This window comes from Nycticebus coucang, chromosome 16 (genome assembly GCF_027406575.1).
Source record: "Nycticebus coucang isolate mNycCou1 chromosome 16, mNycCou1.pri, whole genome shotgun sequence".
NCBI classification, from domain to species: Eukaryota; Metazoa; Chordata; class Mammalia; order Primates; family Lorisidae; genus Nycticebus; species Nycticebus coucang.
Genome location: NC_069795.1, coordinates 72083456 through 72225831, shown reverse-complemented (window position 1 = coordinate 72225831; position 142376 = coordinate 72083456). Strand labels below are relative to the sequence as shown.

Below are 142376 nucleotides of genomic sequence, written 5' to 3'. Positions count from 1 at the left end.
ACTGAGTCCACTTTCATCCCAAGCCCAGGAAACTTTCAAAAAGAATTTTGCATTAGTCTATTTTTTCATTTCCCATAATGTATAATTATATTAATGTTTTTTATAATTATGTGATATTCATATTAATTCATTTTCATCTGCTATAACAGAATATCATAAACTGAGTAATTTATAAATGATAGTAGTTTATTTCACTCATGGTTCTGGGAGCTGGGAAGTCCAAAATCAAGGGGCCCCATCTGATAAGGGCCTTCTTGCATTAACACATGGTGAGAGAGAGCTAGAGAGATTAAGAGCACACAAGAGAGAGAACAAAGTGCTCACATCTCTAATCCTAGTACTCTGGGAAGCCAAGTTGAGTCAGGAGTTGGAAATAAACTTGAACAAAGCAAGACCCCATCACTCCTAAAAATAGAAAAATTATTGGGGGGATCTCACCTAATGTCACAATGTGAGAGTATTCAGGACACCCCCTGGGTGAAGGACTCAATTACAATTGAAATTTACCTTAGAAATAAAAACAATGTAACCTAAACATTTGTACCTTCATATCAATTTGAAATAAAAAAAAGAAAAATTAGGCAGGCACTGTGGTGTGCACATGTAATCCCAGCTACTTAGGTGGCTAAGGCAAGAGGATTGCTTGACCAGGAGTTTGAGGTTGTTGTGAGCTATGCTGAGGCTACGGCACTCTGGCTGCAAGCAACAGAACAAGACTGGGCCTTAAAAGAAAAGGGAGTGGGGGACTCCTCTAATAATGGTATTAATCTATTCATGAGGACAAATCCTTCATGATCTAATTCCCTCTTAAAGGCCCTACCTCTTTTGTAATTTTGACAGTATTAAGAGGTAGGGCCTTTAAGAGGGAATAGATTTTGATACAATTTTGATAGTATTACATTAATTCCCTTTAAGAAGGAATAGATTTTTATACAATTTTGATAGTATTACATTTTGTACAGTATTACAGCAATTACATTTTGATATAAGTTTTGGAGGAAACACTCTAATCATGGCAACATTCAATTTTATTAATAAAAGGAAAACATACTATGAAAGACTCTGACTTAATTGCATCCTCAGGAAATATGCCTAGAGACACAGATTTGAGTGCAGAGGTTTATTAAGGAGTACCTGAGGGAGAAATATCTGTAAGGAATTGAGGAAGGTAGGACTGGACACAAGGATTAACTGACCTACAATACAGTTGCAACTAAGGACTCAATCAATCTTAGGAGGAGCTCTGGAACTAGCATAGCCTTTGTAATTGCCCCAAATTAAAGAAGAGGGCCATGTTTCAAAATCTCCGCATCAATCAGTCTTGGGGGAAGAATTAACTCTTTGCAGGTTAAGATCAATTTCCAGTGAAAGATTCTGCTGTGACCTGTCTGCAGCAGATATTGCCAGCCTTAGTCATTCCTAAAATGGGGATCTGGGTGGGATACCCCTTGGTCCTCTTTAGGACTGGGAATTAGGATACTATAATAGTTAAGATCTGAGTTTCAGACAGATTTGGGTTCAAGCTTAAATCTGAAATTCACTTGCTATATGACCTTGGGCAAATTAACTAAACCTATAAATCTTAGTTTTTCTCATTTTAAAAAATAGACATAATGACTTACCAAGTAAGGTCATTTTCAGGACTATGTAAGATTGCAGGCAGAATGGGGACCGAAGACCCCATTCTTGGCAAGAGAAAACGCCCCTAGAAAAAGAGGAAAACAGAAATAAGCTGAGCAAGGTGGAATAAAAACTGGTTAACTAGTTTACTTTTAAACCAGCCTCTAAATTTCTTATCTGAGCAGTTTCCTGCTTTTCCTAGAAGTCTAGCCTGTAGGACGTACAGCTTGCGAACATCCCTGCTGGGTCTGTGAACACTTTGAAGAAATAATGGCTGCAGAGGAAGTTGCATGAAAGGCCTGGCAAGAAACATTAACCAGGCCGTCCCCTGCCCAGTCAACAGTCAAAGCAAATACCCATTGTGGGGATTTGTATTTGGCTAGGGCAGAGGTCAAGAGAACAGCTCAAGCCCTGAAATATGGGCAGAAGGACTTGTACCCCCTTATCACAGAGGAAGGTGCCTCTGGGTAGAGATCAGAGGAAATTTTGTTCCACTGATTGTTCAGAGGAGACTAACGCTGTGGTGTCTGCTCCACAGTGAACTAGTGAGGATTAACCTTCCCCAAGGAGTCTGTGTGTGTGACCACAGACAGGAGGCTGCCCCCACACAAGGCTCAGGTTTCAGATTTCTCAAGGCTGCACAGACCCTTAAAGTTAATCATTATAGATGGAACAAGTGATGACATGCTCACTCAGAGAAACTGCTGACATTTTTGTTCCCTTCCTCAGCTTACCCTCTGGGCTAAATGAGCAAATAGCCTTCAATAAAAGCTGAGTGGAACGAACACTTGGGGCCATCCTCTGTGAACCCCACAGGCTAGTGATGGTCCCCTGTGTTTTCCACCTTTGGGCACTCTTCCGTGTGTTCTGTCTCTTTATCTCTCACCACTCAAACTTTATTTTTCTCTGCCCCCAGAGTCCTTTAAGATCTGTGGCGCTGGCAGCTTCAGAGCTCCTGAAGATAAACAGATAAATACCTTAAAAGCATTATATAGTGCTTAAATCATAAGGTTTAGTTCATGGTAGCTGTTTTATTTGAATAGTTTGGCTAGAGAAATATTAATTTGTTGATATTTTTTAAAAATTAGCTTTCAGACTTCTTGGTTTTTCTTTTCTCTGTTTCTGTTTCCTACTATACCAATTTTTGCTTTTATCTTTATTATTTCCTTTCTTTGGCTTGCTTTGAGTTTAACTTACTATTCTTTTTTTAGTTTCTTAAAATAGAAGTTTGCATTACTGACTTGAGACTTTTAAAAAATTTAAGCATTAAATGTTATGATTTTCCCACTAAGCTTGAGCTGCATCTGACACATTTTGATATGTTCGGGTTGAGTAAACTCATTGTTTGAGGTTGAAGGAGGCTCAGGAGGAGCTGATGTCCTGATGGCTTCTGTCTGGGACTTCCTAGAAAGAATGATGGATTTTTAGTTAGAGTTTCTTGTCCCCAGATTGTGTCGGGTCTGTGGAAATGGTTAATACTAGCTATTCTTGGTCTTCTACATTTACCACAAGGCTGCTTTCACTTAATTTTATGAGTAAATATTAATTAAGGAAATTCTGGCTTTAAGGAGAAAACATGTAAACCTACACTTTATAAGTGTGGACTTTCAGACAGGAGAACTTGATTTGATTATATATAAATAATAACATTGTGCTGGGAAGTCCCCAAGACCTCCTCCAGGCTCAGGAAGACTCACAGGACTCAGCATGTATCATACTCTTGGCTATGACTTATCCTGGGGAAAGGGCTGGTTATGAAAGAACCCTCTGCCAGGAGTATCAAAACTCCAGACTCCTGGAAGGAGAGCAGGTTTTCAGAACAAAGCATGTTGTTTTACATGCTATGATTGTTGACCTGGGAGTTGGTTCCAAAGTCTATGGTCAGATACCAGCCATGGGCCAACTTGCAAGCCGGCCTTTCTAAGGATAACTGTCTGAGGCCCACGATGTTAACTCTCATTTCTGCACAGCACGTTCCTGTCAGATCAATTGGATCACGTTATATCCTTCAAAGTAGTGGCTAGAAATATAACATGGTCACCTGGGATCACAAGATTTCTGTAACCAAATAAGAGAAGTCACTTTTAATAATGCAACATCCAAATCTGTTGTCATTAAATCCTGTGTCCTTATTATTTAATGCTACTTAAAAAAATTCTTTCCAAGTCCAGTGAGCAGGGAGAGATGGTAAAATCTAAACTAAGCCAAAAAAGGAGTCATGGAAATGTAGTTCATAGTCAGAAACTAAAATTCATTCATAGACTTGGTTGGCTAAAACTTTCCCCAGATCTCAGTCACATAGCCAGATGTTTCAGAATAATTCAAGAGTTCATAAAATAATCTCTGGCTCCAGGGAGATTGTAATTTTCTCTTTTCTGATAGTTCAGTCAGTTCCAATTGAAATTTATCACCCTATTTAGAACCCTGAGTTTTGTGCTTTAAAATCATCCTTAGGAGCAAAATAAATAATCCATACTCAGCCAAAAGTTTTCATCTCTCTTTGGTCACAGTGTTGCAGCACATGGAGTCCTTTTTAAGGAGAAGAGAGACACGTTGACAGCTGCTAGGAGTGCTACTGCCCAATGGCCTCCAGCTTTCTTCAGGGATTGCCTGTGCTTCAGAGCTGCCTTGCCCAAGGTCACATCCTTCCTATTGTGTCCTACTTCAACACAGGGCACCTGTGATGGGCCATTTAAACATGGGAACACCTCATCAAGTTGACAGAAGCTATTATCATGCCCATATGGCAGCATTACCTTTTGCCCAATTCCACTTCCTTCATCTCCCTTCCATAGGTGTTGATCTCAAGGTCACTCCCAAATAAACATCCTACAGATTACACTTCATTTCAGGTTCTGATCATTGTATGTATGCATTCTGGCATTTTAATGCATTGTTTAATCCACTGACTGAGGCCAGGTCAGTGGTTGGGGAACAAATGTCATCCACCGAATCTGTGTGTCTTCCACAGTTCATTCATAAGCATTATCTAGAAAAAATCAGTAGGGTCCTTCTTCCTTGCAGTCTCAAATTCAGGGTATTTGTATGTTGTATTTATTATCAATCAGAAGGTTTGATTTTCTGAGTTATTCTTCATGCACTAAGGTATAGTCTCAAAGGCCTTACATTTTAGAAATCTTCGTTCTGTGAAAGAGATTTGGAAAATATTTTCTGTTTCTAAAAGTCATCCATATGCTCAAGTTAAAATAAATTAAATCTCCATCTCAACTTCTTCTCTAAATTCCATAATCTGTCAATGATTTAAAAGCATGAACATAAAGAAATGTCAGTATAAAAGACTTCTTTTTTATACTATGCAATGAAGCTAACTTAAAGAACTTAAAAAAATTTTTTTAAACAGTGGGAGTGGCGTATATTACTCCAGTTATCTCCCTAAAATTTAGTGGCATAAAATAGCAATCGCTTATTAATATTACCCCTAAAGATTCTGCGGGTTGCTTGGGCTCAGACAAATAATTTTTCCTTCCATATCTCTCATGTGTTTGTAGTCAAACTATGGCTGAGGCTGAAGGCATCTTGAAGGCTACTTACTGGAAACTACTTATGGAACTGTGTTTCCATATGTTGTATCAGAAAGTGATAGCTAAGGATAAGAGTCAAAATTTCTTGAGGGCTTACTAAACATCAGTCATTCCAAGTCCCTAAGTTCCCCATCCTTTTAAAATCATGTTTCACTTAATATCCAAATAAAATGATTCAAATCACCATCCAATGCACTGTGGAAAGCTCAGAGCCCTCTCCAACACATGTGTTTTTAGGGGACAACATTCTTCCAGAGAAAATCCACAACTTAAATCTGCTCCTTGGCTCCTGCCTCTGTGCTCCTATGCTAGAAATGCTACCCTTTTTCTTTCCCCCAAACCCACACTAACATAATCACTGAAGGCTTAGATTAATTACACGTCAATGTAGGAACCAACTCCCAGGTCAAAGTTCACACCTAAGTATTTCTAGAAATTAATTTATCAGTCATTTCCTGCCCAAACCATTTCCTCATTCACTGTTAATGTGGAGAGGTCCTCCTCCACTCTCTAGATCAGAAGTTAAAAGTTGATGGCCTGCTTTGAAAAATTCAAATTAGATGCTAACACTTTGTAGCATCTAATAAAAGTGTAAGTTTTTGGTGGAGAGATTTTGAGGCGTGAGTCTGCTCTCGGCCCGGCCGATCAATAAAGGACTCTTGAAAAATAAAAACAACAAAAAATAGAAGTGCAAGTTTTCATATTAAACCTCAGATTTACAGTTTCTCTGAGAAAAGAAAAAATGGCATGGTTTGCCAGCACTCGGTTAACCTCCTCACATGTCAAGTCAACAGTGGAGCCAGGACTGGCTGACTGCTGTTTTCCGTTTCCTAACTTTTTCGTTTGATCCCCTTCATTCATTGGCATCAATCCCTAGCATTTCTAGACATTTGGGTTTGCAACCACTTGCCCTAAAATCCACTTCCTCATATAACTTCCTTCCCCATGTCCCCAGGACCCTACTGCTTCTCTTTAGGCCATCCATAACAACTTGAAATTCCTCTCACTTTATTACACTGGATAACTCAGCCTTGTCTAGGTATCTTTCTTGCACATCTGGTCACCTGGCCCAGGGGTCTGGAAAGAGACAGATAGTAAATAGTAGGGTTATGCAGCCATATCGTCTGTGTCACAACTAGTCCATTTTGCCATCTTAGACCAGAAGTAGTTGGTAGGGAAATATAAACAAAAATAAAATCTCTTTCCAACCCAGAAAACCTCTTCACAAGGCAAAAGAGAAAGAACATAGTTTTAGTATTGAATAAACATCAAACCAGAATGTTATGCTTATCACAGGCAATCCACTGCAGAGATTGCAAAGGCAGAAAGAAGCCTCATCTTTTTACATAGCCTGGCTGATATAACCCATTACACATGCTGTTAAGATAAATGATAACTAGCCTTCAACTAAGAGGACTTAACAATGCTATTTGTCACACACGGTTCATCCTGAATTGATCTGGTAACTGGGGTGGTTGTCTGTGTTAGCTAATTGTCTTTATCTGAAAAAATAATAAAATTTTCTCATATCTCCATGGCAAGTAGGTAGTTATGAGTTGGAGCCTGATGCCAACTGAAGGCAGGCTCCTGACCTCCCAGGAAAACTGGTAGATAAGGCACCATCTTCTTTCATAATTACTTTTCTGCTTTCTTTCTTTCTTTCTTTTTCCTTTTTTTTTTGAGACAGAGTCTCACTCAGTTACCCTAGAGTTGAGTGCTATGGTGTCATAGCTCACAGCAACCTCAAACTCTTGGGCTTAAGCAATTCTCTTGTCTCAGCCTCTAGAATAGCTGAGACTACAGGCACCCACCACAATGCCCAGCTAGTTTTTCTATTTTCAGTAGAGATAGGGGTCTGGCTTTAATCAGGCTGGTCTCAACCTCCTGAGCTCGAGTGATCCTCCCCACCCCACTCAGCTTGGCCTCCCAGAGTGCTAGGATTACAGGGATGAGCTTCCATGCCCCGCCTGATGATTACTTTTCAAAGAGATGATTTCCAAGTTTTTGAGAAAACATTCCTATCAAGAGGACCTTTTTGGGTGGTGCCTGTAGCTCAGTGAGTAGGGTGCTGGTCCCATATACAAATGGTAGCAGGTTCAAACCCTGCCCCGGCCAAACTGCAACAACAAAAAAAGAAAAAAAAGGACCTTTTCCTTTTGCTTTTTTTCAGATTAATATGAGTGTACAAATGATTATGTTACAATGTTTGAGTTGTTAGTCTTTTTTTCTTTTGTAAGAGCTTAAAGATATTTTTATTTATCTCAAAAAGATAGAAAAAGAGAAGGTTGTCAGAGGCTTGGAAGGGTAGTGTGAAGGGAGGATAAAGTGAGAATGGAGAATGGTTGCAAAAATATAGTTACATAGAATGAACAACAAAATCACTACAATCAACAATAAGGTAAGGGTATACCTTAAAATAACTAAAAGAGTGGAACTGGAATATTTCTAACACAAAGAAATGCTCAATGCCTGAGGTGATGGATACCCTAATTACCCTGATTTGATTAATTCACATTGCATCACTTCTCGGCCTTTTGGCTAAGATCAAGTGTGATTAATTCACATTGCATGCCTGTATCAAAGCATCACATGTACTCTATAAAGATATATGACTATAGGGTGTCCCAAAGGTGACCATACATACATACATAGGGAAAATGAGAAATTGTACCTATATGTACCTTTATTTACAAAATATTCATTACAAAAATTTACAAAATATTTCTCTGTATGTTGATAGCTAAATATAAAAATATTTAAGATATCATATATAAAGATCTTGAGGAAGATGACCAACTAGAGGCAGCTTTCACCAGAGGCTCCTATCCAGAGGGAGAGATACTAGACAGAAGTGGACTCATCGAAGCAAAAGGTGGGGAGCTAAGCTAAGAAAGAAAATAGACAAGTGCACATCATCTCTGCTGAGGCAAGCTGCAACTCCAAAAAAGATGACCCACAAACAAACAAACAAACAAACAAAAAATTTATGTACAAAGCCCATCACCAAGAGGATGAGATACCCCTCCCCCAAATGGGGGCCTCTCTGCAGACTCTCTGCAAGCAAGCAGGGAACAAAAGACCTCTCATTTTACCCCATGGGGGAGAGCTGCTAAACACTGGGCTTCCTTCTCCAGCGAGGTATCACTTTGAGCCTAGGCATCATCCTTTCTGGCATAAAATTGAACAAATATTTCCCCCACAATTCTGAACTCCCAGTCTACCCTTCCCCTCTTGCCTGAGGGTCTGAAGGTCTGCTCATTGTAGAGCCCAGAGTGTTTGGCAGTTCCCTGAGGGGCCTGGGCATTGAGTGGACCACTGGACAGCAGAGCAGAAATACTGACTCAAGTGGAAGCTGGGGGGCACAGGAAGAGAGGTATGCCTTGGAGAGAGAGATGTGCCACAATGGCGCATGGCAGGTGATCTTTTCTGACTCACTGGAGGGGTCCATGCTCCATCTCCCCATGTTTGTGGGATAGAACGCCTATGGATTTCTACAATCCTGCTGCTAGAGACCCTTTGAACTCTCCTGTTGAGCAGTGATTGTACTCAGGACAATCTGATTAAAACTCTTGACCTGGGCTGTCCACCCAGTGACCCTCTGAGGTTGAGCAGTGGTTGTTTTAAAGCAGAAAAGAACTGATTCTCCTCCTCTAGCTGTCTCTGATGGGGGGCAGGGTACCACAGTTGCTTGTATCTCTCCCAGCTGAAATTTCAGCCTAAAACCACCACTTTTTAGGATTGGGGAGAGGCTGGCTAACTTTAAGACAGAGTCAGCATGCACTATATCACCAGGGAGGTCCTTAGTGTCTCTGGCTACACCTCTAAAAGGGACCTTTGTAAGTCTGTGGGGGAAGAGCCACAATCACAAGCCCCAGCTCATTGGTGAAGGGCTGATTATCTTCACTTCCTGAGGCCCCCAATCCAATTTCACCCTACCAGTTTTAATTGTCAAATTGTGGAAAATACTCATGGAGTGGAACTAGCAGAAAAATACTGGCACCATGAATAATCAGAGTAGATCAACTCCCCCAAGGAATGACAAAGGAAATATAACAGAAGATGCTATACATAGACAAATGGCTGAAATGTCAAAAATAGAATTCAGAATATGGATGGCAAATAAGATGAATAGAATTCAGGAAAAGATGGAAATAGAAATCCAAAGAGTAGTTCAAAATTTGTTTCAAGAAATTAATAAATTCAAATACAAAGTCACTAAGGATATGAACATAATGAGAAAAGATATAGCAGACCTAAAGGAGTGATAAAGTTATCTGAAGAGATTCAAAATACAGTATAATCCCTCAGTAATAGAGTTGAATAGGCAAAAGAAAGGATCTCAAAAATTGAAGACAAGGCTTTTGAATGATCCCAAGCATTCAAAGAGGGAGAAATAGTGAAAACAAGAACAGAATATTCCCTGAGAGAGTTGTGGGATTATTCCCAAAGATCAAACATCCAACTTATAGAAATTCCTGAAGAAGAATAGTATGGTGCTAAAGACAAAGATGCTCTACTCTAAGATATTATAAAGGAGAATTTCCAAAGAATTGCAAGACGTATAGAAATTCAGATAGTAGATAGCTTCAAAACCCCATTAGACTCAATCCAAATAAAGCATCTCTTAGACACTTTGTAATTAAGTTTGCCAAAGTTAATATGAAGGAGAAAATCCCGCAAGTAGCCGGACATAAGAAAAGCATTATCTACAAAGTGAGAAATATTAGAATGACTGCAGATCTTTCAGCCAAAACCTTACAAGCCAGAGGAGGATGGTCATCAACCTTCAATCTTCAAAATAAAACAACTTTCAGCCCTGGATCCTGTATCCAGCTAAACTGAGTTTCATTTGTGATGGCGAAATCAAATACTTCACTGATATACACATGTTGAGAAAATTTGCCATAAATTTGCCACACCAGCTCTCCAGGAAATACTCAGACCCATTTTTTATAATGATCAGCACAATGGTCTACCACCAAAGTAAACTGACCCAGAATTTATTGAACAAAACCTAACTTCCACAATGGTGAAAAGATTAAAAATATTCACCTGACCTTTGAAAAATGTGACAGCCAAAACACTACCATACTTATCAATTTTCTCAATTAATGTGAATGGCTTAAATTGTCCTCTAAAAGAGGCACAGTTTGGCTGACTGGATACAAAAACTCAGGCCAAGTATCTATAGCTTAGAAGAGACTCATCTTACCTCAAAGGATATAAAAAGACCCAGTGAAGGGATGGACATCTATAATACAAGCAAATGAAAATCAGAAAAAAGCAGGGGTTGAAATTTTATTTGCAGATACAATAGGATTTAAACCAACAAAGGTAAGGAAAGACAAAGATGGCCACTACATCTTGTCAAGGGAAAATCACTGAAGAGAACATGAAGAGATTTCAATAATTAACATTTATGCATCCTACCTGAATGCTCCTCTATTTATAAAACAAACCCTAATGGATATGAACAATTTGATACCTTTCTGCACTATAATAGTTGAAGATTTTAACATCCCTTTGGCAGTTCTGGATAGATCCTCCAAGAAGAAATCAAACTTGACCCTAGAACAAACAGACTTAATGGACATCTACAGAACATTTCATCCTAATAAACCTGAATACACATTCTTCTCATCAGCCCACAGATCATTCTCCAAAATTGATCATATCTTAGGACACAAGTCTAACCTCTACAAATTTAAAAGAATATAAATTATTCCTTGTCTCTTCTCAGGCCATCACAGAATAAAATTTGAACTCAATAGCAACAGAAATATTCAACTCAAAGTCATGGAAACAAAATAACCTTAGGCTGAATGATATCTGGGTCAAAGATGAGATTAAGAAGGAAATCATCAAATTTTTGGAACAAAATTATAATGATGACACAAATTATGAAAACCTATGGGATAGTGCAAAGGCAGTCCTAAGAGGGAAATTTATAGCATTAGAAACCTTCATCAAGGGTGGCGCTTGTGGCTCATTGGGTAGGGCGCCGGCCCCATATGCCGAGGGTGGCGGGTTCAAACCCAGCCCCGGCCAAACTGCAACAACAACAACAACAAAAAATAGCCGGGCGTTGTGGCGGGCGCCTGTAGTCTCAGTTGCTCGGGAGGCTGAGGCAAGAGAATCGCGTAAGCCCAAGAGTTAGAGGTTGCTGTGAGCCGTGTGATGCCACAGCACTCTACCCGAGGGCGGTACAGTGAGACTCTGTCTCTACAAAAAAAAACCAGAAACCTTTATCAAGAAAACTGAAAGAGTGAAAGTCAACAACATAATGGGTCATCTCCAGCAACTGGAAAAAGAAGAACAACCCAACCCCAAACCCAGCAGAAGAAAATAAATAACCAAAATTAGAGCAGAATTAGATGAAATTGAAAAGAAAAGAATCACTCAGAACATCAACAAACAAAAAGCTTGTTCTTTGAAAAGATTAATAAAATTGATAAACCTTTGGCTAGCCTAACCAGTAACAGAAAAGTAAAATCTATAATAATGTCAATCAGAAACAAGAAAGGAGAAATAACAACAGATACCACAGAAATTCAAAAAATCCTCAATGATTACCACAAAAACCTCTATTCTCAGAAATATGAAAATCTGGAGTAAATGGACCAATACCTGGAAGCATGCCACCTTACTAGACTCAACCAGAAAGAATTAGAAATTTTGAATAGACCTATTCAAGCACCGAAGTAGTATACAGTATTAAAAACCTCCCCAAAAAGAAAATCTTGGGACTAGATTGGCTTCACATCAGAATTTTACCAAACCTTCAAAGAGGATCTAGTACCTATATTATTTTCTAAAACATAGGAAAAAAGGAATCCTCCTCAACACATTCTGTAAAGCAAATATCACCTTGATCCCCAAACCAGGAAAGGACCCAACAAAGAAAGAAAACTATAGACCAATATCATTAATGAATATCAATACAAAAATATTCAATAAGATTCTACAAACAGAATTCAACAACACATCAAATAAATTATACACCATGATCAAGTTGGTTTCATCCCAGGGTTACAAGGTTGGTTCAACATGTGTAAATCTATAAATATAACACACCCACATAAATAAAATAAAAAACAAAGACCACAGGATTCTCTCAATTGATGCAGAAAAAGCTTTTGATAATATCCAGCATCCTTTCATGATTAGAACACTTAAGAAAATAGGCTTAAATTAGGCATTTCTTAAATTGATAGAAGCCAACTGCAGAAAACCCATAACCAATACCATATTGAATAAACTCTTCCACTCAGATCTGGAACTAGACAAGTATTCCCATTGTCACCACTGCTATTCAACATAGTTATGGAAGTCCTAGCCATCACAATCAGGCAAGAGAAGGGAATCAAGTGTATTCAAACAGGTCAGAAGAGGTCAAAACCTTACTCTTCATGGATGACATGATCTTATGCCTGGAAAACCCCAGGGACTCAACTACTAAGCTTATAGAAGTATTCAAGGAAGATAGCAGTGTCTCAGGATACAAAATGAATACTAACAAATCAGTAACTTTCGTATATACCAACAATAGTCAAGCCAAAGATATAGTCAAGGACTCTATTCCTTTTACAGTAGTGCCAAAGAAGACAAAATACCTGGGAATTTATCTAACAAAGGATGTGAAAGACCTCTATAATGAGAATATAAATATAGATTATAATTCTATTATGAGAATTATGAAACCCTGAGAAAAGAAATAGCTGAAGATTTTAACAATGGAGAAACATACCATGGCTGGGAAGAATCAACATTTTAAAAATGGCTGTAATACCCAAAGCAATCTACAGATTTAATGCAATCCATATCAAGGCACCAATGTCTTGCTTTAAAGAACTTGAAAAAATAGTACTTTATTTTATATGGAATCAGAAAAAACCTTGAATAGCCAATACTATTACTTAGAAATAAAAGCAAATCAGGAAGCATCATGTTACCAGACTTCAGGTTATACTTCAAATCTATAGTGATCAAAACAGCATGGTACTGGCACAAAAATAGAGATGTAGATATATGGAACAGAATAGAAAATCTAGAGATGAACCCAGCCACATGTTGTCACTTAAACTTCGATAAGCCTAACAAAAACATACACTGGGGAAAAGATTCCCTATTTAACAAATGGTGCTGGGAGAACTGCCTAGTGACCTGTAGAAGACTGAAACTGTACCCTCACCTTTCAGCACTAACAAAAATTGATTCTCACTGGATAAAAGATTTAAGACATGAAACTATAAAAATACTAGAAAAAGAGTGCAGAGAAAACACTTGACAATACTGGCCTGGAAAAATACTTTATGAGGAGGACACCCTGGGCAATTGAAGCAACACCAAAAGTATATCACTGGGATCTGATCAAGCTAAAAAGCTTCTGCACAGCTAAGGGCACTGCAAATAAAGCAAACAGGCAGCCTTCGGAATGGGAGAAGATTTTACAGGTTATAATTACTACAAAGGTCTGATAACTAGAATCTACAGAGAACTCAAATTAATAAGAAAAGAACAAACAACTCCATTTCTTTCTGGGCATAATACTTGAACAGAAACTTCTCTTAAGATGACAGGCGAATGGCTAAAAAACACATGAAAACATGCTCATCATCTCTAATCATCAGAGAAATGCAAATCAAAACCACTTTGAAATATCACCTAAATCCAGTAAGATTAGCCCACATCACAAAATCCCAGAACTGCAGATGTTGGCGTGGATCATAGAGAAGAGAACACTTCTATACTGCTGGTGAGATTGCAAACTAATGTAGCCTTTTTGGAAAAAATTATGGAGAATTCTCAAGGAACTAGAAGTTGACCTACCATCTGATCCTGTGATTCCATTACTAGGTATCTACCCAGATGAACAAAAAATCATTTTACAATAAAGACATTTGCACCATAAAGTTTATTTCAGTCCAATTCATAATTGCCAAGTCATGGAAGCAGCCCAAATACCCATCCATCCATGAATGGATTAACAAATTATGGTATATGTATACCATGGAACACTATGCAGCCATAGAAAAAGATGGAGACTTTACATCTTTTATGTTTACCTAGATGGAGCTAGAACATATTCTTCTTAGTAAAGTATCTCAAGAATGGGGGGAAAAGTATCCAGTATACTCAATACTATTATGAAACCAATATATGATCACTTATACATTCATACAATTGATAAAACACAAATATAGTCCAAAAAGGAGAGAAAAGGGGGAAGCAGGATAGGAGGGCAGAAAATAACTGGTTTTCCATAAGTCAATTCAGTGCCCTGTGAAGAAAATCTCGTTATAGCAATATTGAAGTTTTAAAAAAATCTAATGTTTCAATAACTTTACAGGATAATTCACTGTTGATCTTAACTAGAGACATTTATATAGCTGTCCTTTCCCTAGCTTTATCTATATATGGTTGGGTTATAGTTACAATGGGTGTGTATGTTTAATTTGGTATTCTTCCTTTTACATAACGTGATTTAACCAAATATTTTTTATTTCCTAAATCATCTTTATTTTAAAATATTTTATTTTAAATTTTTAAGAAATTCAGAGTATTATAGGGGTACACATGTTTTAGTTACATAATTTGGTTTTGTACATTTTAAGTCAAAGTTGTAAGTGTGCTCTTCACCCCAAATATGTATATTGCTCCAGTTAGTTGTGAATTTACCCAGCGCCTCTTTCTTCCTCCCACCTACTTGATTTCTGTTGAGAAAACTCCATATATGCATGTAAGTGTTGATCAACTAGTTCCAATTTAGTACTGAGTACATGTGATGTTTGTTTATTCATTCTTGTGCTATTTCACTTAGAAGAGTGGTCTGTAGTTCCATCTAGGTTGTTACAAAAGATGCTAGATCATTATTTTTTAAGGAATTAGTAGTAATGTACCACATTCTATGAATCCATTTATGTGTTGATGGCACTTGGGTTGTCCACAAGTGCCCATTCTTTGCAATTATGAATTGTGCTGCTATAAACATTCAAGTGCAAGTGTCTTTTTGATAAAATGACTTTTTCCTTTGGATAAATACTCAGTAGTGGGATTGCTGCATAGAATGATAGGTCTACTTTTAATTCTTTGAAATGTCTTTATAACCAGGGCACCAGAACCAGTAGCATGAGCCAAACACTTGTGTGGATTGAAGTTGTCCTTTATTACCAAACAGAATTTCAGGAAGACAGGGAGATCATTCTCAAAGCCTGCCTTATTTTGAGAGAGCTTCACAGAGTTCTTATACCCTCCTCCAAAGGTACTCTCTTTAGCTATGCATCATCCAGCCCTCTAATCTCTAGCTGAAAGACTCAGTGTTTGTTAATGTCCCAAGATGCACATCTGGTGTTTTTCGTCAGCTCAGGGTGATGATGGTTCTTAGAACCAGGGGAGGACTGGCTGCAGTGACTGAGGGATAACTACTTAGATCATTAAGTAACTTTTACTGTTGGGGGGGCAGGTTTGAGGTGTTTTCTCCTTTACATCTCCCTATTACTTTCTAGAGCAGTTGTACTAGTCTGGAGTCCCACCGACAGTGTGTAAGTGTTCCTTTCTCTCCACAATACCAACACTTATTGTTTTGGGACTTTTCCCCCCAACTTTTTTTTTTTTTTTGAATTTCAGATTAATATGAGGATACAGATGATTAGGTTACATTGCTGGCATTTGTTAGGTTATTGGACTCAAATTGTAGTTGTGTCTCTTACAAAGGAGGTGTGCCATATACTCTTTCATTGTACCTGTTAAGTGAAAGCTCCACAATCCCACTCCCTCTTCCCCTTTGTCCCCCACTTGAGTTTAACTGAGTTTTTCTCTCGTGTGGGTGTATATTTGTTCATCTTCTGGTTTCATGTTAGTATTGTGTACATTAGTATTGGTTTTCTATTCTTGTGATACTTTAATAAGGAGAATGTTCTCCATCTCCACCCAGATTGATATAGAAGAAATAATGGCTCCATCTTCTTATGGCTGAATAGTATTCCATGCTATACGTATGCCACAGTTTATTAATCCATTCACAGGTTGATGGGCACTTGGGTGATTCCACATCTTTGTGGTTGTGAATTAAGCTGCAATAAACATTCTAGTACATATGCCTTTAGGGACTTTTTGATTAGAGCTATTCACACTGGAGTTAGGTGATAGCTCACTGTGGCTTTGATTTGCATTTCCCTGACGATTAGAGATGTTGAGCATTTTTTCTTATGTTCATTTGCCATTAGTCTATCTTCTTTGAAAAGTCTCTGTTCATGTCTTTTGCCCACTTTTTAATGAGGCTATTTGATTTTTTTTTCTTGCTGATGTGCATAAGTTCTTTGTAGATTCTGGTTATCAGACCTTACATCATCTTTATATTTATCATATTCAGTATATTACTAGACTATATTATTTCAATATGCCATAGTTAGCTTCTGTATATTTGTAATGTTGGGATCCTAGCTTTCTTTCAGTGTTTTCCTATCATAAAATAAACATTATGTGTGTATACTTTTGTGTGTTGATCTTCCTGTGTATACCAAAGGTTTCAAATTGGTTACTAGTACATTTAAAATATGCTAGAACAATTTTTTCCCATGACTCTTTTTGAATCTGGAATGCTCTTTGATGTTCTTGTCCATTTATTTTTCCACACAAAATAAAAATTATATTAATTTTATGAAGCACCTAATTTCTCTTTTTTTTTTTTTTTGGTTTTTTTGGCCAGGGCTAGGTTCGAACCCACCACCTCTGGCATATGGGACCAGCGCCCCACTCCTTGAGCCACAGGCGCCGCCCTGAAGCACCTAATTTCTAATTAGTGGCTGTTTGCTTGAATCCCATATGGACTGTGCTGAGCTGAGGCTGAATTGCAGTCCTGGTGAAGCTCAGTCTGCCTTGATTTTACTTCTGTCTCTTTAGGATTTTCAGCTGAAATCCTGGTGTATTCTCCATGCCCCTTCCCATGGTGAGCCCAGAATTCTAATCTTTGACTTCACAAGATTTCTGAAGGCTCTGTTCCGCTTTCAGAGACTTTCTGCTTCTATTTTTATTTATTTATTTTTCTTTTGTTTAATTTTTAAATTCAGAATTGTATTTATTTATATTTAGGTACTTGTTTTTTGTATTATAAAGCAATTTTAGCATTTATTATTTGATATAAGAAATTTTATGTAACAAATAATTACAAAACATAAGAACAGATGTAAGATATAAGAAATTTTATGTACTGGTAACAAATTTATGATAGTTATGTATCAGAGAAGGCCAAGAACTCTTCTTCACTGTCAATATCATAAGTATCATCTTCTTCAATTCTACATTAGTGGTGTCTTCTGAAGAGTCATTTTTCTTATTCTGATAAATTTTATTGTCCTCCATTCCATTCATAGCATTGCTGATGCCACATTTTTTGAAACAATTTTACAACTGCTTCTTTCTTGACACCATTCCATGATCTTAGGATCTAATAAAAAATCTGTGTGATGGGTACTTTCTTCAGTCTGCAAAATAAAGTCATTTATTTTTCTGGGCTTTATTGTACTGCTCAGGACCTCTAGTATTAATGTGATGCTGAAAAGGAATGGTGATATATTCAGTGATAATAGAGTGAAATGTTCTGTATAGGTCTGTTAAACCCATTTGATTGAGAGTTGCGTTTAAGTCCATAGTTTCTTTGTTTAGTTTCTTCTTGGAGGATCTGTCCAGCTCTGTCAGTGGGGTGTTGAAGTCCCCAACAACTATGGTGTTGTTGAATATCATATAAAGCTGAGGGCATTAATATTGGGTGCATAAATATTTAGGATTGAAATGTCCTCTTGTTGTATTGGTCCCTTGACCAATATATAGTGTCCATGTTTACTTTTATTACTTTTGTAGCTTTATAGACAATTGTACCTGCAAAAAAGACTGTGACCTCTGCTGTCTTTTGGTTTCCATTTTCCTGAAATACTGTTTTCCAACCTTTTATCCTGAGTCATAATTCGTCCTTGGGAGTTAGATGTGTTTCCTGAAGACAGAATATACTTGGCTTGTGCCCTTCTATCCATTCATCCAATCTGTGCCTCTGCAGTGGGGAAGTCAAGCTGTTCACAGATATTAAGAGAATTGATAAGTATAGTGGAATTCTGTTTGTCTAGTGTGGAGGTATATTACCTAGTTTTATCACTTGGGACATTGTGGAAGTTAGGCTTTGTTCTTTAGGGTTTAGGTGTCTTTGGTAGTAGTCCATTGAGATGGTCTGTATATAGTATAAGTCTGAGTACTTCCTGCAGAGATTGTCTTGTAGCAGCAATTTTTGTCAATGTTTGTTGTCAGTAAAAGATTTATTTCTCCATCAAATACGAACCTTAGTTTACCAGGATACAGAATTCTAGGCTGGAAGTTGCTGTGTTTGAGAAGATTGAAGGTGGGGGACCACTCTTTTCTGGCTTGTAAAGTTTCTGCTGAAAAGTCTGATGTCACCCTAATGTTTTTACCCTTGCAGGCCAGCTGCTGTGTATGCCAGGATGCTTGCAGAATTTTCTCTTTCATTTTAACTTCAGCCAAATTAATTACAATGTGTGTAGGAGATGCTTTGTTTGAATTGAGTCATCCTAGAGTTCAATAGCCATCTAGTATTTGTATGTTTGGGTCTCTGGCAATGTGTGGGAAATTTTCCACTATGATGTCTTTGACTAGAGCTTTAATGCTTTTGTTCTCCTTCAGGATTCACATGGTTGAATCCTCTTATTCTCCTATGATTCACATGGTTGTGCATTTCATGTAGTCCCATACCTAAGAGATTGCTCTGCTTTTGCTGTATTCTTTTCTGCCTCTTTAAATGACTGTGTTAGCTCTAAAGTCTTGTCTTCAGGCTCTTTGATTCTTTCATCTTCACGGTCTGTTGTTGAATGTCTCTGCTGTGTTTTGAATCCCTGAATGCCTCTTTCAATTCTTTAAGCTCTGCTATATCCTTTCTAATTATGTCCAGATCCTTTGTGATATAGAGACAATTTTTGAACTTCTTTCTCCACTTTGTCTTCAATTTCATTCATCTTATTTGTCATTCAAATTCTGAATTCCATTTCTATCATTTCAACAATTTCTTTATGAATAGCTTTGTCTGCTCTAGGTCTATTGTAGTCCCTTGGGGGAGGGGGTTGATCTGCTCTGAATATTCATGTTGCCAGGGTTCTTTTGCTGATTCCTCTCCATGTGTTTTCTGTTTTTGTTTGTTTGTTTTGTTTTGTTTTTAACAAATGTTAAATGTTAACATGTTTAACATGTTATGGTGTCCCTGAATAGTAGTTGAAACATATTTTGGTTGGGTATGATTAGCCAGCTCACAGGTGGCAGTTAGGTCCGGGAAGGTAGAGTCTGGGCCAACCAAGTGGCAAACTGTCTGCCAGCTATAGTGCCCTTCAATAGGATGTAAGGCCATTTGGAGGCCCAGTCATGGTGTTGGCACTGGCAACCCAGGCTGGTGTTGGCACTGGCTGCCCTAAAATCCAGAGCTCTCCCTGCCCCTTCTAGAACTTGTCAAGATAAAGCTGCAGTTCCTTATTTGACCTGCTGTTCAGTGAGTCTTACTGATACAGGATTCCGCCACTCAGGGCTGAATAGGGAGCCCCCCCCATTCTCTAGGCCCAGGTGAGCTCAGAGGTCAGACCCCCATTTCCAGGCACAAGCAGACTGCCTTTTTCGGGACACACCCTCTGGGCTCTGATAAATTCATGAACAAAGCAGCTAGAGGTGGTTTTTCAGGTGGTTCCACCTTAAGTAGGAGCACACACCCTAATCCCTTCTCAGAGACAAAGACTGTAAAGGACCTGATAACTTTGCCCTAGTGGATGAGAAACTACACTCATTCATTTGTTAATGCACTCATTAACTTTGAAAAGATGTTTTTCCATCTACCAACTCCTGGCCAAGTGTAATTCTCTAGATCTGATACCCCTAGATAAAGAGCCCATGTAGAGATTCTTTAGTTAGTTCAGTTTTCCCCCCTTCCAGAAGCTCTGGTGCTTTTACTTCTTCTGTATTCCTTTCTAACTTCTAATAAAAATCTTATCTTACCCCTGATCTGTGGTCTGTGGGTTGATTCTTTGAATCCCTGAGACTAAGGACCTACTGAAGAGTGAAATTCTGGTATCATTATGGCTGCTTAGTTGCCAGAGCTGGTGGGCTCATATCAGTTTTATAGGTCCCAGAGCAGGGCTCTCCACATCTTTTCTAGGACTTGCTGAGGCTAAGTGGCAGGTTGGTGTTCTGCCTCTGGCTCAGTAAATTTTAGGGTACATCTGGATGCCTAATTGGATGGGCTGATGTCAGTTTCTGAGGGCCTGGAATGTGGAGCTCACCCTACCTTCCAGAACCAGCTAAAGCAAGGCAGCTACTTGCTGTACTGGCCTGCTCAACAGGGATTTAGGGCCATTTGGATACTAAAACTAGCAGGCTGATAACAGATCTGAAGGCCCCAGGATGTGGTGTTCACCACTTCCCTTCAGCACCATTTACTTAACTTAGCCACTGCTTTTTCCTGTGGCCCCTCCTACACATGGGCACACAGCCTGCCAAAGCTACCTTACAGGGCTTCACAGAGTGGGGGCCCAGCCTTCTTTCCTCTAAGTCAAGAGGGGTGGAGCTAAGTGCAGGACTTCTAGGTGAAGCTCCTATGCTGGGGACAGTGTGCAGATGGTGGGCAGAACTTCCCAGAGGGTAGGGTCAGAGACAGCCAGGTGAAAGCCAGGCACAGCCAACATGCTGGCCCTGCCAGTAGCAGATTTAAAAAGCATGATTTCCTCCTATAGTGGAGGGCTGCGAATCCCCATCTGGCAGTCTGCGTCTGGGGGAGGGGAGTGGTCAGAAGTGGAATCTTTGATCACTTAGAATCACCTGAGTCTAAGCCTGCTCTCCTTCAACCTGGGAGAAGCTTCCAGATGGAGCCCCTAGGCTGAAAGCACTGTGCAGATGGCAGTCAGAACTGTTCCACACGGTGGGGTCTGAACCAGGCAGGTAAAAGGCAGATTTGGCTGAGGACCAGTCTCACCAATGTCACACATTTTCCTCCTGTGGCAGGGGGAGGGGTGCTCCCAGTTCATAACCTGCCATCAGGACTGCACAATGGGGGACCAACTGAGTTCCTGCCTGATATGGTAGGGAGGCAGGGCACAGTTCCCTTCACTGGTCCTGCACCCTGCCTGCTGCACAAGCATTCATTCCTGCCAGATGCCAGTGAGACAAAAGCTGGCCTCTGCGACTTGTGCTTACTCAGTCACTATGGGGGAGGGACAGCATCCAGACTTCCTTAGCTGCTCCAGCATGGGGAGGGGAGTAGCGCAGCCCAACCAGGCTAAGTTGGGCTGGTGTTCCTGCCACACATCTGCACAGAAGGGACTGGGCCGCTGCATGGGGCACTCTGTCCTACTGATAAAAGGGGAGGATGGGCTGTGGCTATAAGCCAGCTGGAGTCAAAATTGCTCTCTGTTCTGTTGGGCAATAGGGAGATTCAGAGGAGGAAATGCCTAGGTTCAGGAAAGCTGGGTATCTGGTCCTACATGGCACTCCCCTGGGGTGAGAGTTCCAATGGTTTGCTGCTCTTGGAGTACCTCCACCCTACCACACCCCACCCCCTGTGGGAGAAGAAGTTTTCCTTACCCTTTTTTAGTTCTGGGCTCCTTTGGATCTGGTCCACTCTGCAAATGCCTTCTCCTTCCTTGTCCTCATAGTTCCTCTCTCAGTGGGGTTGCTAAACTCCTCTGGTAATCTCTGCCTGTGATACACCTCCCCCCAGTTTTGACTGCTTCATGTTCACTTCAGTCTAATCATCTTCCTTCTAGCTAGGATTGTCCTAGGAGACATGCCTGTAGTCTGAAGTCTTGCCCTACCCCCCCCCCCCCCCGTAGTGGCTTTTGATGAGACTATTCACTGAGACATAGAATGATGAGTAGAGGGGGTTTAAGAGAATGAGGTGGAGAAAGAGAATGAGGTGTATTTTCTTTCTCCCTCTGGATTTAGGGAGCATATATCCCTCCACTGGGTTACCAGTAACCTGAATTGGTCAATGCAAATTTATTTAGCAATACAGCTATAGTTTGGTTTATTTGACCCCTCCAAATTTCATGCTAGAATTTGATCCCCAATATTGGAGATGAAGCCTAATGGGAGGTGTTTGGATCTCTGGAGAGAGAGAGAGAGAAGGAGGAGGAGAATCCAAGGAACAAAGGTCAGAAAAATGAAAGTGTATTCTACTTTAGAAAAGCTGGTAATCAGGTGTAACTGGACCATAGGGAATTGTTGGGAAGTAAGGGGCATAAGGTAAACAAAGTAGAATGAAACATATCTGCTGTTCATGCTGTGAAGTTTAAACTCTTATTTTTTTAGGTCAGTGGTTCTCACAATGTGATCCCCAGGTCAGCAGCATCAGGCTCCTCATGAAGCAGTAGCCCAGCATTGCACTGCATCTTGCTCTGCTTCACTTCCCTTGTTATTTGTCCTTAGACTTGTACCTCCCAAATGGTTAGTATCTTAAACTTTGCCTTAGGCTCTGTGATTAAGACTTGATCAATAAAAATTACTCAATCGATAAAAAAGCAAAGAGTACCTCTCATATGGAAATCAAGCCAAAAACAGTATTAAAATATTATAAGTGTAAGGAAGTCCAATAAAGGTCTGATTTTTTCCCTAATGACTACTTCAATGCTATTTTTAGAGAAATATCAACTATCTCAGTGTTATTTTTCAATTTTCTTTTTTTTGGAAAGGAAGGTGACTCTAATTTCCTGGTGCTTACTGAGCTCTCTGGGTTATTCAGCACTGATTCTGGAGAGGTAAAGCAAACTCTTGGAGCAAGCCAGAGAAGTCTAGCTTGGTAGGGTATTGCATATGCTTTCTCTGGAATGATAGAAGAGATGAAATCTGATGCCCGCTTTTATCTTTACAGTAACCTATGTTATAAAAGAAAAAAAATTGAGAAAAGTGATTTTTATAGTGAAAGGTGGCAGCAATGAAGTCAAAGTAAAGTTCCACTATGATAATATGTAACAAACAGCTACATACAAAATCAAAGATGTCCATGCACATAGTATACAGTTGTATACTGTGCGTTTTATAGGAAATGCCCCCAATATCAATCTAAAGAAAGAAAAAAGGAGTGAGGAAAAACAACACAATCTGTTCCAAATATGGGTTTATTTAAAGCAGATCCAGATGATAACACCTTATAAAGAGCAAAAAAGGTAATCCAAATGCTTACCAACTCACATCACAGAACTTGTACATGCATATACACTGCAATTCAGGATCCAGAATTTAGTAGAAACTGAAATTTGTTTCTTTGGAGCAAATTTGGCTAAAAGATAGTATATAGAAAATAAACAAATAACCATAATGGTAAAGAGTTTAATGAGAGGTGAAGGACTTCCACAAAGAGAATTATGAAGCCCTAAGAAAAGAAATAGCAGAAGATATTAACAAATGGAAGAACATAACCATGCTTCTGGGTTGGAAGAATCAACATTGTTAAAATGTCTTTACTTCCCAAACAACCTACAGATTCAATGCACAGCTCATTAAAATACCAACATCATACTTTGAGGATTTGGAAAAAATATTTCTTTGTTTCATATGAAACCAGAAAAAAACCCATATAGCCAAGGCAATTTTTAGTAATAAAAACAAAGCCAGAGGCATCACCCTACCAGACTTTAGGCTATATTACAAGTCCACAGTGATCAAAACAGCATGGCATTGGCACAAAAATAGAGACATTGACATTTGGAACAGAATACAAAACCAAGAGATGAAACCAGTTTCTTTAGCCATCTGATCTTTGAGAAAACAAACAAAAGCATACACAGGAGAAAGGAATCCCTATTCGGGGGGCAGCGCCTGTGGCTCAGTGGGCAGGGCACCGGCCCCATATACTGAGGGTGGCGGGTTCAAATCCAGCCCCAGCCAAAGTGTAACAAAAAAATAGCCGGGTGTTGTGGCGGGCGCCTGTAGTCCCAGCTAATTAGGAGGCTGAGGCAAGGGAATCTCCTAAGCCCAGGAGTTGGAGGTTGCTGTGAGCTGTGTGACACCACAGGCACTCTACCGAGGGCGACAAAGTGAGACTCTGTCTCTATGGAAAGAAAAAAAAGAATCCCTATTCAATAAATGGTACTAGGAGAACTGGATAACTACATGTGAAAGACCAAAACTGGACATGCACATTTCAACACTTACAAAAATTGATTCAAGATTGATAAAAGATTTTAATTTAAGATATAAAATGATAAAAATACTAGAAGAAGGTGTGGGGAAAACTCTTGATGATGTTGGGGCCTGGAGAAAGATTTTATGAAGACTTCCATGGAAATTGCAACAACAAAAATAAACAAATGGGACTTAATTAAACTGCAGAACTCCTCCACAGCTAAAGACACAACAGTGAAAGCAAATAGACAATTTTCAGAATGCAAAAAGAGATTTGCATGTTACCAATCTGACAAAGCATTGATAATTAGGATCTATAGAGAACTCAAATTAATCAACGAAAACCAAGCAATCCCATCTATCACTGGGACATGAACAGAACCTTTTATGAGGACAACAGATGAATGGCTAACAAACATAGGAAAAAATGCTCAGTGCCTCCAATTAGAGAAATGCAAATCAAAACTATCCTGAGATATCACCTCACCCCAGTAAGATTAGCCCACATCACAAAATCTCAAAGTTGCAGATGCTGACATAGATATGGATAGAAGGGAACACTTTTACATCCTTGCACCGTTTGAGACCATAAACTAATATAGCCTCTTTGGAAGGAAGTATGGAGAATCCTCAAAGAACTCAAATTAGACCTCCCATTTGATCCCACAATCCTACTAATAAGCATCTGCCCAGAAGAAAAAAAAGCATTTTATCATAAGGACATTTGCACTAGACTGTTTTTCCTAGCTCAATTTAGAATCACTAAGATGTGGAGACAAACTAAACGCCCATCAACCCAGGAATGGATTAACAAACTGTGGTATATGTATACTATGGCATAGTACTCTGTCATAAAAAAGATGGAGACTTCATATCTTTTGTATTAACCTGGATGGAGGTGAAACACATTCTTCTTAGTAAAGTATCACAAGAATGGAAATGCAAATATCCAATTAGCATACTCAATGCTAATATGAAGCCAGTAGACCATCTAACTCACACCCACATAGGAGAAAAACTCATTTCAATTCAAGTTGGCATGTGGGGAAATGCGGGAAGGGGAAAAGGGAGGGCAGTTGGGCTGCTTCCACTACATGGCAGATCTTTTGGGTGCAGGACATATCTAAAAGAGGGACTCTACCTAACAAATTCAAATATTGTGACTTAGTTGTTTGCACCCTCACATCAACCTGAAATTAAAAAAAAAAGGAAATAAAAAAATTTTTTTAAAGAGTCTAATGAATCACCAAAAACTAAATGTATAATCTGATTTCTTTACAAAAAACAAACAAACAAGCAAACAAACAAAAAAGACGTGTGTATCACTTAACTTATGTTTCCTCAACTCTCTGGACCAAAAACAAACACCCCCCCAAACCCTCCCCCCAAAAAAAACCCCAAAAAACTAGCTTTAAAATTTCTTCAGTTAGAACTTCTTTGGCAGAAATTTTCTTGAGTACTGTGTAGGAATACATTTCTGAGAGAAGCCCAGAATGAAGGGATCTCTTTAGCCCACTTCATGGAGCAGTACCCACTTGAGGAGGCATTACAGCTCTGGGGTGCTGAAACCCTGGAGCCAAAATACCTTGTTCAAATCCCAACACTTCTATTTATTTACTGTGTGAACTTTGACAAGTTACTGATCCTCTCTGTTTTCTGGGTTATAAAATATGAAGACTAGGCCCTGGGATTTTGCTGTTGGCCTGGAGTCCCCTCTTCCCCCTTAGAAGGCTGCCGCCGGGCCTCTCGGGGACACGTGCGCTCTGATTTGCGCTCCGGAATTAAAAGAGGGTAGAAAAGTCCCAAGAAAACCCACACCCCAAACAAAACGCAAGTGAGTAGGGAAGGGCCTGGGCCTGCAGCCCTCGCCCACGTCTCCGCCGCAGAGGGATCCGCATGGACTGGCTCGCGACGCCCACTAGGGCGGCCACTGTCCCCACACCTGGACGCCGGCCGGTGGCCGCGCCCCAGCTGCTATCGCTCGCCGCGGCAGCTAGCTCCGAGGCTCCCTCCAGGTCGGTGGAACCCTCGCTCTCCATGGGGCGGAGGGACTGATTGAGGAGCCTGCCCTGCTGCTGCCCGTGCAAGCGCCAGGAGCAGCCCGCCCTGCTGGAGGCGCCCCTGGTCAGTGATAGCAATCCACATTCCTCGTTTGGAGCAACTCTGGCAAGGGAGGATGAAAAGAATTTATGGAGTATGTCCCATGATGTGTCCCACACGGAAGCAAACGACGACAGAATCCCGTACAATTTGATAATCGTTCGTAATCAGCAGACCAAAGACTCAAGAGGACCGTCTCACTGCATTTGACACTGCAGTGGTGTTCTTCAAAATTGCTGGTGGAACTTATCTCAAGAAACCGGGCATCCCATGCCCTGGATGGCCAGAGAGAACTGCAGTACCTTCCACTTCCAAGTCCCTAAAACAGGGGCTTGGAGGCATGGAGTGGGAATTCCATCGGGACTCAGCAGCCAGAAAAAGCGCTTGTAGAAGAGACCAGCAAATAGAGGGGCTGCTGAGCGAAGAGTGATGCTGAAGCCCACGAACAATACAAAGTCTTCATGAGGACCTTCTTCTATTAAATGTTCAAGTTGCATTGAAACCCTCTGGTGGTCTTATGTCTAGAAAGCAAGTTGAAGGGTTGGCCAGCGGGTCCGTTCATCATGGATGATTACATTCCAAGAGCCCATTGCCCCAGTTTTAGTTTTGGTTGTACAATCAGCTAAACATTAATTCTATTGAGAGAGCAGAATATTCTACTTAATAAAAATATTTATAGAGAGAGCTACCATGGAGCCCAAAGATGGATCACCGGTTTTAATTATTATAAGGTATATGCTAATCCCCAAATAATACTAGACATTAGGTGGCCTCTCTTTGATTTGAAAGGACTTTGGAAGGTGACAGCCATCATTTTAAGTATCAGTTGGGATAATTCAGAAGTGTGGACATAGAAGATAATGGAAACAATGAGGGGTGCTGAACAGAAGTGAGTTCCAAATAGAATGACCCCAAGCCGAGCTTCCTACAGCTACACTTAAAAAGTTCTCATTTCACTTGTGGTACATGCATCCTAAATTCTCAATATTATTGATATCTGGTTACCTCATTTTTGTATATTGTTCATTTGTATTCCAAAAGTCCTTACATTTTATCTTGAGACGGCATCTGTAAACTGAAATGTTTGAGCTCTATTTCATTCTCCCATCTTTAATCTGTTTCTAGCTTATTGGCTGAGAGTTGCACCTGCCCAGGGACCTTTTGTGCAGACTTGCAGCTATTCAGGCAGGGTCACAAGGAAGAAGGTCATTGCTGGATGTTCTTCCCTTCTGAAGATGATTTTCTTTTTTTTTTTTTAATTTTTTTTTTTTTATTCTTGGGGATTCATTGAGGATACAATAAGCCAGGTTACACTGATTGCAATTGTTAGGTAAAGTCCCTCTTGCTGAAGATGATTTTCAAAGGGGAGCAGTGCTGTGAATACAGCCTGCTTCTGTCCACAGATCAAGAAGTCCAACTTCAAGAGGTATTTGCCACTGAAGCAAGGAGCTTGTTGAGATATTGGGAGCAAAGGCCGATTGCAAGCAAAGGCTTATTGTGAGCAATATCCTTATTGTAAAGGCTTTAAGGGTGGCAATATTTTTATTTTTATAGACTCTGCATTTCTGACTTCAGGTTAAAAGCTAACTTATATTTAGTCTGTCTAGGGGAATATAACTTGAAAATTTTCATATTCTGATTAGATTTTGTGGTAGTGTATGCAACGTTTAAAATATTTCTTAGAAGAGATCTTTGTTGTCCATTTATTAACATATTACAGACCAACTTATTGACATATTTCAAGAAAATTCTTCCTAGTTTAGTAAGTTAAAAATTTTATTTTTTATATTGAAAACTTAATCTCTGTTTCAAGTTGTTTAAAATTAGCCTGCAGATATTTTCCCTCACCTCTGTAGGCTCTTAGAAGGTAAATACACAATATTTACTAACAATAAAATAAACAAAATATCTTTATTTTTTTATTTTTATTTATTTATTTTTTATTATTAAATCATAACTGTATACAATGATATGATTATGGGGCATCATACACTCACTTCAAAATATCTTAAAAAATAAAAAAATGTGAAGACTATTTGTATCAATACACAGATTTAAAGCTTTTATAAAAGAGACAAAATAAGTTTAATGTAAATATTAGCTATTATTACCTGACAAAAAATTATATGTGTATACGTGTATCTTTAGGAAAAGAAGACAATATCTTGTTTGCCATTTTTGGAGAGAGGCTGGGACATGGATGACCAGATAATTTGCTATTATAACTTCTATCTTCCTTGGAGAACCATTCAAAAGTAAAATTTGACATGTCATGTATTCCTTACAGTAGACTCAACTCTTGCTATTTTTCTTTCCAAAGAGAGTTCAGAGTAAAAGATATTAAGGACAAAAACATAAAGGGATGAAAAACTAATATAATGGGTGCCAGAGTTACTGTAAAATGACAGAAGATGGAAATGAAAGAAAGGTTATTTATGTTACACGTGGAAGCAAGTTATACTAAAAAGTACAAAAACATCCAGAGGAAAGCAATGTTCAGAAACATGTAGCATTACTGTGGTAGGGCAAATGCATCCAATATGGCAGGTTACAAGAAACAGAGAGCAAAGACCCACGTTAGGAGCCTGGTCAGAGTTCAGGCACCAAGTGTTCCAGGGCATGGAAGCTCCTGCCTATCGTTTCAACTACTTGGGAGGCTGAGGTGGGGAGGATTGCTTGAGCACAGGAGTTGAAGTCCAGCATGGTCAACATGAAACCTTGTCTCTTAAAAAAGAAAGAGAGAAAGGAAGGAAGGAAGAAAGAAAGGAAGGGAGGGAGGGAGGGAATGAAGGAAGGAAGGAAAGAAACTCAGATTTCCAAATCAGTTGCAAGGACTCTAGAAATGGATTCCTTACTCAAGTTGTTCGGTTGTTTGGTCAGGCAATATAAATTTATTAAGCACAGTTATAGTTTAGTTTGTCTGATTCCTCCAAATTTCATGTTACAATTTGATCCTTACTGTTAGAGGTAGAGCCTAATAAGAGGTTGTTTGGGTCACGGGTGCAGATCCTTGGCGAAAGGCAAGAAGTGAATGCTTCCTCTATCAGTTCCCACCAGACACGGCTAAGTTACTAAGAGCATGGAACCTCTTCTTGCTGTCTTGCTTCCTTTCTGCTTCCCCTAAGAGTGGAAGCAGCTTGAGCCTTCACCAGATGCCCATTCTTCCAGCCAGCAGAACTGTGAGCCAAATAAACCTTTTCTCTTTACAAGATAATTTACAAACTACCTTGCCTCAGGTATTCCTTTTAAGAACAAAGGACTAAGACAGGCATCAACTATATACCAGGCTCTGTGCCATTAAAATTAATAGCCTTAATGCCATTTATTACCAAAGGTTGCTCATTTGCTGTTCCTGACCACTTTTCTTACCATGGGGAATGGAGGGGAATATGGGTCTCTAATTTTCTGTAACCAAAGCCTATTTTCTCCCATTTACACTAGACTTTCACATTCACAGGTAGAGATTAAACCAAAAATAAAACAAAAAAGAAACAACCTAAAGGCCTACTTTGAGGATAACAATAAAAGGATTAATCCACAGCTAGCAGTCCAAATGAAGAACATAGGACGTCTGACAATTAAGTTCACAAACTTTGCCACAGTGCACTTATGTTGGCAGCACTGCCCAAACAACAGGATAAGGTTTCCTAACCTTGATTTATCAGTTTCTCTCAGTTGTGTTCATGTCCATGTGTGGCACTGTCTTGCTGAGTGGCAGTCATTATTGTTGCATGTTTTGGTGTGCCTTTGCAAGAATGTCAGAGCTTAAATTAGAGCAATGAACAAACATTTGTAAATTTAAAAAATTAGGCAAGAGTGGAAGTGAAATCAGGGATATGTTAGTCCAAGGTCATGGGAATAATTACATGAAAAAAATGGTAGTGTATAAAAGGATTAAATGCTTTTCTAAGGAGAGAAAAGTGTCACTGATGAAGAGTAGATTAGGGTGGCCAGGAATGAGCAGAACTAAGAAAACATCGCAAAAACATGTCAAATTGTGGGTCAAATTCGTTGGCTGACCATCAGAAGCACAGCAGACCAAGTAAACATCAATAAAGAAACAGGAAAATGTTACTTGAAAAACTTGGTATAAGAAAGGTGTGGCTTTTGCATCACGACAATGCACGACAATGCACCATCTCACATTGCACTGTGTGTGAGGGAGTTTTTAGCCAGTAAACAAATAACTGTATTGGAACACCCTCCCTACTCACCTGATCTGGCCCCCCAATGACTTTTTTCTTTACCCAAAGATAAAGGAAATATTGAAAGGAGGATATTTTGATGCTATTCAAGACATCAAGGGTAATACGACAACAGCTCCAATGGCCATTCTGGAAAAAGAGTTCCAAAATTGCTTTGAAGGGGGAGGGAGCAAGATGGCAGCTGAGTAACAGCTTCCTTGCATCTGGGCACCTTGAGTCTGGGGAGATAGGACTCCAGGCATCTCTGGCTGGTGGGATCTGCCTATCATCACCCCTGAGAGGATACAGGGAGTCAGCGAGAGACTTCTGGACCCCAAGAGGAGGACTAAAACGGGAAAACCGGCAAGTAGTCGCATGTGTTCAATCTGTCTAAACCCACCCGCAACTGTAAGTTCAGTAGCAGCGAGACTCCAAACCAGAAAGGCCTTACCTGTGAACTGTTTTGGTGTCTTTGGACATGGCACTCAGTTGAACTGCCTTGGGGAGAGCCTGAGCGGGAGTGCGGAGAACTTTGGCCTTTGTCTAGGGCCCCAGTCTGAGCCGCTGAGCCAGATGGAGCTAATAGTGTTTGGCTCTGGGTCACAGGTAGCCATTGTGAGTGATCTGCCCCGGCAAGCTCCGCCCTCAGGGTCGCAGAGCTAGAATTGGGTGGGAGCCGGTAACCCAGCAACCAAGTAGCCTAAGGGGGGGTCTGAGCCGCCTTGCAGCCCTAACCCTCGGGGGCAGAGGGAGACCAGTTTTGGCACACAGGGTAAGTGGATAGCCACTTCAGCAGTGATTCCAGCGACAAGCACTTCCCTGGGAAAGCTTCTGCTCAGCAAGTGAACAAGTTAAAAGTGCCTTTTAAGTGGGTTGAAGAGAGATTTAGGGTGTCTACCTGCTGGGGTTTGAGAAACTAGCAGCCTCCAGTCGTATCAGAACTGTGATTAACATCTCATACCCCAGAAGACCACGTGTTGCCCAGAAAATATTCAATAACATATACATACTGCTTTGTTTCTGGTTGTGTTTTTTTTTTTTTTTTTTTGGTTTGGTTGTTTTTTTTGTTTATTTTGATGTTGTTGATTCTTGTTTTGTTTTTTAAGTTCAACCTTTTCCATACAGATCCTTTTTCTTTCTCAATTTTTCTAGTTTAATTATAATTTCCCATTACTGCCTATTTCAATAATTAGAACTTCATTTTTGTTAGTGTTTCTACCGCTATTATTTGGTTTTCCACCCAATTTTATCCTGAAAGTTTTCTGTTTGCTTGTTTTGGTTTGATTTATAGCATTTTTGTCTTTCCTCTCTACTTGGTGGAGGTGGGGTACTGTGTCTGATCAGGTTAGCAAAGAGCTGCTGACCTCAAGGGAACCACCCAATTGGGCACCCCCAGAAGGTGGTTTTTATTTAAGGTTGTATCAAAGTACCCTACTGTAAACCTATATTGCTCTGTCTTCCTCTTTCTGTGCTTCTCTTCTTTTTGTCAATATTCCTTTTACCCACCCCCTCTCCTTTCTCTATTTTTCTTTTTTTTTTTCTTATCACACGGTCCTCCTTTCTTTCATCACTTTTTTGCTCTTCAACCTTCTCACCCTTCTGGTCCTGTAACCCTTAGTCCACAGGCATGAGAGCAAGAGAAAGTGAAAGGAAAATTAGGGCAAGGAAACAGATAAAAGAAATCACTCATGAGGAAGAATCAGCAGAAAACTCCAGGCAACATGAAGAACCAGTCCAGAACAACCCTGCCAAGGGACCATGAGGTAGCTACTGCAGAGGATTCCACCTATACAGAAATGTTAGGAATGACAGAAAGAGAATTTAGAATACACACGTTGAAAACAATGAAAGAAATGATGGAAACAATGAAGGAAACTGCTAATAAAGTGGAAAATAACCAAAAGGAAATTCAAAAACAGAATCAAACAAGAAATGAATGATATGAAGAATATAAAAAGGATATAGCAGAGCTGAAGGAACTGAAACAGTCAATTAGGGAACTTAAAGATGCAATGGAAAGTATCAGCAACAGGTTAGACCATGCAGAAGAAAGAATTTCAGCAGTAGAAGACAAAGTTTTTGAGATAACTCAGATAGTAAAAGAGGCAGAAAAGAAGAGAGAGAAAGCAGAACGTTCACTGTCAGAATTATGGGACTTTATGAAGCGTTCCAACATACGAGTTATAGGAATCCCAGAAGGGGAAGAAGAATGCCCCAGAGGAATGGAAGCCATACTAGAGAATATTATAAAAGAAAATTTCCCAAATATCACCAAAGATTCTGACACACTGCTTTCAGAGGGCTATCGGAACCCAGGTCGTCTCAACTCTAACCGAGCTTCTCCAAGACACATTGTGATGAACCTGTCCAAACCCAAGACAAAAGAAAAGATTCTGCAAGCTGCCAGGAGTAAGCGCCAGTTGACCTACAGGGGCAAATCCATCAGAGTGACCGCAGACTTCTCTAATGAAACTTTCCAAGCAAGAAGACAATGGTCATCTACCTTTAATCTACTTAAACAGAACAATTTCCAGCCCAGAATTCTGTACCCTGCTAAGCTAAGCTTCAAAACTGATGGAGAAATCAAATGATTTATGGATATACAAACATTGAGGAAATTCGCCACAACAAGACCACCTCTACAGGAAATACTTCAACCTGTTCTGCACACTGACCACCACAATGGATCAGCAGCAAAGTAAGAACTCAGAAATTAAAGGACAGAACCAAACCTCCACACTGATGCAAAAGATAAAACTAAGCAATGGACTCTCACAAAATAAGACGAATAGAATACTACCACACTTATCAATTATCTCAATAAATGTTAATGGCTTGAATTCCCCACTGAAGAGACATAGATTGGTTGACTGGATTAAAAAACACGAGCCATCCATTTGCTGTCTGCAAGAAACACACCTGGCTTCAAAAGACAAATTAAAGCTCCGAGTCAAGGGTTGGAAGACAATTTTTCAGGTAAATGGAATTCAGAAGAAAAGAGGAGTTGCAATCTTATTTTCAGATACATGTGGATTTAAAGCAACTAAAGTCAAAAAAGACAAAGATGGTCACTTTATATTGGTCAAGGGAAAAATACAACAAGAAGACATTTCAATTCTAAATATCTATGCACCAAATTTAAATGCTCCCAGATTCTTGAAACAGACCTTACTCAGTCTGAGCAATATGATATCTGATAATACCATAATAACAGGGGACCTTAACACTCCTCTTACAGAGCTGGACAGATCCTCTAAACAGAAATTAAACAAGGATATAAGAGATTTAAATGAGACTTTAGAACAACTGTGCTTGATAGACGCATATAGAACACTCCATCCCAAAGATAAAGAATATACATTCTTCTCATCACCCCATGGAACATTCTCCAAAATTGATCATATCCTGGGACACAAAACAAATATCAACAGACTCAAAAGAATTGAAATTTTACCTTGTATCTTCTCAGACCATAAGGCACTAAAGGTGGAACTCAACTCTAACAAAAATGCTCGACCCCACCCAAAGGCATGGAAATTAAACAATCTTCTGTTGAATAACAGATGGGTGCAGGAAGAAATAAAACAGGAAATCATTAACTTCCTTGAGCATAACAACAATGAAGACACAAGCTACCAAAACCTGTGCGATACTGCAAAAGCAGTTTTGAGAGGAAAATTCAATGCTTTAGATGCCTACATTCAAAAAACAGAAAGAGAGCACATCAACAGTCTCACAAGAGATCTTATGGAATTGGAAAAAGAAGAACAATCTAAGCCTAAACTCAGTAGAAGAAAAGAAATATCCAAAATCAAATCAGAGATCAATGACATTGAAAACAAAAGAATCATTCAGAAAATTAATGAAACAAGGAGTTGGTTTTTTGAAAAAATAAATAAAATAGATAAACCATTGGCCAGACTAACGAGGAATACAAAAGTAAAATCTCTAGTAACCTCAATCAGAAATGATAAAGGGGAAATAACAACTGAACCCACAGAGATACAAGAGATCATCTCTGAATACTACCAGAAACTCTATGCCCAGAAATTTGACAATGTGAAAGAAATGGATCAATATTTGGAATCACACCCTCTCCCTAGACTCAGCCAGGAAGAAATAGAGCTCCTGAACAGACCAATTTCAAGCACTCAGATCAAAGAAACAATAAAAAATCTTCCAACCAAAAAATGCCCTGGTCCAGATGGCTTCACTGCAGAATTCTATCAAACCTTCAAGGAAGAGCTTATTCCTATACTGCAGAAATTATTCCAAAAAATTGAGGAAGAAGGAATCTTCCCCAACACATTCTATGAAGCAAACATCACCCTGATACCAAAACCAGGAAAAGACCCAAACAAAAAGGAGAATTTCAGACCAATCTCACTCATGAACATAGATGCGAAAATTCTCAACAAAATTCTAGCCAATAGATTACAGCTTATCATCAAAAAAGTCATTTATCATGATCAAGTAGGCTTCATCCCAGGGATGCAAGGCTGGTTTAACATACGCAAGTCCATAAACGTTATCCACCGTATTAACAGAGGCAAAAATAAAGATCACATGATCCTCTCAATAGATGCAGAAAAAGCATTTGATAAATCCAGCATCCTTTTCTAATTAGAACACTAAAGAATATAGGCATAGGTGGCACATTTCTAAAATTGATTGAAGCTATCTATGACAAACCCACAGCTAATATTTCACTGAATGGAGTAAAACTGAAAGCTTTTCCTCTTAGAACTGGAACCAGACAAGGTTGTCCTCTGTCACCTTTACTATTCAACGTAGTGCTGGAAGTTCTAGCCAATACAATTAGGCAAGACAAGGAAATAAAGGGAATCCAAATGGGAACAGAGGAGGTCAAACTCTCCCTCTTTGCTGACGACATGATCTTATACTTAGAGAACCCCAAAGACTCAACCACAAGACTCCTAGAAGTCATCAAAAAATACAGTAATGTTTCAGGATATAAAATCAATGTCCACAAGTCAGTAGCCTTTGTGTACACCAATAACAGTCAAGATGAGAAGCTAATTAAGGACACAACTCCCTTCACCATAGTATCAAAGAAAATGAAATACCTAGGAATATACCTAACGAAGGAGGTGAAGGACCTCTATAAAGAAAACTATGAAATCCTCAGAAAGGAAATAGCAGAGGATATTAACAAATGGAAGAACATACCATGCTCATGGATGGGAAGAATCAACATTGTTAAAATGTCTATACTTCCCAAAGCAATCTACCTATTCAATGCCATTCCTATCAAAGTACCAACATCGTACTTTCAAGATTTGGAAAAAATGATTCTGTGTTTTGTATGGAACCGGAAAAAACCCCGTATAGCTAAGGCAGTTCTCTGTAACAAAAATAAAGCTGGGGGCATCAGCATACCAGATTTTAGTCTGTACTACAAAGCCATAATGCTCAAGACAGCATGGTACTGGCACAAAAGCAGAGACATAGACATTTGGAATCGAATTGAAAACCAAGAAATGAAACTAACATTTTACAACCACCTAATCTTTGATAAACCAAACAAGAACATATCTTGGGGGAAAGACTCCCTATTCAACAAATGGTGTTGGGAGAACTGGTTGTCTACATGTAAAAGACTGAAACTGGACCCACACCTTTCCCCACTCACAAAAATTGATTCAAGATGGATAAAGGACTTAAATTTAAGGCATGAAACAATAAAAATCCTCAAAGAAAGCATAGGAGAAACACTGGAAGATATTGGCCTGGGGAAAGACTTCATGAAGAAGACTGCCATGACAATTGCAACAACAACAAAAATAAACAAATGGGACTTCATTAAACTGAAAAGCTTCTGTACAGCTAAGGAGACAATAACCAAAGCAAAGAGACAACCTACACAATGGGAAAGGATATTTGCATATTTTCAATCAGACAAAAGCTTGATAACTAGGATCTATAGAGAACTCAAATTAATCCACATGAAAAAAGCCAACAATCCCATATATCAGTGTTCAAGAGACATGAATAGAACTTTCTCTAAAGACGACAGACGAATGGCTAACAAACACATGAAAAAATGTTCATCATCTCTGTATATTAGAGAAATGCAAATCAAAACAACCCTGAGATATCATCTAACCCCAGTGAGAATGGGCCACATCACAAAAATCTCAAAACTGCAGATGCTGGCGTGGATGTGGAGAGAAGGAAACACTTTTACACTGCTGGTGGGACTGCAAACTAGTACAACCTTTCTGGAAGGAATTATGGAGAAACCTCAAAGCACTCAAGCTAGACCTCCCATTTGATCCTACAATGCCATTACTGGGCATCTACCCAGAAGGAAAAAAATCCTTTTATCATAAGGACACTTGTACTAGACTGTTTATTGCAGCTCAATTTACAATCGCCAAAATGTGGAAACAGCCTAAATGCCCACTGACCCAGAAATGGATTAACAAGCTGTGGTATATGTATACCATGGAATACTATTCAGCCATTAAAAAAAATGGAGACTTTATATCCTTTGTATTAACCTGGATGGACGTGGAAGACATTATTCTTAGTAAAGCATCACAAGAATGGAGAAGCATGAATCCTATGTACTCAATTTTGATATGAGGACAATTAATGACAATTATGGTTATGGGGGGGAAACAGAAAGAGGGAAGGAGGGAGGGGGGTGTGGCCTTGGTGTGTGTCACATTTTATGGGGGCAAGACATGATTGCAAGAGGGACTTTACCTAACAATTGCAATCAGTGTAACCTGGCTTATTGTACCCTCAATGAATCCCCAACAATAAAAAAAAAACAAAAGAAAAAACAAAATTGCTTTGAAGAGTGGACTCGGCGCTGATGTTGGTGCATAGCTTCCCAAGGGGAGTACTTCTAAGGTGACTATAGGAATATTAGCAATGAGGTGTGCAGCAATTTTTCTAGGATGAATTTTCAAGCTTTATTTTCAGACCTTCTAGGTGGTTTCATATCCACCTTTAACCCCAAAGATGATACAAGAATGAGACTGGACACCTCTGCAGCAAAATTACAGAGACCTTCAGGGCTTTTGTCTTCCATAATAAGTATCACTCTAGAAATGACATACCAGCTGATAATCTTATGTCAACCACTTTTTTTTTGTTAAACAGTCTCTCTCTGTCACCCAGCTAGCTTTTCTATTTTTAGTAGAGACAGGGTCTCACTCTCACTCAGGCTGATCTTGAACTCCTGACCTCAAGTAATCCTCCTACCTTGGCCTTACAAAGTGCTAGGATTGCAGGCATGAGCCACTACTCCTGGCCCTAAACCACTTTCTAAGATGAAATATTTTAAAGATGAAAGAACATTGACATTAAACTCAGCCTCCTAAAAGATATTTTTTGAAAGCTTGGGTGAAGACATTCTTCCAGTAGTTTTCTTACTCAATTCCTTTAGTTTTCAGCACCGCTTTGACACTTGTCAGATAATCAGGATCAGGGTAGCCACAACTGCAGAAGGAAAAAAATTTCTTTAGTGTCACCACAAATGGTTCCAATCGGTACAAGAGATATTTAGCATTTGAGCATTTAATATTTAGTGTTACCTACATTCCCAGAAAATCCTAAAGATGGGTGACTTACAGTCTCTCTTACAAGTTCAGATGTGAGTCTAGTCAGTGAGAGAGTCTAGATGTCTGGCCTGTATCTGCCTCTCATAGGCCATTTCTTATTTTCAGTTTATTGTAAGTAGTGACTCTCACAGACATATACTGTAGTTTATGGGGGCACTATAATCATATGCTGGTAGGATTTTAAAATTTGAGGATTTGAAAAGTCTCAGGATGTATTTTTTTCTTTAATATCAGGGCTAAGGTGTTCTATTTGAGTTTCATAAAGAAAAATTTGGGTTTCCTGTAACACAGCTTCCAAAACTGGTCTCCTTACAACTAAGACTTTTCCTAAAATGCTATTGGCAAATTGAGTTCACGTTCTCTGTGGACTGATGAGGGGAGAAGGGAGGGCGGGGGGGAAGGTGACATAAAAGAAACCAAATGAAATAAAATTCCTAGGATCTACTTTTCAAATAGACATGAAGCCCCAAATTAAATCAACTTACATACCATTCATCTTGCATTGCCATTTGCTGCAAAATTTAGTAACTACATAATACTTTGTAGTTGGTAGAAGTAGAATTTTATTGGGACCAATACTTCTGTTTTTGACATTATCATCCCTGATTAGCATCTCTCAAAATACTTTACTATATACAGTACACCACTATAAAGTCTCCTTATACAAAACAATTAAGTTTGAGAACTCATCCCGGAAAAGAGTTCCATGCCTCATTGCTAAATATCACTTTAGTCACCTTCAAGGTATACCCCTTGAGAAGCTATGCATCAACACAAGAGCTGAGTCCACCCTTCAAAACAATTTTGAAACTCTTTTTCTGGAATGGCCATCAGAATGTCATAGTACAATTGTCCTCTGACAATAAAGTTAGTGAATTCATCCTAGGAAAAAGTGCTCTGAAGGGTGAAATAGGTGCTTGTGTCAGTGTATAACTTCCCAAGTGGATTAATTTGAAGGGGACTGTAGTGATATTCAGCAATGAAGTATGCAGCACTCTTTCTAGCATGAGTTTGAAAACTTAATTGTCCGACCTTGTATCCACATCTTCAAATCGCCATATTTCATAATCCCTACCCTCTGTTTAGCAGCCATTATTTTTCAAAAGGCTTTCACCTTTCTGGTCCTCCTAACTGGGATGTTTTGTGGGGAATATCATTCCATCTGATGACATCAAAGGTTCCTAATGTGCGAGAGTCCTGCACTGTGAAAATCAACTTGTGGTCAAAGGCCCTACGAAGCAGTCGCAAAACCTCCCTTCCTTCCTCATTATCAGGCAAATATGCAGTTTGCTGTCTTCCAGAATATCTCTTTCCTGGGTTTGGGTGCTCCTCCTGTATAAAAGCAAGAAAAATCTCATGTGAAAAGTCCCCTATTTAAATTTTACTATATGTATAGGTGTGTTCATTTGCAGATAGAGAAAATTATTGAAGTTTTGCCTATATTCCCAGTAATTCATATTTCTCCTCTTTCCTCCTAGATGCTAGCAACAGTATCCACCTTTCTTACTCCTGCCCAATCCTAAGGCATAATCTCCACCCACCCTTTTTCTGCCTTAAGAAATAGTCACAAAAGATACCTAAGTTATAAGGAAAGATGGTGACCTTTACCATTATTTCGATCTTTGCATTTGAGCATGGAAAAAATTCCCTGGGTCCCTGGGAAATCCACTGGCTCAGAGTCAACAGGACAGTCTCTTTTGCTCTGGCAATCTCTAGGATAGTGGAAAGAAACCCAGGGGCCTCGAAAGCACTTACTGTTTGTAGGCCTGTTTTCATATCATAAGTAATCACAATGGAGCCACAGGATTCATAGCCTGGAAGTGACTGTGGTGACCTAGTGACATGCATGCTTCCATTTGGCTGATTTCCTTTTTGAATACCATATGACGTCTGACACACAGGACAGATTGGCTTATAAGACATGGCTTTGTTGATACAAGGGGCACAGAATTCATGCTTGCACTTTGGTAACACGTGTTTTTTACTAATGGTGTCCATACAGATGACGCAGATGTCCTTTTCCTTCTTGTCCACTTCTGAAGCCCCAGAACTTGCAGAGCCCTTGAATGGAAGAGAAGCTGTTTGAGAATCATTACTATCAATGTCCATTGGTGTTTGCTGTTCCTCTTTCAATTTTTCTCCATCCAACAGAGATATTCTTACTCTTTTTAAGACATACTGCTTTGTCTTTCCTAGGTGATATGGCTGGGGTACATTACTTGTATCATACCTACCTCTCACTGATAACTACCAGAAGAGATACAGAGAAAAAAGTCTACTTGTAGGCAGCAAAGATTTGATGAGCTAAGGGAATTACAGCATAAAATAGTAAAGTGAGAAGAAAATGGAATAACTTCTTCAAAGTACTTAAAGAAAATAATTGCCAATCCAGAATTCTATGCACAGCAAAGTTAAAAGGAAAATCAAATAAAGACGTTTTCATGCAAAAACTAAGAGAATTTTTTATCACCAGATATACATTAAAAAAAAATACTAAATCCAGATGGAAAAGGATCCCAGATGGAAGAATGGAAGTGACCTTTACCATTATTTTAATCCTTGCATCTGAGCCTGGAAAAAATTCCCTGGGTCCCTGGGAAATCCACTGGCTGAGTCAACAGGACAGTCTCTTTTGCTCTGGTAATCTCTAGGATAGTGGAAAGAAACCCAGGGGCCTCGAAAGCACTTACTGTTTGTAGGCCTGTTTTCATATCATAAGTAATCACAATGGAGCCACAGGATTCATAGCCTGGAAGTGACTGTGGTGACCTAGTGACATGCATGCTTCCATTTGGCTGATTTCCTTTCTGAATATCATATGATGTCTGACACACAGGACAGATTGGCTTATATGACAAGGCTTTGTTGATACAAGGGGCACAGAACTCATGCTTGCACTTTGGTAACACGTGTTTTTTGCTAATGGTGTCCATACAGATGACGCAGATGTCCTTTTCCTTCTTGTCCACTTCTGAAGCCCCAGAACTTGCAGAGCCCTTGAATGGAAGAGAAGCTATTTGAGAATCATTACTATCAATGTCCATTGGTGTTTGCTGTTCCTCTTTCAATTTTTCTCCATCCAACAGAGATATTCTTACTCTTTTTAAGACATACTGCTTTGTCTTTCCTAGGTGATATGGCTGGGGTACATTACTTGTATCATACCTACCTCTCACTGATAACTACCAGAAGAGATAAAGAGAAAAAAAGTGTATTGTAGGCAACAAAGATTTGATGAGCTAAGGGAAATACAGCATAAAATAGTAAAGAGAGAAGAAAATGGAATAACTTCTTCAAAGTACTTAAAGAAAATAATTGCCAATCCAGAATTCTATGCACAGCAAAATTCCCTTCAAAAAAGGAAAATAAAATAAAGACATTTTTATGCAAAAACTAACAGAATTTTTTATTACCAGATATACAGTAGAAAAAAAATACTAAATTCAGATGGAAAAGGATCCCAGATGGAAGAATGGAAATACAGGAAAGAACGAAGAACAGTGAGAGGAAAGGGTAAATATGTTGGTAAATATAAATAAATACTATATAAACAAGTTAAAATATTTTGTAGAGCTCTTTCCCATCCTATTATCCTTGTAAGCTACCGGCCCCTTTACTCACCTCCCTCTCACTACCGGGCCAGTTCGCGAGCCCATGGAGTCATCCTCTAGCCCCTCCCACTCCCAGCCCGGTCTCACCAGCAGCCATCTCTACATCCACCACCTCGGTTCCACTCAATCGATTTTTGCTGCATGTCAACACTTACAACCGCTCCTCCATATAATAATCCTACAGTGGGGAGGTGGAGCAAGATGGCAGCCGAGTAACAGCTTCCTTGCATCTGGGCACTGTGAGTCTGGGGATATAGGACTCCAGGCATCTCTGGCTGGTGGGATCTGCCTATCATCACCCCTGAGAGGATACAGGGAGTCAGCGAGAGACTTCTGGACCCCAAGAGGAGGAATAAAACAGTGGAAAACCGGCAAGTGGTCGCGTGTGTTCAATCCGTCTAAACCCGCCCGCAACTTCCACAGGCATGAGAACTTAAAGAGCAAGAGGAAGGGAAAGGAAAATTAGGGCAAGGAAACAGATAAAAGAAATCACCCATGAGGAAGAATCAGCAGAAAACTCCAAGCAACATGAAGAACCAGTCCAGAACAACCCCGCCAAGGGACCATGAGGTAGCTACTGCAGAGGATTCCACCTATACAGAAATGTTAAGAATGACAGAAAGGGAATTTAGAATACACATGTTGAGAACAATGAAAGAAATGATGGAAACAATGAAGGAAACTGCTAATAAAGTGGAAAATAACCAAAAGGAAATCCAAAAACAGAATCAAATCAGAGATGAACGATATGAAGAATATAAAAAGGATATAGCAGAGCTGAAGGGAATGAAACAGTCAACCAGGGAACTTAAAGATGCAACGGAAAGTATCAGCAACAGTTTAGACCATGCAGAAGAAAGAATTTCAGAGGTAGAAGACAAAGTTTTTGAGATAACTCAGATAGTAAAAGAGGCAGAAAAGAAGAGAGAGAAAGCAGAACGTTCACTGTCAGAATTATGGGACTTTATGAAGCGTTCCAACATACGAGTTATAGGAATTCCAGAAGGGGAAGAAGAATGCCCCAGAGGAATGGAAGCCATACTAGAGAATATTATAAAAGAAAATTTCCCAAATACCACCAAAGATTCTGACACACTGCTTTCAGAGGGCTATCGGACTCCAGGTCGCCTCAATTCTAACCGAGCTTCTCCAAGACACATTGTGATGAACCTGTCCAAACTCAAGACAAAAGAAAAGATTCTGCAAGCTGCCAGGAGTAAGCGCCAGGGGCAAATCCATCAGATTGACTGCAGACTTCTCTAATGAAACTTTCCAAGCAAGAAGACAATGGTCATCTACCTTTAATCTACTTAAACAGAACAATTTCCAGCCCAGAATTCTGTACCCTGCTAAGCTAAGCTTCAAAATTGATGGAGAAATCAAATGATTTACGGATATACAAACATTGAGGAAATTCGCCACAACAAGACCACCTCTACAGGAAATACTTCAACCTGTTCTGCACACTGACCACCACAATGGATCAGCAGCAAAGTAAGAACTCAGAAATTAAAGGACAGAACCTAACCTCCACACTGATGCAAAAGATAAAACTAAGCAATGGACTCTCACAAAATAAGACGAATAGAATACTACCACACTTATCAATTATCTCAATAAATGTTAATGGCTTGAATTCCCCACTGAAGAGACATAGATTGGTTGACTGGATTAAAAAACACGAGCCATCCATTTGCTGTCTGCAAGAAACACACCTGGCTTCAAAAGACAAATTAAAGCTCCGAGTCAAGGGTTGGAAGACAATTTTTCAGGTAAATGGAATTCAGAAGAAAAGAGGAGTTGCAATCTTATTTTCAGATACATGTGGATTTAAAGCAACTAAAGTCAAAAAAGACAAAGATGGTCACTTTATATTGGTCAAGGGAAAAATACAACAAGAAGACATTTCAATTCTAAATATCTATGCACCAAATTTAAATGCTCCCAGATTCTTGAAACAGACCTTACTCAGTCTGAGCAATATGATATCTGATAATACCATAATAACAGGGGACCTTAACACTCCTCTTACAGAGCTGGACAGATCCTCTAAACAGAAATTAAACAAGGATATAAGAGATTTAAATGAGACTTTAGAACAACTGTGCTTGATAGACGCATATAGAACACTCCATCCCAAAGATAAAGAATATACATTCTTCTCATCACCCCATGGAACATTCTCCAAAATTGATCATATCCTGGGACACAAAACAAATATCAACAGACTCAAAAGAATTGAAATTTTACCTTGTATCTTCTCAGACCATAAGGCACTAAAGGTGGAACTCAACTCTAACAAAAATGCTCGACCCCACCCAAAGGCATGGAAATTAAACAATCTTCTGTTGAATAACAGATGGGTGCAGGAAGAAATAAAACAGGAAATCATTAACTTCCTTGAGCATAACAACAATGAAGACACAAGCTACCAAAACCTGTGCGATACTGCAAAAGCAGTTTTGAGAGGAAAATTCAATGCTTTAGATGCCTACATTCAAAAAACAGAAAGAGAGCACATCAACAGTCTCACAAGAGATCTTATGGAATTGGAAAAAGAAGAACAATCTAAGCCTAAACTCAGTAGAAGAAAAGAAATATCCAAAATCAAATCAGAGATCAATGACATTGAAAACAAAAGAATCATTCAGAAAATTAATGAAACAAGGAGTTGGTTTTTTGAAAAAATAAATAAAATAGATAAACCATTGGCCAGACTAACGAGGAATACAAAAGTAAAATCTCTAGTAACCTCAATCAGAAATGATAAAGGGGAAATAACAACTGAACCCACAGAGATACAAGAGATCATCTCTGAATACTACCAGAAACTCTATGCCCAGAAATTTGACAATGTGAAAGAAATGGATCAATATTTGGAATCACACCCTCTCCCTAGACTCAGCCAGGAAGAAATAGAGCTCCTGAACAGACCAATTTCAAGCACTCAGATCAAAGAAACAATAAAAAATCTTCCAACCAAAAAATGCCCTGGTCCAGATGGCTTCACTGCAGAATTCTATCAAACCTTCAAGGAAGAGCTTATTCCTATACTGCAGAAATTATTCCAAAAAATTGAGGAAGAAGGAATCTTCCCCAACACATTCTATGAAGCAAACATCACCCTGATACCAAAACCAGGAAAAGACCCAAACAAAAAGGAGAATTTCAGACCAATCTCACTCATGAACATAGATGCGAAAATTCTCAACAAAATTCTAGCCAATAGATTACAGCTTATCATCAAAAAAGTCATTTATCATGATCAAGTAGGCTTCGTCCCAGGGATGCAAGGCTGGTTTAACATACGCAAGTCTATAAACGTTATCCACCATATTAACAGAGGCAAAAATAAAGATCACATGATCCTCTCAATAGATGCAGAAAAAGCATTTGATAAATCCAGCATCCTTTTCTAATTAGAACACTAAATAATATAGGCATAGGTGGCACATTTCTAAAACTGATTGAAGCTATCTATGACAAACCCACAGCTAATATTTCACTGAATGGAGTAAAACTGAAAGCTTTTCCTCTTAGAACTGGAACCAGACAAGGTTGTCCTCTGTCACCATTACTATTCAACGTAGTGCTGGAAGTTCTAGCCAATACAATTAGGCAAGACAAGGAAATAAAGGGAATCCAAATGGGAACAGAGGAGGTCAAACTCTCCCTCTTTGCTGACGACATGATCTTATACTTAGAGAACCCCAAAGACTCAACCACAAGACTCCTAGAAGTCATCAAAAAATACAGTAATGTTTCAGGATATAAAATCAATGTCCACAAGTCAGTAGCCTTTGTATACACCAATAACAGTCAAGATGAGAAGCTAATTAAGGACACAACTCCCTTCACCATAGTTTCAAAGAAAATGAAATACCTAGGAATATACCTAATGAAGGAGGTGAAGGACCTCTATAAAGAAAACTATGAACTCCTCAGAAAGGAAATAGCAGAGGATATTAACAAATGGAAGAACATACCATGCTCATGGATGGGAAGAATCAACATTGTTAAAATGTCTATACTTCCCAAAGCAATCTACCTATTCAATGCCATTCCTATCAAAGTACCTGCATCGTACTTTCAAGATTTGGAAAAAATGATTCTGCGTTTTGTGTGGAACCGGAAAAAACCCTGTATAGCTAAGGCAGTTCTTAGTAACAAAAATAAAGCTGGGGGCATCAGCATACCAGATTTTAGTCTGTACTACAAAGCCATAGTGCTCAAGACAGCATGGTACTGGCACAAAAACAGAGACATAGACACTTGGAATCGAATTGAAAACCAAGAAATGAAACTAACATCTTACAACCACCTAATCTTTGATAAACCAAACAAGAACATACCTTGGGGGAAAGACTCCCTATTCAATAAATGGTGTTGGGAGAACTGGTTGTCTACATGTAAAAGACTGAAACTGGACCCACACCTTTCCCCACTCACAAAAATTGATTCAAAATGGATAAAGGACTTAAACTTAAGGCATGAAACAATAAAAATCCTCCAAGAAAGCATAGGAAAAACACTGGAAGATATTGGCCTGGGGAAAGACTTCATGAAGAAGACTTCCATGGCAATTGCAACAACAAAAATAAACAAATGGGACTTCATTAAACTGAAAAGCTTCTGTACAGCTAAGGAGACAATAACCAAAGCAAAGAGACAACCTACACAGTGGGAAAGGATATTTGCATATTTTCAATCAGACAAAAGCTTGATAACTAGGATCTATAGAGAACTCAAATTAATCCACATGAAAAAAGCCAACAATCCCTTATATCAATGGGCAAGAGACATGAATAGAACTTTCTCTAAAGACGACAGACGAATGGCTAACAAACACATGAAAAAATGTTCATCATCTCTATATATTAGAGAAATGCAAATCAAAACAACCCTGAGATATCATCTAACCCCAGTGAGAATGGCCCACATCACAAAATCTCAAAACTGCAGATGCTGGCGTGGATGTGGAGAGAAGGAAACACTTTTACACTGCTGGTGGGACTGCAAACTAGTACAACCTTTCTGGAAGGAATTATGGAGAAACCTCAAAGCTAGACTTCCCATTTGATCCTGCAATGCCATTACTGGGCATCTACCCAGAAGGAAAAAAATCCTTTTATCATAAGGACACTTGTACTAGACTGTTTATTGCAGCTCAATTTACAATCGCCAAAATGTGGAAACAGCCTAAATGCCCACCAACCCAGGGATGGATTAACAAGCTGTGGTATATGTATACCATGGAATACTATTCAGCCATTAAAAAAATGGAGACTTGGCGGCGCCTGTGGCTCAGTCGGTAAGGCGCCGGCCCCATATACCGAGGGTGGCGGGTTCAAACCCGGCCCCGGCTGAACTGCAAACCAAAAAATAGCTGGGCGTTGTGGCGGGCGCCTGTAGTCCCAGCTACTCGGGAGGCTGAGGCAAGAGCATCGTTTAAGCCCAGGAGTTGGAGGTTGCTGTGAGCTGTGTGATGCCACAGCACTCTACCAAGGGCCATAAAGTGAAACTCTGTCTCTAAAAAAAAAAAATGGAGACTTTACATCCTTCATATTAAGCTGAATGGACGTGGAAGACATTATTCTTAGTAAAGCATCACAAGAATGGAGAAGCATGAATCCTATGTACTCAATTTTGATATGAGGACAATTAATGACAATTATGGTTATGGGGGGGAACAGAAAGAGGGAAGGAGCGAGGTGGGTGGGGCCTTGGTGTGTGTCACACTTTATGGGGGCAAGACATGATTGCAAGAGGGACTTTACCTAACAATTGCAATCAGTGTAACCTGGCTTATTGTACCCTCAATGAATCCCCAAGAATAAAAAAAAAATATATATTTTGTAGAGTTTAAAATATACATAGAATTAAAACACGTGTTAAAAGTAGCACAACAAGCAGGAGAGGGATAATTGGGACTTAAATTGTTCAAAGTCATTGTATTGTCTGAGAAATAATAAATTAATTTACATTAGAGTTTAGTAAATCATGGATGTATTCTATAATCTATAGATTAGCAATGAAAAAATTGTAATAGAATGTATAACAACATTCTCTTAAGAAGTGAAACTGGAATAATAGAAACACATAATGCAAAGAAAAAAAGAATAATGAATAGATATGATAAATAGAAAATAAAAATGAATGCTGTATATTTAAACCCCAATACATCAGTATATACAGTAAACAGATTAAGTACTCCATTTTAAAATGCAATAGAACCTCTGTAAGTTGAACACCCAAGGGACTAAAACAAACTCCTCAACACATGGAGGTGGTTAACGTAAGGAACTTGGCCTACTGTACTGATACATACATGGTGCATGTACAGTCTATGAAAAGTAGGTCAACTTAAGGGGCTGGTTAATATAGGGAGGTTGTCAACTAGGGAGGTTCTACTGTAAATATTGTCAGTCAGGATGAAGGAAAACAAAGCTCAGGTATACGGTGCTACCAAGAGACACATCTTAAATCACAGTTATTAAAAGGGTAAAAGAAACAGAATAGAAGAAGATATAGTATAATATTGTAATAACCAAAACAAAGCTGGCATAGCTATTTTTTTTTTTTTTTGTAGAGACAGAGTCTCACTTTATGGCCCTTGGTAGAATGCCGTGGCCTCACACAGCTCACAGCAACCTCCAACTCCTGGGCTTAAGCGATTCTCTTGCCTCAGCCTCCTGAGTAGCTGGGACTACAGGCGCCTGCCACAACGCCCGGCTATTTTTTGGTTGCAGTTTGGCTGGGGCTGGGTTTGAACCCGCCACCCTCGGTATATGGGGCCGGCGCCTTACCGACTGAGCCACAGGCGCCGCCCTGGCATAGCTATTTTAATATGACTAATATAATTTTGTTATCATAACTTTGACACAATTTTATGTAGTCTATAGAATAAAACAAGTTAATATGTGTTGTTATTAGAAACTAAAATTTCTATTGAACAGGAAATGAGACATAAACATAATATGTTAAGAAAAAATCTACAATATTAAATTTTAATTGAAAACATGATTTTTGTATTTCTAGCCACAAAAGCATCAACACTTCAGTAGCAGTGAGCACACTCAGCACACAACTGTAGGTTTCTTACTACCATCCCTACTGAAATAATTCAAGGATTCTTCAAGAAATGTCTAATTCCAGACATCAAATAAGGACTGTGAAGAAATGCTCAAAGATTAATGAAGTCATCAAAATTCATGACAGTCAACTTCCTCCCAGCCAAATGTAGCATAAATTTGTGCATCTAATGGAATAATCACTGTAATCAAATATAAATACACTATATATATATATGTTTATATATATATATATATTTTGAGACAGAGTCTTATTTTGTCACCCTCCATAGAGTGTGGTGGCATCATAGCTCACGGCAACCTCTAACTCTTGGACTCAAGTGATTCTCTTGCCTCAGCCTCCCAAGTAGCTGGGAATACAGGCACCTGCCACAACACCCGGCTATTTTTAGAGACGCGATCTCACTCTTGCTCAGGCTTGTCTCAAACCTGTGAGCTCATGGCAATCCACTGGCCTCGGCTCCCAGAGTGCTAGGATTAAAGGCATGAGCCACCGTGCCCAGCTACACTAAATATTTTTAAAAGCAGACATAAAGAAAATGTATTCATTACAAAATGCCAGATAATATTAGAAAATCAGCATCTTGCAGTCTGAAGTATAATAATGGATTCAGTCACGGACCATCAGTAGCTGTTAAAATCAGTCAGTAAAAGGTTGTTGGGGAATAGGATACTCATACAGTGATAATGAATTAACCACAGATTACCTACCAATTCCAGTGGAGAGATAGGGTGTTTACCACCTTCACTAGTGACCTAGCATCATTAATAGTAGAACAAACTTACCATATGAGGCTCTTGATGTGATATGTCATATATGATGTATTTTTACAAAAAATATTTATATGAATTTACCCAAATCATTCAACCTAACTCTTAGTTTATCAGAAATAAAGAGAATAGAGAAATAAATTAAATGACCAAGTGAAGAATCAGACAAGTCTATAATCCATAAGAAAACATGTATGAACTAAACACAGTGGCTTATGCCTGCCATCCTAACACTCTGTGAGGCCAAGGCAGGAGGATTACTTGAGCTCAAGAGTTCAAGACCGGCCTGAACAAGAGCAAGACCCCATCTCTACTAAAAATAGAAAAAATTAGCCAGACATAGTGGTATGCACCTGTAGTCCCAGCTATTAGGGAGGATGAAGCAGGAGGATCACTTGAGCCCACGAGTTTGAGGTTACAGTGAGCTACGATGATGCCCTGTACTCTAGCATGAGCAACAGAGGGAGACTCTGCCTCAAAGAACAAAACAAAACAACACCCCCCAATCAAATGAAACTGGTATGGATTCCTCCAGAAAAATCAAGGCATGACAGATCCAGAATGTGGGACATTCTACAGCATAATTGGCTTACTTCTTTAAAAAATTCAATGTCATGAAAAATAATTTTTTTAAAATGCAGTAGTACTATTTTATATTAGAAGAGACAAGGGAGATGAATGATCAAATAAAGTTTGTGAACCCAGGTTGGGAGAAGGGGAGTTATAAGAAAGTGGTTTTTTTTTTTTTGAGCAACTGAGAAAATTTGAATATGGACTCTATATTGGATATTATTGAAATAATGTTAGTTTTCTTACATGGGCTAATGGCAGAGAATGTCTTCATTCCTAGGAGATTTCGGCTAAAATATTTAGGGGTTTCATGATATCTACAACTTACTTTGAAATGCTTTAGCAAAAACTGAGAAGGAGAAAAAGTAAATGTGGCAAATTCATTGACTCTAAGGTATAGATGTTGAAAATCTTAATCACAAGACACAACAGTCACGGGAGATGACAAACTACCTATTTTTCATGTTGATATTTTCATGCTTGTATCTGTTTCACACACCGAAATTTCACATAAGATTTTATTGGAAAACAGGATTCTATTGTAAAAACCAAGTGTTGAAATTGTTTTCCTACCCACAGTTTGCCAACATATAGCAGGCCTTCACAGGGCCCACTGCAGACACTGCTGATCAACTGGGACATTCACTCCTGCTGTACCTGAACTTGGCATCTGATTACAACATGCCAGCCAGCCACTACCAGTTACCTGCATTGGTATTTGGAATGAAATTTATTTGGTATCTCAGAACTAGAACATCGAGGAGCTATGTACTTGAAATCACATTGCTTGGTGCCTCATAATTCAATCAGGCATCAGTTTTGTTCAACCACTTCATATTAAGGATGATTTTTTAAAAAAAGCAATGGCATAAAATTTGATATTGAATTTATTGTGAGGGTGATGTTAGGATATTCTCCAATACTTGATCCACAAGACAAAACTCTTAGGAGTTAGCTTCAGTATTGTGGAAAGCTATGAGTCTCTTCATTAAATTTAGTCTTTGATTTATGGACATTATAAGTCTTGTAGCTGAAAGTTTACTTCTTTCCTTTGTCCATTAGGAAGCTCAGAAACAAACTGGTAACCTCATGTTATGTACTTTAGGGGGGGCTAGAAATACCTGTGTTTTACCTCCTTTTCTCTTTATCCATTTTTCTTCATCTATTTTATCTGATGGTATTTATCTTTTTAGGATGCTTTTTTTTTAATTGTTAAATCATAGCTGTGTACATTAGTGCAATCAAGGGGTACAATGTGCTGGTTTCATATACAATCTGAAATATTCTCATCGAACTGTTCAACGTAGCCTTCATGGCATTGTCTTAGTTATTGTATATAGACATTTGTATTCTGCATTTAGTAAGTTTTGCCTGTACCCATTCTAAGATGCACCGTAGGTGTGGCCTCACCCATTACTCTCTCTCCACCCTAACCTCCCCTCTCCCTTCCCCTTCCTTGGCCCTTTCCTCATAGTCTTGTGCTAAGTTGGTTTATAACCTTCATGTGAAAGCTATAATTTAGCTTCATAGTAGAGCTGAGTACATTGGATACTTTTTCTTCCATTCCTGAGATACTTTGCTAAGAAGAATATGTTCCAGCTCCACCCACGTAAACATGAAAGAGGTAAAGTCTCCATCTTTCTTTAAGGCTGCATAATATTCCATGGTATACATGTACCACAATTTGCTAGTCCATTCGTGGGTCTATGGGCACTTGGGCTTCTTCCATGATTTAGCAATTATGAATTGGGCTGCAATAAACATTCTGGTACAGATGTCTTTGTTATATTGTGACTTTTGGTCTTCTGGGTATAAACCTAGTAAAGGAATTACAGGATCGAATGGCAGGTCTATCTGTAGGTCTCTAAGTATTCTCCAAACATCCTTCCATTAGTGGGCATTCCCACCAGCAGTGTAGAAGTGTGCCCTTTCCTCCACATCCATGCCAACATCTCTGGTTTTGGGATTTTGTTATGTGGGCTACTCTTACTGGGGTTAGGTGATATCTCAAAGTAGTTTTGATTTGCATTTCTCTGATGATTAAGGATGATGAGCTTTTTTTCATGTGTTTGTAGATTGTGCATCTGTCTTCTTTAGAGAAGTTTCTCTTCAAGTCCCCACCCTGAGATAGTATCACTTGTTCTTTTCTTGCTAATATGTTTGAGTTCTCTGTGGATTCTGGTTATTAAACCTTTATCGGAGGTATAACCTGCAAATATTTTCTCCCATTCTGGGGGCTGTCTGCTTGCTTTACTCACTATGTTCTTGGCTGTGCAGAAGCTTTTTAGTTTGATGAGGTCCCAGTAATATATTTTTGATACTGCTTCAATTGCCTGGGGAGTCCTCCTCATAAAATATTCACCCAGGCCGATTCCTTCAAGAGTTTTCCCTGCACTTCAAGTATTTTTATAGTTTCATGTCTTAAGTTTAAGTCTTTTATCCAGTGAGAGTCTATCTTAGTTAATGGTGAAAGGTGTGGGTCCAGTTTCAATCTTCTACAGGTTGCCAGCCAGTTCACCCAGCAACATTTGTTAAATAGGGAATCTTTTCCCCCCTGAATGTTTTTAATGGCTTGTCGAAGATCAAATAATGGTAAGTAGTTGGATTCATCTCTTAGTTCTCTATTCTGTTCCAGACATCTACTTCTCTGTTTTTGGGCCAGTACCATGCTGTTTTGATCACTATCAATATATAGTACAATATCTCAGGTCTGGTAGTGTGATTCCTTCTGCTGTGTTTTTATTGTTGAGTAATGTTTTGGCTATTCGAGGTTTTTTTCTGATTCCATATAAAATGAAGTATTATTTTTTCAAGATCTTTAAAATATGACAATGGAACTTTAATAGGAATTGTATTAAAATGATATATTGCTTTGGGTAGTATAGACATTTTAACAATGTTGATTCTTCCCAGCCATGAGCATGGTATGTTTTTCCATTTGTTAACATCTTCAGCTATTTCTTTCCTTAAAGTTTCATAGTTCTCTTTGTAGAGATCTTTCATGTCCTTTGTTAGGTATACTCCCAAATATTTCATTTTCTTTGGCACTGCTGTGAAAGGAATAGAGTCCTTGACTGTTTTTTCAGCTTGGTTATTGCTGGTATATATAAAGGCTACAGATTTATGGGTGTTGAATTTGTAGCCTGAGACATTGCTGTATTCCTTGATCACTTCTAAAAGTTTTGTAGTAGAATCCCTAGTGTTTTCCAGATATACAATCATATCATCTGTGAAGAGTGAAAGTTTGATCTCCTTGACCCTATGTGGATACCCTTGATCGCCTTTTCTTCCCTAATTGCAGTGGCTAAAACTTCCATTATAATGTTAACAGCAATGGAGACAATAGGCAACCTTGCCTGGTTCCTGATCTAAGTGGAAATGATTTCAATTTAACTCCATTCAGTACGGTATTGGCTGTGGGTTTGCTGTAGATGGCCTCTATTAGTTTAAGAAATGTCCCTTCTATACCAATTTTTTTAAGTGTTCTGATCATGAAGCGATGCTGGATATTATTAAAAGCTTTTTCTGCATCAATTGAGAGAATCACATGGTCTTTATTTTTTAGTTTGTTTATGTGCTGAATGACATTTGTAGATTTACATATATTGAACCAGCCTTGAGACCCTGTGACAAATCCCACTTGGTTGTGGTGTATAATTTTTTTGATGTGTTGTTGGATTCTGTTCATTAGGATCTTATTGAGTATTTTTGCATCAATATTCATTAGTGATATTGGTCTATAATTTTCTTTTCTTGTTGGGTCTTTCCCTGGTTTGGGGATCAAGGTGATGTTTGCTTCATAGAATGTGTTGGGTAATATTCCTTCTTTTTCTATATTTTGGAAGAAGTTTAGTAATATAGGTAGTAGTTCTTCTTTAAAGGTTTTGTAGAATTCTGACATAAAGACATCTGGTCCTGGGCTTTTCTTTTTAGGGAGATTTTGTATAGTTGATGCTATTTCAGAACTTGATATAGGCCTGTTCAACATTTCCACTTCATTCTGGCTAAGTCTTGGTAGGTGGCGTACTTCCAGGTATTCTTTCAGCTTTACGTATTTCTGAGAGTAGAGTTTCTTGTAGAATTCATTAAGGATTTTTTGAATTTCTGAGGGGTCTGTTGCTATTTCATCGTTACTATTTCTGATTGATGAAATTAGGAATTTTACTCTTTTTTTCCTAGTTAGGTTGGCCAAAGGTTTATCTGTTTTATTGATCTTTTCAAAAAACCAACTTCTGGATTTATTGATCTGTTGTATAATTCTTTTGTTTTCAATTTCATTTAATTCTGCTCTGATTTTGGTTATTTCTTTTCTTCTGCTGGGTTTGGGGTTGTAATGTTCTTTCTTCTCCAGTTGCTTGAGACGTCCCATTAAGTGATTAACTTCCTGTCTTTCTGTTTTCTTGAGGAAGGCTTGCAGTGCTATCAATATCCTTTTTAGGACTGCCTCTGCAGTATCCCAGAAGTTCTGATAATTTGTGTCTTCATTGCTATTTTGTTCCAAAAATTTGGTGATTTCCTTCTTAATCTCATCTATAACCATCTATCCTTCAGCATAAGGTTGTTTAGCGTCCATGATTTTGTATGGGTACGCAGATTCCTGTTGTTATTGAGTTCAACTTTTATTCCATGATGGTCTGAAAATGCAAGGAATAGTTTCTATTTTTTTAAATTTGCTGAGGTTAGATTTGTGGCCTAGGATGTGGTTGATTTTGGAGTATGTTCCGTGGACTGATGAGAAGAATGTGTGTTCAGTTTTTTTGGGATGAAATGTTCTGTAGATTTCTGTTAAGTCCAGATGTTGAATGGTTAAGTTTAAATCTAAAATTTCTTTCCTTAGCTTCTTTTTGGAGGATCTATCCAGCACTGCTAAAGGGGTGTTAAAATCTCCAACTACTGTGGAACTAGAGGAAATCAAGTTGCTCATGTCTGTTAAGAGTTTCTTGTATAAATTTAGGTGTGTTCTGGTTGGGTGCATAAATATTAATAATTGAAATCTCATCATATTGAGTATTACCTTTAACAAATATGAAGTGTCCATCCTTATCCCTCCTTATTTCGGTTGGTTTGAAGCCTATTGCATCTGCAAATAGGATTGCAATGCCTGCTTTTTTTCTGTTTTCCATTTGCCTGGAGTATAGATGATCATCCCTTCACCTTGAGTCTATATTTGTCTTTTAATGCAAGATGTGATTCTTGTATGCAGCAGATATCTGGCTTGAGTTTTTGTATCCAGTCAGCCAACCTGTGCCTCTTTAGATGACAATTTAAACCATTCACATTAATTGAGAATATTGATAAGCCTTTTGAGAGTCTGGTGGACATTTTTAATCCTTTTGCGACTGTGGAGGTTGGAATTTGATCAGAATTTTCTTGTGGGTTTACTTTTGTGGTGGAGGATTGCACTGGTCTTTATGGAGGATAGGTCTGAGAATATCCTGGAGAACTGGTTTAGTTATGGCAAATTTCTTCAACATGTGAATGTCATTGAAGTATTTAATTTAATTTCATCATAAATGAAACTCAGTTTAGCTGGGTACAGGATCCTGGATTGAAAGTTATTTTGTTTTAGGAGATTGAAAGTTGATGACCATCCTCTTCTAGCTTGAAAGGTTTCAGCAGAGAGATCTGCAGTTAATCTAATATTCTTGCCCTTGTAGGTGATGGTTTTCTTTCATCTGGCTGCTTTCAGAATTTTCTCCTTCATATTAACTTTAGTGAAATTGATTATGATGTGTCTGGGGGATGTCTTATTTGGGTTGAGTCATGCTGGAGTTCTGAAACTGTCTGCTATCTGAATTTCAGACTCTCTTGGCGTGTCTGGAAAGTTCTCCTTCATAATCTCATGGAAAAGAGACTCTGTGCCTTGTGAAGCCACTTCATTGCTTTCAGGGATCCCCATAAGACAAATATTAGTTTTCTTTGAATTATCCCAGAGCTCTCTGAGAGAGTGATCTGTTTTTGTCCTCCATTTCTCTCCCTCTTTGAGAGCTTGGGAGCATTTGAAAGCTTTGTCTTCAATGTCAGATATCATTTCTTCTGCTTGCTCCATTCTGTTATTGAGAGGTTCTACTATGTTTTTCAGTTCTTTGAGGGATGCAACTTCTTGTCTCAATGTGTGAAAATCTTTGGTCATTTGGTCTTTGAATTCCTTGAATTCTTGAGATATCTTTTGGATTACTGCTTGGGATTCTAATTTGATTTTATTTGCTATCCAGATTCTGAATTCGATTCTGACATCTCAGTTATTTGTTTGTGCATGGGATCTTGTGCTGTGTCTGCCCCATTGATCCTTAGGGGAGTTGATCTGCTTTGATTATTCATACTGCCAGAGTTTCTTTGTTGATTTCACCTCATGATTGTTTTTCACCATTGCCTCTGGCCGGCCTCAGAGTTGGGGAGGTTCTGGTTGTGGAAGCAGCTCTGGAGTGTGACACCCCCGGGTCCAGCAACAGGGCAGGGGGTGGTGCTCATGGTTCTGGGAGTGCCTGGTGCCCAGTGACTTTGGCACAGAGAGCCCAAGGGTCCAGCAGTCTCTGGCCAGGAGAAGGGCTCCACACAGAGGCAGGGAGGGCTCCAGAGGGTACCCAGGTACCAGAGTCTCTGGCCAGATGAGCGGGCCGGTATGGAGGCAGGGAGAGTACAGGAGGGAGGACGCAGGTTTGCACGGCTCCCGCAGTTCCTGGTCAGGGTGTGCGGAGGCCCTGTGGGCATAGGTTGCGGGTCGGGGGTTGCAGTGCACCTCTTACCAAGGTCCGGGTGGGTGCCAATTGCGGTTGCAGCGCAGTTCTTACAGAGGTCTGGGTAGGAGCCTATCTGGGTCATGGCACAGCTCTTATGGAGGTCTGGGCGGGAACCAATCGTGGTCGCTGCACAGCTCTTACAGAGGTCTGGGCAGCGCAGCTCTTATGGAGGTCTGGGCGGGTGCCGATCCAATCATAGAACTTTAAAGGTTGAAAGGAACCTTTTCCTTTTCTCTCTCTCTTTTTTTTTTTTTGTAGAGACAGAGTCTCACTGTACCCCCCTTGGGTAGAGTGCCGTGGCGTCACACAGCTCACAGCAACCTCTAACTCTTGGGCTTACGCGATTCTCTTGCCTCGGCCTCCCGAGCAGCTGGGACTGCTGCTACAGGCGCCTGCCACAACACCCGGCTATTTTTTTGTTGCAGTTTGGCCGGGGCTGGGTTTGAACCCGCCACCCTTGACATATGGGGCCAGCGCCCTACTCACTGAGCCACAGGCACCACCCTCTCTTTTTTTTTTTTTTGAGACAGAGTCTCACTTTGTCATGCTGGGTAGAGTGCTATGGCATCATAGCTCACAGCAACCTCAAACTCTTGGCTCAAGTGATTCTCTTGCCTCAGCCTTCCAAGCACCTGTTAATACAGGTGTGACCCACCATTCCCGGCCCTGAAAGAGCTTTAGGATGCTTTAAGTCTTTCTTGAATGATTAACTGCTTAACTACATGAATAAACAGAGTGGTGGCAAGGCGAATACAAAGTAAGAGGAAATTTACAAGGAAAGAAAATGCTGACTCATTATTACAGATCAAAGATCTTTGGCTTTACTCAGAAAGTGATGGAACCAACAACAGAGTTGGGAAATGAAGGAAAAGAGAATTACTTAGAGATGATAAGTTAGGTGTTAGAGGAGAATTTTTAGTCCACTTGGAGTATATTTTAGAACTTGAGTCAAAAATCCAGGTCAGTAATGTTGATTTAGCTATCAAAATTGAACTAATAGCTGAATCTAAGAAGGGTAAAACATTCCCTAGTGGGGTACAGAGATGGATGACCGAAGTATAATAGCTGGGGATAAAGCTAGAATTGGGGGTATAGAGAAAAATTAGATACAATTGGTAACAAAAAGAAAATTAGTTGACGAAGTAGAGAAAAGAATCAAAATAATATTGCCATAGACGTTTAAAAAAGGGGGCATAATTTCAAAAACTATCAACAATATTTAAAAGAGAAAGAAAATGGCAAAATAATTGAGAAGAACAAGGTCCTGATCTGAGGAGCCTCTGTATGGCTCTTTGTGCAGTGTGCTAGTTATCAAATCCTTTGATGCCATATCTTTGAATATTTATTAGTTTGTTTCACAAAGCAAATATGCCTTTAGCATTCTCATACCATATTACAATCCAATATTGTAATTATTGACACAAGAATCACAATGTCTCCATCATTCTGATCATGAGTAGAAACCAGAATCTAAACTTTAATTACTAGAAAATGCTGATGCTAGAGTTAAAAACCTGTGAAAGGAAGTAAATGCAATGTATTTACATGACACCACTGACATCTACCTTTAGGAAGCTCCATTTCAGCAGAAGGCTTACCTTCTTTATTGTGCAGTACGAGTAGGTCTGATTGAGCTTTTTTGTCACAGTGATGTGTTCTGGATGGCCAGGTAGTAGGTCCACTACTTGGATATTCTTCCGCTTCATGTCACTCCTATATGCCTGGATATCAACTGCAAAGGAGAAATTTTGAGGACCCCCTCATATATTCCCGGCATGCATTGAAAAATTGGGTATCATTTATGTGTTTGTTTTACAATTTCCTATTCTAATTGCTTAAAAACTTCCTTATATTTTTAGCAGAATGGTATGTGTGTGTTTTCTAGAATTTATTCCTTTTTAGCAAAAACTGAGAAGGAGAAAAAGTAAATGTGACAAATTCACCACATTTAAATATAAAAGGTGAATATAAAGTTGAGATTTCACCAATTCCTGCACAAACACATGCAAATTGCAATCTACAAACAATAATTATACAGATCAATGTGGAGCCTGACACTTTAAAAAGCTGTTAAATGAAAAGTATTTCCAGAAAAAACAAAACCTCATAACAAAATAAGATGAAAAAACAAAACAAAACAAGATAGAAAGTGGATTTGATACCTTTCAATAACAGAAGACAAAAAAATAATTTTAGTTCATTATTAAATTCATATAATATAAAAACATCTCCGAGTGAGTGCTGAACTAAATCTATAAAACAGAAACAAATCTAAAATATATTAGAGTCTAAAGGGGAAAAATCTCCTTTGACTTGAATAAAACATCAGAATTTGGAAAAACAAGTATTCTCCTAACTAAATTTATTTCTGGTCTGTATATATCTAACAGGATGGCACCCTGTATTTTATCTGATTTTACAATGGCATCGTTTAATTTTTGGCAGCACACTTCTTTTATTCCAACAAGCCTCCTATAAGAAATAAAAATTCTGTCTTGAAATGTCATAGATATTAAACGTATGCCCACAATTCCCATCCACTTCTTTTCTGGGTTTTTAAGACTATGTTTATCAAAATCCAAAGGCAGCTAGGTAAGAAAGGGAGTAAGAAAATCATTATTACAAGCAAGGACATGAAATTTTCTGAACACAATGTGGTCCCGGAGTGCAATGCCTGGGCACTCTGTAATGTCTGGTATTGCACAAATGCCAAAAGACTCTGCTGCTCACTCACTCACAACTGCTACAATACTTCCCAGGCTGCTCTCTTGTAATTCTCTGTTGATTAACAAAAAATAAAAAATCAGGGTAGGGAGATGGTGTAACTGTAGCAGCAATTTTGCCCTACTATCCATCTAGTCTGTTTAATATAATCACACTAGGTATATTATGGTTAATTCAAAAAGTTCTAAGACAAACAAATCTGGATAGCTTTTTTTTTTCTTGGTCCAATGAATATGGTATTGATCCTATAACCCCAGAACTTAACTTGCAAAGCCTCAACTTTAGCAAGTTGGTTCTTGGTGCTCACTGGCAATGTAGACTAAAAAATGTTGGGTAATTACAACATGACCATTTTTTAAATGGCTGGGTATATCTTAAAAAGAAGACATCTAAACTTAAAAAGGTATCTAAACTTTAATTACTAGAAAATCCTGATGCTAGAGCTAAAAACCTGTGAAAGGAAGTAAATTCAATGTATTTACATGAGACCATGAAAGTTCTAAGTCTTATCAGAAGACTCACGTACTCAAACTCAACATACAGTTCAATAACAAGAAGAATTTCTACATAGTCCCTGGGATTTACTAAATGGAATTTGACCTGGATCTTATTTAATGCCAAGTAGCCAGTAATCTCCATGTTTGACAACAGCTTTCCTTGGAGAGAAAATTGTGGACCCTGCATATTTTCCAGTCAAGGAGAAACAACCATGCTTTTCTTCTGGTTGTAGTCCTAGACTAGCAATCTCAGGCTGGGACTTCAGCTAAATCATCGGACAAGTTCTTTTTTTTGTTGAGACAGAGTCTCACTTTATCACCCTTGTTAGAGTGCTGTGGTGTCACAGCTCACAGCAACCTCCAACTCCTGGGTTTAGGTGATTCTCTTGCCTCAGCCTCCCAAGTAGCTGGTACTATATTCACCCACCACAACTCCCGGCTATTTTTTTGTTGCAGTTTGGCTGGGACTGGGTTAGGACCTCCCACCCTCAGTATATGGGGCCAGCTCTCTACCCACTGAGCCACAGGTGCTGCCCATGGTAAGTTCTTTATAGTTTAGCAAGGCATGGGGCCAGGTAGGGGGTAAGGGATGGATGGAAAAAAGCTTTAATTCTTTTGGTCTTTCCATTTTGTATAAATTTTCTGCTCAGAATCAATGAAAGGTCCAGAATCAGGATGTTGAGAATAGTATTTTAGGCAATACTCTAAGAATTTATTCAACCAAGGCTGTTCCTACATTTGAAAATTAAAAACCCCGAGTGTCCCTTTTATAGGGACAAGTATGCAGAAAAGCAGCCTCAACCCTAAGTAGACATCTTCAGTGTTTACCAGCACCCACCACAACAGGAATTAGAGATTTTACTTGCCATGTACAAATCTGAGTTATTCTCTAGACAGCTTCTTTCTTCTATATGTTTCTCTGAAAACACATTGTACTGAGGTACAGATGAGAACATTTATCTGCCCTATCCTGAAAAATCTGAGACTGTGCATTGCCCAGATATATGAGCAAATAAAGTTAGAAAGAATGAAAAGTAACATAAGAAAAAAATAAATTGTACAGCAATATCAGGATCTTTTAATATGCCTCACCAATGGTTCACAAAATATATCTACTTGAGATCTTCCTTTCTCAAAAGATATAATCCCTTTACAAAAATAGAATAAGCAGCTATTAAGGGAGCTGCATTTAAAACTATGTGTGCAGGGGGGGACAGAGCAAGATGGCAGACTAGAAGGATTGCCAGGCTGGCTTCTTTATCTTTTCAACAAGACAGGAGAAACAGCGATAACCCAAAAATATTTGGTAGGAGGAACCTCCCTGGGTTCATCCCTATGGGTACAGCAAGAAGGTGGTGGAATGCAGGAGACCTCTGGAGCTGTGGAGGTCTGACACAGAAGGAAAGGGCGAGGTAGCAGGGAGGGACAAGGTGACTGGCCCTCATGTAGAGGTCAGGTAGAGAGTGAGACATTCTGCAGTTTGTGGATTTAGGGGAAGCTGAGAACTGGAGCCACTGTAGAGAGATTGAAGGAGCAGTGGGACTCAAGCGGTATATAGCAACCGGGCTTGAATACTGGGTGGAGGGGAGATCCCATCAGCTTGTTAGTTGTCTGGGCCACCATCTGGAATGGTGAAATACCAGCCAGGCTCCCACTGTGGGAAGGTCTCTAGGGGCCTAGTACACACTGGGCCTGGTGCCTGCCCAACCCAGGCATCCACTCCTGCTGCGAGTTCAGTGGCTCCCACATCCCCCAGTGAATTGTTGTCAGAGGGTACCCAGAGACTTGTCTCCCAAGGACTCTGGAGAGCATTAAGACCCCAACCCTGTGGGGACTGAAAGCTGAGTAAACAATCAGGCACCCAGCTAAGGCAACAAAGTAAGGATAACAGGACCTGTTCTCTGGGCAACTAGAGAGTGGTTTCCAGCATATGTTCTCCATCTCCTAACACCACTGCACCACCTGGAGTTCCAGCAATATATTACAACATATATATGTTAGTTAATATTGCCCCCATTTACAATCTTTTCATTTTAATGTTTTTCTTATTTATTTATTTTTTATTGTTGGGGATTCATTGAGGGTACAATAAACCAGGTTACACTGATTGCAATTGTTAGGTAAAGTCTCTCTTGCAATCATGTCTTGCCCCCATAAAGTGTGACACATACCAAGGCCCCACCCACTCCCTCCATCCCTCTTTCTGCTTTTCCTCCCCCCCCACAACCTTAATTGTCATTAATTGCCCTCATATCAAAATTGAGTACATAGGATTCATGCTTCTCCATTCTTGTGGTGCTTTACTAAGAATAATGTCTTCCACATCCATCCAGGTTAATACGAAGGATGTAAAGTCTCCATTTTTTTTAATAGCTGAATAGTATTCCATGGTGTACATATACCACAGCTTGTTAATCCATTCCTGGTTTGGTGGGCATTTAGGCTGTTTCCACATTTTGGCGATTGTAAATTGAGCTGCAATAAACAGTCTAGTACAAGTGTTCTTATGATAAAAGGATTTTTTTCCTTCTGGGTAGATGCCCAGTAATGGGATTGCAGGATCAAATGGGAGGTCTAGGTTGAGTGCTTTGAGGTTTCTCCATACTTCCTTCCAGAAAGGTTGTACTAGTTTGCAGTCCCACCAGCAGTGTAAAAGTGTTCCCTTCTCTCCACATCCACGTCAGCATCTATAGTTTAGAGATTTTGTGATGTGGGCCATTCTCACTGGGGTTAGATGATATCTCAGGGTTGTTTTGATTTGCATTTCTCTAATATATAGAGATGATGAACATTTTTTCATGTGTTTGTTAGCCATTCGTCTGTCATCTTTAGAGAAGGTTCCATTCATGTCTCTTGCCCACTGATATAGGGATTGTTGGCTTTTTTCATGTGGATTAATTTGAGTTCTCTATAGATCCTAGTAATCAAGCTTTTGTCTGATTGAAAATATGCAAATATCCTTTCCCATTGTGTAGGTTGCCTCTTTGGTTATTTGTTTGGTTATTGTTTCCTTAGCTGTACAGAAGCTTTTCAGTTTAATGAAGTCCCATTTGTTTATTTTTGTTGTTGTTGCAATTGCCATGGCAGTCTTCTTCATGAAGTCTTTCCCCAGGCCAATATCTTCCAGTGTTTTCCTATGCTTTCTCTGAGGATTTTTATTGTTTCATGCCTTAAATTTAAGTCCTTTATCCATCTTGAATCAATTTTTGTGAGTGGGGAAAGGTGTGGGTCCAGTTTCAGTCTTTTACATGTAGACATCCAGTTCTCCCAACACCATTTATTGAATAGGGAGTCTTTCCCCCAAGGTATGTTCTTGTTTGGTTTATCAAAGATTAGGTGGTTGTAAAATGTTAGTTTCATTTCTTGGTTTTCAATTCGATTCCTAGTGTCTATGTCTCTGTTTTTGTGCCAGTACCATGCTCTCTTGACCACTATGGCTTTGTAGTACAGACTAAAATCTGGTATGCTGATACCCCCAGCTTTATTTTTATTACTAAGAACTGCCTTAGCTATACGGGTTTTTTTCTGGTTCCATACAAAACGCAGAATCATTTTTTCCAAATCTTGAAAGTACGATGTTGGTATTTTGATAGGGATGGCATTGAATAGGTAGATTGCTTTGGGAAGTATAGACATTTTAACAATGTTGATTCTTCCCATCCATGAGCATGGTATGTTCTTCCATTTGTTAATATCCTCTGCTATTTCCTTTCTGAGGATTTCATAATTTTCTTTATAGAGGTCCTTCACCTCCTTTGTTAGGTATATTCCTAGATATTTCATTTTCTTTGAAACTATAGTGAAGGGAGTTGTGTTCTTAATTAGCTTCTCATCTTGACTGTTATTGGTGTATACAAAGGCTACTGACTTGTGGACATTGATTTTATATCCTGAAACATTACTGTATTTTTTGATGACTTCTAGGAGTCTTGTGGTTGAGTCTTTGGGGTTCTCTAAGTATAAGATCATGTTGTCTGAAAGAGGGAGAGTTTGACCTCCTCTGCTCCCATTTGGATTCCCTTTATTAACTTGTCTTGCCTAATTGTATTGACTAGAGTTTCCAGCACTATGTTGAATAGTAATGGTGACAGAGGACAACCTTGTCTGGTTCCAGTTCTAAGAGGAAAAGCTTTCAGTTTTACTCCATTCAGTAAAATATTGGCTGTGGGTTTGTCATAGATAGCTTCAATTAGTTTTAGAAATGTGCCACCTATGCCTATACTCTTCAGTGTTCTAATTAGAAAAGGATGCTGGATTTTATCAAATGCTTTTTCTGCATCTATTGAGAGGATCATGTGATCTTTATTTTTGCCTTTGTTAATATGGCGGATAATGTTTATGCATCTTATTTTTTTCTTTTATGTGTTTTTTTTTTCCTTTTCTCTTAATGATTGTGAATGATAGTTGTTATGGTTATTTGATTGATTTTTTTTTTTTTTTGGTCTTGTTTTGCTTTGTTTTATACTAGTTTATTTGGTTGGTTGTATTTTTAATCTCCATTTTTACTTTCTTCAAGGGCGAGGGCTCCTGTATTTTTGTTATGGTATCTAAATCCCATTTATTCTGTCTCTGTTTTATATTGCCCCCCTTTTTTCTCTTTGCATAGAGACTTTTCTATTTATCTCAACTTTCCCACACAAACGCCTCTTATTACTCCTGAGATATCCTTTATTTTTTCTTTTTGTTTGCTTCTCATTTCTTCTTTCTTCTTTATCTGAAATAACTATATTTTAAACTTTCCTTATATATTCTTTTTTTTTCTTTTTTCTTTCTCTCTTTTTTTCTGAGAGCTGGGTGGTCTTGGCATTGATCTGGATGGGAAGTCATGGCAGAGGTCTGGCTCAATGAGGTCATGAGATCACAATCTAGGGAGACCTTCTACCTTGACCTCTAAAAAAACAGCCTTCGCAAGTTAACACTGCTGACATTTTCTTTTTCCTTCTTTTTTGTATTTTTATTATTCTTTCTTCTTTTTTCTTTCTTTTCTTTCCCTTCCTATATTTGGCAGTGGTAGCATCTTGCTTTCTTCAGGCTGTAGATGGGGAGGAACTCACCCAGCCCAAACCTCCTTAATCCTTGAGTTGTAGGTGTGGTCATAGCACTCTGCCAAACATCCCCATTTCTCCTGTCACTCTCAATCACTCTTTCTATCCTCCTTCTCTCCTTCAATTCTTTCCTTTTGTCCCCTTATTTTTTTTCTTCTTTTTTCCTGTTCTTTCTCCCTGCTGATTCTGTCTTCTTTTCTCTTCCTTTTGGCATTATACCATTAAACCACTTTAACACAAAGCTTTGAGGTGATGTAATTTAAAGTAAAGGAGGAAGTAAAAAGGAAAAAGTAGGGCAAGGAGATGAACAAGAAGAAAATACACATGAGCATGCACCACTATAAAAATTCTGGCAACAGAAAAAACCAGAACAGAGCAACTTCCCCAAGGGACCATGAGGAAGCTACTGCAAAGAACTCCACCTGTAAAGAATTAATGGAATTGACAGAAAGGGAAGTTAAAATATGAATGATAAAGATAATAAAGGGAACACACTAGAGAGTAAAAACAGATAAATAAACAAACAAAAAACAGAACCAAAAGAGGGATGAGAGACATGAAAAATATAGAAAGGATATGGCAGAGCTTAAGGAAATGAAGGAGATAATCAGGGAATGTAAACATGCAGCAGAAAATATCAAAAGTAGATTAGACCAGGGAGAAGAAACAATCTCAGAGCTAGAGGATAAAGTTCTTGAGTCAACCTAGGGAGTTAAAGAGGTAGAAAAGTCACTAAGGCAACCATGGGACTTCACAAAGCATCCAAACATACAAATAATAGGGATCCCTGAAGGGGAGGAAGATCATGCCAAAGGAATGGAAGCTGTAATGGAGAACATCATGCATGAAAACTTCCCAAGTTTCACTGAAGATTCTGATACACTCCCTTTAGAGGGATATCAAACCCTGGATCATCTTGACTCAAACAGAGCCTCTCTAAGACACATTGTAATGAACCTGTCCAAAATGAAGACAAGAGAAAATTCTGCAAGCAGCCAGGAATAAGTGCCAATTGACCTATGAAGCAGAGGCATTAGGATGACATCAAACTTTTCAGCTGAGAGGAGGAGACAAGATGGCTGACTAAAGCCAGCTTTCCACAGAGGCTCCCGTCCAGTAGGAGAGTTAAAGGACAAAAATTCAGCAAGTAACCTGGTGGATTTGAGCTGCACTAAGAGAAAAGGTTGAAGAACGCACATCAACCTTGCTGAGGTGACCTGCGACCACAAGGATACAAACAAAAGGTACAAAATCCATCACCAAGCAGACGGGAGTCCCCTCCCCCATGAGAACGGCTCAGAGTGCCCCACAAACAATCGGGCAATGTTCAAAGGTCCTCCCACTACACTCCACAGGAGAGACCCTCTAAAAACTGGACCTAACTCCCCTATTAGGGTGTCACGGCATCCTCCTGCTAGGCATAAAACTGTATAAACTCTATATAGTCTCTACCTGGAATTCTGAGCTCACAGAGCTCCCCTTCACTCACACTGAGGTCTGGAGGCCAGTCCCCCAGGAGTTCAGAGTCTTGGGTGATTTCTCAAGGGGTGTGGACAGGGCCTCGACTGCAGCTGGTTGGCGAGGGCTCAAGGGCACAGGAGTGAGGAGAGGATGGTCGGCAGAGAGGGGACTGCACCGGAGTGGCAGTTCCCTGAGGCACAGTGCGACAGCCGTCCTTTGGTGACAATACGGTCAGGCATAAAACTGGGTAAAACTGTGCGTGTTCTCTGCCCGCAATCCCAGGCTCTCAGTGCTCCCCGCACTCTCCTCTGCTCTCGCTCTAAAGTATGGAGGCGTGTCCCCCAGGAGTCCAGACTCTTGGGTGATTGCTCGAGGGGAGTAGACAGTGCCGGGCTGCAGCCGGTTGGTGCAGACTCTGGGGTACGGGAGCGAGAGAGGACGGTTGGCCAGAAGGGACTGCACCGGAGCAGTGGTTGCCTGAGGCATAAAACAGCAGCCCTCTTTTGCTAGCAATACTGCTCACTCCTGAATATCCTGAAGCCACACCCCTTGTCTCCCTGGGAAATCTGAGTATAGGACTTGCCTGAGGCAACTCCAACTTGCAAACCGGGGAAACTCCCAGGGCGGGGCTGACCAAGAGGTCCGCTTTATTGAACCTAAGATGCACCTGGCCCTCGGGATCGCCAGCCTATAGACAATACAAGAGCAAAGATAAGCAGATTTGGAACTCAATTCAGCTTCTGTTCTGCAGGGGAACCACAAAGTTGTTCTGTTCTGTCAGTAACATTAAACAGGGGTGAGACTGGATCTGAGTGAAAACCCCCCAACCTCCATCAAGTGCCCGAGTTTGTCAGGCCTCACCTCCTCCTGCTGGAGAGAGGCAGAGCGCAGCGGCCTGGAAGACTTCCTTGTGATTCAGGCAGGTGCAAACTCCTGGAGTACGGGTTCACTACATGCAACTGGGTCAGCCAACTGCAGGGCTATCAGTGACTGGGTGTGACAGTGGTGCAAGGTGGGGAAGGAGGCAGCAACCTTCCCAGACTGATCTATTGGCTGGGTGCCTCCTCCTGACTCCACGCAGCATTGGAGCAAGCCACACCAGAGTAGTCATCAGACCCCTGTGATCCAGTTCCCAGAGATCTCTTAAACTTTCTCACCTGAGACAGGTGCAGACTGAGACAATTGATTTGAACCAGTCACCTGAGGACAAATCAGGTGGTGCCCTGGGTGCACAGTGGTAGGAAGGTTTGATTTCCCTTTACCAATTGTTTGCCGGTGGGGGGCAGGGTGACTTAATTGCTGATATTTCTCCACAGCTGAAACTTCAATCCAGAGTATCTGTTTCACTAGCGTGGAACAGAAACCAGCTGAAAACAAGACAGAACAACTTAGTCCCACCACACCAGACAGGGCCCCAGTTTCTGAGGCCACAACACTGTACAGGCCCTCAACAAAGCCCCAGGAGAAAAAAAATCAAAGGGAGTAAAACAACCATGGGGCGGAATCAGTGGAAAAACTCTGGTAACATGAATAACCAGAATAGATCAACTCCCCCCAAGGAAAGATATGGCAGATGTAATCGAAGATCCCATTCATAAACAACTGGCTGAGATGTCAGAAATCGAATTCAGAATTTGGATTGCAGACAAGATTAACAAAGTGGAATTAGGAATTCGAGGAGAAATTCAAAAGTTGTCTCAAGAATTTAACGAATTTAAAGACAAAACCACCAAAGACTTAGACACACTGAAGCAAGAATTTGCAGCCCTCAAAGATATGAAAAATACAGTAGAATCCCTCAGCAACAGAATGGAGCAAGCGGAAGAAAGGATTTCTGACATTGAAGATAAAACCTTTGAACGCTCCCAAACTCTCAAAGAGGAAGAGAAATGGAGAGCATAAATGGATCATTCTCTCCGAGAGCTCTGGGATAATTCGAAGAAGGTCAATATCGGAATCATGGAGTTCCAGAAACAGATGAAGTGGCCTCGCTGGGCACAGAGGCCCTTCTGCATGAAATTATGAAGGAGAATTTTCCAGACATGCCTAGCGATTCTGAAATTCAGATAGCGGACAGCTTCAGAACCCCAGCACAACTCAACCCCAATAAGACATCCCCAGGCATATCATAATTAACTTCACTAAGGTTAATATGAAGGAGAAAATTGTCAAAGCTGCCAGGAGAAAGAAAACCATTACCTTCAAAGGGAAGAATATTAGAATGACTGCAGATCTCTCTGCTGAAACTTTTCAAGCCAGAAGAGGGTGGTCACCGACTTTTAATCCCCTAAAGCAAAACAACTTTCAACCCCGGATCTTGTATTCAGCTAAACTGAGTTTCATTTATGATGGAGAAATTAAATTCTTTAATGACATTCATATGTTGAAGAAATTTGCCATAACCAAACCTGCTCTTCAGGATATTCTCAGACCTATCCTCCATAATGACCAACCCAATCCTATACCACAAAAGTAAACTCACTCAGAAACTTCGGATCAAACTCCAATTTTCACACTGGCGAAAGGATAAAAAATGCCCACTGGATTTTTGAAAAACTCAATACCCAAAACTTCACCAGACTTATCAATATTCTCCATCAATGTGAATGGCTTAAACTGTCCTCTAAGTAGGCATAGGTTAGCTGACTGGATACAAAAACTCAGGCCAGATATTTGTTGCATACAAGAGTCACATCTTAACTTAAAAGACAAATGCAGACTCAGGGTGAAAGGATGGTCATCCATATTTCAGGCAAATGGTAATCAGAAAAAAGCAGGTGTTGCAATTTTATTTGTAGATACAATAGGCTTTAAACCAACAAAAGTAAGGAAGGACAGGAATGGTCACTTCATATTTGTTAAGGGTAATACTCAATAAGATGAGATCTCAATTATAAATATCTATGCACCCAACCAGAATGCACCTCAATTTATAATAGAAACTCTAACAGACATGAACAACTTGATTTCCTCCAGCTCCATAATAGTCGGAGATTTCAACACTCCTTTGGCAGTGTTGCATCGATCCTAAGCAAAGAAATCTTAGATTTAAACCTAACCATCCAACGTTTGGATTTAGCAGACATCTACAGAACATTTCATCCCAACAAAACTGAACACACATACTTCTCATCAGCCCACAGATCTTACTCCAAAATCGATCACATCTTAGGTCACAAGTCTAACCTCAGTAAATTTAAAGGAATAGAAATTATTCCATGCATCTTCTCGGACCACCATGGAATAAAACTTGAGCTGAGTAACAACAGGAATGTGCATACTCATACAAAAACATGGAAGTTAAATAACCTTATGCTGAATGATAGTTGGGTCAGAGATGAGATTAAGAAGGAAATCACCAATTTTTTGGAACAAAACAACAATGAAGACACGAACTATCAGAACCTATGGGACACCACAAAGGCAGTTCTAAGAGGGAAATTTATAGCACTGCAAGCCTTCCTCAAGAGAACGGAAAGAGAGGAAGTTAACAACTTAATGGGACATCTCAAGCAACTGGAAAAGGAAGAACATTACAACCTCAAACCCAGAAAAGAAATAACCAAAATTAGAGCAGAATTAAATGAAATTGAAAACAAAAGAATAATACAACAGATCAATAAATCAAAAAGGTGGTTTATTGAAAAGGTCAATAAAATAGGTAAACCTTTGGCCAACCTAATCAGGAAAAAAAAAAGAGTAAAATCTCTAATCTCATCAATCAGAAAGAACAAAGAAGAAATAACAACAGACTCTTCATCAGAAATCCAAAAAGTCCTTCATGAATATTACAAGAAACTTTATTCTCAGAAATATGAAAATCTGAAGGTAATTGACTGATACTTGGAAGCACGTCACCTTCCAAGACTTAGCCAGAATCAAGTGGAAATGTTGAACAGGCCCATATAAAGTTCGGAAATAGCATCAACCATACCAAACCTCCCTAAAAAGAAAAGCCCGGGACCAGATGGTTTCACGTCAGAATTCTACCAAACCTTTAAAGAGGAATTAGTACCTATATTACTCAACCTGTTCCAAAAGGTAGAAAAAGAAGGAAGACTACACAACACTTTCTATGAAGCAAACATCACCCTGATCCCTAAACCAGGAAAAGACCCAACAAGAAAAGAAAATTATAGACTGATATCACTAATGATATAGATGCAAAAATATTCAACAAGATCCTAACAAACAGAATTCAGCAACACATCAAACAAATTATACATCATGACCAAGTCAGTTTTATCACAGGGTCTCAAGGCTGGTTCAATATACGTAAATCTATAAATGTAATCCAGCACATAAACAAATTAAAAAACAAAGACCACATGATTCTCTCAATCGATGCAGAAAAAGCTTTTGATAATATCCAGCATCCCTTTATGATCAGAACACTTAAGAAAATTGGTATAGAAGGGGCATTTCTTAAACTGATAGAGACTATCTACAGCAAACCCACAGCCAATATCATATTGAGTGGAGTCAAATTGGAATCATTTCCACTCAGATCAGGAACCAGACAAGGCTGCCCATTGTCTCCATTGCTTTTTAACATTGTAATGGAAGTTTTAGCCATAGCAATTAGGGAAGAAAAGACGATCAAGGGTATCCATATAGGGTCAGAGGAGATAAAACTTTCGCTCCTCACGGATGATATAATAGTATATCTGGAAAACACTAGGGACTCTACTACAAAACTCTTAGAAGTGATCAAGGAGTACAGCAGTGTCTCAGGTTACAAAATCAACATTCATAAATCAGTAGCCTTTATATATACCAACAACAGTCAAGTTGAAAAAACAGTTAAGGACTCTATCCCATTCACAGTAGTGCCAAAGAAGATGAAATATTTGGGAATTTATCTAACAAAGGACGTGAAAGATCTCTATAATGAGAACTATGAAACTCTAAGAAAAGAAATAGCTGAAAATGTTAACAAATGGAAAAACATACCATACTCATGGCTGGGAAGAATCAACATTGTTAACATGTCCATACTACCCAAAGCAATATATAATTTCAAAGCAATCCCTATTAAAGCTCCACTGTCATACTTTAAAGATCTTTAAAAAACAATACTTCGTTTTATATGGAATCAGAAAAAACCTCGAATAGCCAAGACATTACTCAGAAATAAAAACAAAGCAGGAGGAATTACGCTACCAGACCTCAGACTATACTACAAATCAATAGTGATCAAAACAGCATGGTATTGGCACAAAAACAGAGAAGTAGATGTCTGGAACAGAATAGAGAACCAAGAGATGAATCCAGCTACTTACCGTTATTTAATCTTTGACAAGCCAATTAAAAACATTCAGTGGGTAAAGGATTCCCTATTTAACAAATGGTGCTGGGTGAACTGGCTGGCAACCTGTAGAAGACTCAAACTGGACCCACACCTTTCACCATTGACTAAGATAGACTCTCACTGGATCAAAGATTTGAACTTAAGACATGAAACTATAAAAATACTGGAGAAGAGTGCAGGGAAAACCCTTGAAGAAATTGGTCTCGGCTAGTATTTTATGAGGAGGACCCCCCCCCCAGACAATTGAAGCAGCTTCAAAAATACACTACTGGGACTTGATCAAAGTAAAAAGCTTCTGCACAGCCAAGAACACAGTAAGTAAAGCAAGCAAACAGCCCTCAGAATGGGAGAAGATATTTGCAGGTTATGTCTCCAACAAAGGTTTAATAACCAGAATCCACAGAGAACTCAAACGCATTAGCAAGAATAGAACAAGGGATCCCATCACAGGCAGGGCAAGGGATTTGAAAAGAAACTTCTCTGAAGAAGACAGGCGTGCGGCCTTCAGACATATGAAAAAATGCTCATCATCTTTAATTATCAGAGAAATGCAATTCAAAACTACTTTGAGATACCATCTAACTCCAGTGACACTAGCCAATATCACAAAATCCCAAGACCAGAGATGTTGGCGAGGATGTGGAGAAAAGGGAACACTTTTGCACTGCTGGTGGGAATACAAATTAATACATTCCTTTTGGAAAGAGATATGGAAAACACTTAGAGATCTAAAAATAGATCTGCCATTCAATCCTGTAATCCCTCTACTGGGCATATACCCAGAAGACCAAAAATCACATCATAACAAAGATATTTGTATCAGAATGTTTATTGCAGCCCAATTCATAATTGCCAAGTCATGGAAAAAGCCCAAGTGCCCATCCATCCATGAATGGATTAATAAATTGTGGTATATGTACACCATGGAATATTATGCAGCCTTAAAGAAAGATGGAGACTTTACCTCTTTCATGTTTACATGGATGGAGCTGGAACATATTCTTCTTAGTAAAGTATCTCAAGAATGGAAGAAAAAGTACCCAATGTACTCAGCCCTACTATGACACTAATTTAGGGTTTTCACAGGAAAGCTATAACCCAGTTACAACCTAAGAATAGGGGGAAGGGAGAAAGGGAGGGGAGGGAGGGGGAAGGTGGGTATAGGGAAAGGGATTGGTGGGATTACACCAGCGGTGCATCTTACAAGGGTATATGTGAAACTTGGTAAATGGTCTGTGAAGCTAGTAAATGATGCCCCATGATCATATCAATGTACACAGCTATGATTTAATAATAAAAAAATAAAAAAACTTTTCAGCTAAAACTTTCCAAACCAGAAGAGAATGGTCATCCACCTTTAACTCTCTTAAACAAAATAATTTTCAACCCAGGATTCTATATCCTGCTAAACTAAGCTTCAAAATTCATGGAGAAATCTAATCTTTTTCTGACATGCAAACATTAAGGAAAATTGCCCTAGTGAGACCAGCTCTACAGCGAATAGTTAGATCTATTATCAATACTGTCCATTACAATTGACCACCACCAAAGTAAACACAGAGAAACTAAAGGTCAAAATGTAGCTTCCAAAATGTCACAAAGGAAAAACTATGCAATGGATTTCACAAAATAAGATGAATAGAACTCCACTGTACTTATAAATTCTCTCAATAAATGTAAATGTCTTGAACTCCCCACTGAAGAGGCACATGCTGGCTGACAGGATAAAAATACATCCATATGTTCTCTACAGGAAACACACCTAACCTTGAAAGATAAATCAAGTAGGCTTCATTCCAGGGATGCAAGGCTGTTTAACATATGCAAATCTATAAATGTAATTCGCCATCTCAATAGAAGCAAAAATAAAGAGGATCATATGATCTTCTCAATCGATGCAGAAAAAGTATTGGATAAAATTCAGCATACTTTTCTAATAAGAACACTTAAGAAAATAGGCACAGGAGGCACTTTTCTTTTTATTTTTTTTATTTTTTTTATTTTTATTTTTTTTGTGGAGACAGAGTCTCACTTTATGGCCCTCGGTAGAGTGCCGTGGCCTCACACAGCTCACAGCAACCTCCAACTCCTGGGCTTAAGCGATTCTCTTGCCTCAGCCTCCCGAATAGCTGGGACTACAGGCGCCCACCACAACGCCCGGCTATTTTTTGGTTGCAGTTTGGCCGGGGCCGGGCTTGAACCCGTCACCCTCGGTATATGGGGCCGGCGCCTTACCGACTGAACCACAGGCGCCGCCCAGGAGGCACTTTTCTTAAACTGATTGAAATCATCTATGACAAACCCATAGCTAATATCGTACTGAATGGAATAAAACTGAAAGCTTTCCCACTTAGAACTGGAACCAGACAAGAATATCCACGATTGCCACTATTGTTCAACATAGTTCTGGAAGTTCTAGCCAATGCAATCACGCAAGAGAAGAATATAATGGGCATCCAATGGGCAAAGAGGAGGTCAAACTTTTGCTCTCAGCCAAAGATAAGATCTTATACTTAGAGATCCCAAAGACTTAACTACAAGACTCCTGGAAGAAATCAAGAAATACAGTAATGTCTCAGGGTACAAAATCAATGTCTGCAAATCAGTAGCCTTTGTATATGCCAACAACAATCAGGATGAGAAGCTAATCAAAGGCACAATTCCCTTCACAGTAGCTTCAAAGAAAATTAAATTCCTAGGAATTTACCTAACAAAAGAGTGAAGGACCTCCACAAAGAGAATTAGGAAACCCTGAGAAAAGAAATAGCAGAAGACTTTACCAAATGGAAGAGCATACCAGGCTCTTAGCTGGGAAGAATCTATGTTGTTCAAATGTCTATACTTCCCAGGCAATCTACAGATTCAATGCAATCACCATAAAAATACCATCATCATACTTTAAAAATTTGGAAAAAATAGTTCATTTTGTATGGAACCAGAAAAAAGCTGCATATAGCCAGGGCAATTCTAAGTAATAAAAACAAAGCCAGGGGCATCACTTTACCAGACCTTGGGCTATATTACAAGTTCATAGTAATCAAAAGAGCATGGTTTTGGCATAAATCTGGAGACACATCTTCCAAAAACACCTTTTCCATGGCAATGTTACTGATAATGTAGATGGCTTTTATCACAGTGATGTATTAGGTAAGCGGGTATGTGCTGAGTACCAGGAGGCACTCCAAAATGCATCTCTATCATCTTTTCCTCTCCAAGGCTCTGCCTCCCTGGATGCCAACCATGCCTTCAGGCCAAGGAATGAGAAGACCGTGTTGCTTTCCTTTGATTCAAAAAAATTTTCATAATCTCCACAATATCGGTTGCCATTAAATATGTGAGGAAGCAGAGGGTTGCCCTAAGCAGGCTTCTTTTCTGGGGGATGTTTTTGTACATCCATCGCCTCTTTTGACACTGTGATATCCCCCTCCTCAAAGTTTATTTTGTTCACTTCCAGAAATCTAACCACATCCTGCTGCTGCTGCTTTATGACCAAAAAGCCCAAGGAAGAGGCAAGAACTTGCAGATGACTGTCCACCTCACAGTGCCCATAACTGACACTTTGCCCCTAGGTGCCAGGCTGGCACAGACCCAGAGAGTGAACTCGGCTTACAGTGGCAGATCCGAGCACAGCACTGCCATCAGGGAATAATACCAGGATCAGCAGAATGGTTTTCAAAGTATAAACAATAGACAACCTACATCAGAACCAACCAGAATGTTCATTTAATAAAAAGCCCCAGTCGTACTGAGTCAGAATCTCTGAGAGGAGGAGCCTGTGTGTCTGCATCTTAAGTTATGATCATGCTAAGATATGACAGCTGTTGGTGTAGCAGAACACGTCTGTATTTTCTGTTCCATCTCTAATCTGTCACAGTTTAACAATAAATCATTTGCTGACGATGTTTTCAATAGTTTAAAAATAAATCATTTCCTGACAATGTTTTCAATGGTTGCCATTGTTCTGCTCATACTGGGGTTTTGCCAGGACTCCTCAACGTCAACCCAGCAAGCTACTCCACATCTACCTTTTCATTCTTCTTTACAGAGTCCTTATGAGGTGGTTGGGTGATAGGTTTTGCTGTGTGACAGATTGTGGTGGCAGCTGTCTCCTCCTGTGCTAAGCAGAATACTAGGCACAATTAGTCATTTCCTCAGGGTTGCTCAGCTCAGGAATTCATTCACACTGATCTCACAAGAAAGGAATACGGCATACCAAGGCCAATTAACTTGTTTTCAATAGGGGACTTGGGGTTTGAAGGTAGGCAGGGCTGTCTACAAAGACAGTCATTCCCTTCTTGGGGAGCAGATCCCTAGAGAATCCCAAGCCTGCTTCCTGCTGTGCATGTCAAGGAACCTTCTGCTCAGGGCACGGGTCATGCCTGGGAGAAGTTCCTACAGATTCCCGACTCTCCCTGGCTTATCAGTTACAGACACAGGCTGCTCACTGACCAGGCTATCTTCTCCATTTTCTCCTTTGCCCCTTTGTTCTAGAAAACCTTGGGCGGCTTCTCTTTTAAGCCTATGGTTTTCCCTTTCCTGACTGATGCAGTCATTACCTCCCCCCAGCTGAACTAGCTCTGGGAAGCTGTTAATAGTAGAAGCTAGTTTACTGGGAAGCTAGAAAACTATAAAAATGGAAACATATGCAAGGTTTGGCTATTGTTACCATTAAGTTGGTCATCCTCGGGTTACGGTGTGTCCATGATGTGTTTTCCCAGCCATAATACAAGCTCTGTAAGCTCAGAGACCATGTTTTGTCATTTATTCCATTAGTGTTACTTTTTTCTATTTTAAATGTTACTTTTTTCTATTTAAAATTTTCTAGTGTTTGTACAAAATAGTGTTTAACTACATAATAGGTGTAAAATAACAGATGACCGGTAGGAAAGTTTAACTTACCATTAGATTTTGTGAGGCGCAGGGCAGGTAAATTGAGTCCATTTGCATCTGTGGCAGTGTATCTGTATGTGGAGTGCATATTCCTACTTTTGATGAGGGCTGCTTGTCTCTTTGCTCTCTTAACATCCTCCAGTTGAAGGTTATTGTCATTAAGCTGACATTCTATAAATTCACTGTTACAATCTTCCCAGGACTCCTGTTCTTTGTCCAGTTGAACTCTCTTGATCATGTTCTCAATCTCATCTTTAGCCTGTATCACGTCTCTGATAAACCCTACAATCTTAATGAAAGGCTTCTTATGGTCCAGAGAAATGGTAATATCTAACTTCTTCTGTAACTCATTCAATTTCTGAAATTCCTTTTCACCAAAGTCTTTGATAAACTCATCTTCACAGACATAAATCAACTGTTCCTTTTTTTATCAGGTCCTGTATCCAGGAGATAGTGTTTCCCACACATTCTATATTTTCACCACACACCTCAAAAATTGCTGATTCTGTTTTCTTTTCCAAAACCAAAGGAGTCTGTGTTTTGGGAGTTTGCCTTGAAAAGCCCACAAGGGCTAAAGAGAAAAGAAAGATTAGATATTTTCCATGTGACACAAATGCTAGGAACATGCACTTCATAAAATTAAACAACTCACATGCAAGGTTAGACACCATAGACTGTTGGGGAGAAGCCCGAGACCCTTCTCTTTTTTTCATGCTGGCATAAAACACATTTAGCATTTGAGGCAGAAAGATAACAACTTTAACTTTTTTCACAGACTGGGCTGCTCCTTTCTGGATAAAGTCTTCAATGGCATCCAGTATGGCTTCAGCAACCTTATCTGGGTCTTGTTTGGCATTTTCTGGAAAAGCAAATAATAAAAATGACTGAAGAAAAAAAAAAGACCCAACTGGAAAAGGCTGAGGAATAAAATAGGTGCTCACAGAATAAATGCCCATCCCCCAATTCTTCCATCACAGTGACATTCTCAGCAAACATTCTGAAGTCCTACATGCCCTGGGGAGTTTCTGTTCCAGGATGTCAGGAAGCCAACAGCTTAGCAATGAACAAAGGACCCAGCACCTTTGATTCTGGTGTCTGACATCCTGTGTGTTCTAGTCAGCCACTCCCAGCTCACTGCCTTCTTCCCCCTCCTATTACAGACACAGGTAACCTTCCTTTTTGGCTCACTAGGGTCTTCCAAAAATCCATACAAAGCAGAAGATGCTAATATATGTTGAAATAACATGCTCTTTAAAAGAAAACATTTTGGGGCTCAGTCATCACTTGATTTTATGTGTGTATCCTTATTCTTCCAGATATCTCTGGGAAGTTGATTAAAACTAAGCTAATTTTGTAAGATATGTGGAGCCATATGTTATTTGTTATAACCTATACTTTTTGTAACATGAGATAGCTATGAGCATTGAGGGAGCCTCTCCTCCCATATGCTGTGAGATTTTAGCTGACCGGCAGGGATGCAGGTAGCCACCCTGAGCAGATCCTTTCCTGTTTGCAGCAAGCTCCACATCCTGTTCCTTAAGCCGTGGAAGCCACTGCCTAGGTAAGATCAAAAAAGTCCCTTTCAGCCATGGAAACAGTCCCTAGAGAATGGCAGCTGGCAAAGTCACAGCATGGGCAATGTAAAAGTTCCCTGGCTAGCTGGTCAGATGGACTAAGAGCCCACTTGGATGATACCACCACTACTGTAGAGAACAGCAAATCTCCGTCTTGGCTGGGCAGACAATTAGAGGAATGTAGACGAACCCCACATAAAATTAACCCAAAGGATTTCTTCAGTTTTCTTTTATTAGATGATCAGGGAAAGAGAGATGTTCTCCTTTGAAAAACTGTAGTTTTCCCATGGTATTTGGAAGTGAATAATTTGGATGAAAATGATCATCCTTGTTATTTTCTGGGCATTCTTTTGATACTCTAACCCATATCTTGCTTTCTGTAAGTCCAGACCATTCTTCATAATGTCCTAGATGGAATTCTATACCTACTTTACTACTATTCTGTTTCTAAAACACATTCATTCATAAGGATATATTTGTTCACTTTCATGGTTCACATCTATCATGTCCCATCACAGGCTAGACACTCAGCTTGTTAACACACAGAGGATGTGATATGTAGGGCTGAACAGGTGTTCTATAGGTGAAGTCTGGAAAGTTAAGGAAAGGCTACACCAGGTGGAGCCATATAATGGGTACGTATGTTCAACCTGGCATGTGAAGGGGAACAGATTCATTTTTGAGAAAGATAAATCTGGAGGGATGTAGAGGAGACACTGGGGCAGGGAACCCAGGTCTAGCTAGGAGGCTACCATAACAGTTCAAAAATAGAGGATGAAGAGGAGGGAAAAATCCAGAAGGAAGAGCAGGGATTGAGGAGCTATTCAGGAAGTCACATCAGCAAGACCTAGAGGCCACCTGGGTTTATCCTTGACCCTTTCCTCTCCCTCTTTTGCCACAGACATACCTTCACTACATCATGGGTCAATTTCTGTTTACATGCCTTTTACCTTGGGTGCTCCTTGTGCAAGGGACCCTTTTCTCAGTCATCTTTCTATCCCCAATGCCTTAAGTGGTGCCTGGCACGTGTGGGCACTCAGTAAGCATTCACCTGATTAACTACTAAGCTAATGAAAATAGGAGTGATAAAAAGTGTGCAGTCAAAGGAGAAGGTGATAGTTTTCATGGGGTAGGGAATGTAAGAGGAAGAGCAGTTTGGGCAGAAGACCTAAAAAATAAATCTTTTAAAAGGGAAAAAAAAAAAAAAGAAGACAATGAATGGGAGTTTGGAGTCTGCATTGAGCTTGAGGTACCGGCAGGCATTGCTGACCTCTTTTCTTATGCAGATGTCTAGGAAGGACAGAGAATGAGTCCTTTGACTGCCAGAGGCTGCCTTAATCCCAGCCTCAAGTCAATTTATAACCACCACTAGGGGAGAAAGCTTCCCCATCTGTGAGTCTTGGGACCAGCTCAGGTGCTGATAAAGACTTAATTGCCCAGACCAGTGATACAATCGGGTCGGTGGAACAAAGGAGAGGTTTACAGTAACCCATAAATATATCAACATGTACATATTTATACAAACTGAAACTGCCTCTTTTCCTTGTTTCTTCTGGGGATTTCACTGGGCAGATCTACGGCACCTATGGGTTGACTGCTTTCTTGGCCCAAATCAACTGATGGTGGAAACACAAGACTAGAGCTCAGAGAAAAAAGCAGATGGAGACAGACTGGGGAATCAATCGTGGGTATCTAAAACATAAATAGATACATAGATAGCTGATAAATAGATAGATAAAATGTTGATTAACCATCTGGGAATAAATGCTACCATAAGGGGAATGAAACATAAAGGGATCAAAAATTATACTTTTGGATATAGGAAAGAAGTGGGCATAGAATTCCATCTCGAAACATTCCGAGGAAGGGCATAGGATTACAGAAAGCAAGACATGGGTCAGAGGATCAGAATGCCCAGAAAGTAGCAAGAATGGTTAAGTTTACTGAGGCTACATTTTTGGAGAGCCTAGAATGTCAGCCAAAGACATTCAAACTTAGATTCCTGAGCAACAGAATGACGGATCCATGCCTAAGTGTTTTCCCACCGGGACAGGGAAGTCCCACTGACTTCAGGCCTGAGAGTGCAGCCTCCTTTGGCCAGTAAGGGAGATCACGTGGGAATTCCTAATCAGTGCACTTGAGTCTGATTCCTGGGGAAATAGCTCAAAAAGCACCACCTCTAATGATTCACCCAAGTGCCATCCTTGTATATGAAGAGTCACTTCATCATTATAGGGTTCAAAGATAATGAGAACCTCAAAGAGGAAATGGTCCAAAACAAGAAAGTGGAGATTTGAGTAGATGACCCACCAGGTTCTGGTGACAGGGAAACTTTTACACCGAGACACCCTTAGGTCCAGTGACATGCCAGCTGCTGAGCTGAAGGCTGGAAATGCTCATCTGGGAGTCAGCTGGGCTAAGTCGGAAGTTGATGCAGCAGTGTTCTCCATGGAGAGGGGACAGCAGAAAAAGTTAAGGACTAAATAATGTAGATGATGCAGGGAACTGAGGGGGAAAAAAGGAAGGAACCCATGAAGGAGAGCAAGGGACGGCCTTCCTTTTCATTTTTTTCCTTTCCCTTCTTTTCCTTCTCTCCCTTTCTCTTCTTTCTGTCTCTCTAATATTCCAACACCATCTTGTCTTTTCTTCATTTTTTTCCTCTTTTATGTAAACTGTTCCCAGGCTTTGCTCCTCCTCCTGGGGGCTGCCCTGGGGAGATGCCGCTGTCAGCTCCTGGATTAACTGTCCCTGCCCTGGCTCAGACTCAGCAGTGATGGCATCAACACTCAGCACCAAACCTAAACCAAAGGGAGAGTGGATGCCTTGGGATTTAGCCTTGACAGCCAGAAGCCACAAACCTGTCCCAATGGCAGGGAGGGAAATGGATGAATAATTCCGTTTTTCACACTCCTGCAAAACATGTGAAACTGATTTCTTGACATCATTTCCACCAACAACATGAATGATATTCTTGCACTTCAGTGATCTGCCTCCAGTAATTATGTAATCACGTTTGCCCTGTTGAGCTGGGAAACAAAAAGATGAAATATTAGATGTTGAACACCTTGTTTGTTTAGAAAGAAAAATGTCTGATTTGGCAAATAAGCAACTTCTGAATAAATACCTCCTGAAATACTCCCTTTGATTAAAGTTTATGGTTTAACTTTTCTTTTTAATTGTGAGGTTACTTTTCACTTCTAATTCTCAGCGATTGGCATTCTTTAGTTAAATGTGTGGTTTTAAAATTAATGTTTTGTCTTCCCATACCAAGACTTTCCTCAGCTTCTCTTTAGCCTCCCATCCAATTACAAATAGGACCAAAAAATAGCACTGTACTATTACTCCGAGGTAACTTGTAGATAATATTCCATTTCCACATTTTGTCCAGCACATTCTAATATTGCTCTGGAGACCCCTACATGAGCAAATCAAGATGATAACAAAGATGAATACAAAGTCACTGTGATTTTTGTGTGGGCAAGAGACTTGAACAGAAACTTCTCTGATGAAGATAGGCACATGGCCTACAAACACATGAAAAAATGCTCATCATCCTTGATCTTCCAAGAAATGCAAATCAAAACCACTTTGAGATATCATCTAACTCCAGTGAGATCAGCCCACATCACAAAATCCCAAAACTACAGATATTGGTGTGGATGCAGAGAGAAAGGAATGCTTCTACACTGCTGGAGGGAATGCAAGTTAATACGACCTTTTTGGAAAGAAGTTTGGAGAACACTCAAGGAACTAAAAGTAGACCTACCGTTCGATACTGCAATTCCTCTACTAGGTATATACCCAGATGATCAAAAATTGGTTTACAACATAGACATTTGCAACAGAATGTGTATTGCAGCCCAATTCATAATAGCCAAAATATGGAAATAGCCCAAGTACCCATCGACACTGAATGGATTAACAAATTTTGGTATATGTACACCATGAACTACTATGCAGCCATAAAAAAAGATGGAGACTTCACATCTTTTATGTTTACCCGGATGGAGCTAGAACATATTCTTCTTAGTAAAGTATCTCAAGAATGGAAAAAAAACTATCCAATGTACTCAGTACTACTATGAAATCAATATATAACCACCTACACACTCATATGATGGCAAAAAAGTAGAAGGGAAGAGAAGAGAGAGGGGAAGGGAGAGGGGATGTGGGAGGAGGGAGAGTATTTGGGGGGACCTCACCTAATGTGCATGATGCAATGGTACATTTCAAAACTATTATGGAATGAATATAATTGTGATGGATGTGTTACTTAGTTCAATGTAAACATTTCACATTGTATATCGAAGCAGTACCCTGAACCCCATAAATGCATCAATGTACAAAGTTATGATTTAATAAAAAATAATTAATTTTTAAAAAGTCACTATGGTATATGTGGATCAGAAAGCTTTCCTCATTAGCTAAGTCCATTCTCCGTCATCAGAGGAATCCAACAACCTGGGCATTGCTAATGACAAAGAAGCAAAATGCATAAAATAGGCCAGGCGTGGTAGTTCACGCCTGTAATGCTAGCACTCTGGGAGGTTGAAGCAGGTGGATAACTTGAGCTCAGGAGTTCAAGACCAGCCTGAGCAAACAGTCGAGACACTGTCTCTACTAAAAATAGAAAAACTGAGGCAAGAGGATCAATTGAGCACAACGCTTGAGGTTGCTATGAGCTATAATTCCATAACACTCTAGTCAGGGTGCCAGAGTGAGACTCTGTCTCAAAAAGAAAAAAAAGAAAATAACTGTTATTAATTATGAGAAAACTTGTCAAAATAATTTAAAAGGCTGGGTGTGGTGGCTTTTGCCTATAATCTGAGCAATTTTGGAAGCCAAGGGTGGAAGGACCACTTGAGACCAGGAGTTTGAGACCAGCTTGGACAACCTAGCAAGACCCCATTTCACAAACTAGTTTTTAAAATTAGCTGGGTATAGTGATGTGCACCTATAATCCCAGTTACTTGGATGTTGAGTTAAGAGGATTTCTTGAGACCGGGAATTTTAGGTTGCAGTGAGTGATGATGATGTCACTGCACCACTGCACTCTAGCCTGGGTGATACAGTGAGACTGTGTCTCAAAAAATAACTTGATTATTATTAACAGGCCAAAGTTATAAACACCAGTTTGGCTACAGAAACACTCCTTTCATGGCATCTCCTGTGCTAACTATTACACCATCAAAACGATACATGTAAAGTACCTGCTTCAAGATTAAATTTGCCCGATGTTGAATTTACGATCACATCCGCCTCTTCTGTGGTGATATCCCCAGAAGCCACCTGGTAGATGATGGGGCCAATCTTCATTTCATGCACTCCTGAATGAGGGCTAGAGATAGTCCCATAAAAACCTGAAAGAAAACAAGTGGAGTCAATAACCAAGTTAGTAACAGCAAGAATGACTTGGGTGTCACGCTGCTCACATGTGCCCCTCTCATACACTTTCCTTCTCTCTGTGACCTCTGGCCTCAGGTGGCCCTGACCCTGAGCCCCGGTCATGATCTGTTTCTGGAAAAGAATCAGAAAATACAATACATGTCAAACATGAACTCGGGTGCTGGCCAAAGTGAAGTCAGCCCACTGAAGCCTCCTTCTCTCTCATTGATTACAACAAAAACTCAGGACAAATACAAACAGCCACTATCAGAACTTTGAGAAATAACAATGGCAGCAAACGGACTGAGAAAGGGGGGTGAGGGTGGGAAGGAGACTTTCCCAGTCTGTTCTTTTTAAAATTTTTTCCTATTTTCTCTCCCAACTTTGACTAAAGGGTGGCCCTTATTGCACATGGCAGCAGGCAGGAAAATTCTTAGAGAATCTCTATCTTTGTGGCCAGAGTATTGAGAAAAGTGTCCCTGTGTGATTAAAGTATGGAGGGAAGACCCATTTACCCACCTATTTGTCATTGTTGTTGTTGGAGACCGGGTCTCTCTGTTATTGGGGCTAGAGTGCAATGGCATCATTATAGCTCACAGCAACCTCAAACTCCAGGGCTCAAGTGAAGTTCCATCCTCCTCAAAGTACTAGGATTACAGCTGTGAGCCACTGTGCCTTTTCTTTTTTGATCCAAGCCCTTGCCCGAGATGATCTCAGGTGCAGAACTCCACATTGACAACACAGGAAACCAAAACTCCAAGAGATATTCTGTGTTTCTGACCAGAATAATCAGGGATGAGCAGCACCCTGTGGTCTGTAAAAGTGGGTGAGTAGCTGGATGTGACTTTTTTTCTCACTTTCTTTTCTACCTCCACTTTTCCCAAGGGCAACCCTGGTGATGCAAAATTGTGAGGCGGGACAATAGCCCAGGTAAACTCTGTGGGAACCCTGTCTTTCTGGCCAGAGGACCTAGAAAATGAAAGCCAGCGAGTGGGGAAGGAGCCTAGAAAGGTGACAGCTGGAGACAGGGTTGACACTCATGAGTAGGGCAGACCCAAAGCAGCACAGCAAAGGCTTTGAGAGCTGATCCTTGGAGCCATTGCCTGAAGAAGCAGAACTCGCAGGATGAACTTAATGGACTGATGCCCTGCTCAACAATCAAACAAAAACAATCAACTTTCTCCAGAGGATTTTAAGAAGACCCACGTCTCACAACATATTATGTAAAATGCCTACCCTATATTCCAAAATTGCTTGTCATACAAAGAACCAGAAGAATGTGAGCAACTCATAGGATAAAGGTAATTGGTAGATGCCAATCCCAAAGTGATCCAGATGTTGGAATTATCAAAGACTTTAAAGGCGTCTACTATAACTATGAGCCACGAGATCAAAGTAAACACATTTGAATGAACAGAAATGACGTGGAATGAATAGAAAAATAGGATTGAAGAAATAGAAACTATGTTACAAAGAACCAAATGGACATTTGAGAATTTAAAATGCAGTATCTAATGTAAAAATTCACTGGATGGAGAAAAGACTCAGCGAACTTGAAAGCAGATCAATATAAATGATCCAATCTGAAGAAAAGAGAGAAAAATGATGAGGTGGGGCTGGGGAAAATGGCTCCTCACAGACCTCTGGGATGCTACCAAAAGGCTCAGTGTTGACATTTTGGAGTATCAGAAGAAGACACGAAAGGGACTGATGCAGACAAAAATATTTAAGGAGATAATAACTTCAAGATTTCCAAATTTGAGGGAGAACAAATAGCTTCTTATATTCAAGAAGTTTCACTGAACTCCAAACAGGATAAACACAAATATAACAATAATAAATATGACAGAGGTAAAGCATTTGTTAGTATCGTCTCCCTAAATACGTCTACTTTAAAAAATACATGTCACATTAACCTTAGAAAATAGTCATTCTGTCACTGCTGACAACCCATTAGGCAGATTATATGAGCCGGCCACCCTTCTGTTCTGTTCCAGATCACATAAACATGGCCAGTGTCTTGCATGCTCAGGTGTAAGGAACATAATTCAAGTATCTTATCACTCGTTGGACTTTTTTCATAGACACCATCACTACCATCTTTTACCTGTCGCTGAATAGGTAATTACCAACAAGAAATCATTTCTCAACTTAAAAGCTTTACTAGACCTGGTGTATCTTGTGTATCTTCAGCCTTGGGAATTTTATCACTGATGAGATTTTCATTAATCCTGCTGGCAAATTCATCTGAAAATGCCTGAAAATATAAACATAGTTTTCACCATTATACTCTTGAACAAATTTGATTCATTAGGGTTTTGATTCTGCATCCAAACATACATATTGGGGAGAGCACAATTCTCAAACGGTATTAATTCGTTGCAGATTTTTCAAGTTATGTAAACAATACATGTATTTGTATTTCTATAATGTGTGTTAGGAAACTTACCAAAAATGTAAACAAAGATATAAATACAAGGATATTGATTATGCTATTCATAATAAAAAAATTAAATTTAAAAATTAAATTGTGAAATAAATTTTGGTATATCTTTGTGTTGGAATATTTATTGGTCATTAAAAATTATATTTTCAAAGAATATTTAATGAAATAGAGAAATATTCATTTTATACTATCAAATGAATAAAGATATTAAATTGCATAGCATATAATCTGACTTTAAAAAGTACATATGTAGGAAAGAAGACTGGAATAAATACAACTAAAGATTTAATGCATTTGTATTGTTCAAAGTTTTGCAGTGAACATGTATTACTCTCATAATTAGTAAAAGCAAAAAACTTCCCTATTGTAAAAATTGGTGTTAAGAGAATTTTGTGGGCGGCGCCTGTGGCTCAGTCGGTAGGGCGCTGGCCCCATATACCGAGGGTGGCGGGTTCAATCCCGTCCCCGGCCGAACTGCAACAAAAAAATAGCCGGGTGTTGTGGCAGACGCCTGTAGTCCCAGCTACTTGGGAGGCTGAGGCAAGAGAATCGCTTAAGCCCAGGAGTTAGAGGTTGCTGTGAGCTGTGTGACGCCATGGCACTCTACCGAGGGCCATAAAGTGAAACTCTGTCTCCACAAAAAAAAAAAAAAAAAAAAAGAATTTTGTTGGAAAAAAACGCCAAGTGACTGAAGACTGATACAACAATGGGAGAAGGACCCAGACAGGCAGTAAAGCAAGGGTCTCAGACTCACAGCCTCGGAGCTATGGGCACCGCCAGGCACATAAGGCTCATGTGTAAAGGAGCCTGAGTTGACTCTGGAGAACTAGAGAGCACCTTCCACTCAGTCACAGCAAACTGTCCCTAGCAGGAACCCATGTCCACTGTGCCAGAAGTTTTTGTTTGCTTGTTTGTTTTTGAGACAGAGTCTCAATATGTCACCCTCGGTAGAGAGCAGTGGTGTCATAGCTCATAGCAACCTCAAACTCTTGGGCTTAAGCGATTCCCTTGCCTCAACCTCCCAAGTAGGTGGGACCACAGGCGCCCACCACAATATCTGGCTATTTTTCTGTTGCAGTTGTCATTGTTGTTTAGCTGGACCAGGCTGGGTTTGAACTTGCCAACCTTGGTGTATGGCTGGTGCCCTACCCACTGAGCTATGGGCACCGCCAGAAGTTTTGAAATGTCAGTTCATAGAGCACATCTGGAGTTTTATGTAAAATTTGTTATTTTTCAATGTTAGCAACTGATTCAAATATTTTTAAAGTAGTCCAAATAAAGCACATTTAGTGTTCATGTTCAAACCATGGGCTGTTGTTTACCTACACCTGTTACAGTCTGTACTCATAAACATCTCAGTAAGTTTTGCTAATTTTGTTGCAAAAATATAGCAGAAGATTATCTTTAAAAGTCCTAAGAGAAAAAGTGTAACAGCTATGTATAGAGAATTAGTATCATTTCAAATGACATTAAAGGTATCTGTACAGGCTAATCCTTTTTCTAGAACAGTTGCAGATTACTCAGAATCTAAAGAAAACAAAGGCTGGGGTTGCATGAAAATAGTGAGATTTGAAGATTCAGCTCTATGTCACAGGACTCATGCCCGCATCCGATTCGCCATTTATTCAAACACATTCAGTTCATTTTGTCTGTGTAAATATTAGCTCCAATGTGAATATGGTTATAGGAGGGAAAGTATGGGCTATTTTCCATGTGTTACTGTTCCATGATCCACGCCACTTTGCACAATGCACGTCACAGGAGGTTATTAAGTAGAAGTAACTAATTACATAGGATAGTAAATGGACCACATATTTCACTCAGGTGATTTGGCTGCCTGATTAGAATTGAACTTAGATTTGCTGACTGTCAGAGAACTTATAGGTAGTGTCCAGCTCCCGAAAATAATAAAGTAGGGCCTAAAAATTCAGGTGGTCCAATGATCCATGGACATTGCTTGAGTTGCTGACTTTTATCTGTTAAATTTTTGCAGTATCATGGAAATTTTCAAACATTTAATGTCATCTACTGTACTGGATTAAATAAAGACTAGGAGTGCAGGGTTAATGGCTTAAATGCCTCTTGTGCTTCCATAATTGTGAGTCCAGTGGCTCGTCCACAGCTGATGGGGGCTGACTGATGGGCTCCCTATGACTGAAGATGCTTCTGGTGTTTTTGGTCCCAACTCTCCTGCTCACATGGGGATGTGATGACTGGATCTGACTTTCCTCCTCACTTGTATCCCGTACTGACATTTTTTTATTGTTAGGGCTACAACTGTGCTTTTATGATATGTATTAAAATGTCTATGTCCATATGGAAGGAAATTCTATAGATTACTAAAGTTTAAAGGGATATGTCAACTACAGTGCAATATGTGAGCCTTATTTGATTCTGATTCAAACTCAAATCTGTAAAAACAACATAAAACATTTAAGAGATAGCTATAAATTTGAGCACTGACTTGCAATTAAAAAAATAAATTGTCAGTTTCTTCTAGGTGTGATTTAATATTGTAGTTATGTTACTTTTTAAGAAATAATTGCGGATATTTTCGATAAGCACATGTGTTTTTTTTTTCTGTTTTTAAATTGAACAGTAATAAGCATTTTCAATTCAATCACAAGGAAATTCAGTGGACATATTATCATCATAGCAGTCATCATAATAATACATTATATATGAATTAACATATGGGTGACACTTCACAGTTTTCAAAGGATTTCATACATATCATCATAGAAATACAATAAACGTCATTCTGCTTGTTCACAAAAGTATTTCTTTTTTGGAGACAGAGTCTCACTCTGTTGCACTGAGTAAAGTTCTGTGATTTGATACCTCACGGCAACCTCAAACTTCTGGGCTCAAGCAATCCACCTGCCTCAGCTTCCCGAACAGTTCAGGCTGCAGGGGCCTGCCACAATGCCTGGCTATCACAAGAGTATTTTAAACATGTTTATAAAACTTTCACTTTGGGGATAGTCCCTTAACTTTATTTGCATGAAATTTAGAATCATAAGAGGGTACATACAATTAGGTTACATTGTACATATGAAAAGGTTACATTGTTTGCATTTGTAAGGTAAAGTGTGAGTTACAGTTGAGTCTTTCACCCAGGTAGTGTGCCTTATACCCATTAGGTGAGAACTCACCAATCCCCCCTACTTGAATTTAATTGTGTTTTCTCTTGTGTGAGCCTGTAGTGTCTGGTCTACTGGTTTGAACCCAGTATGGAATACATGGGATGCTTGCTTTTCCATACTTGAGATACTTTAGTTGGGAGAATGTTCTCCAAATCCATCCAGGTAAATACAAAGTTGCAAAGTCTCCATCTTTTTAAAGAAAGAATGGTTATTGTTTGAAATAAATGCTGAATTGTTTACGTATGAAATGACATGTCTCAGATTTGCTTCAAAATAATATCGGAAGAAGGGAAATAAATGGAGGTACAGATGAAACATGTTGGTCAATAGGCCATAGATTGATAATTGGTAAAATTTAGTGATGGAGATAAGGGACTCATTATATTGTCTACTTTTATATATGCTTGAAATTTTCTTGAATAAGAAGTTAAATTTTTTTCTGTATCCATACCTTTTCTTGAACTTTGTCATGCTAGAACTAGTCTATACGACTTCCTTACTTTCCTGTATGTGAAATATTTTGAAGAATATCCTAGTAGACCCACAGACATTTGAGAACTTTAGGTCTCAGTTTCTGGAATAATAAAAGATGCCATACCTGAATATTTTCATGATCACTCGGGTGTAGTAGAAAGTGAACCTCTTGTAAAGTGGTTGGTTGACTCTTGCTACTAAATTTGAACACCTCTGAAATGATTAATTCAGCAAATACAGTTTTAGGAAATCCTGAGTTTTCTTTTCCTATAACTGGAAATGTAACAGATTTTAAGGACAAGCTCTTGGTGATCTCCAGACATTCTCTGATTATGTTTTCCATGATGATATTAGCACAATGCTGCAACAAAAAAAGGATACGAATTAGCAACTTTGAGACCTCTGCCTACTCCTTTTTGCTTTCAACAGAGATTAAGAGCAATCAGAAAAGGTAAGAAAAATACAAGAGAAGAAGGGGGAAATGAAAACGGATGTGAAAGTCCCTCAACAAATGACTTAAACTTGCTCAGTGATGAAGGAAAGAAGCAAAGCCACTGCTGTTCTCTCCATTCTTCATGCCCTCATCTGACTTTCCTCACAAAGGAAAAGTAACCCCTCCCTGAGGCCCTTAATTACTGAGCACAATAACTAACTCATATTATTAACTAGTTTTCAGGAGAAGTTAGCTACAGCCGAAGGAAATGGCCACAATCATGGAACCTGCCAAACATATGACATCATTATGGAAGAGAAACAAAACAGGTCCCATCTATACCACACTGCAAGGGGAGAGTTCAAAGAGCAGCCAAAATTTCTGGAGAATTTAAAACCTGGCCCAACCTTTTGTGAAGATGTGTTGTCACTTCTCCACTCTGGAGCCACGACGTGAAGCACGCGGTGGCAGTGCAGATTGCAGCCACTGGTTTGGAGAACTGTGCCCACTCTGACGGCTCCCCCTTGTGCAGCTGCGTCCAATTCCTTCTGGAGCTCTGGCCCAGCCTTGTCCAAGAGGGCCTTAGAAAGGGGCCCTCTATCAAGTGCAAGATCCGAGGGAACAGAGTTGACAATAACGTCGGTCTTAAAGAGAAAAGCAAAAATCTGTTTCAAATTTTAACAAAAGCATTCGTAAGAGATCACTGTGTTATGGGGCACAATGGGAAGCCATTAAGATAATTAAGGTTTCAGGGATGAAAGTACCATCCCAAGACAAAGTATTATGCAATAGCTATTTAAGTGGCATCCCAGGACAAAAGAGAGGTGTGGAAAAGCAATATGCATGGTACAGGTCACTGAAGAGGTCCAGAAGAAGCCCCTTAGGTAGTTAGTGAAGACGCCACAGGCGACATGGCTCTGAGAAGTGGGAGTGGTTGAGGTAGGTAGAGAGAGAACAGCATGAAAATAATCACAGGGTGTTGTGAGCAGAGGAATCTGATGTGATAGAGAGCTTCTGCAGCAAAGTGGTGAGAGCCAGATTGGGAATGTAACAGTGCGGGTGAGCTTCAGAAGGCCCACCTCTCAGCTCCAGGGCCAAGCCAGCTGGACTCCCTAAAGACCGTGAGCAGACATGGAAGCTGTTTCAACAGCCAGTGAACATGAACAGATTAATCAGATAAGATTAGAGAGACCAAGAGAAGAGAGAGGGCATGTGACCACGTGATTTCCAGAGCAGAGTGGTCACGCCTGGGTTACTGAGGACCAGTGCATAGCACTTAGTGTGGCCGTGGAAGCTACTCATTTTTGGGAGCAAAGAGAATAGAAAGAGCATCTTAAAATTCAGTGTTAGTACTGACTCCCAGTCAGAAGAGTCCTGCTCATTTATTTGGTTATTAAAATGACAGGCAAATTTATTCTTAATATTTTTGAAATAGCGCAATGGTTAAGAGCATGAACAGATTCCAATACTGGCTCTACAATTTGTTAGTTTTTGTTTTTGTTTTTTTTTGTTCTGCACTTTTTGGCCAGGGTTGGGTTTGAACCCACCACCTTTGGCATATGGGGCCAGTGCCCTACTCCTTTGAGCCGCAGGTGCCCTGCTTAGCTGTGGGACTTAAGCAAATGGTTTAGCCCCTTTAAACCTCATTCTCTCCTCTATGAAGTGAGAATGATAATCATCCTAGCATCTACCTCGTGGCATTGAATGAGAAAATGCACATCAGACACTTAGCATGCTGCCTGGCAGTGACAAACACCAGCTTTGGTTCTTATAATGGTCACTGAAGCTTACTGTAAGAAGAAATCCTATTTTTTAATCTTCTAGTTCAGTATCTTAAATTAAAACAAAAACTATTTTAAACAAAGAAGCAACTTGAACAGGGAAGGAAGATGGTTCACACAATAGAAGAAAATATTTTAAAATCATGATAACTGATAAGGGACCCATATCCAAACTACATAAAACACTTAAAACTCAATAATAACAACAGCAATAGCCAAATTTAAAAGTGATAAAGGTTCTAAATGGACATTTCTCCAAAGGAGATAGGCCAAAAAGCACATGAAAAGATGTTGAATGTCGTTAGTAGTTACAGCAATTTGTATTAAAACCATAGTGAGACAGATACCACTTCACACTCACTTGGATAGCTATAATCAATAAGAAAGATAATAATAAGTGTTGATCTAATACACACCCTCATAAAAGAAAAACTCAAATCATTTCAAGGTGGGGGGCAGGGGAATGAGGGAGCAGGGAGAGGGGAAGACAGAGGAGGATGGGACTTACCATATATGGCACACTTCTTGGGGGCAGGACACAATTATAAGAGGGAGTTTACCTGACAAATGCAATCAGTTTAACCTAATTCTTTGTACCTCAATGAATCCCAAACAATAAATAAATAGATAAATAACTTAAAAAAATACCTTAAGAAAAAGTAAGTGTTGACGAGAACGTAGAGGAACTGGAACCACCAACATTGCTGACAGGAATATAAAATGCTGTAGCCACTTTGGGAAAAAGTCTACCAGTTTCACAAATGGTCAAACATAGAGTTGACCATTACGATGTGACCCAGCCATTCTACCCTTATGTTTATATCCAAGTGTCCTGAAAATATATGTTACTACAAATACTTGTACATAAGCACTCCTAGCAGCATTACTCATTAGGTAGAGTGAAAACAATCTATTGTTCAATGGATGAATGGATAAATAAAACATGGTATATCCATACAATGGACTATTACTTAGCTATAAAAAAGGAATGGAGAGGGGCGGAGGCAAGATGGCTGACTGGAGCCAGCTTTCCACAGAGGCTCCCGTCCAGAAGGAGAGTTAAGGGACAGAAGTTTAGCAAGTAAGCTGATGGTTTGGAGCTGAGCCAAGAGAGAAGGTTGAAGGGTGCACATCAATCCTGCTGAGGCAAGCTGTGATCTGAAGGAGACAAATAAAAAGTACAAAATCCATTGCCAAGTGGACAGGAGTCAGGAGTCCCCTCCCCCATGAGAAGGGCTCACAGTACTCCATACAAACAAGCGAGCAGAGTCCAGACATCCTCCCATTTTATCCCATGGGAGAGACCCTCTGAAAACCAGACCTACTTCCCCTACTAGGGTGCCATGGCACTCTCCTGCCAGGCATAAAACTATATATACTCTCTACCTGCAATTCTGAACTCCCAGCACTCCCCTTCACTCTCACCCAGAGGTCTGAAAGCCTGTACCCCATGGAGGCGAGATTCTTGGGTATTTTCTTGAGAGGTGTGGACAAGGCATGGACTGCTGCTGGTCAGTGCTGATTCTGCATCACGGGAGTAGGGAGAAGATGGTTGGCTGAGAGGGAACCATACAGAGGGAACCATAGGAGCGGAGGTGCCCTAAGGCACAGAGCATCAGCTATGGCGGGAACAATAGGGCTCACACCCCTGGGGATGTTCCAGAGTCACACCCCCTATCTGTCTGGGCAACCAGAGGAGGCCGGGCATCTTCTCTGGTGGCAGCCACTGGTGGAACAGATCTGGGATGGAAACACAGGCCCCATGAGTAAAGGGTTTGCCTGAGGCAGTACTGGCCTGGGTGGAACACTGGGACTAGAATACACATGCACACACAGAGCTGGCAGATTCCCAGGGCAGGGCTGACCCAGAGGACTGCTTTACTGAGCCTAAGACACAACTGGCCCTCAGTGGATCATAGTTTGAGACAAAGGCAACCAGGCAGAGGCTGGAACTGACAGCTGAGTCTGAGCATAACTGGCCTGCCCCAACTCAAACAGCAGCTGAGACCTGGCAGTGGCACAGACCGGGGTGGAGTCACAGATCCTGTGAAATCCAACAGCGTCTGATCAACAGGGGAACAGAGCTGGGACAGAAACAAATTCTGTGAAGATGTTCTACTGTTCTGTCAGCAACATCAATCAGGGGCGGACTGGAACTGAGTGAATTGCCCCAGCCTCCAGTAAGGTTGTCAGGCCTCACGTCCCCCTGCCGGATAGTGGCAGAGAGCAGCGGCCTGGCTGAGGGGATATAGATCTCCCTGTGACTCAGGCAGGTGCAAACCCCTGGAGCATCTGCTCATTGGAGGCAACTGGGTCACGCCCTGCAGGGTTATCAGTGACTGGATGTGACAGAGGTGCAAGGTGGGGAAGGAGGCATCAACTTTCCCAGACTAATTTATTTGCTGGGTGGGTCCTTCTGACTTCACAGAGAACCAGAGTGAGTCATACTTGGCAACCAGCAGACCCCTGCTATCTAGTTGCTGGAGACCTTATGAACTCTCCCACCTGAGACAGGTGCTGACTGAGACAACTGATTTGGACATCTTGAATTGGGCAAATCACCTAGGAACTATCCAAGTGGTACCCTAGGTTTGTGGTTGTGGGAAGGTTTGATTTTCTGTTTCCAATTTTTGCCTGTGTGGGGGGTGGGGTACCTTAATTGCTGGTATTTCTCCACAGCTGAGACTTCAACCCAGAGTAACAGATTCACTAAGGTAGGACAGAGGCAAGCTGAAAAAAAGACAGAGCCACTTAGCCCCACCACACCAAGCAGGTCCCCAGTTCCTCAAGCAGTAGTACTGTACAGGTCCTTGGCAAAGCTCTAGGGGAAAAGGTATACACACCAGTCCTAGTTTTTGGGCAAAGGGCTGGTTAATCACTACTCCTGGAGCCCCTGACCCAACTTCACTTTATCTGCTCATCTAGCGAAATGGTGTAAAATAATCATGGGGTGGAATCAGAGGAAAAACTCTGGTAACATGAATAACCAGAATAGAACAACCCCCCCCCCCCCGTGAAAGATATGGCAGACACAACTAAAGATCTCATTCATAAACAGATGTCAGAAATCGAACTCAGGATTTGGATTGCATACAAGATTAATAGAATGGAGGAAAAGTTAGAATTAGAAATTCCAGGAGCATTTCAAAAGTTGTCTCAAGAATTTAATGAATTCAAAGACAAAATCACTAAAGATTTTGGCATATTGAGACAAGCAGCCCTCTAAGATATGAAAAATACAGTAGAATTCCTCAGTAACAGAATGGAGCAAGCAGAAGAAAGGATTTCTGACACTGAAGACAAAGCTTTTGAACACTCCCAAACTCTAAAAGAGGAAGAGAAATGGAGAGCAAAAATGGATAATTCTTTCAGAGACCTATGGGATAATTCGAAGAAAATTAATATTCACCTCATAGGAATCCCTGAAGGTGACAAAGTGGCTTGGCAAGGCACAGAGGCTCTTCTTCATGAAATCATGAAAGAGAACTTTCCAGATATGCCAAGAGATGCTGAAATGCAGATAGCAGACATTTTCAGAACCCCAGCACGACTCAACCTGAATAAGACATCCCCTAGGCACCTCATAATTAATTTCACTAAAGTTAATATGAAGGAGAAAATTCTGAAAGCAGCTAGATGTAAGAAAACCATAACCTAAAAGGGGAAGAATATTAGAATGACTGCAGATCTCTCTGTTGAAACCTTTCAAGCCAGAAGAGAATGGCCATCGACTTTTAATCTCCTAAAACAAAATAACCTTCAACCCAGGATCCTGTATCCAGCTAAACTGAGTTTCATTTATGATGGAGAAATTAAATACTTTAATGACGTTCACATGCTGAAGAAATTTGCCATCACTAAACTAGCTCACAAGGATATTCTCTGACCTATACTACATAATAAGCAGAGCAATTCTCCACCACAAAAGTAAACTCACTCAAAAACTTTTAATCAAACTTCAACTTCCACAGTGGCAAAAGGATTAAAAACGTCCACTGGACTTTCAAAAAACTTGATACCCCAAACTCTACTAGGCTTATCAATATTCTCAATTAATGTGAATGGCTCAAACTGTCCTCTAAAGAAGCACAGGTTGGCTGACTTGGATACAAAAACTCAGGCCAGATATCTGCTGCATACAAGAATCTCACTTTACCTTAAAAGGTAAATATAGACTCAGAGTGAGGGGATGGTTGTCTATATTTCAGGCAAACGGAAATCAGAAAAAAGCCGGTGTTGCAATTCTATTTACAGATACAATAGGCTTTAAAACAACAAAAGTAAGGAAGGATAAGAATTGTCACTTCATATTTGTTAAGGATAATACTCAATATGATGAGATTTCAATTATTAATATTTATGCATCCAACCAGAATGCACATCAATTTCTAAGAGAAACTCTGTAACAGACATGAGCAACTTGATTTCCTCCAGCTCCATAATAGTCAGAGATTTTAACACTCCTTTGGCAGTGTTGGATAGATCCTCCAATAAGAAGCTGAGCAAAGAAATTTTAGATTTAAACTTAACCATTCAACATTTGGATTTAGCAGACATCTACAGAACATTTCATCCCAACAAAACTGAAAATACATTCTTCTCATTAGCCCATGGTACATACTCCAAAATTGATCACATCTTAGGTTACAAGTCTAACCTCAATAAATTTAAAGGAATAGAAATTATTTCTTGCATCTTCTTGCGCCACCATATAATAAAATTTGAATTCAGTAACAACAGGAATCTGCAGACTCATACAAAACCACGGAAGCTAAATAACCTTATGCTGAATAATAGCTGGGTCATAGACAAGATTAAGAAGGAAATTACCAAAATTTTGGAAAAAACAATAATGAAGACACGAATTATCAGAACTTCTGGGATACTGCAAAGGCAGTCCTAAGAGGGAAATTTATAGCATTGCAAGCTTTCCTCAAGAGAACAGAAAGAGAGGAAGTTAACAACTTAATGAGACATCCCAAGCAGGTGGAAAAGGAAGAACATTCCAACTCAAACCCAGCAGAAGAAAGGAAATAACTAAAATTAGAGCAGAAATAACCAAAATTAGAGCAAAATTAAATGAAATTGAAAACAAAAGAATTATACAACTGATCAAAAAATCAAAAAGTTGTTTTTTTTAAAAACATCAATAAATCAGATAAAACCCTTGGCTAACCTAACCAGGAAAAAGAATAAAATCTCTAATCTCATCAATCAGAAATGGTAATTATGAAATAACAACAGACTCCTCAGAAATTCAAAAAATCCTTAATGAATATTACAAGAAACTTTATTCTCAGAAATATGGAAATCTGAAGGAAATTGACCAAAACTTGGAAGCGCGCCATCTTCCAAGACTTAGCCAGAATCAAGTGGAAATGTTGAACAGGCCTATATCAAGTTCTGAAATAGCATCAACTATACAAAATCTCCCTAAAAAGAAAAGCCCAGGACCAGATGGCTTCTACCAAACCTTAAAAGTGGAACTAGTACCTATATTACTCAACCTACTCGAAAATATAGAAAAAGAAGGAATACTACCCAACACGTTCTATGAAGCCAACATCACCTTCTTCCTCAAACCAGGAAAAGACCCAACAAGAAAAGAAAATTATAGACCAATATCACTAATGAATATTGATGCAAAAATATTCAACAAGATCCTAACAAACAGAATCCAGCAACACATCAAACAAATTATACACCATGACTAAGTGGGTTTTATGCCAGGATATCGAGGCTGGTTCAATATACGTAAATCTATATAATTCAGCACATAAACAAATTAAAAAACAAAGACCATATGATTCTCTCAATTGATTCAGAAAAAGCTTTTGATAATATCCAGCATCCCTTCGTGATCAGAACACTTAAGAAAATTGGTATAGAAGGGACACTTCTTAAACTAATAGAGGCCATCTACAGCAAACCCACAGCCAATATCGTATTGAATGGAATTAAACTGAAATCATTTCCACTCAGAGCAGGAACCAGGCAAGGTTTCCCATTGTCTCCACTGCTTTTTAACATTGTAATAGAAGTTTTAGCCATCGCAATTAGGGAAGAAAAGATGATCAAGGGTATCCATATTGGGTCGGAAGAGATCAAACTTTCACTCTTTGCAGATGATATGATTGTATATCTGGAAAACTCCAGGGATTCTCCCACAAAACTCTTAGAAGTGATGAAGGAATATAGCAGCGTCTCAGGTTAAAAAATCAACACCCATAAATCTGTAGCCTTTATATATACCAACAAAAGCCAAGCTGAAAAAAGTCAAGGATGCTATTCCATTCACAGTAGTGCCAAAGAAGATGAAATACTTGGGAGTTTATCTAACAAAGGACGTGAAAGATCTCTATAAAGAGAACTATGACACTCTAAGAAAAGAAATAGCTGAAGATGTTAACAAATGAAAAAACATACCATGCTCACGGCTGGGAAAATCAACAGTTAAAATGTCCATACTACCCAAGGCAATATACACTTCTATTGCAATTGCTATTAAAGCTTCACTGTCATACTTCAAGGATCTTGAAAAAATAATACTTTGTTTTATATGGAATCAGAGAAAAACACAAAAGCCAAGACATTACTTAGAAATAAAAACAACGCCAGAGGAATCACACTATCAGACCTCAGACTATACTATAAATTGATAGTGATCAAAACAGCATGGTACTGGCACAAAGAGGTAGATGTATGGAACAGAATAGAGAACCAAGAGATGAACCCAGCTACCTATCATTATTTGATCTTTGACAGCCAATTAAAAATACTCAGTGGGGGAAAGATTCCCTATTTAACAAATGGTGCTGGGTGAACTGGAGGAGACCTGTAGAAGACTGAAACTGGACCCACACCTTTCACCATTAACTAAGATAGACTCTCACTGGATTAAAGATTTAAACTGAAGACATGAAACTATAAAAGTACTAGAAGAAAGTGCAGGGAAAACTCTTGAAGAAATTGGCCTGGAAGAATATTTTATGAGGAGGACACCCTGGGCAATTGAAGCAGCAACAAAAATAGAGTACTGAGACCTGATCAAACTAAAAAGCTTCTGCACAACCAAGAACACAGTAAGTAAAGCAAGCAGACAGCCCTCAGAATGGGAGAAGATATTTGCAGGTTTGTCTTCGACAAAGGTTTAATAACCAGAATCCACAGAGAACTCAAACATATTAGCAAGAAAAGAACAAGTGATCCCATCTCAGGGTGGGCAAGGGACTTGAAGAGAAACTTCTCTGAAGAAGACAGGCGCACGGCTTACAGAAATATGAAAAAATGCTCATCATCCTTAATCATCAGAGAAATGCAAATCAAAACTACTTTGAGGTATCATCTAACTCCAGTAAGATTAGCCCATATCACAAAATCCCCAAACCAGAGATGTTGGCATGGATGTGGAGAAAAGGGAACGCTTCTGCTGGTGGGAATGCAAACTAATATGCTCCTTTTGGAAAGATGTTTGGAGAACACTTAGAGATATAAAAATAGACCTGCCATTCAATCCTTCAATTCCTCTACTAGGTATATATCCAGAAGACCAAAAATCACATTATAACAAAGATATCTGTATGTACCCGAATTTTTATTGCAGCCCAATTCATAATTGCTAAATCATGGAAGAAGTCCAAGTGTCCAGTGACCCACAAATGGTTTAATAAATTGTGGTATATGTACACCATGGAATATTATGCAGCCTTAAAGATGGAGACTTCACCTCTTTCATGTTTACATGGATGGAGCTGGAACATATTCTTCTTAGCAAAGTATCTCAGGAATGGAAGAAAAAGTATTCAATGTACTCAGCCCTACTATGAAACTAATTTATAGCTTTCATATGAAAGCTATAACCCAGTTATAAACTAAGAATATAGGGAAAGGGGAAAGGGAAGGGAGGGAAGGGGAGAGGGTGGCTGGAGGGAGGGTAATTGGTGGGACCACACCTATGGTGCATCTTACAAGGGTACATGTGAAACATACTAAATGTAGAATATAAATGTCTTAACACAATAACTAAGAAAATGCCAGGAAGGTTATGTTAACCAGTGTGATGAAAATATGTTAAATTGTATATAAAGCCAGTGCATGGTGCCCCATGATCACATTTATGCACTCAGCTATGATTTAATAAAAAAAAAAAAAAGGGAATGAGGTCTCCACACCCACAACACAGTGGTTACTGTGCCAGACACGTACACTGTGGCTGGCAGGTTCGAATCCAGCCCGTGTCAGCTAAACGACAATAACTGCAACAAAAAATAGCCAGACATTGTGGCGGGTGCCTGTAGTTCAAATTACATGGGAGGCTGAGGCAAGATAATCACTTAAGCCCAAGTATTGAAGGTTGCTGTGAGTTGTAATGCCACAGCACCGTACCAAGGGTGACACAGTGAGACTCTGTCCCTCCCCCCCCAAAAAAAAAAAAAGAATGAGGTTTTGATACATGCTACAATATGGACAAACCTTGAAAACATTCTGATAAGTGAGAGAAGCCAGGCATAGCTGACCACTAACTGTATAATTCCATTTCTATGAAAATTTCAGAATAAGTGAATCTATAGGAACAGAAAATAGATTAGTGGCCATCTAGGGCTGGGGATGTGGGGTGGGTGGATGGAATGAGGAGTGGCTGTTAATGGGCACAGATTGTCCTTCTGGAGTGACAAAAATTTTCCGGAGTGACAAAAATTAGATTGTGGTGATGGTTACATACCTCTGCAAATATACTAAGAACCACTGAATTCTATCTTTCAAGTGGATATGGTATATGAAGTATGTCTGAATAAAGTTGTTGAAACAAAAAGGAGGCTGACTGATAATGACTTAAATAACTTTCAGCTTCTCTCATGATAGCTGTGCTGTGGGAATATACTAAAATAGTGATATATTTGGGTTAAAACAGTCTCAACTGTGTTATCTTTAATCACATTACATGGGACCATGGATGGATGCTTAAAGATACTTTTTCTTTTCTTTTCTTTTTTTTTTTTTGAGACAGAGTCTCACTTTATCACCCTCAGTAGAGTGCTGTGGCATCACAGCTCACAGCAACCTCCAGCTCTTGGGCTTAGGCAATTCTCTCCTCAGCCTCCTGAGTAGCTGGGACTATAGGCGCCCACTACAATGCTCAGCTATTTTTTGTTGCAGTTTGGCTGGGCCAGGGTCAAACCTGCCATCCTCAGTATATGGGGCTAGCGCCCTATTCACTGAGCCACAGGAACCACCCAAAGATAGGAGGTATAGAAGACCAGCAAAGAGACATGATCAGATTTTTCTTTAAGTTTACTTTTTCTTGTAAAACAATTCAACGCAAAACTTTGGCAGGTGTATTAAATCTAGTTCGTTTCATTTGGTATCATGGAATGCTAAACCTATTGGCTTCTCTGGGCCACCTTAGAAAAAGAAGAGTTGTCTTGAGCCACACATTAAATACACAAACACTAACAAAAGCTACTGAGCAATAAAAAGGTCCTTGCATTATTTTCAGGATATTCAACACCACAGATAAGCAAAAAAGTCCTCACATAATAATCCTAAGTATGCAGTGGCCTGTTCAGAGTATCTTTTAAAATTAACAAGCTTTTGATTACAAATCAAAAGTAATCAAGCAATTACTAATATAGGAAACATATATATCTCAATAATAAAATGTCTTTGGTCTTTTTACAGTTTCTTTTGTTTTGTTTTATTTTTTTGAGACATAGTCTCACTTTATGGCCCTTGGTAGAGTCCCTGGCATCATAGCTCATTCTGGGCTCAAGTGATTCTCTTACCTCAGCCTCCCAAGTAGCTGGGACTATAGGCACCCGCCACAACACCTGGCTATTTTTAGAGACTGGGTCTTGCTCTTGCTCAGGCTGGTCTTAAACCATGAGCCGAGGCAATCCACCTGCCTCAGCTTCCTAGAGTGCCAGGATTACAGGCGTGAACCACCTTGCTGGGGCTCTTTGGCTGTTTTAATTTTTTTTTTTTTCATAAAAGTAAAAGAAAAGTGAGCAACATGAGTACTGGTATAGTTGACCTTGTATTTGAGAAACAAATGCATCAGTATCTGGTTTGCTGGAAGTAGCTACAACTCTTAGTGAGTAATCAAGGTGCCAATCAGGTATTTGGGTTCCAGTTTCATTTGTAATGTGCTTCATTCTCTAAAACATTTGCTGGAAAATGTAGATGGTGCCACAGCCAGTCTTGCTAAAGTCTTGTTAGGAATGGCTCCATGCCATAGTCCTCAATTTGGCTCAAAATAAAACTCTTTAAATTAAAAACCAACCAACCAACTAACAAACATGTAGGTGCTCCCAGAAAGCAATGACATGAAAAGGTGTGTTTGTGAAGCAAGGGATATTAGGGAAGATAGGACGTATAGAAGACTAGCAAAGGCACATGATCAGATTTTTCTTTAAGTTGAATGTCAGACTGTAGTTATATGCATTCCACTTGTATGAGGTTCTTTATCTAACAAATGCAATCAATGTAACCGGTTCTTTGTACCCTCAATAAATTCCCAACAATAAAAAGAAAAGAAAAGAAAACTAGCAGGTAACATATTTATTTAAACTGAAAATGGGGTCGCAAATGAACCAAAATATTATTTTCCTAGAAATCTTGAAATCTGTCTTCAAATTCTTGTATGAAATCAAAAAGCAAGGCTGCATATTTTTCACTATTCATAGGACTGTGTTTAGCCAACATATCAAAATGCATAAAATGGTTTGCCTTAATTTGAGCTTGCCATAATTTCACATTCATTTGGAACGCTGTTATGGTTTGAAACACTGTATTGATAAGCTGGTTTTCACCTTGAAGACACATGTTTAACTCATTTAAATGAGCAGTTAAAGCCACTAAAATGTAATTCACTTTCAAGTTCTGGCACAAACTTGGTATGGGGTACCATAAACAACTTGATAACATGTGGCAAGTCATAAAATCTTTTCAATATTTGGCCTTGACCTAGCCAGCTTACTTCCAAAAAGTAAATAATGTTGCCATAGTCTTCATCAGTATTTTTAAGGAATTCCTGAAATTGGAGATGATTCAATCCCTTAGGCCCTTAGGAAATTCACAGTCTGATGACGATTTGCATGACATTATCCATTTCTAAAGGTGTCGAGCATAAATTTTCTTGATGTACTATGCAATGATACTTCATCAGTGTAAGTTTGGGGCAACAATTGTCCCAACAATAATTACATAAGTCCCTCTTTTTTGCCTACCATTACCAGGGCACCATCTGTAACTATACCAGATGTAGTGACAATGGACAAAGAAAGTCACTTTTATTTTTTACTGCTTAATACAAATCTCTTGGTTTAGTTGTGTCCTTTAATTGCACTAAAGAAGCCATTTCTTCAGTGACTTTATATTCATCATCAATAAGACAAATTTGTAGCATTAATGCTATAAATTTAATTCAAAGGGTAAAATTTAAAATTAGCAGCTATACCCTCCAAATTTCTCGTGATAGATTTTTCCAGTTTCTTCAATTCACCTGGCTATACTGGTGAGGCAAACTGATTTTAGAAATATTCTTCCTTTTTTCGGGGCAAATTATATTTGCCATACTTTCCATGCTTAATAAGCTCACCATTGGTAAATGGTTTTTATTTTTATTTTTCTGCTATTAAATATGCTACCAGAGAACTAGCTTTTACTATGGAATCCATCTGAGTTGTTACTTTAAAACAATTTTTGGTGAGAAGACGAACTTTTTTTCAGTTCTGCTATTTTGTCCTTATGACACAATCCTTCATACACATTGAATTTGGCAGCATGTTTTTGCATATAATGCCTTTTCAAATTATAGTCTTTGAAAACTTGGACAAATTCCCTACAAATTAAGCAAGTGCCTTACTATTTGCCTTGATAAAAAAGGAGTCATCTGTCTGCTTTTCATTGAACAATCTTCCTTCATCATAATTTTTCTTTTTGTGGGATCTGTTTTCTTTTGAGACGTTGTAGCAACCATGGGATTAAAAAACTAACAACAAATAAGGGACTGTATTTACTTCTATTATGAAAATTAATTGATAGGAAAATAGAAAGTAAGGTTTGGCCTTTTCCATATCTTGGCTGTCCAGGCAGGGTGAGGTGGAGGGCTGATTGTAAAGTGTGGAGGGTAGGAGATGTGTAAGATGTTTCTAGGTGTGAAAGTGCCCTTAATTGTCAAAGAAGAATGTTTACCTAACTTCTAAATAACCGTAAATGCCTAATGTTGCAATGGTAGATTGAAGTATTATTGATAACCACTGCCTCACCAAGTTACCATGAGCACATGTAACATCTGATGGTGTCAATTCACTGCCTGCACTTGGCAGATAGCTCACGGGAAGTCACACACTGCTATAGAACTGAAGCCACCCATGTGTAAAAATATTGAGAGTGAAGTTTGTTTATGTTCTGTGCCATTTCGACATAACATTGTTGTACACAAAGTTTGTGCTCAACAATCATACAATCGAGTTTCACCAATAATCTCATAATGTTTTAAGTAAGCTTATGATTTTGTTTTGGGCCACGTTCATAGCCATTCTGGGCCACATGCTGGGCTGTGGGTTAGAGAACCTTGATTAAGGTATATTCAACTACGTCATGTTTAAAGACGATGAGAACAAATGACGCCTGTGCTGATAATGTAGGACTTTGGTCTCCGAATAAAACATTCAGGCTTTTGTAACTTTCATTATGTTGTGATACTGGTTTTCTTTTAGGTGTATTGTACTAATCTATCTTCTTGTTAAAAACCAGGGCAAAAAAGAGCCCAGCAGTATCTTCAGATAGGCAGTGGTTCACCACTTTCTGTCCCAGCCTCTATCTGGCAGCCTGGAGTATGTCCCCTCCAGCCAGCAGAGAAAGGCTGTGGCTAATATGTACTGGAGGCCACCACTGTGGCCATGCCAGTTACTACAATACAGAGGAATGTTTCTATTGGGTGGTAAATATGTGTTGCCCTGCCTCTTTCCCCAGGGGTCAGTCCCTGCCAAGAACACCCCCAAAGAACTCCCCGAAATCCTTCAATTAAATTAGTAAAGCCTACCACAGCGGGGAGCTTCCAACCCTATACAGAGCCTGCTGTTCTCATTAGTTACAGCCTGTGATGAAAAGGCTTTTTATATACCTTTTAAAAAACATATTAATCTCCCACCCCACCCTACAACACACTCAGCCCTGTGAACTATAAGAATTGCCCCCACACACCTGACACCTGGAACATTCTCAGGTCCACCTTCCACTTTCTCTCCCCACATTTCCTCACTGGAGTTGGGCACTGATGGACCCTTGGATTCTGGTCCCCAAGCTCACGCTCACTCAGCACCAGGGACAAGATTCCTGTCCTCTGCACACCCTGTGCTCTAATTGTTCTGTATCTGTAATCACTAAATTGGACGAGAAGTGAACCTCAGATTTCCCAAAATGTGACAGAGATAAAAGCACTAAAAAAGGTTAAAAGCACTGGGTGGTAAATGTGGCTCAAAGAGTAGGGCGCCGGCCCCCACATGCCGGAGGTGGTGGGTTCATACCCAGACCTTCCCTAAAACCACTAAAAAAAAAAGAAAGAAAAGATTAAAAGCGCCATCTAAATGTGTGGTGTTATAGATTTTCACATTTACTAGAAGCCCAGTGATCTGACCTCAATACCCTTTCAGTTCTCACAAATCATTGGCCATGCTTGACTAGTGAGTGATTTGGTAAGTAGCCCAGTTGTCTAAGGAAACCATCTGGGTTTGAGAAACAGAACTTGGGATCCTCTCCCTTGATTCTCCCTTGGATCCTTTCCTTCCTTGGGCCCCCCATGAGAGAATGACAGGATGGAGGAGCCACAGCACGCCAGGATGTTCCATAAAGAGGGACACTAACCTTAGCATTCTGCACACTTCCTTTCACCAACAGCATCAGCAGGCCTCCCGGGGACATAAGAGTGCTGGGTGGTTTCTGTGATGCTTCCCCTGCAGCTGTATCAGGCAAGGTGTCCTTAAACACAGTTTTCACAGCTTCAGCAAAGGCCTCAGTAGTCTCTTTAGATGCATCCACAAGGTAAATCTCTTTCAAACAGCATCCACCTTGACTGTACTGAAAGTTTTCCTTGACCTCCAAAACAATGCTCTCCACACACTGGTGTACAGGAAAGCTGAGCCTTTCAGAACCGATAGCTGGGATGGCTATGGATCGGCACTTGTGTTTCTCAGCTAAATCGAGACTTATTCCCACAACTCTCCTTAACATGTGCACGCACCACGAGGCCTGGCTGCTGTCCCACAGGGGCCCCACTGCGTGGATCACATGGCGATAAGGGAGCTTTCCTGCTTTGGAGATGACGGCATTGCCAGGCGGGACCCTGCCACCTCTCTTCACTATCTGGTCACATTCGGCCTGGAGCTCAGGGCCAGCTGCTTTTAAGAGTGCTGCCCCAAGGCCAGCAGAATGCTGGAGTTCCTCGTTAGCGGCATTCACCACCACATCCACGGCCAGCTGAGTCAAGTCGCCCTGCTGCACGATCAGCTCCACCCCAGGGGCCAAGTCCCTCCGAGAGAGGCACTGCGGCACCTCATCCTCCTGCAGCTCGATGAAACAACCAAACAACTTTCTGGCCTCACTTTTATAAAACCGGGCTTTTTCCTGGAAGAACTGCCTGGCTCCGGGCTTATCGATACACACACTCCTAACACAGACCGAATCCCGGACTTGCAGGATGTCCTTCGTTCTCTCCAGTACTTCGCTCTTGGGGCCAACCAGTAAAATGCCCTTTCTGTTCTCAGGACTGAAAACTACCTGCACATTTGTCTTCTTCAGCTTTGGCAAGGACAGCTTCTTTTCTGCCTTTAAGTAGCTAATAACTAAGGAAGACTTTACTTCAATAAATCTCTCTATTTTCATGTGCTTTTCCAAAAAGTCAACAAGCAATGTATAGACTTCATCAACTTCTCTCACACAGCCTGCAATGATGACCTCAGCTGGGGTCTTTGAACTTGACTCCTGGATTACAACAGTGCTGGAGGAGGAGTTATGTTTCCTGCGCAAATTGCAAGTGAGCTCTTTCCATTTCTTGCCATTAAGAACTTCATTATTCTCAATTTCAATGCGCTTATAAGTTAAGGCACTGAGCATTTGTTTTTCAGCTTCTAACAGGACTTCAGAAGAACAGCCGGTTAACAGAACAGTTGTACCCTTTAACTCATAAATCCCAAGAATTTTCTGTGCTTTGAAAAGATGCTGAGAGAATTCTTTACAGTCTACCTGCTGTAAAAACTGGAAAACCTCAGGAGAAACAGGAATGTTCCTCTGAGCCATGGTGTACACCTTTTCCTGGATTTCACACTTGACTTTGTACACATCTGCGCGGAGTCCTTTCACAGACATGTATTGAGTGACAGCATCATAACTGATCTCCACGTCTGGGCACTCCGAGCACAGATGGTCCAGTACACCACTGTGGCTCAAAAGAACATACTTGCTTGGAGACATGGCCACTTTCTCCTTCACACTCTGCTCTTCCTTTTTAATTTTTTGTGTGGTGCTTTCTATTAACGCCTTCATTTGATGCTCAACTTCTTGGACATCCTCTGATTTCCCTGCCAAGATTACCATCTCCTTCAGGGTATCAAACTCAATCAAAATTCTATCATCTTCTGAGTCATTTCTTATAATGTCCCACACTATTGGCTCCACTTTAAGTGATGTGACTTTATACTTAGACCTGAGGCCAGAAAGTGCCATGGAAGTATCTTCCTGCCAGGTCTTGATCCTCAGTCTTCCTTGGTTGACTAAGGTGGCTGCTGGTCTGATGGTTACTTTACCACTGAGTTGGGACCAGGTTAGCTCACAGTGGCAGTGACTCATCTCCTCATTTATCTCATCAATCAGCTGATTCTTTTTCTGTAAGAACTTCCATAAGGGAAGATCCAGTGATTCTTCAAATGGTGCGGGAAGCTTGATCAGAGGCTTCTCTTTTCCGTACAAGGCTGTGCCCAATGAGGCATAGTATGGGAACACAGAAAGTGGCATCTTGTTGAAGTCAAGTTTCTTAGCCATGATGGTGTCTAATGCTTGAAAGGAAAGATAATAAACATAAAATAATCCCAGTGTCATGTTTCAAGTGAAAACAGAACAAAACTATCCTACTCTAGAAGAAAACAGTCTTAAAGTCTGTAGAATGTTGATTTTACAAGTATCATTGAAAAGCAAAGTGCTCAAATATAAATTGATGTGTGCTAACAGTACACAGGTGTCCGTTATTGAATGGAATTATCACTTTCTAGCCAAATCACTCTATCTTGGAATCCTGTTAAACTCTATTTTCTATATTTCTGATATTACTGATAGATCACCACAATGTTAAGGTATAGATGAGATCTTACAAGAGTATATGTGAAACTTACTAGATGTAGAATATAACTGTCTTAACACAATAACTAAGAAAATGCCAGGAAGGCTATGTTAACCAGTGTGATGAAAATGTGTCAAATTGTATATAAAACCAGTGTATGGTGGACTATGATTGCATTAATGTAAATAGCTATGATTTAATTTAAAAAAGAAAAAAAGATATAGATAAGAGTGGTGATGAGCACGGAGAAAATGTCTGTCCCAGTATAGAAAAACATTTTGATTCTCAAAGTGAAGCTTGGCTAAGTATTATGCTTTTTGATCATAAAATAGCATAAAATTATGCTATTTTATGATCAAAATTGCTATTTTATGATCAAAATTGCTATTTTTCTACACTCCTACAATTTTAGGCTTCACACTTAATTTAGATTCCATTACTACCTCTAAGAGGAGGAGAATAATAAATTAGTATGTCTTATCAAGTGTCAGACACTATTCTAAGCACTTTAAAAATATTAAATTCTTTTCATCCTCACAACAACCATTTGAGATGGACATTGTTATTATCATCCCTATTTACAAATGCTAAAATTTAGACTAGAAAAGGTTAGGTAACTTGAACAGGGTTACACACACTGCAAATACGTGACCTAAAATTTATTGTCTGCCTATGCCTATCCTCTTGCCTCTCTACCCAACCCACGTCATCCTCACAGCTCTCTGAGAGCTCAGCCCCAGAGACGGTGCTTCAGCAGGATCCTCACCTCTTTAGGCTCCTGCCACTTTCAATGGATAGTCCCTCCAGTGTCTGTGAGTATGTATGTCAGTGTGTGAGTGCAGGTGTGAGTGTGTGTGTGTGTGCTCTTCTTTCCTTCCAACACCCTCCTCATTGCATGTACACTCTCAAGCAGGTGCAAGGGGTAGAAGAAGAAAGGGAATTAGAACAATCTCTAGTAACGACCTGGATAAAAAGGTATCTTTCACAGAAAGATGTTAAAAATAGCCTCACCTTGAGTGACATTGGGTTGTGGGGCTGCTGTCAGACACAATGGAAAGAACCTGGCCTCCAGAGACCCCAACACATATCCTCAATGTTCCAATGGCTGTGTGGACGCTCTGAGCCTGGGCTGTACCAGAGACCACTGACATGTCCTGTGCATCACAACATGCCACACACTTTGCAGCTGTTGTGTCCTTTCATCCTCACAGTTCTCTCAACTAAGTAGTAATGTGAGCCCCATTTTTAAAATGTCACATTATTACAGGGGTACAGATGTTTTGGTTACATGAATTGCTTTTGCACAGCTTGAGTCAAAGTAACAAGTGTACCCATCACCCAGATAATGTGCATGCAGCCCCATTACAGATGAGAAAACAGAAGCTTCTGTGGGTTAAAGTAACTTCTCCAAGACCCAAAGCTAGTTAAGCACCAAAGCCCAGGTTTCAATCTCAAGTTTGTCTGCCCCAAGACCCATCACAGAGGTCACCACAATATGCCTCAAAGTTTCCATTCTGTTTTCTCAGCTGTGAAGACAAGGTACCTATATCTAACTGTGCAGGCTTCTAGAAGGATCCTGAATCACTGTGGCAGAAAACACAACAAATGATCTCAAGATCGTAGGTATTCAGTAAGAGTTCTCTTCCTTAAGAAATGCATCAGATTTTGAGAAGTTGAACTAAATAATTTCAGAGTAAAGTGCCCAACTGATTCCTCTCAAGTAATCTACATAAAACACAGTATCACTGAACAAACTCTGTTTTTACTCAAGCTCTACCTACAGTTGGCCTCAGTTTTGGTAACCCATTGTTAGTGATGTAATTTACTGCAAGAAAAAGGATGTTATAGGTGAACAGGAGATGTGAGAAAAGGAGAGAAGTTAAAGGTCTAAGTTGTGGGACTAGACTACTCAGGTCAAGCCTGGCTCTGTCACTTACCAGCCATGTAATCTTGGGCAAGTTTTTTCTTTTCTTTTTTTTTTTTTTTTTGAGACAGAGCCTCAAGCTGTCACCCTGGGTAAAGTCCCGTGGCATTACAGCTCACAGCAACCTCCAACTCCTGGGTTCAAGCAATTCTCCTGCCTCTGCCTCCCAAGTAGCTGAGATTACAGGCATCTGCCACAAGGCCCAGCTATTTTTTGGTTGCAGCTGTCATTATTGTTTGGCGGGCCCAGGCTGGATTTGAACCCGCCAGCTCAGGTGTATGTGGATGGCGCCTTAACCGCTTGAGCCACAGGCGCCAAGCCATCTTGGGCAAGTCTTTAACCTTTCCATCATTGAATTTCCTCTGAAATCAGTAAAACAGGGATTATAACAACCAAGACAATGTCCATGAATGTACCTGTTAACACTCTGTGGAGTTATGCAAAGGTAAGTTATAATTCTAGGAAGGAGAAGCCAGAGAGTGAAAAAGAAAACCAGTGTATCTCAGACTGTGGAGAACAGGAAATGAGCAGGTGTGGAGGAGGAGGTGTGAGCCCCATGGTCAGATGGTGCAAAGAGGTCAGGGAGAAAGGGAGCCTTTGACTGTGCCCACTATAGTTGACAAGAAGAGATCTGGCATAAAATAAGCCTCAATTCAACAGTCCTTATTATTGGTTATATACACACAACATAGAAATTCCAGGACACACATAACAGCCCCAGGCCCTCAAGATCTTTGAAAGCCTTGGGATTGTCCACTCCCACCACAAGCTTGGAAGTTAGTTTCTAAAGTAGACAGCTTTATGTTCCTCTCTCCCTGGGCACAGAATCAGGCTGCTGGAGATTTGAATATGTGACAGAAGTTCTTGTCTCCTTGCCCCAAGAATACGAGGTCTTTCTTTCTGTTTTAATCCAAACCATACCTTCACCTCTATTTTCCCAGCTCATATAAACTGAGTTTAGGAAAAGAGAGGTTCCTCCAAGTACCCCATTGAAATGATTTATATGCCCTACCCTGATTAATCCCAGGTGTTCCTTCTTTCCAAAAAAGTCTGGCCACTTAGTTCCTCCTGCTTGCCCTTGACCTCTGATCACGATGGAATCTCCAAGCTGACTTCAAGTATGCCTCAGAGAACTGGCATATGCCCACAAAACACTCATAAGCATTTTTGTAAAGGTTTATCTGGATGTGGTTTTCACAGGTCACTACAAACAATAGTCCAGCAGCCATCCACTGGTCATTTTGAACTGCCGCTATTAATTTCTGAATGATGACAATGACAGGTGAAAAGGAAATAGTGACACTTTTATAGGAACTGAATGTTGCTGAGTGTTTCTTTACCTAACTATATTCAAATTGAGAGTTTCCACTAAGTATGCAGCTAAAACCGAGATCATTTCTTTAAAATTCAGTATTTCAAAAATTCTAGAAGCAAAGGTGGGAGACTCATAAGAGAATCCTTTTACATCTTTCAAAACTGCAATGTTTTATCTCTAAAGTTTGAATCACTGGTGTCATCAAACAGATGAACAGAATTATTAATTCAATTTCCAAGGAAATGTTTATCATTTATATAAAAGGCATCAAAATTAAATTGATAGTTGTTAATTTCTGCTAAAAGTGGCCTAGATGATGCCAAGGATGATAGGGTAGTAAATATTACCTTTTCTGTCAAAAAATTCTATCAGAGCTGAACTCTCTTTGGGGAAATATTCAACATTGGCAACTCTTCCCCCTCCATGGAAAGGATTTTCAAAGAAAAGTTGTAAACTGTATTCATCAACACTGGGAGGCAGGTTTTCAACCCTGATTGTTTTGGTCACTTCCAGAAGTCTTGGAGAAAGCTGGAGTTGTTTAGCTGAGTGGTGCTGGGAGCAATCCTCAACAAACTTCATGGTATCTACAAACAACAACAACAACGTATCAGTAAAATATGACGGTATCTTGGTAACTCTCTGGCCAGTCAATGAGATAAAAGGGAGAATCAAGCACTCTATTTTCCCACACAAGATTTTAATGCCTGGCCTGGAGCAGTGGTTCATGGCTGTAATCCTAGCATCCTAGGAGGCCTACCTGCATGGTTTGCTTGAGCTCAGGAGTTGGAGACCAGCCTGAGCAAGACTGAGACCCCGTCTACTACAAATAGAAAAACTAGCCAGGCATTGTGGTGGGTACTTATAATCCCAGGTACTTGGGAGGCTAAGACAACAGGATTGCTCAAGCCCAAGAGTTTGAGCTTGTGGTGAGCATTGATGCCACAGTACTCTACCTAGGGCCAAGAGTAAGACTCTGTCTCAAAAAAAAAAATTTTTTTTTTTTAACTACCTACATGAAAATTCACAAGTCTAAAACTCCTAGTCTCCAAACGACCTACATATAAATGTCTTACCTGGATTAAAGCCACTGGGCTGTGTCTCTGCCTCCTGTCACAATGCCCACGACCTTCACCAACCCTCTGGAGGGCTTTCTCTGTGGATTTCCTCACCTCATTCTCCCTTCAATGGCTCCCTACTACCTACAGATACAGATCACACTGCTCAGCCACAGTCCTATGCCCTTGGCTATTTGATTCCAAACTAATTTCCAAGCATCACCTGTGGATATTCCGTCATTCATCTTATTTTCCATGCTGCCACAAAAACTAGTCACTATTTTGAAAACCCTTCTCTCTCTCTTTTTTTCTTTTCTTTAATTTTATCATTACATTGTCTAAATGCCCTTCTCCCATTTTTCAACTCATCCTGCAGGACATAGCCCACCTGTCTTGTTTAAAGCAATAATTATTGATGGTGAACCCACACTGTGCCAGGCACTGAGCTAGGATCTGAGGACACTGAATAAAAATGCCAGTGGGGGGCGGTGCCTGTGGCTCAGTGAGCAGGGCGCCGGCCCCATATACCGAGGGTGGCAGGTTCAAACCCAGCCCTGGCCAAACTGCAACAAAAAAATAGCCGGGCGTTGTGGGGGGCGCCTGTAGTCCCAGCTGCTCGGGAGGCTGAGGCAGGAGAATCGCCTAAGCCCAGGAGTTGGAGGTTGCTGTGAGCTGTGTGAGGCCACGGCACTCTACCGAGGGCGATAAGGTGAGACTCTGTCTCTACAAAAAAAAAAAAATGCCAGTGGGAGGGAAGAAGTCTTGACAGGAAATAAGCTGTGTATGGTGGGATTAAATGAGGTGGGAACACTAATACTGGGAATCAGACAGGATTCTGGGTTATGAAGGATGAAGAGAGGTTTATCAAATGAAATGAGAGAAATATACATGTCAGGCAGAAGGAACATATTTTGGACATGACTGACTGATACTGTTCTAGTAGAAACCTTATAAGAGCAAGAATAAGCCACCTGTCCGGTGCCCTTTGCCCCACAGCGTGTTGTTCCTGCTGGGAGACAGCCTCTCCTCTTGCACCTTCCACATCTGTTTGCACATGGGCGTCCTGCCTGACCTGAGACTGCGAGTCTGTCAAGAGCAGGAGCCCTGACTTACTCATCTTTGTACCAAAGGCACCTGGACCACTGCCTGGCACACGGGACGGCTTTCAGAATTTATGATCAGTGAAGAGAAGCAAATCCATTTCATTTTCCCTTTATAAGAAAGGTAATAAATTTGAAATAAGAATAGCCCCCTTTACTGAGTCTTTCTCTTGTCTTAGGTACTCTGATAAGTGCTTTTCAAACACCATTTCATTTAATATTTACAGAAACTGTACTAGGTGGGTATTGTCACCATTTTATAGATGAGGAAAGTGAGGCACGGGGAGGACAGTGACTTGGCCAACTTCATGTAACTAGTTCAATGGCAGAGCTACAGTTTGGATTCCATAACATGTACTCTTAATTAATCACTCCACGCCCATGGCCATGAAGAAGGGAGGGCTCAGAATTAGCAAATGTCCTTGTTTTAGGTGGATGTGACTCTTCATAATCTCAGAGACAGCCCACAGACTCCTGACAGTGACCTTAAGGAGCACTCATTTTCTGACCACACACACTCACTCATTCCTGCATAGGGGAATGACCATGAAAGTACTAAGGAAATACATGATGAACTGGGTAAGAGAACGGGCTGTAGAGGTAGGCTGCCTGGGTTCAAATCCAGTGCACTGTATCTTAGCACCTTTGTGTCTGTCTCCCCAACTGTAACAAGTGGGACAGTAAATAATGGTAATCTCAAAAGGTTGTTGAAGACACCAATTAATTAATTAATACATGTAAAGAGCTCAGCATACTACCTGACTTATAATAAGTACTATGTGAGTGTGCTGTACTACTATTACTCTTCCGTAAGTCCATTTTGGAAACAAACATCAATATTTACTTCTCCCAATGAGATAACACGTGGGGAAATACTGATCCCTTTACCTGGAATCCCTTACTTTTTCTCTCTCCTTCTCCCTCACACTCTCTTTCTCCATCTCTCTCTCTCTCTGATACAAAGTACTCGTGCAAAATTCATTCTCTTAAAAACACCAGAATTTGGTTTCAAAACTAATTTGTTTCTCTTTCAAAATTAAAAAGCATCTATATTAAAAACGAGTCGCTCTTACTAGCTACTAGAAAGAGTCCAACTTACAAAGATGTTCCATAAATGAGGCATCCTAAGACCCAAGGTGTGGTGCAAAGAAGACTGGCACATGAAGTGTCACTTGATCTTACCTATATGTTTTTTAAAGGTAACTACAGCGACATCAGAATCTGGTATTACTTCCACATCAAAGTCATCCTTGGACAGGCCACTTATGAGCTCTACCAACAAGATTAACATCATGTCAGTCACATTTGCCTTGAGATCTTCAAATGCCACCAAAGAGGGAATATTTTCACATTCTTTTGGTGTATCTTCCATTTCTTCTGATCCTTCATTGGGGGAGACTTTTGTACCCAGTTCTTTTGATGCATCTGATTTGGGGGACACAAAAGAAGTATAAGTTATTATCATTATCTATCATAGTCTTAGCAAAGTAAATGATCATAAGATACGGATCTCTTTCCTTCCCAATCTCTTTGCTGACTCACATTAAAACAAATCTTGGATGGTGTTCCCTTTATTTAATTAAAACAATATGTAGTATTTAATTGTCTATTATTATTATTTAAATTCAATTTCCTTCCATTTTCATGTTGACAAACTAGGTCTTTATTTTTAAGATCATCTGCATTGTGAGGAAAAAAGATTTTTCATTTATGCCTGGGAGATACATAAATTAACCTTTATGGAGATCAATTATTAAAATGTGTCCAAAATTCTTAGCAATAAGAAAAAAATATTCATTTCACATACCTAAGTAAAGAAATAGTGACTTGTGAAATGATTTGCATTCTAAGACTATTTGTATGTATGAATTTCATATGAAAATTATACACAATTGAAGTTCCATTTTGTTATACCCTTTCTGCCTGTCTCTCTGAGGAACCTGCTGTATCCTTCCTTGCACTTGACATGTTTTTCTAGCATGGCACCATATTACAGTATAATTACTGAACTAAGCTTCTCAGAAGCAAGGCACATGTTCATTTACCCTTGTATTGCTGGAAGATGGTACATAATAGATAATCGAGGCTCAGGAAATGTTTGGGAATAAGATTTGCTGCTTAGGTCACTGGAGGAAAGCAAGACTATGTGACCCCGCTCAAACATGGGCATCTTCTACCACATCATATTCCAGAAAGGAGTAAGTTCTCATCACTGAAGAGAAAAAAGAGCCTTTGCCGTGGGTGACTAAGGGAGACATATGGAAGGTAAAAAGGCTGAGAGAGCAGTTGTATACAGCAAGCTCACTGAGCAGCAGTCACCCCCGCTGGCCTGTCCCTCTCCCCTGCTGAACATAAGGGACATGCAAGTTCACTCTCACTCTATTCTTGTCCAGTGAAGCCCGGTGTATATGATACGATCTTTACACACTCTGTGAACCATTCAGTTCTGAGCCCTTGTTATGTTCAAGACACTGCATGTACAGAGAGGTGTGAATGCAAAAACTTACAGATTTTCTCATGGAGGTGTATAAGAAGAAGGAGAAAGGGAAAAAACATGTATAAATGTCTACTGTGGCAGAGTAAAATACCTGTGCTCACCACATTTATTTTGTTTTCTTCCTGGGCAACATTTCTCAAATTTCCTGCAGTTCCATTGCTACAGCAGTGTTCAAGGAGCTAATGGCTGTGGTGGAAGTGGTGAGTTCCACTTCTAGGCGTGGCCAATATAAATCACCTTTATAGGAATCCCTATTTTCCCTTACAGTCACCTTAGAGGTCACACATTAAAGACACTGGTGTCATTCTCCCTTACAGTGACCTTAGAGGTCACACATTAAAGGCAATGGTGTCAAAAGTTGGAAGCTGCCTGGGCCCTTGAATGAGTGCATGATGCATCCGTACTGCCCCTACCAGCCCAGCTGCTGACTACACTGAACTGTGATGTGAAGGAGAAACTAACTTGTATGGTGCAGTCATTTGTTATAACAGTTAGATCATCTTGTTGTGTGCTGGATATGACACCATGCACATACGCTCATGCTGAATACAAAATAGCTTAAGGATAAAATAACAATATACATTAGCATTAAATGAGACAGGCATGGCAAATCAAAGTAACTACTTGGCTAGGGAGGGGGCTATATATGTTCAAACCATGACTTAGGCCTGTGACCTTGGGCAAGTCTCTTAATTATAAAATGAGGGTATTGAACTAAGTGAACTGAACAGTAGGCATCTCACCAGCAGTAGAGTTTTATAACCCTATGACTATTCAAAGCTTCATCACAAGAGAGGCTTGATAACTGACAAATAAAGAGCATCAACAATCAAGCCAGGATCCCAGAAAGAGATAAGGGGCTGGGCTGCCATGGAAAGGCTTCAAGAAGAGGAGGAAGTTGAGCAGCAATTCAAGGGCAAACAGAATTGGGTAGAGAAGTGGGACAGAGAGTAGTGTGAGCAGCAAAAGAGAGGCAGAGCCATGTGACTGCAACAGACTACTTAGAAAATGGTGATTTGATTGAGGAGCACAAAAGGATAATTTTTGTGCAGAGATGGAGGAAGCAAGGACAGAAAAACAGACTAGGTCCAGAATATGGTCTGGACTTTATCTCACAGTTGGTGGTAAGGGCAAGTCATGGACGCTTCCCATGAAAAGGGTGCCAGGACATTTATATACGCTGTAGTGCAAAGGTCTGGTGCAATTTCAGAAGGTACCAGATACAGAGCAAGCAAGCAGGTGGCTCCTGCTATGCTGGATTTGAGGTAAAAATGGAGGGTCTGTGGTAAGAGAAGGATCGATGGGGAAGAATTTAGAAAAAAATTAACAGGTCTCTCTGACCAGCAGATGTGAAAGCTTATAGAGGAGAGATGCCTGAAGTTTCTAGTATGTGAAGGGTGGGCTGATTCTGTGCTTTAAGACAAATGAGGGGCAGTGCCTGTGGCTCAAGGAATAGGGTGCCAACCCCATATACCGGGGGTGGTAAGTTTAAGCCCAGCCCCGGTATAAACTGCAAAAAAAAAAAAAAAAAAAAAAAAAAAAAGAGGTTCATGATGTAAAGGACTTAACTTTGGTGAACAATGATTTAGCTTTCTCTCTTTCCTCCTCTGGAAAAAGGACATGACCATTCAAGGATGCATGTTTGTAATTTAAAAAAAAAACAAAACTAAACAACCCCCCCAAAAAAAAACAAAACAACAACAACAACAACTAAAAAAAAAATAAGGACTCCAGAAAGGGCACGTCTTGGGGAGGAAGATGTTTTCGGGCACATTGGCTTTAACATACTTCCCAACAGGAAGTTCAGATGGAAGTTCTAAAATTTAGAAGGGACTCCCAGCTTGGGATATAGATTTGGAAATACCAGAACCTGCCAACCACAGGTAACCGTATTCCTCTGCTCCTGTCCTCTCTTCTCCCTGGATCTGCTAAGATCTTCCTAGTAGTGGTTTCTCTCTTTTAGACCCAGCCCAACTCAGCTTAAGCTGGAACTCGACACTGGCTCTCTGCTCACATCCCCCGTGTGCCTTTCCCTGTGCTATGAACTCCTGAGACATCTCAATTTTTAACTTTCTGCATTAGCTTCAGATGCGCCTAGTGCATTCACGGTGGTGCATCCTCCATTTTGTCCCTCCCTGAGATACAAGATCTCTTCCGTAGCGGCTCAACTCACATTGGCTCGGTTCTGAAATGTCTACCCCACTCTAATTATTTTCAAGAGTTCTAGCCTTCGAGCCGTGTTGGAATTCAGGGTGGAGTAGCCATCCAACAGAGGCTTCCATCTTCTATCCCTTAAATGAGGCAATTTAATTACCTGTTGAAGGACATTCAACTTCCTGGCTGGTTACTATTCTTAGAGTCTGGATCAGGTAAAAACAGGTTAGAAAACGGGACTAAAATCTCCAGGACATGAAAAGTCCATTGGTGGAGAGGGGTTCAGTGAGAACGCACTTGAGGTATAAGCACTGGTAAGTCAGGTGAGACAGAGTTGGGGTAAAAGCCATGAAACCATAAGAAATGCAGACTTGATTGAGCTTTACATCTAGAAATACAGCACAAGTATAAAGGTAAACATATAAAACCTCTTCCTGGTCTGAAATTGAGTTTAAGAGGATAGTACTTAGACATCTTCCAAGAAAAAGGTAAAGATTAGGTGGTCACAAAAATAAACACTGGGAGTGGGCAGGCCAATTCCAAATCCAAACGGTGGAAAGCAGGAATTGCTCTCAACAGGCAAAAAATTCCTCTCACATAAGATTCTTGACCTTTCTAAGAAAGCCATGTATACCGGATTATGCAGTTTAATTGTACGTGTGCGTTACAGGAAAACAATCAATAAGACCTATCCAAAGTAAATGCAGCTCTCATATTCTAGTGGTGTTTTCAAAAGAGAAAATTGCAGAAAACTACTCATAAGACAACTTTCATTTTAAAGGATAGTGTTTATCCATTATTTCAAATTCCTTTCTATTCAGATTTGGGTGTAAGCACCACTTTATCTCTTCTTCTGAACTCATGCAGCCTGGGTCATGTCCTCCCCTTTATAACAGGATGCTTAGCTACAGACACTAGCTGCGTGTTTAGTACAGCAGGTGGCATGATGCGCCAGTTCATCACCAGCTCCCAGGCACTTCTTTGCCCCCCTCTCAATTGCGAAGCATATTCCAGCTCCCAGAGAGCTGTTCTATCTTCTTGACCTGAGACCTAATAGCTCAAGAAGCTGCGTGTCTCCACCCTCTGCACAGCAGGCTCAGAGGAGGTAGATGATACAGCCCATGCCAGTTCCACACAGAACTAACCCTGCATTGTGTTAATCCAGAAGAGAGGGATGACTCCCTCAAGTGCTTTAACAAAAGCAGAACTGCCTGGTGAATGTCAGAGTCCTCTCCACTGAGAACTTACCTGGGTTTTTTTGGATACAGAGTCTCACTACATCACCCTCAGTAGAGTGCCAGGGCATCACAGTCCACAGCAACCTCCAACTCTTAGGCTTAAGCTATTCTCTTGCCTCAGCCTTCCAAGTAGCTGGAACTACAGGTGCCCACCACAACGCCTGGCTATTTTTTTTGTTGAAGTTGTCATTGTTGTTTGGCAGGTCCAGGCAGGGTTCAAATCCACCAGCCCTTGGGTATGTGGCCGGCGCCCAAGCTGCTGAGCTACAGGTGCCGAGCCCTTACCTGGTCTTTTGATATCTTCTTTAAACTTGGATTCCTGAAACCCAAACAATAAAGCAGCATTACTACATTAGTCACGTTGTCTTTACATTAAGAAAATGCACCAACCCTTAGATGTATCGTAAACAGAAACTACAATAGGGACTTCAGAACACCAGGGCTCTTGAATGACCCTGGGGCTATGGGTAGGGGTATATTCACTGGCTAATCTCAAATATCACTGATGGAAATCAGACACAAATAACAGAAACCTCAATTAAAAGCAATTGTTCGGGAAATGGGGTAAGACTGGAATCAGAAAATAGCTCAGCCCGTGATTTTCCAGTTTAATGTTTCTTAGTGTTTCCTATGTAACGAGCACCGTGTCCTGTGCTTTATTCCGGCCCTCTCGTTTAATGCTCACAGCAATCCAACAATCCAAGAAGCTGGATACTATCACTCTATGACTATTCTATTTTAAAACTGAAGAAATACTTAATACAGTAGTATGGATTGCTGTTTCCTCAAAATGACATAAAAATAAGACAAATATAGCACGTTCCAGGTTACAAAGAATCCAGGAGAAACAGACCCAAAGTTTTACATCCGAAACCACTGTTATTATCACTCTCAAGTCTTAACTTTTCCAAAGGTCTCCAATGTCAAACAAAAAGTGCCACCTCCTCATTGTCCCACACTGCCCTATCCCTGCCCTTGTTCCCTCTACACCGGCAATCTGCCTCTCTCACCCCAGATTGATTCATACTTCTCATTCCACTATATTCTCCTCTTCGCACTTCCCATTTCACACACCTTAGAAGAACACCCCAATTCCCTTTTCAGCTCCCCTCCCCCCCAGTTCACCTACCTCCGTCAAATTTTTCTCTTCTACACCATCATGGACTTTATCTGAGGCTGTGGGCAACTGGAGAGTTAACTTGAAAGTTCCTTTTCCTGGCCATATTAACTCGTGATTCTTTCTCTCCAGAACTCTCTGCCGAACTGAAACGTACAAAAAAGAAAAAATAAAAGGCCAAGTGACAAGCAATCTTTATTTACAAAATTCAGCTGTGATTTCTATAGGCTTCATTATCATCAGTCAAAGAGAGGTCATGTGTAGTTAAAAGAGAACTTTAGCAAGCAGACATGGATTTGAATTCTATCTTTAAACTTATTTGTTAATAGTGAGCATAATCCTTACTACACTTTATTTATTTATTTACTTATTAATTTGAGAGAGTCTCACTTCTTTGCCTTTGGTGGAGTGCTGTGGCCTCATAGCTCACAGCAACCTCAAACTCTCGGGCACCAGTGATCCTCTTGCCTCAGCTTCCCAGGTAGCTGGGAGTACAGGCCCCTGACTATTTTTTACAGATAGGGTCTCCCTCTTTCTCAGGGTGGTCTTGAACTCTTGAGCTCAGAAGTCCACCCACCATTGCTTCCCAAAGAGCTGGGATTACAGGCCTGAGCCACCGCACCAAGCCTACTACCCTTTACTTACGAAGCTTTGGTCTTCTTGTCTTTTAATAAGGTTAACTGAGATTGTTTTGTATACATACTGTATGTATAATATTAAATTGAAGAAACATTACCAAAAACCTGACACTTGGCAGGCACTCAAAAAGGTAGCGTTATTTATTCTACACCAAAGTGAACTAAAGTAAAACATCCCACAGGCGGCCAGTGAAGACGGGGTGCTGGGGAATGGCAGGATGAAAGCTATCTTTTAGGAAGGCAACTTAGGTGGCCAAGAGAATCACCAGAGGCCTCCTTAGAAAGCCCTTTCAATCAGTTCCTGAGCTTGTAACGATAAGGGTTTCACACCTGATAGTACAGGGAGTAGAAACAAGGACACGGAGAGTCTGGACTCTAGCGAAGCAACTGAACCCTGCACCTAAGAGTCCAAAGACCTAAATTCAAATTCCAACTCTGCCAGGAGCCTCAGTTTCCTCACTTGAATGAAGTCTGTGAATGCACTTGCTAACACCTTGCAGAGCTATTAAAATGTAAATTATAAGAAGGAGCAGCCAAAGACATAAAAATGAACATCATTCTATCTCAGACTTTGGAGAAACAGGAATGAGGGAGTTTAAAGGAAGAGGCGTGGTCAACACAGTCAGATGGTGGAAAGGGAACTTCCTGGAGTGCCCTGCTGCTCCCAGGGCTGGCTCAGGCATGAATGTTGGGTTACCCGGGTGCATTCTGATGGCATGGTCCTGGGAAGGTCCAAGGATGTAGGTCAGAGCCAGTTTGTAATCTCACTCTTTGCGAGGAGGGCAGATGTCTTCATAGTCAGTCCTAAGGACCCACCGTGAGAAGGCGAGAAGAGGCAGCTGCAGGTTCTCAACCAGGGCGCTATGTGCCCATGTGCAGCTGGCTGCCGCCCCCTTCCAATGTGGGCCTAGATGTAGAAGACGGCTCTGTGACGTCAGGACACCGTGAATCTCCAAGACCCATGAAGAATCCCCCTGACTCCAGGTGTTTCTTAACCACTTTTCTTCACCAAAAACATCAACAACAGGGAAACACAGAAAGGAACTCTAAGACACAGGTTCGCTGGTGCGGTTCCGCCATCACCTCCAGGCAGGGCAGAGACGCGCCAGGAAGCGCAGCGCCCCGGGTGCGCTCCGAGTCCGCTCTGCCCTGCACCCGGCACCTCTCTAGGGTTGCAGGAGCCGGGAGGATCCTCCCGCCGCGAGCCCCGGGCCCAGCCCCCGCCCGAATCCCGGGAGGGAGGGCAGGGTCGCCCCCTCCTCCGCCCCGCCCCGCGGCGCCCCTCACCGTCCTCCGGGTGGAAGAGCACCAGGAAGCGGGACGGGCTCCCGGGGTCTTGCTGGACCTCACACTCCCCCCCGCCGGATCTCTTTGGGCTCTGGAAGTACATCTGCAACTTGGCGCGCAAGCTCTTCGGGGGGTCGGGGCCCCAAGACCCCTGGACCAGCAGCGGGAAGGAGCCGGACTCAGCCATCCTAGGCTCAGCTTGCGCGTCCCTCCGTCCTGACTGCTGGCCCGCCCATCCCCACAACTCTGGGCGGTTGACTTTGCCTCTTTCGCTTTCCTTTTCTGGAAAACTCTACCGACCTCTAGTTCCCGTCTTGAGCCGTAAAAAGCTGAGGCAGGACTGAGCTAGTAACCCCCATTCGCCACCTTTGTCCTGGGCAGCAGGGGTATCCTTTGCAGCCCCCGCCATCAGGCCTCCCTCCACCTGCGCCCAGGGTAGCCCAAGCTACGGGCACTCAACCAGCCCACAGCTAAAACCAGCAGCTTTGGGTCGCCAGACTTTGAACAAACACGAGGATAGTTTCACTTTTGCCATAAGCAGACATTTTACCAGAGAATAAAATGGTTCGCAAAACCTGACCCTTTTAAAATATTTGTTGCCCTTGTGGGGATTTCTTTCAACAGTGTAATTACCAGAATTTTACTTTGTTTTCTTATTTTTGTTCCCTGAACTGTTCATAGCACATGTCTAGAAATGCGGGAGACGCGATGCACTCCCCTTGCTTGTGGAATGTTTACTAGGTGCCATGTACTTGGAATGAAGTCAAAAGACAGAAGCTTAGAAGCAGGAGTTGACAGGTCTCTTAGACTGTGCCAGAATTAGAGCTGCTCTCCTCTGGGGCCTGGACCTGGAACATTGTCTGAATCACATCGAAGCTGAATTTCAGAATAAAGTAGAGATGGGCTAAAGAGAATTTACCAGGCTTTTATTTCCCGTCTGTGCTAATGCTAGACAGTATTGGGATATCTTCTACTGCACCTGTCTACCTGCAGAAGGTGCTCATCATCTGGTCTAAACTACCCTGGGCCCTGCTGAAGTCGGGACACAGGACACAGAAGGGCCTGTCACAGCCCTCAGACATAGTCGTGACTGTTTCCCCAATCCAGAACTAAATCAGCACTTCCCCTAATGCCCTCTCCCTAGAGTCCGGAGGACAAAGCTTCTTTTTCCTCATGTTACCATTTTATAAGAAATAAGGTGGAGACTATTTCTGGAGTCCTTCCAAGGATTTATTCAAGTATCAGCAATGTGCCTTGCTTATCAGCTCTGTTCCTCACTCCTGAATGGACGGAGGAGGACCTATCATAGCATGTGGATGGCACTTCTTGAAAGCCAAGGAAAGAGGGTTCTGGAAGGAGCAAACTATTCAGCATCATACTCACTTCCTGCCCAAGAGGCAAGCGTCCTCTCAGGGCTGGGGGAGGAGGTGCCCTTGCAACATAGAAGCCACCATGTTCACATTCCTTGGCTGGACTCCACCTCAAGGCCACAACTAATCTTAATGGAACAGCCCATTCTGCATTTGGGGGCTGAACTTCCCTTTCCCTGCTTCACCTAAATTTCCTCTTTTGGGTTCTCTTCAAACTTCTCTCGCCTAACATCAGGCGACTTTGAACTTCTCTACAAACTAGCATTGGGTGCCCTATTCCTCCCACTAAAGTGTAAATTGAGGAAAGGGCTACTTTCCTTTCTGTCATCAGAGAGTCGTGAGCATCTCATGTCCACCACTCCACCTCACTTTGCTCCTGAACCTCCCAGCCCAGACCCCCACAAAATAGGATGTAGTCACAAGTCAAGGAAGAAGCACTCCAAGAGGTTCAGACCTCAGAGCGACTCACCCGATGGGCACATTGGGTTTTGGCCTCACTCTCTATACTCAGGTCCCTTTCAGGAGCTTTATCTCCTCCATTGGGAAAGTCTTCCTTATGCCTCAATCTGCCAGGACAGTAATCTCTAATGGTACATTCTCCCAAATAGGAGTCACTTAGGTTTACTAATTTTCAGTTGGGTGGGTGATGGAGGTGACTTCCCAGGCCAGCCTGGAGGAGACTTCATCTGCCTGAGTGTGTGGAAAGGCCTTTACTGGTCATCCAGTTAGGTAACATTGAATCTGACACACAAGCAACTGTCCCAAGACAGGCATTCGCTCTCAGAGAGTACAAACTATAGCATATTTTTTTAAAAGGGAGACATACATTATAATTATATAATAATATAATAGTATATTATTATCATATAAAAATATTTTATTATCACACCATAACATGCTTGATCTCCACCAGTGATATGCTATTAAATATTGAGCAACCATCTCTCAGGGAAAAAAAAGTTTACGTATGTGTGTATGGTTATTAAAAATTATATTCCTGTAATGGTTGGATAACACAAAAAATTGCAAATAATAATAAAATATACAACTCTATTATAGAGTCTAAATAGCCAATTGATTCTCAAAGAATATTTTGAAGAGTTTTGCCAAAATTACATCTGCAGCCCACCTATGCTTGAAATTGATGAATAAGTGGTTCTGACATAAATGCCCATTAACACTTTTTTAGGTTAACAAGATGGAAATGAAACAAGGAAGACATTTGTCAGAACTCTTATTTGTCGGTGACGTGATTCCTTCTTTACTGAATTGAGTGATAGTTTTCAAATAATGCAAGAATATTTTCTCAATCATTGGTGCTTTTTACAATGTAATGGCTACAGGCTGACTGGCTTGTAAATAATCTGCCTCATTACCATGTTCTCCATCTCTTTCTTAAGTCTAGATAATCAACCAAACAATAAATCCAGTCCTAACTTGTTGTGCTTGTTAATTCCATGGTGTAAATATTCCCAGTATTTACATCTTCCCAGTGAGCTGCTACTGACTAGAATTGGGAAGAGTTAAACAGCAGTATACTGTTATATGATATGTATGCCAGATACAGCAGACATAAATAACTCGGGGCACATGTAGTAGCAGAATGTAGTCAAGAAATCAGGTAGTAGCCGAGTGTGGTAGCTCACCCCCATAATCCTAGCACTCTAAGAGGTTGATTTAGGTGGATTACTTGACCTCACAAGTTCGAGACCAGCCTAAGCAATAGAGAGACTCTCTCTCTATTAAAATAAAATAGGAAAGGGAGAGAGCAAGATGGCAGCTGAGTAACAGCTTCCTTGCATCTGGGCACCGTGAGTCTGGGGAGATAGGACTCAGGCATCTATGGCTGGTGGGATCTGCCTATAATCATCCCTGTGAGGATACAGGGAGTCAGCAAGAGACTTCTGGACCCCAAGAGGAGGACTAAAACAGTGGAAAACTGGCAAGTGGTCGTGTGTGTTCAATCGGCCTAAACCCGCCGGCAACTGTAAGTATAGTGCAGCAAGACTGCAAACTGGAAAGGCCTTACCTGTGAACTGTTTTGGTATCTTTGGACTTGGCACTCACTTGAACTGCCTTGGGAAGAGCCTGAGCAGGAGTGCGGAGAACTCTGGCCATTGTCTAGGGCCCCAATCTGAGCCACTGAGCCAGATGGAGCTAATAGTGTTTGGCTGTGGGCCACAGGGAGCCACTGTGAGTGATCTGCCCCTGCAAGCTCTGCCCTCAGGGTGGTAGAGCAAGAATCGGGAGAGAGCTGGTAACCGAGTGACTGAGTAGCCTAAGGGCGGGGTCTGAGCCGCCTTACAGCCCTAACCCTCAGGGGTAGAGTGAGACTGGTTTTGGCACACTGGGTAAGTGGATAGCCACTTCAGCAGTGATTCCAGCAACAAGCACTTTCCTTGGAAAGCTTCTGCTCAGCAAGTTTACAAGTTCAAAGTGCCTTTTAAGAGGGCTGAAGAGAGATTTAGGGTTTCTACCTGCTGGGGTTTGAGAAATCAGCAGCCTCCAGTCGTATCAGGACTGTGATTAACATCTTATACCGCAGAAGACCACGTGTTGCCCAGACACTATTCGACAACATATACATACTGCTTTGTTTTTGGTTGTGTTTTTTATTTATTTATTTATTTTTGGTTTGGTTGTTTTTTTGTTTATTTTGATGTTGTTGATGTTGTTTAGTTTTTTAATTTCAACCTTTTCCGTACAGACTCTTTTCTTTCTCAATTTTTCTAGTTGAATTATAATTTCCCATTGCTGCCTTTTTCAATAACTAGAATTTCATTTTTCTAGTGTTTCTACTGCTATTATTTGGTTTTTTCACCCAATTTTATCCCATAAAGTTTTCTGTTTGCTTGTTTTGGTTAGATTTATAGCATTTTTGTCTTTCCTCTCTACTTGGTGGAGGTGGGGTACTGTGTCTGATCAGGTTAGCAAAGAGCTGCTGACCTCAAGGGAAACAGCCAACTGGGCACCCCCAGAAGGTGGGTTTTTTTGAAGGTTGTGTCAAAGTAACCTACTGTACACATATATTGCTCTGTCTCCCTCTTTCTGTGCCTCTCTTCTTTTTGTCAGTATTCCTTTTACCCACCCCCTCTCCTTTCTCTATCCTTTTTTCTTTTTGCTCATTCCTCCTTTCTTTCATCCCTTTCTTGCTCTTCAACCTTCTCATCCTTCTTCATCCTGTACCCAAAGGACTCATTGAAACCTTAGTCCACAAGCAAGAGAACTTAAAGAACAAGAGGAAGTGACAGGAAAATTAGGGCAAGGAAACAGATAAAAGAAATCACTCATGAGGAAGACTCAGCAGAAAACTCCAGGCAACATGAAGAACCAGTCCAGAACAACCCCGCCAAGGAACCATGAGGTAGCTACTGCAGAGGATGCCACCTATAAAGAAATGTTAGGAATGACAGACAGGGAATTTAGAATACACATGATGAAAACAATGAAAGAAACGATGGAAACAATGCAGGAAACTGCTAATGAAGTGGAAAATAACAAAAAAAAATTTAAAAACAGAATCAAATAAGAGATGAACGATATGAAGAATATAGAAAGGATATAGCAGAGCTGAAGGAACTGAAGCACTCATTTAGGGAACTTAAACATGCAGTGGAAAGTATCAGCAACAGGTTAGACCATGCAGAAGAAAGCATTTCAGATATAGAAGACAAAGTTCTTGAGATAACTCAGATAGTAAAAGAGGCAGAAAAGAAGAGAGAGAAAGCAGAACATTCACTGTCTGAATGATGGGACTTTCTGAAGTATTCCAACATATGAGTTATAGGAGTCACAGAAGGGGAAGAAGAATACCCCAGAGGAATGGAAGCCACACTAGAGAATGTTATAAAAGAAAATTTCCCAAATATCACCAAAGATTCTGACACACTGCTTTCAGAGGGATATAGGACCCCAGGTCACCTCAACTCTAACCGGGCTTCTCCAAAACACATTGTGATGAACCTGTCCAAAGTCAAGACAAAAGAAAAGACTCTGCAAGCTGCCAGGAGTAAGCGCCAGTTGACCTACAGGGACAAATCCATCAGAGTGACTGCAGACTTCTCTAATGAAACTTTCCAAGCAAGAAGACAATGGTCATCTACCTTTAATCTACTTAAACAGAACAATTTCCAGCCCAGAATTCTGTACCCTGCTAAGCTAAGCTTCAAAATTGACGGAGAAATCAAATCATTTATGGATATACAAACATTGAGGAAATTTGCCACAACAAGACCAGCTCTACAGGAAATACTTCAACCTGTTCTACATACTGACCACCACAGTGGATCAGCAGGAAAGTGAGAAATCAGAAATTAAAGGACAGAACCTAACCTCCACACTGATGCAAAAGATAAAACTAAGCAATGGACTCTCACAAAATAAGACGAATAGAATACTACCACACGTATCAATTATCCCAATAAATATTAATGGCTTGAATTCGCCACTGAAGAGACATAAATTGGCTGACTGGATTAAAAAACACAAGCCATCCATTTGCTGTCTGCAAGAAACACACCTGGCTTCAAAAGACAAACTAAAGCTCCGAGTCAAGGGTTGGAAGATAATTTTTCAGGCAAATGGAATTCAGAAGAAAAGAGGAGTTGCAATCTTATTTTCAGATACATGTGGATTTAAAGCAACTAAAGTCAAAAAAGACAAAGATGGTCACTTTATATTGGTCAAGGGAAAACTACAACAAGAAGACATTTCAATTCTAAATATTTATGCACCCAATTTAAATGCTCCCAGATTCTTGAAGCAGACCTTACTCAGTCTGAGCAATATGATAATACTATCACAACAGGGGACTTTAACACTCCTCTTACAGAGCTGGACAGATCCTCTAAACAGAAATTAAACAAAGATATAAGAGATTTAAATGAGACCCTAGAACAATTGTGCTTGATAGACGCATATAGAACACTCCATCCCAAAGATAAAAAATATATGTTCTTCTCATCGCCCCATGGAACATTCTCCAAAATTGATCATATCTTGGGACACAAAACAAATATCAACAGAATCAAAAGAATTGAAATTTTACCTTGTATCTTCTCAGACCATAAGGCACTAAAGGTGGAACTCAACTCTAACAAAAACGCTCGACCCCACACAAAGGCATGGAAATCAAACAATCTTCTGTTGAATAACAGATGGGTGCAGCAAGAAATAACACAGGAAATCATTAACTTCCTTCAGCATAACAACAATGAAGACACAAGCTACCAAAACCTGTGGGATACTGCAAAAGCAGTTTTGAGAGGAAAATTCATCGCTTTAGATACCTACATTCGAAAAACAGAAAGACAGCGCATCAACAATCTGACAAGCCATCTTATGGAATTGGAAAAAGAAGAACAATCTAAGCCTAAACTCCGTAGAAGAAAAGAAATATCCAAAATCAAATCAGAGATCAATGAAATTGAAAACAAAAGAATCATTCAGAAAATTAATGAAAAAAGGAGTTGGTTTTATGAAAAAATAAATAAAATAGATAAACCATTGGCCAGACTAACGAGAAATAGAAAAGTAAAATCTCTAGTAACCTCAATCAGAAATGATAAAGGGGAAGTAACAACTGATCCCACAGAGATACAAGAGATCATCTCTGAATACTACCAGAAACTCTATGCCCAGAAATTTGACAATGTGAAGGAAATGGATCAATATTTGGAATCACACCCTCTCCCTAGACTCAGCCAGGAAGAAATAAAGCTCCTGAACAGACCAATTTCAAGCACTGAGATCAAAGAAACAATAAACAATCTTCCAACTAAAAAATGCCCTGGTCCAGATGACTTCAGACCAGAATTCTATCAAACCTTCAAGGAAGAGTTTATTCTTGTACTGCAGAAATTATTCCAAAAAATTGAGGAAGAAGGACTCCTCCCCAACACATTCTATGAAGCAAACATCACCCTGATACCAAAACCAGGAAAAGACCCAACCAAAAAGGAGAATTCCAGACGAATCTCACTCATGAATATAGATGCAAAAATTCTCAACAAAATCCTAGCCAATAGATTACAGCTTATCATCAAAAAAGTCATTCATCATGATCAAGTAGGTTTCATCCCAGGGATGCAAGGCTGGTTTAACATATGCAAGTCCATAAACGTTATCCACCCTATTTTACAGAGGCAAAAATAAATATCATATGATCCTCTCAGTAGATGCAGAAAAAGCATTTGAAAAGATCCAGCATCCTTTTCTAATTAGAACACTAAAGAATATAGACATAGGTGGCACATTTCTAAAACTGATTGAAGCTATCTATAACAAACCGACAGCTAACATTTTACTGAATGGAGTAAAACTGAAAGCTTTTCCTCTTAGAACTGGAACCACACAAGATTGTATTCTGTCACCTTTACTATTCAACATAGTGCTGGAAGTTCTAGACAATACAATTAGGCAAGACAAGGAAATAAAGGGAATCCAAATGGGAGGAGAGGAGGCCAAACTCTCCCTCTTCGCTGACGACATGATCTTGTAGTTAGAGAACCCCAAAGACTCAACCACAAGACTCCTAGAGGCCATCAAAAAATACAGTAATGTTTCAGGATATAAAATCAATGTCCACAAGTCAGTAGCCTTTGTATACACTAATAACAGTCAAGAGGAGAAACTAATTAAGGACACAACTCCTTCCACCATAGTTTCAAAGAAAATGAAATACCTAGGAATATACCTAACGAAGGAGGTGAAGGACCTATATAAAGAAAATTATGAACTCCTCAGAAAGGAAATAGCAGAGGATATTAACAAATGGAAGAACATACCATGCTCATGGATGGGAAGAATCAACATTGTTAAAATGTCTATACTTCCCAAAGCAATCTACCTATTCAATGCCATTCCTATCAAAATACCAACATCGTACTTTCAAGATTTGGAGAAAATGATTCCGTATTTTGTATGCAACCAGAAAAAACCCCGTATAGCTAAGGCAGTTATTAGTTATAAAAATACAGCTGGGGGCATAAGCATACCAGATTTTAGTCTGTACTACAAAGCCATTGTGGTCGAGAGAGCATGGTACTGGCCCAAAAATAGAGACATAGACACTTGGAATTGAATTGAAAACCAAGAAATGAAACTAACATCTTACAACCACCTAATCTTCAATAAACCAAACAAAAACATACCTTGGGGGAAAGACTCCCTATTCAATAAATGGTGTTGGGAGAACTGGATGTCTACATGTAAAAGACTGAAACTGGACCCACACCTTTCCCCACTCACAAAAATTGATTCAAGATGGATAAAGGACTTAAATTTAAGGCATGAAACAATAAAAATCCTCAAAGAAAGCATAGGAAAAACACTGGAAGATATTGGCCTGGGGAAAGACTTCATGAAGAAGACTGCCATGGCAATTGCAACAACAAAAATAAACAAATGGGATGTCATTAAACTGAAAAGCTTCTGTATAGCTAAGGAGACGACAACGAAAGCAAAGAGACAACCTACACAATGGGAAAGGATATTTGCATATTTTCAATCAGACAAAAGGTTCTGATAACTAGGACCTATAGAGAACTCAAATAAATCCACTTGAAAAAAGCCAACAATCCCATATATCAATGGGCAAGAGACATGAATAGAACCTTCTCTAAAGAAGACAGACGAATGGCTAACAAACACATGAAAAAATGTTCATCATCTCTATATATTAGAGAAATGCAAATCAAAACAATCCTGAGATATCATCTAACCCCAGTGAGAATGGCCCACATCACAAAATCTCAAAACTGGAGATGCTGGTGTGGATGTGGAGAGAAGGGAACACTTTTACACTGCTGGTGGGACTGCAAGCTAGTACAACCTTTCAGAAAGAAGTACGGAGAAACCTCAAAGCACTCAAGCTAGACCTCCCATTTGATCCTGCAATGCCATTACTGGGCATCTACCCAGAAGGAAAAAAATCCTTTTATCATAAGGACACTTGTACTAGACTGTTTATTGCAGCTCAATTTACAATCACCAAAATGTGGAAACAGCCTAAATGCCCACCAACCCAGGAATGGATTAACAAGCTGTGGTATATGTATACTATGGAATACTATTCAGCTATGAAAAAAATGGAGACTTTACATCCTTTGTATTAACCTGGATGGAAGTGGAAGACATTATTCGTATTAAAGCATCACAAGAATGGAGAAGCATGAATCCTATGTACTCAATTTTGATATGAGAATAATTAATAACAATTAAGGTTATGGGGGGGGAGGAAAAGCAGAAAGAGGGACGGGGGTATGGGGGTTGGCCCTTGGTGTGTGTCACACTTTATTGGGGCAAGACATGATTGCAAGAGGGACTTTGTCTAACAATTGCAATCAGTGTAACCTGGCTTATTGTACCCTCAATGAATCCCCAACAATAAAGTTCAGGAAAAAAAAATAAACAAATCAAAATAAAATAAAATAGGAAAATTAGCTGGATGTAATGGTGGGTGCCTGTAGTCCTAGCTACTTGGGTGCCAAAGCAGGAGAAATTGCTTGAGCCCAAGAGTTTGAAGTGTCTGTGAGCTATGATGATGCCATGGAACTCTATCCAGGGTGACAGAGTGAGATTCTGTCTCAAGAACAAAAAGGAGAAAAACCCACAAACAAAAAAAGTCAGGAAAGGATGCATTTTCAGTATTTATTACCCTATGAAAACATTATATAATCTATTTAATTATAAATTATAAAATGTGACTCTAAACAATGGAGGTTAATAACAAACTCAGAAAATTTTTGAAAATTGAAAAAATCACCTCTGGGGAGCCAGTGTGAACCAGTTCCAGCAAAAGCTGTACACTTCTCCCGATAGAGGGATATGACAAGAAAATCAGCCTGAGTTCAACTTTATCCTTGCTGACTTTATTTTGTTTTCAAAAATGTAAAATTTTAATACGGCTCAAAATCAAAACCATATAAAAATATATGTTCAGATTAGTCCCTTAGTCCATCTCCACCACCTCTGTAAGTAACCGCGTTACCATGTCATTAGTTTCTCAATTTTTTTGTTTTTTTTTTTTTTGTAGAGACAGAGTCTCACTTTATGGCCCTAGGTAGAATGCTATGGCATCACACAGCTCACAGCAACCTCCAACTCCTGGCTTAAGTGATTCTCTTGCCTCAGCCTCACAAGTAGCTGGGACTACAGGCACCCGCCACAATGCCCAGCTTTTTTTTGGTTGCAGTTCAGCGGGGGCCGGGTTTCAACCCACCACCCTCGGTATATGGGGCTGGCACCTTATGAACTGAGCCACAGGCGCCTCCCAATTTCTCAATATTCTTTCAATGTTCCTTTTTGCAAAAATATATGAGTATATAATTTTTTCTTCTTTTCATACAAAAGTTAGCATACTATGTACATAATCTGTATCTATATGCACATGATTAAACTTTGAGTTTTACATTTAATATAGACTATAAATTATTCTATATGTGTATCAAACCACAAATATCTTCCTCATTCTCTTTCATAGCTGCCTAGTCCATGAAGTGTATTTAATTAATGTCCTCTGCATTGCATTTAGGGCATCTCTAATACCTTGCTGTTATAAATAATGACACAATGAGTAACCTTGTAAAAGTGTGTATGTTTGTTTTGTTATTGTTGTGGGTATAGCTTCAGGGTAAATCCTTAGATGAGAGAATTATAGATTAAAGATTAAATACATGTGTTATTTCCTTAAATATTACCAAATTCCCTTCCGTAAGTGTTTCAGTTGTCTTTGGTTCCATAACAAATCATCCCAAACATGAATGGCTTAAAACACAGCAATTTATTATGTGTCACAGCTCTATGAGGTGGCTGGGCAGTGCTCAGCTATGACAGTTCATCTCTGCCATGTGACATGCCAGTGGGGTTTCTTCACTAAGCTGCAATTTGGGCTGGAAGATCTGAGATGGCTTCACTCATACCCGACCCTCAGCTGGATGGTTGAATGCAGGGCTTTCCTCTGATGTGGTCCCTCAGGCAGCACTGGCTTCACAGTGGGCAGAAATGCAAACTGCAGGGCCTCTTAAGGCATGGGCTTAGTGGTCTCAGAACTTTCCCTCCACTGCATGTGTTTTATCAAAGCAAGTCACAGGTCTAGTTCAGGTTTATTTGGAAGGAGACTACATAGGGTATGATTACAGGAAGCTAGGATGTTCATGGGGAACCATTTCATAACAGTCCACCACGGCAGCAATTGTATCATTTCACACTGCTGCTAGCAACATATGACAGTGCCTATTTCCCCACAGCTTGCTATTAGAACATGTTATCATGAAAATATCTATTATATTCTATTTGATTTTTTTTTAAATACTAAAACTCAATCAAGGAATGCAGCAGTCTCAGGCTACAAAATCAACACCCATAAATCTGTATACTTTATATATACCAACAATAACCAAGCTGAAAAAACAGTCAAGGACTCTATTCTTTTCACAGTAGTGTGAAAGAAGATGAAATATTTGGGAATATACCTAACAAAGGATGTGAAAAAACACTAAAGAGAGAAGTATGAAACCTTAAGAAAAGAAATAGCTGTAGATGTTAACAGATGGAAAAACATACCATGCTCATGGCTGGGAAGAATCAACATTGTTAAAATGTCCATACTACCCAAAGCAATATATACTTTTAATGCAATTCCTATTAAAGCTCCATTGTCATATTTTAAAGATCTTGAAAAAATAATACTTTGTTTTATATGGAATCAGAAAAAACCTCGAATAGCCAAGACATAACTCAGCAATAAAAACACATCAGGAGGAATCACGCTACCAGACATGAGACTGTACTATAAATCCATAGTGATCAAAAGAGCATGGTACTGGCACAAAAGCAGAGAAGTAGATGTCTGGAAAAGAATAGAGAAGCAAGAGATGAATCCACCTACTTACCGTTATTTGATCTTTGACAAGCCAATTAAAAACATTCAGTGGAGAAAAGATTCCCTATTTAACAAATGGTGCTGGGTAAACTGGCTGGCAACCTGTAGAAGATTGAAACTGGACCCACACCTTTCACCATTAACTAATATAGACTCTCACTGGATAAAAGATTTAAACTTAAGACATGAAACTACGAAAATACTTGAAAAAAGTGCAGGGAAAACTCTTGAAGGAATCGGCCTGGGTGAATATTTTATGAGGAGGACTCTCTAGGCAATTGAAGCAGTATCAAAAATACACTACTGGGACCTGATCAAACTAAAAAGCTTTTGCACAGCCAAGAACATAGTAAGTAAAGCAAGCAGACAGCCCTCATAATGGGAGAAAATATTTGCAGGTTACACCTCCGATAAAGGTCTAATAACCAGAATCCACAGAGAACTCATTGTATTAGCAAGAAAAGAACATGTGATCCCATCTCAGGGTGGGAAAGGGACTTGAAGAGAAACTTCTCTAAAGAAGACAGATGCACAATCTACAAACACATGAAAAAAAGCTCATCATCCTTAATCATCAGAGAAATGCAAATCACAACTACTTTAAGATATCACCTAACCCCTGTAAGAGTAGCTCACATAACAAAATCCCAAAACCAGAGATGTTGGCGTGGATGTGGAGAAAAGGGCACAGTTCTAGACTGCTGGTGGGAATGCACACTAATACGTTCCTTCTGGAAGGATGTTTGGAGAATACTTAGAGACCTAAAAATAGACCTGCCATTCGATCCTATAATTCCTTTACTAGGTTTATACCCAGAAGACCAAAAGTCACAATATAACAAAGACATTTGTACCAGAATGTTTATTGCAGCCCAATTCATAATTACTAAGTCATGGAAGAAGCCCAAGTGTCCATCAACCCACGAATGGACTAGCAAATTGTGGTACATGTATACCATGGAATATTATGCAGCCTTAAAGAAAGATGGAGACTTTACCTCTTTCATGTTTACATGGATGGAGCTGGAACATATTCTTCTTAGCAAAGTATCTCAGGAATGGAAGAAAAAGTATCAAATGTACTAAGCTCTACTATGAAGCTAAATTATAGCTTTCACATGAAGGCTATAACCCAACTATAGCACAAGACTACGGGGAAAGGGCCAAGGAAGGGGAAGGGAGGGGGGAGGTTTTGGTAGAGGGAGGGTAATGGGTGGGGCCACATCCACGGTGCATCTTAGAGTGGGTATAGGAGAAACTTACTAAATGCAGAATACAAATGCCTACATACAGTAACTAAGAAAATGCCATGAAGGCTACATTGAACAGTTTGATGAGAATATTTCAGATTATATATGAAACCCACACATTGTATCCCTTGATTGCACTAATGTACACAGCTATGATTTAGCAATAAAATAAATAAATTGAAAAAAATGCTAAAACTCACACATTGATTTTACAACCCATTATCAGAGTAGGATATGTATCAAAGAGTATAGTAACTCAACAGACATTAAATACAGCAGAACCTCTCTAGATTGACTACCCAAGGGACTGTAGCAAAATGGTCAACATATGGAGGAGGTTAGCATAAGGAACTAGGCTTACTGTACTGATACGTAAATGTAGTACATGTCCAGTCTATGAAAATTAGGTCAACTTAAGGAAATGATCAACTATGGAGGTTCCACTGTAATTCACTATGAGGAAACGGAGGCACAGAAAGGTTAAATAGCCCAAGGTAACAGAAAGTGAATAGTTAAACTAGGACACAACCACAAACAGTCTTGCTGTAGAAATATATACTATGTTGCTCTGCTCAGATCCCTTCTTCAGGGTGATAAACCCATTCACTCCCCAGCTGCAAGAAATATCAGTTGCTGGCTCATAGCAGCATCCCACACGGGCCTTACTTTTACCTCACTCCTCTCACCTAAAGTTTCCTCCTAGCAGAGATTCCTGGCCATCTTAAGACCAGGAAACTTTCAGAAAAATTTTTACATTAATTTGCTTTTTTAGTTTTACTGTTTCCCACAGAGCATAATTATGTTAATGTGTTTATAATTATTTGATATTTGTCTTAGCCCATTATCAGCTGCTGTAACAGAACATCATAGATTGAGGAATTTGTAAATAAAGTTTATTTAGTTCATAGTTCTAGGGGCTTGGAAGTCAAAGATGAAGGGGCCACATCCGATAAGGGCCTTTTTGTGGCATTGGTGCAAGGGGGAAGGCATCTAATGGTGAGAGAGAGCTGGAGAGGGTGGGAACAGATGAGGTAGAGAATAAAAGGGGGAGGGGGGACTGAAGTCCAGAGATAACTAATCCATTCCCGCAATAATGGTACTATCCATTCATGAGGAAAATCCCTCATGACCTAATCACCTCTTAAAGGCCCCACCTCTTAATATGGTCAAAATGGCAATTACATTTCAACATAAATTTTGGAGGGAACATTCAAATCAAAGCAATATTTGATTTTATTAATAAAAGGAAAACATACTATGAAAAGGCTCTGACTTAATTGGGTCCCCAGGAAACATGCTTAAAGACACTGAGTTGAGTGCAGAAGTTTATTAGGGAGTGCCCAAGGGAGAAGTATATGTAAGGAATTGAGGAAGGCAGGACTGGGCACAAGGATTAACTAACTGGCTTATAATATGAAGGTCTCAATAGTATTATGGAACTAGCATAGCTTTGTAGTGGCCCCAAATTAAAGAAGAAAGTTATGGTTTTAAATCTCTACATGAATAAGTCTTGGGGGAAGAATTATCTCTTTGAAGGTTAACAACAATTTCCAGTGAAGAATGCTGCTGTGACTTGTCTGCAGCAGATATTCCCAGCCTCTGGAGGATAGGTTAGTCATTCCTAAAATGGGTATTTGGATGGAATATCCCTGGACCCTCCTTAGGGTGCTGGGAATTAGGATAGTATAATGGTTAAGGTCTGAGTTTCAGATTTGGGTTCAAACCTAAATCTGAAATTCACTAGCTATAGGACCTTGGGCAAATAAGCCAAAACGATATATCTTCATTTTTCTCATTTTAAAAAATAGACATAGGAGGAGAGCAAGATGGTGGCTGAGTAACAGCTTCCTTGCATCTGGGCACCGTGAGTCCGGGAATATAGGAATCCAGGCATCTCTGGCTGGTGGGATCTGCCTATCATCACCCCTGTGAGGATACAGAGAGTCAGTGAAAGACTTCTGGACCCCAAGAGGAAGACTAAAACAGTGGAAAAATGGGAAGTGGTCGAGTGTTTCAATCGGTCTAAACCCTCCCACAATTGTAAGTTCAGTAGCAGCGAGACTGCAAATCAGAAAGGTCTTACCAGTGAACTCTTTTGGTGTCTTTGGACTTGGCACTCAGTTGAACTGCCTTGGGGAGAGCCTGAGCAGGAATGCGGAGAACTTTGGCTGTTGTCTTGGGTCCCAGTCTGAACTGCTGAGCCAGACGGAGCTAATAGTGTTTGGCTGTGGGCCACAGGGAGCCATTGTGAGTGATCTGCCCTGGGAAGCTCTGCCCTCAGGGTCACAGAGCTAGAATCGGGTGGGAGCTGGTAACCCAGCGACCGAGTAGCCTAATGGTAGGGTCTGAGCCACCTTGCAGCCCTAATCCTCAGGGGTGGAGTGAGACTGGTTTTGGCACACTGGGTAAGTGGATAGCCACTTCAGCAGTGATTCCAGCGACAAGCACTTCCCTGGGAAAGCTTCTGCTCAGCAAGTTTACAAGTTAAAAGTGCCTTTTAAGTGGGCTGAAGAGAGATTTAGGGTGTCTACCTGCTGGGGTTTGAGAAATCAGCAGCCTCCAGTCGTATCAGAACTGTGACTGACATCTCATACTCCAGAAAACCACGTGTTGCCCAGACAAAATTCAACAACATATACATATTGCTTTGTTTTTGGTTGTGTTTTGTTTTTTCTTTTTTTTTTTTTTTTTTGGTTTGGTTGGCTTTTTTGTTTATTTTGATGTTGTTGATGTTGTCTTGTTTTTTAATTTCAACCTTTTCCGTACAGATCTTTTTTCTTTCTCAATTTTTCTAGTTTAATGATAATTTCCCATTGCTACCTTTTCCAATAACTAGAATTTCATTTTTGCTAGTGTTTCTACCGCTATTATTTGGTTTTCGCCCAATTTTGTCCTGTAAAGTTTTCTGTTTGCTTGTTTTGGTTTGATTTATACCATTTTTGTCTTTCCTCTCTACTTGGTGGAGGTGGGGCACTGTGTCTGATCAGGTTAGCAAAGAGCTGCTGACTGGAAGGGAACCACCCAACTGGACACCCCCAGAAGGTGGTTTTTTGTTAAGGTTGTGTGAAAGTACCCTACTGTACACCTATATTGCTCTGTCTCCCTCTTTCTGTGCCTCTCTTCTTTTTGTCAATATTCCTTTTACCCACCCCCTCTCCATTCTCTATTTTTTTTTCTTTTCACTCCGTCCTCCTTTCTTTCATCCCTTTCTTGCCCTTCAACCTTCTCACCCTTCTGGTCCTGTACCAAAAGGACTCATCTAACCCTTAGTCCACAGGCATGAGAACTTAAAGAGCAAGAGGAAGTGAAAGGAAAATTCGGGCAACGAAACAGATAAAAGAAATCACTCATGAGGAAGAATCAGCAGAAAATCCAGACAACATGAGGAACCAGTCCAGAACAACCCCGCGACAGGACCATGAAATAGCTACGACAGAGGATTCCACCTATAAAGAAATGTTAGGAATGACAGAAAGGGAATTTAGAATACACATGATGAAAACAATGAAAGAAATGATGGAAACAATGAAGGAAATTGCTAATAAAGTGGAAAATAATCAAAAGGAAATCCAAAAACAGAATCAAATAAGAGATGAACAATATGAAGAATATAAAATGGATATAGCAGAGTTGAAGGAACTGAAACAGTCAATTAGGGAAATTAACAATGCAAGGGAAAGTATCAGCAACAGGTTAGACCATGCAGAAGAAAGAATTTCAGACGTAGAAGACAAAGTTCTTGAGATAACTCAGATAGTGAAAAAGGCAGAAAAGAAGAGAGAGAAAGCAGAACGTTCACTGTCAGAATTATGGGACTTTATGAAGCGTTCCAACATATGCGTTATAGGAATTCCAGAAGGGGAAGAAGAATGCCCCAGAGGAATGGAAGCCATACTAGAGAATATTATAAAAGAAAATATCCCAAATATCACCAAAGATTCTGACACACTGCTTTCAGAGGGATATCGGAACCCAGGTCGCCTCAACTCTAACCGAGCTTCTCCAAGACACATTGTGATGAACCTGTCCAAAGTCAAGACAAAAGAAAAGATTCTGCAAGCTGCCAGGAGTAAGCGCCAGTTGACCTATAGGGGCAAATCCATCAGAGTTACCGCAGACTTCTCTAATGAAACTTTCCAAGCAAGAAGACAATGGTCATCTACCTTTAATCTACTTAAACAGAACAATTTCCAGCCCAGAATTCTGTATCCTGCTAAGCTAAGCTTCAAAATTCACGGAGAAATCAAATCATTTACGGATATACAAACATTGAGGAATTCACAACAACAAGACCAGCTCCACAGGAAATACTTCAACCTGTTCTACACACTGACAACCATAGTGGATGAAAAGCAAAGTAAGAACTCAGAGATTAAAGGACAGAACCCAACCTCCACACTGATGCAAAAGATAAAACTAAGCAATGGACTCTCACAAAATAAGATGAATAGAATACTACCACACTTATCAATTATCTCAATAAATGTTAATGGCTTGAATTCCCCACTGAAGAGACATAGATTGGCTGACTGGATTAAAAAACACAAGCCATCCATTTGCTGTCTCCAAGAAACACACCTGGCTTCAAAAGACAAATTAAAGCTCCGAGTCAAGGGTTGGAAGATAATTTTTCAGGCAAATGGAATTCAGAAGAAAAGAGGAGTTGCAATCTTATTTTCAGATTCATGTGGATTTAAAGCAACTAAAGTCAAAAAAGACAAACATGGTCATTTTATATTGGTCAAGGGAAAAATACAACAAGAAGACATTTCAATTCTAAATATCTATGCACCCAATTTAAATGCTCCCAGATTCATGAAACAGACCTTACTCAGTCTGACCAATATGATATCTGATAATACCACAATAACAGAGGACTTTAACACTCCTCTAACAGAGATGGACAGATCCTCTAAACAGAAATTAAACAAAGATGTAAGAGATTTAAATGAGACCCTAGAACAACTGTGCTTGATAGACGCATATAGAACACTCCATCCCAAAGATAAAGAATATACATTGTTCTCATCACCCCATGGAACATTCTCCAAATTGATCATATCCTGGAACACAAAACAAATATCAGCACAATCAAAAGCATTGAATTTTACCTTGTATCTTCTCAAACCATAAGGCACTAAAGGTGGAACTCAACTCTAACAAAAATGCTCGACCCCACACAAAGGCATGGAAATCAAACAATCTTCTGCTGAATAACAGATGGGTGCAGGAAGAAATAACACAGGAAATCATTAACTTCCTTCAGCAAAACAATAATCAAGACACAAGCTACCAAAACCTGTGGGATACTGCAAAAGCAGTTTTGAGAGGAAAATTCATCACTTTAGATGCCTACATTCGAAAAACAGAAAGACAGCGCATCAACAATCTGACAAGCCATCTTATGGAATTGGAAAAAGAAGAACAATCTAAGCCTAAACTCAGTAGAAGAAAAGAAATATCCAAAATCAAATCAGAGATCAATGAAATTGAAAACAAAAGAATCATTCAGAAAATTAATGAAAAAAGGAGTTGGGTTTTCGAAAAAATAAATAAAATAGATAAACCATTGGCCAGACTAACGAGAAATAGAAAAGTAAAATCTCTAGTAACCTCAATCAGAAATGATAAAGGGGAAGTAACAACTGATCCCACAGAGATACAAGAGATCATCTCTGAATACTACCAGAAATTCTATGCCCAGAAATTTGACAATGTGAAGGAAATGGATCAATATTTGGAATCACACCCTCTCCCTAGACTTACCCAGGAAGAAATAGAGCTCATGAACAGACCAATTTCAAGCACTGAGATCAAAGAAACAATAAAAAAGCTTCCAACCAAAAAATGCCCGGGTCCAGATGGCTTCACACCAGAATTCTATCAAACCTTCGAGGAAGAGCTTATTCCTGTACTGCAGAAATTATTGCAAAATATTGAGGAAGAAGGAATCCTCCCCAACACACTCTATGAAGCAAACATCACCCTGATACCAAAACCAGGAAAAGACCCAAACAAAAAGAAGAATTTCAGAACAATCTCACTCATGAATACAGATGCAAAAATTCTC

At 40.0% G+C, this 142376-nt stretch overlaps 1 protein-coding gene and 1 pseudogene across 1 annotated transcript; both read right to left on the bottom strand.

The window, feature by feature from the left end:
* Positions 1–37075: 37075 nt before the first annotated feature.
* LOC128567580 (protein mono-ADP-ribosyltransferase PARP14-like) lies at positions 37076–123162 on the bottom strand. The gene is given in 19 exon segments (XM_053564865.1): positions 37076–38074; positions 39311–39528; positions 39952–40257; positions 40887–41192; positions 58578–58711; positions 76917–77334; positions 77336–77478; positions 77560–77766; positions 81340–81507; positions 83692–83841; positions 86036–86123; positions 90057–90293; positions 90773–91009; positions 106013–108198; positions 112066–112302; positions 115056–115298; positions 120048–120081; positions 120892–121025; positions 122805–123162. Coding segments are annotated over 19 exon segments (5703 nt in total). The 5' UTR covers positions 122992–123162; the 3' UTR covers positions 37076–38004.
* On the bottom strand, positions 75148–76698 carry LOC128568073 (SH3 domain-binding glutamic acid-rich-like protein 2; annotated as a pseudogene).
* Positions 123163–142376: the final 19214 nt, after the last annotated feature.